At 32.3% G+C, this 124,326-nt stretch overlaps 6 protein-coding genes across 7 annotated transcripts; 4 read left to right on the top strand and 2 right to left on the bottom strand.

Annotated features, from left to right (window-relative positions):
* Positions 1 to 4,719: 4,719 nt before the first annotated feature.
* On the top strand, positions 4,720 to 19,127 carry LOC139514314 (uncharacterized). 2 transcript variants are annotated; one of them, XM_071303400.1, is made up of 13 exons: positions 4,720 to 4,799; positions 6,638 to 6,799; positions 7,374 to 7,502; positions 10,084 to 10,239; positions 11,655 to 11,783; positions 12,361 to 12,477; positions 13,016 to 13,144; positions 13,788 to 13,904; positions 14,713 to 14,841; positions 16,077 to 16,211; positions 16,683 to 16,811; positions 18,401 to 18,470; positions 19,076 to 19,127. In XM_071303400.1, exons 1-12 carry the CDS (start codon positions 4,754 to 4,756, stop codon positions 18,460 to 18,462), a joined length of 1,440 nt encoding a protein of 479 aa, XP_071159501.1. In that variant the 5' UTR covers positions 4,720 to 4,753; the 3' UTR covers positions 18,463 to 18,470; positions 19,076 to 19,127. The 2 variants fall into 2 exon arrangements, with proteins under 2 accessions (XP_071159501.1, XP_071159502.1); XM_071303401.1 differs by lacking the exons at positions 12,361 to 12,477; positions 13,016 to 13,144 and having other exon boundaries at positions 4,746 to 4,799.
* Positions 19,128 to 28,153: 9,026 nt separating this feature from the next.
* On the top strand, positions 28,154 to 32,365 carry LOC139515289 (uncharacterized). The gene is made up of 7 exons (XM_071304857.1): positions 28,154 to 28,166; positions 28,859 to 29,014; positions 29,599 to 29,727; positions 30,314 to 30,433; positions 30,942 to 31,070; positions 31,659 to 31,778; positions 32,253 to 32,365. The coding sequence occupies exons 1-7, from the start codon at positions 28,154 to 28,156 to the stop codon at positions 32,363 to 32,365; spliced, it is 780 nt and encodes a 259-aa protein (XP_071160958.1).
* A 210-nt stretch (positions 32,366 to 32,575) lies between these two features.
* Positions 32,576 to 37,695, top strand: LOC139515288 (uncharacterized). Its single transcript, XM_071304855.1, has 6 exons — positions 32,576 to 32,579; positions 32,963 to 33,082; positions 33,600 to 33,728; positions 34,274 to 34,393; positions 35,135 to 35,263; positions 37,676 to 37,695. The coding sequence occupies exons 1-6, from the start codon at positions 32,576 to 32,578 to the stop codon at positions 37,693 to 37,695; spliced, it is 522 nt and encodes a 173-aa protein (XP_071160956.1).
* A 9,435-nt stretch (positions 37,696 to 47,130) lies between these two features.
* Positions 47,131 to 97,591, bottom strand: LOC139514309 (uncharacterized). Its single transcript, XM_071303386.1, has 11 exons — positions 97,520 to 97,591; positions 96,919 to 97,050; positions 89,626 to 89,754; positions 53,133 to 53,267; positions 52,550 to 52,678; positions 51,961 to 52,074; positions 51,275 to 51,403; positions 49,479 to 49,568; positions 48,680 to 48,808; positions 48,260 to 48,306; positions 47,131 to 47,179 (listed from the first exon to the last, which is right to left on the bottom strand). The coding sequence occupies exons 1-10, from the start codon at positions 97,563 to 97,565 to the stop codon at positions 48,293 to 48,295; spliced, it is 1,047 nt and encodes a 348-aa protein (XP_071159487.1). The 5' UTR covers positions 97,566 to 97,591; the 3' UTR covers positions 47,131 to 47,179; positions 48,260 to 48,292.
* Positions 90,112 to 96,432, top strand: LOC139516694 (uncharacterized). Its single transcript, XM_071306948.1, has 2 exons — positions 90,112 to 91,211; positions 93,922 to 96,432. Exons 1-2 carry the CDS (start codon positions 90,369 to 90,371, stop codon positions 93,973 to 93,975), a joined length of 897 nt encoding a protein of 298 aa, XP_071163049.1. The 5' UTR covers positions 90,112 to 90,368; the 3' UTR covers positions 93,976 to 96,432.
* Positions 97,592 to 100,602: 3,011 nt separating the features above from the next.
* LOC139515287 (uncharacterized) lies at positions 100,603 to 120,055 on the bottom strand. Its single transcript, XM_071304854.1, has 14 exons — positions 120,001 to 120,055; positions 119,362 to 119,415; positions 118,963 to 119,088; positions 116,459 to 116,584; positions 115,724 to 115,786; positions 115,264 to 115,392; positions 111,313 to 111,429; positions 110,618 to 110,746; positions 104,664 to 104,780; positions 103,387 to 103,565; positions 102,803 to 102,980; positions 102,422 to 102,550; positions 101,375 to 101,536; positions 100,603 to 100,637 (listed from the first exon to the last, which is right to left on the bottom strand). Exons 1-14 carry the CDS (start codon positions 120,053 to 120,055, stop codon positions 100,603 to 100,605), a joined length of 1,599 nt encoding a protein of 532 aa, XP_071160955.1.
* Positions 120,056 to 124,326: the final 4,271 nt, after the last annotated feature.

Here is a 124,326-nt window from a genome sequence, read left to right as displayed (position 1 = left end):
ATGCTTTAGTGGATAACCGAACCATGAGTAATTTCATATCTTGTACGAAATCACTTGTTAGAAAAATACCTTGTTAGGAAAATGTTATACATATTAATCAATAAAAAGAACAACATGTTTCTTAAGTAAAAACCTATATGCAGCTGAAATAATGAGAGCATGTTTTAATTGATTTGCTTGATTGCATCTCCTTTTGGTATGCGAATAACCATAGCATATGACACCTCATGATGTTAAATAAAGTATGAACAATGAATTGTAATCCTGTATTTAGAACTATATACAATATTTTTATAGTTCAAGAAAGTTAAAGTTTAAAATAGGATAATGCACCAATCTTAATTTAAACAAAGATGAAAAAAGCATTAATATTGTGAAGACGTGAACACAAACAGCACTGTCAATCAGCAATTTATTCTTCAAAGTAGAAACATCAAAAATCATAAGTGGAAGAAAAACTATCACTACAATACCATGAAAGTAAAAATCAATAACGACAAAAAAAACGAACAACATATATAGAACATTTGAGACTAAGTACCACGAAATGTTTAGGATTGATATCTGGACTATATCTATGCTCATCTGTGATTCAGATATGACATAAAGTATAACCAAATCATTATGATGTACTTAACACTTTTGAAGGGACGACATCAATTTCGCTGACCGAGATATTACACAATGGTTAACCAAATCTTGATGATACACGTCGAAGGGACGAAATCAGTTTCGCTTATAGAAACATCAGTTTAAAAGAGTCAAAATGTTCCTGAAGGACGCCTCCGGGTGCAGGAGTTTTTCGCTACATTGAAGACCCATTGGTGGCCTTCGGCTGTTGTCTGCTCTATGGTCGGGTTGTTGTCGCTTTGACACATTCCCCATTTTCTTTCTCAATTTTACTTATTAGCGGCAACCCTTTATCACAAAAATCATTGCTAGTATACGCAATATCTGGTATATCGTTTTAACCTTTCAGATATATACTCTATAAACTGCTAGGATGGTTCTACATATTCTTTTGCATTGGCGTTAAGTTTTTTTTAACCGACCTTTTTGTAAGTATATAGATTTAAGCCAAAATAATCAGAAATTTTACCTATATCATATTTCTAGTTCAATGGGCTAAATGAGCGTTATATATAGTCACCAGACTATGCGCTTCAACAAGACAATAAGTTACAAAGAAGAGCTTTGAAAACCAACAATTTGGGAACAGATAGAAATGTGAAATGTTTTACACTTTTGCCCTCAAATAGAGACCAAGATAGCACTTACTCCAACTGAACATTGCATTTTCAGCATTCACATATGATTCATTAAACAAACAAAAAAAAATATTGTATTGCTTATTACAGCGCCCACAAGGAGCAAAATAATCAACACTTATTTCGTACTAATGATTACAAGTGATTCAATATGATTAAGACACAATGTTATAGATTGAAGCAAATTGAACGAACATATGTATTAAGACAAGAAGAATTAAACAACAAGTACAGTAGTTAGCTTTTGTTTTTAATATACAGAGGCGAAAATGGGTTCCAGGCCATTATTACAACTGTTTGTCATGTCAGGAAACTTTCTTATGAGGGCATAATTTTTCCAATAATTATTCGAGTTTCTGCAGTATGAAAATTTATTTCATTGCTTGCAAGGAATTACCGTGATTTTCCAGTAAAGTACAAACCGATAATTTTACACGTGAAATACACTCCGCTATTTCACTCCACTGATGTTATACAACAAAAGGCGTTGTGTGAATACGTCACAAAAGCAACTATAAATGTGTAGCAAAATATATAGTTCCTAACATTTTCTACTTTGATTCAACTAAAAATCCCATTGAGGCAATGTGATAAAAAGAATAACTAATTAAAGAATTAGAATATCGAAAAATATTCAACTCATGACTGAACAGCACTGATACTTAACTCATGCGATCCGCATTGTTATTCGAACAAAGACCAATATCTTTTGGGGTTTTCCTGAGGAAAGTTATTAAGTTGATCTATAATATCAGCACATGCTTAGATTTTCGCACTTTTCTGTAATGCTGTCAGTAAAGCAAGATCATATATAAGGATCTCGGTTATATTTTTTAAACAGCTTTTCTTTCTCACATAACTGATTTTTTTTATCAGACAAATGTAGTGTGTAGTGTCAGTGTTACTTTAATGCCCGGTTTTTATCGCTGAATGATATATGTATCAATTTTAAAATAGGTTCAATTGTAGCCCTGGTCTTGTATAATAAGCAATTGAATTCAATACTATATACATTAATTTTTTAATACAAGTTATGTTTATAATTATGGATTTAGGCACACGGTGTTTCGACCATTTTGTTTACCTGTTTTAAAGAGAGTTGATGTTGACAATGCTCAGGTTATCAATAAAAATTTAGCCGGACCAACAATATTTTATTATTTTACATATGGAGCAAGTTCTGCCTACTCTTCTGGAGCACCTGGGATCACCCTAGTGTTTGGTGGGGTTAGTGTTGCTTTTTTTTTCTTTTTTTTTTTCTTTTTTTTTTTTAAAGTTGTCTATGTTGTGTCATGCGTACTTTTGTTGTCTGTTTGCCCTTTTTTTTTTAGCCATGGCGTTGTCAGTTTATTTTCGATTTATGAGTTTGACTATCCCTCTGGTATCTTTCGTCCCTCTTTTATTTAGAAACGAACACATGATATGTAAACTTTAGACTTGAAGTTTTCAATTTCAGGATCATTTAACGCGTTTGTAGTTGCAATAGGTAGATATAAGAGATAATAGTTGTGTACAAAATTTTTTAATAAGACAGACATTACTAAGATGGTTGCGTCAAAATACTTTTGGCAAAGGTAAATTTTAGTTTAGATCGTTTTTCTGCATGATATTTCATTATGTTGATCGGTTTGTAAATTATAAGGGCTGGGAATGTGCATTTGTTTCAAGGGTTTTTAAACAACACTGGTACAGAGAATGACGATTCGAAAAGGGTTGTGAATAGGAGTGGTATACCTAAAGAAGATTGTGAAAACACATAACGGGTTTGAAATAAAATACAGAAGGCAAAAATACATTACGGCCTCGATAACAAATTCAGAAGGGGAAAAGGGACATCATAGATAGTATGAATATTGCATTTATATTCTTAACATAATATGGTTGTCTGAGCCTTGATCGCACAATTGTTTTTAGCATATTATTTGCTTCATCGACATGCACCAATCTGCTTACCAGACGCTTCCATCCGTAGACTTGATAGTTTGATCTGTGTTGGACATTTTTCTACTTAGTACATTTCCATGAACTTGTTGTTTATAATTTCTTGTACTTCATGTGACACTCAAAGTGCATACATACAAACAAGAAAGTTAAACAAAAACATTTTTAAGTACGTTTTTAATACATATAATATTTAAAAACTATGAAATAAAACTACGAGACCGATGCTTTATAAAACGATGAACGGTATGCTTGATTAAAATAAGGATTGCTTGTAATCTGTCCCTAAATGTACACAATTCTGTAACTCATGTCATAAATAATCTAACCGAATCCATCGTAGATATTAATCCACTCAAAAAAACTATGATTGTGAAAAAGTAAAATCACAAAAATACTAATATCCGCGAAAAATTCAGAACGGAAAGTCCCGAATCAAAAGACAAAATCGAAAGCTCAACCACATTAAACGAATAGATAACAATTTCTTATTACTATCTTGGTACAGGCATTTTCATATGTAGAACATGGTCGATTGAACCTAATTTAATAGCTAGCTTAACCTTTGACTTGTTTGACAGTCGCATCAAATTCCATTATATGGATAACGATGCAAGAACAGAACAAACAGACATAATAGATAAAAATGTCAAAAATAGGGGTACAGTAGTCAACAGTTTATTGTAATCTGAATCACTTACAAAAACCCAACAAAGAAGCATAAAATGGGAAAATAGACCGAGCATATGAAAAGCCACTATTTTCTACACATGGAAATATCTGTTTCAAGTCAATGCTATGACAGCTGTTTTCAATTCGTTTGATTTGTTTAAGATTTTGATTTTGCCATCAAGAGATTTTCTGTTTTGAATTTACCTTGGAGTTCGGTACATGTACTTGCTATTTTACTTATTTTAATTTTAATTGGTAACAAATAAGAGAAGAAAAAGGAGGCAAGATAATCTATACCTAAACGTTTACAATACATAGTTCAAGCCATCAATAGGTTTCCTAATAACATCGTCAATTCTTATCTACTAACAAAACTATCAGTTTTAATCAACCTTTCATTTTGTACATACATAAATGTCTGTAATATAACAGTTGTTTTACATTTGTTTGGTGAGTTTGAACAATTTTAAAAATTAGCAAAAAAAAGGGCGAAAAACGAATGCATATGACAGGACAAGTGGTGAAATCTTTGTTTGAATTATTTGAAGGAAAATGCTGAGTGCAAATTTTTAATTTGATATCATAGAAAATCCAATTGCGCAACGTCCTGAATGTGTGGTCTACCAAAAATTATTAACTGGTGTATATAGCTTTAGAAAGCATACAGTATTCAGCATTCTAATGAAGTGGGAAACAAATCATGTTTCTTTCCATAAAATCAAAGTATTAACTGCAGATTAAATACCCTAAATATGTAAGAAAAGGAAACAAAATTGTTTAACATTAATTTTACATGCAATATGGCGACATATGGTCGTTTTCATTTACTATATAAAGTACTAACATAGGGTTATAATCACTTATATTTCATCATGAGTCCATTGATATGTGTGCTTTTCCTAGTGGTTGCTGCAGCAGGTAATATATTTGATATATGCTGATTGTAATTTAAAATAAAATTTTAAAATGAATGTAAATTTTACCTTTATTGATACATAGTTTATCACATTTTTTTATTTATATCTATTTTTCAAATGCTAAACATGCTTAATATTATAATGATGTATAATATTATTATTTTAAATTGTTTCTCCTTAAAATATAGATTTTATTTCTCGTTAAAATTACAAGTAACTGAAATTTGAAAGCTCATGTCTCAATGTGAGTGATAAAATAGAGACATGATTTATTTTTTGTTTCCTCTATACCATCTATAATACTAAAATTACGAGGTCCAATTTGTTAGCCGTCATCACGTAAAAACGACGAATCACAGAATTCAACTTTATATATAACTAATATAGTACAAAGGTGTAGATTAAAAATTACACCACTCCAGGCCCTTTTGTTTTCCACGTAATTAATATTGCCAATAATTAAGAAGTTCCGGGTCGAATCCGCTACCGATACCAATTATAGTATATTCACCTGTTACCTATTACCTTATCTGTACGTTCCGCATCTGACAGGCGCACCACCAAAAAGAGTGGAAAACTGATTAGTTCCGTTAATGGGTTAAGTCCAAGAACTATAACTATGCACACAATCATCAGACTAGAACAAAATCCGAAACTGATTAATATGCTATATACACGGGTCATAACCACAGGGTTGACACTACTAAATTGTCAAATTGTTACCTATTGTAGTATTTTAATTAGTAAGACTTTCTAAGATAACAATACGAATACTAAAAATCTGGACTAAAAATAAGGCGTATAGGTACAGTTTTCAATTTGTTAGTGGGCATGACGTAAAACAGCGAAGCAAAGAATTCAACTGTATTTATAACTTATATAGGACAATGCTGTTGATTAAAAAATACTCCATTCCAGGACCTTTTGTTTTCCAAATAATTAATATTATTGTTTCAGTTCGACGGGTTCAAACAGAAAGACTTGAAAGCAGAGAAAAACTGTGTATCTTATAATCGGCATGACTTTATCAGATGACAATACTAATACTAAATAAGGCTTGCGCATAGTTATATACTTTAATTCAGTCACGTACCCGTGATATCACGGGTGTGTTCTAGTACTTCTAAAATATTAAATAATTCATAAATATTAAGGTACAATGTATCATTTAAAAATGGAATATGATTAAATCTGTTTTACGGCAGCGCTAATTCAGTTTTGTATTTCAGAGTCTACTGAAAATGTATTTCAGCGGAGGTTAGGCATGCCACAAAACCAGTATCAACCCACCATTTTTTCCTTTAAAAATGTCCTGTGCCAAGTCAGGAATATGGCCATTGTTATATTATAGTTCGTGTCTGTGTGTGTTACATTTTAACGTTGTGTTTCAGTTGAGTTGTTTGTTTTCTCTTATTTTTGAGTGTGAATTCACATTACTATAAGACGTGTCACGGTACTTATCTATCCCAAATTCATGTATTTGGCTTTAATGTTTATTTGTTATTCTCATAGGATTTTGTCTAATACTAAGTACGTTTCTGTGTGTGTTACATTTTAATGTTGTGTCGTTGTTCTCCTCCTATATTTAATGCGTTTCCCTCAGTTTTATTTTGTTACCCCGATTTTGTTTCTTGTCCATGGATTTATGAGTTTTGAACAGCAGTATACTACTGTTGCCTTTATTTATCAATCATCAATCAATATGTTATTTTTGTACGTATTTTGTGGCATGAATGTATTGATCTGCAAAAAGAGGATTTTACTAATATAATAATGATAATAGGATAGAAAATTTGTTTTTATAAAAAAAAATGTTAACTCTTTTTCTTGTATTTACAGCTTACGACTATGTCGGTAGTCCCAAGACAGTAGTTTTGAAGCATTCAGCCCTTGGTGACGTATATGGCATTGGGTCTCCGTCCGTTGTAAGTTACTTGGATTACAGCAACAAATTCCATGGATTTAAAATCAGTAACAGCAGATTTACATTTGGAGGTATAGGTGAGTAAGTTTTATATGATGATAATTATTGATTAGTTACTAGATATATACTTATGAGTAGAATTATATGTATTTATCAAGTAATATATTTCAGTATTTAAGTGGAAGAACATATTATGCATCATACGTTTATACATTTCTGATCTTTATATTTAATCATTTGAATCTTAATTCAATTTCCGCTCATAGTGTTCACCTAAAACACTAAACCATCATCAAAATTCAATCTAAAATTCAATAACTTTTATCATTTTAAGATACATTTTCTATAAACAAAAAGTTGTTAAACTGTCTTTCATCTTTGATTACCAACCTGTATCAAATATCTTTGAAGCTAACTGTCATCAGTCTTGTCTTCCAATAATGTTAAATTCAAACATAAGGAAATGAAATTTACCAATGCATCTTTATTTAATTTACTTGTCAACACAACTAACCCTATAAAAGAAGTTGAAATGGTTAATTCAATCTTGAATAAGCGTACCGGACATAAGAAACAAAGCAAGAGGCGTTTCCATATTATTAAATTCATATTGCTTATTGTAATAATCAATATTATCAAATATATTTGTAGGATACAAACTGAACTGTGACTCACAAAGATTTTACAATTTATGGGGTAATTGCTGGTCCATATATCATAGCAGAAGTGTCTGTTTTGATCGACTCAGAAAGCAACATCTTTTCAATGTTTTCCCCGGAGGTAATACACTATGTCCTTTGTTCTTCATTTGAACTCGCATTTTTTTGAACCGAACAAGAAAAAGCTCTCTGTTTTATTTTAATGGATGTTATATGACAATTGCTATAACAAAAAGTAGTTTAAGACTAGGAAATGAAGTCACCAAAGTCATTTTTTGCTATTTAAACAAAACAAAAACAAACATAAGAATAATTTGTATTTGATTGTCAAATGATCATGATAACATATATAAGAAGTGAATTTTAGCTCACCTGGCCCGAAGTGCCAAGTGAGCTTTTCTCATCACTTTGCGTCCGTCGTCCGTCGTCGTCGTCGTCGTGCGTCGTCTATTAACTTTTACAAAAATCTTCTCCTCTGAAACTACTGGGCCAAATTAAACCAAACTTGGCCATAATCATCATTGGGGTATGTAGTTTAAAAAATGTGTCCAGTGACCCGGCCAACCATCAAAGATGGCCGCCATGGATAAAAATAGAACATAGGCGTAAAATTCAGTTTTTGGCTTATAACTCAAGAACCAAAGCATTTAGAGAAAATCTGACATGGGGTGAAGTTGTTCTAACATTTAAGATCCGTTTGCCCTACAATATTAAAATGAATCGGTAAACCGGTTGTTGGGTTGCTGCCCCTGAATTGGTAATTTCAAGGAAATTTTACTGTTTTTGTATTATCTTGAATATTTTTATAGATAGAGATAAACTGTAAACAGCAATAATGTTCAGCAAAGAACGATCTACAAATAAGTCAATATATCAAAATGGTCAGTTGACCCCTTAAGGAGTTAATGCCCTTTATAGTCATTTTTTACCAATTTTTCGTAAATTTTGTAGTCTTTTACAAAAATCTTCTTCTCTGAAACTACAAGACCAAATAATACCAAACTTAGCCACAATCATCATTGAAGTATTTAGTTTAAATAATGTGTCCGGTGACCCGGCTAACCAATCAAAATGGCTGCCATGGGTAAAAATAGAACATAGGGGTAAAATGTAGATGTTTGCTTATAACTCTAAAACCAAAGCATTTAGAGCAAATCTGAATTGGATAAAATTGTTTATCAGGTCAAGATCTGTCTGCCCTGAAATTTTCAGATGAATCGACAACCCATTGTTGGGTTGCTGCCCATGAATTGGTAATTTTAAGGAAATTTTGCCGTTTTTGGTTATTATGTTGAATACTATTATAGATAGAGATACACTGTAAACAGCAATAATTTTGAGCAAAGTAAGATCTACAAATAAGTCAATAAGGATCAAAATGGTCAGTTGACCCCTTTAGGAGTTATTGCCCTTTATAGTCATTTTTCGTAAATTTTGTAGTCTATTACAAAAATCTTCTCCTCTGAAATTACTTGACCAAATTTTACCAAACTTAGCCATAATCATCATTGGAATATTTTGTTTAAAAAATGTGTCCGGTGACCCGGCCAACCAATCAAGATGACCGCCATGGCTAAAAATAGAACATAGGGGTAAAATGTAGATTTTTGCTTATAACTCTAAACCCAAAGCATTTAGAGCAAATCTAAAAAGGGGTTAAATTGTTTATCTGCTCTGAAAATTTTCAGAGGAATTGGACAATGGGTTGTAGGGTTGCTGCCCCACAATTGGTAATTTTTAAAGAAATTTTGCTGTTTTTGGTTATTATCTTGAATATTAATATAGATAAAGATAAACTGTCAAGAGCAATAATGTTCAGCAAAGTAAGATCTACACAAATAAGTTGACCCCCTCAAAGAGTTATTGCCCTTTATAGTCAATTTTTTAACAATTTTCATTAATTTTATAAATTTTTGTAAATTTTTACAAAATATATTCCTCTGTGTAACTAAAGGGCCAAGTTTATTATAGATAGAGACAATTGTAAGTAGCAAGAATGTTCAGTAAAGTAAGATCTACAAACACATCACCATCATCAAAACACAATTTTGTCATGAATCCATCTGTGTCCTTTGTTTAATACATGTATGCACATAGACCAATATGAGCGCCACAGGCTCTTAAGAGCCTCTAGTTGACTATGCCAACATCTCGAACTTTTGAAAACAACGACGTAAAACAGGTTTTGTCCGATACAAAATAGTTGTCTATTGACATATTAGTTTTATAATGAACTATGATTTATTAGAAGGACGTGAAATGTTCATGTGTGACTTTATGTTTTTTAAACATTTGTTTGTACAGGAATCATTAAGAAAAAAAATATTGTGTTGATCTGTTTCATAAAGAGAGGGAAAAGTTACCAAAGGAGTATTAAGACTCAGAAGTCGAAAGAAAAGGCGCAATGCCATGACACAGACAAAATTCGATCGCAAAGAATAAGGAAAAAGTATACAAGATGAAAAAAAAAATGAAGACTGAAAAACATGAATCCAATCAAAAAGATGAGGTCTAATAATTTTTTGAGAGAGAATCAAATACAGCTCCACGTGTTGCAATTGTGGTATGGGTAATGTAAATTTCGAAAATATCAATATTAATTAAAATCATTGTTTTTGAATCCCTGGATACTTGTTAGACTGACGAATAATGTATGATAGCAGACACAAACACTACTGTAAGCTTTTATTCTTATATAAAAGGTAACGACTTTAACGATGGGGCAGTGGTAGTGAAGAATGGAGTTTACGGTAACGATTACGATATCGGGGTAGGATCTGTAGTAAGTTATGGTGATTACTTCAACAAATATCATGGATTCAAAATCAGTGACAGCAGATTTTCATACGGAGGACACAGTGAGTAAATTTTAAAACTTAATGATTATTGACAAGTTATAAACTGTATATGTATAAATAAAATGAATATAGACTTATGTACTTATGATGAAAAACATATGATAACAAATTAGTATATGACGGTACAGAATTAACTGGATTGATAATTGCTTAATTATAAACGTCATGTACATTAAACTTGTTTACAATTATTCCAATGTAATGTACACTGGTTTCAAATTAAATGATTCACCATCTATACACCTTTTTTTGAATTACCAGTACATGAAATTTGTTCACATTAGTAAACGATATGTCATTTAAATGTAATAACACATAATCGAATTGGCAAACCTTTTTAGCAGTTATGACAGCCATTTTCACGATAAGCAATTCTTTGAATTATATATTTTTTTGAACCAAGAGCAATGCCCAAATACTATCATGTAAATACTTCTTAACAACTAGATACTAGCCAGGCAATACAATTTACAGCACACTCTTCATAGTAATGCATTCATGAATGTATTGAGTAGAGACCATTGGCAAATTTTTCATGCATATTTCAAACATTGTACTAGTGATATAAATAAGTGATATTATAAAGTTCTTATCCGAAGTTTGTTTCCTATGTCGAATAAGAAAGGATGAATTGTACTTGCTTTTGTCCTAAACACCTCATCAAGTTGCTCATTAAAGGGACAGTCGATTCGGGAAGACATTTTCAAATGAAATTTGTGTTGGGCAATGGTGGTGCTTTGAGTCCTGATAAAGGGTGTTAATAACGCTACCTTAAGTTTTTTTATAACAAAGCAATATTTCGAGTTTATTCAGTAAAGAACTTTATTAATTGTTGTTATAAATATCAATTGTATTCAAAACGTTTCTTCTTTAAATTTACATGGTAAAATTCATGTTCTAAATATCTTATTTTGTGTACACGTAACCAACACAAGGCCTGCATTAACCATCGACTGCATGTTGACAAAACATGATTTAATCTACATGTAAACAATGAATTTGATCATTGGGAACGTAATTGTGTTTAAGTAACATATGAATTACACTAACACAACACCGAGTATAGATCAAGGTAATCACGGCCTATGAGTATCATGTCTTACAAAACGTGACATTTCAAAGATACAAAAGGGATATTTAGATAAAATCATCATATACCAGGATTGACATTTTCTATTTGCACCAGACGCGCTTACATACTCATTACATATGTCCATCCCAAATATCCGTAAATTGTTTATTCCATCGCGTTTCGCATGTGAAACAACTCTGTGAGATTATATCTTGCAGATACTAATTGAAACACTGTCAATCATCTTGAATCACAGTACCTGACCTATATATCAGGTGTTATCGATATATTCTTAGTTCACACTGCTTATGGTTTTTAATAATTTCATTGTATACTTTTGTAGCATACGCACTGAAATGTGGACTTCAAAGATTTTACAACTTATGGGGTAATTGCTGGTCTAGTTATCATAGCAGAAGTGTGTGTTTTGGTAGACTCAGGAAGCAACATCTCTTTGATATTTACTCCGCAGGTAAATTTATTTGATATGTGTTTCATTTGAACTCATCTTGTTAAGAACCTGACGACAAATTACTTTAAAACATTGCGAAAAAATAGCTTCATTAATATGAAAAAAGCTTTACTCTGTGGGATGCAAGTATTGCTTAGAACCTTCGTAACCGGTGACAACGTTCATGTTGACGTATAACGTAAAAATTTAAAAATACGTCAAATTCTGATTCAAAAAATTACAAAAGCAAGTTATTGAAGACATAAGACTTTTAAACAATAAATTCTGTCTTATCTGATCATAAGGATGACAATAATAATCAAACGAAGAAACAAATCAACAACTTTAAATGAACGATGAAACAAATATTGACATTGAAGTCGAACTATGACAACAATCACATCGAAGCAAGGGGGTATATTTGTCTTTTGTGACAAGCAATGATTATTTGTTAACATCTCTATTCATTTAACAAATATGTATATCGATTTGATTTTGAATTACTTACGCTGGAGGAACTGAAACAAATATGTGTTTCTATACCAATTAAGAGAACATTATTTATTACACAATTTAAACTTGTATACTTTAATAACAGATTACGACGTTGACGATTATGATCTTGGTGTAGGTTCTGTTATAAGTTATGGGGATTACTTCAACAAATACCATGGATTCAAAATCAGGGATAGCAGATTTTCATATGGAGGGCATGGTGAGTAAATTTTGAAACTTCATGATTATTGACAAGTTATAAACTGTATCTTTATCAATAAAATGAAATTATCTATTGAGTAATAGATCTCAGTTTAAATGGCGAAAAACAAATTGATATATGATGCCTCTTGGGATTAAATAGATTGATAATTGATTAATTCAAATTTGTCCAAACATATTTCTTAAGGCTTGTGGCATGTCTTCCAAAAAAGAGAAGTAAAAGATGCCAACGGGATTTTAAAGAAGGGACAATAGATACCAGCATTGAAATTTTATAATTGACCCAGACATTCATTGCACAAAAAATAAACGTAGGAAATAAACGTACAATATTTATCTTATCGTGCTTAAGATGTGAAAAATTACAATTACCCTGTGAGACTACTAGTATATATTGCAGATAACAGTTCAATGTTATCCTTCATTTTGTATCACAGTACTGGACATAATAATACATATCAGGTGTTATCGATATATGATTACTCCACACTGGTTTTTTTTTTTTTTTTTAATAATTTCATTGTATATGTTTTTAGCATACACACTGAAATGTGGACTACAAAGATTTTACAACTTATGGGGTAATTGCTGGTCTAGTTATCATAGCAGAAGTGTCTGTTTTGGAAGACTCAGGAAGCTTCATCTCTTTGATGTCTACTCCGGAGGTAATACACTTTGCTATGTGCTGCATTAAAACTCGTCACGTTTAGGAACTTACGGGAAATGACTTATGAACATTACGAGAAATAACTACATTAATATAACTCAGTCGGTTTGCTGTAGATAAAAAGGAAGATGTGGTATGATTGCCAATGAAGCAACTCTTCACAAGAGACCACATGACACAAAAATTAACAACTGTGACATTGCTAAGAATTTTTTTAACCGGTGACAACTTAGTTGTTGCCGTATAACGTAAGAATTTAAAAATGCGTTAATTCTGATTCAACAAATTACAATTGCAAGTTTATAAGACAAAAGACTTAACAATACATTCTGTCTTATCTGATCATAAGTATGTCAATGATAAGCAAACGAAGAAACAAGACAACGTTTTAAATGAACGAGGAAACAAATATTGACATTAAAGTCGAACTATGATAACCATCACATCGAAGCAAGGGGGTATATTTGTCTTTTGTAACATGCAATGATTATTTGTTAACATCTCTATTCATTTAACAAATATGTATATCGATTTGATTTTGAATTGCGTACGCTGGAGGAACTTAAACAAATATGTGTTTCCATACCAATAAAGAGAACATTACTTATTACAAAATGTTAACTTGTATACTTTAATAACAGATTACGACGTTGACGATTATGATCTTGGTGTAGGTTCTGTTGTAAGTTATGGGGATTACTTCAACAAATACCACGGATTCAAAATTAGTGATAACAGGTTTTCATACGGAGGACACGGTGAGTAAATTTTAAACTTAATAACAAATTATAAACTGTACCTTTATCAATACAATGAAATTATCTATCATGAAAAAGATCTATGTACTAATGATGAAAACATATGACAAAACAATAATATATGAAGCCACATTTGATTAAGTGGATTGATAATTGTTGAATTTAAATTTGTCAAAATACATTGATGAATTCAATTGTCATTTCTTCTAAAACGTGAGAAAAAAAAATGCAAAAAAATATTAAAACTCATTACATATGTCCACCCCAAACAATAGGAAATAACCGTAAACTGTTTATTTCATCGTGCTGTGTCTATTAAAAATAACAATAACCCTGTGAGATTATATCTTGCAGATACTAGTTAAAATAGTATGTTTCATCTTGTATTAATGTACCGGACAAAACGTTTAACCCTCTGCATTTTGTTTGCACTAGTCCTAAGTCAGGAACCTGATGTTCAATAGTTGTCGTTTGTGGATGTGGTTCATAAGTGTTTCTCTTTTCTAGTTTCTCGTTTATTATAGAGATTAGACCATTGGTTTTCCCGTTTGGACGGTTTTACACTAGCCATTTCTTATACCCTTAATAGCTGATTGTTCGGCATGAGCCAGGGATCCCTTTTGAAGCCGTACTTTAAACAATAATAGTTTTTCAATTATTAAAATTTGTGACTTGGATGGAGAGTTGTCTTTTTGGCACTCATACCACATCTTCTTATATCTATATAACAATATATAATGTGGTATCGCTATATGCTTAGTTCACACTGCTAATTTGTTATAACAATTTCATGAAATATATTTTGTAGCATACACACTGAAATGTGGATTACAAAGGTTTTACAACTTATGGGGAAATTGCTGGTCTAGTTATCATAGCAGAAGTGTCTGTTTTGGACGACTCAGAACGCAACATCTCTTTGATGTTTACTCCGGAGGTAATACACTTTGATATGTGCTTCATTTAAACGCGTTTTGTTTAGAAACATACCAGAAATAGTTTATAAATCTTACGAGAATCTGTTTTTAAAGGCAAAAAAAAACAATTATTTGAATATAACTTTACTCAGTCGTTTTGCTAGCATTGTTTAGAACTTTCTTAACCGGATAAAATGTTTATGTTTATGTTTAAAGTAAGAATTCAAAAATGGGTTAAATTCTGAAACAAAAAAAATCAAAGGTAAGCTCTTGCAGACAAATACGGAAGCCGTAAGGGGACACACAAAACATTAGAAATTATTTTTTTTTAATTCGAGATCACGATAAAACATTACCGTTTTACCGAGATCTCGATAAAAAATATTTCGTTATCTCGATAAAACAAAATTGTTATATCGAGATCTCGGATTCTTAAATCGTTATCTCGGATTATTAAATCGTTATCTTTTATCGAGATTTCGATATATTAATCCGAGATTACGATTTAATAATCCGATATCTCGATATAACAGTTTAGATTTCTCGAGATAACGATATATCAAACCGAGATAACAATATAATAATCCGAGATCTCGATATAATAATCCGAGATCTCGATATAATAATCCGAGATCTCGAGATCTCGATATAATAGATCGAGATATTGGTATAATAAATCGAGATCTCGATATAATAAATCGAGATATCGATATAATAAATCAAGATAACGATTTAATAATCCGAGATAACGATTTAATTATCCGAGATCTCGATATAACAATTTCGTTTTATCGAGAAAACGATATATTTTTGATCGAGATCTCGGTAAAACGGTTATGTTTTATCGTGATCTCGAATTAAAAAAAAAATTTAATCTATGTGTGTCCCCTTACGGCTTCCGTATTACGACATGAGACGTAACAACGTGTTCTGTCTTATTTCAACATATATACGTCAGTATCAAGCAAATGAAGAATAGAAAAAACGTGCAAAATGAATGAGGTAACAAATATTGACATTGAAGTAGAACTCCGATAATTTTGACAGCAAATGAAAGATATGAAATTGTCATATACATGGGACATTTAATGGTTATTTGCGACAATAGATATTTTCAAAAGTATGTTTATCGACTGTATAGGTTATTGATTAAGCTGGACGTTTCAAACAAAACATGTGTCGGTAGAAATCCATGCATATACAGGAACCTTTTGGGTATCACAAAAAAATGTAAACTTTTATACTTTATTAACAGGTTACGATGTTGACGGTGGGGTCTATGGTGACGATTATGATCTCGGCGTAGGTTCTGTTGTAAGTTATGGGGATTATTTCAACAAATACCATGGATTTAAAATCAGTGATAGCAGATTTTCATACGGAGGACATGGTGAGTGAATGTATAACTTGGTGATCATCTATGTTAAGTAACATTATAATATGCATATAAAATTGGAAAACAATGTTATTGCATTTGTATTGAAAGATACGTTTAATTATGATTCATATAAGGTGATGTTTACTGGTGACTGCATTATAAAGTTAAACAAACATTTTAAGCTGAAGGTGAAATTCAAGAACCGCCTTTGCAGAAGTAGTGTTTACACTTCCAACTAAGACACAATACATATGTGTAACAAGAGGAATACAATATTTACGAGTTATTTTTTCCGAATTACAGAAGAAGAACCATTACTTATGTTTATCCTTATTTGAGGAGATTCAATCATGATATAATGGATAGGTTGTATTTCGCAGATTAAAAAATGTTATATTCACTTCGACTTTAAAGAATTGTTCTTAGCATAAACTTAATTTTACTGCTGATCGTAATAAAATATCATGTAAATTTTTTTTCAAGCTTACACATTAAAATGTGGACTACGACGATTTTACAATTTATGGGGTAACTGTTGGACTAGATATCATAGCAGAAAGGTCTGTTTTGGTAGACTCAGGAAGCAACATCTATTTGATATTTACTCAGGCGGTAAGTTTTTTTTTGTGTACATGATACCAGAAACTGCAATTTTTGTTATAAATAAAGTTATTGTTAATTTCTGTAAATAAACAGCAATTTATGTGAATGAGTCAGTTTTAGGTTAAGACTATGTATGATAAGAATAATTTGTTGTATGGTAAAACACGAAAATATGAAATCCAAATAGGCAATTCTTGTCAATAGATAGTACAATAGTAATATATCTTATATTTAGATACAGGAATCACGATAACGATGTTCAAAGATAAAGACAAATTTGAGATCATACGGTCACTTGCAATAATATTAAATTTTATCAACTTCCTAAACGTAAAAAAATAAAAAGAAAGAAATAAACTAATTCCCATTGATTTGATAAATAATTAAAGTCTCTTTCATCCTGCATTGGTATATTGTCTTCCCTGTTCATCGATATTCATCATTCAGAACTAAATGACGATTGATAGAATTTTGTATCATACCAAAAATTACCAAAATTGATAAAAATATCTTGTTTTTGGAAAGCATCAAACACAATTTGTAAAACAATCAGTCTCAATTAAAACAAAGATTATTGTGAAACTGCGGTCGCCTTGCCAACTATTATTTTATTTACATCAGGCAAATTTCAGTTGAAAGGTTCTTATTTGAAGATACTCTATCTTTTTTGGGAGGCCGAGGGGCGGGATCAAATAGATAACATATTTTGGCATAAAAAGGGGCCAACGATATCAGAAGGACAGTCAAATTCTAAGATCGCAAATATACTGACAACACCATGGCTAAAATATAAAAAGACAGACAAATAATAGTACACAAGACAAAACACAGAAAACTAAAGACTAAGCAACACAAACCCCACCAAAAAATGGGGGTGATCTCAGGTGCTCCAGAAGGATTGTATTTACGACTAAGGAACAAATCTGATTTCTTTTTGAAACGGTCTAAACCATGACGATCAACCAACTCGTGATGACATCCATAAAATTAACGAAGGGATGATTCTAACTTCACCATGGAACTGATGATTTAATAGCTTCCTATTGAGAAGTAACCCTCTATCAAGGAAATCATGATAGGAAATACAAGCACGGGAATATCGTATCAGTTGAGGGAGATATTTATACTTTGTATGCAGGCGCAGTTGGAATGTTGGTACATAGAAATGGAAAGTTCGCAATTGGGAATTAAAATCATCTCTTTTGTCGTAAATCTTTCTTTTTAAGCGACCCTCATTTTCAATTTCTAAGTGTAAGTCAAGATATAAGGCAGACTTAACTGTATCTCGTAAATCCTTTTATCTCTAGTTCGATTAGGGATAATTGCGTTCAACATAGTCACCAAATTGTGAATAATTTAGGGAGAAAACATCATCTATATATTATAAGGATGGCAATATCTGTGTTGCATCGAAAATCATCTAAAGTATCTTGTCTTTCTCATAAAGTTCAAATTATGAATTGGTGGAAAGATAAAGCACAATTTACTGTTTATTATTTAATCACACCAAATTTTTTGGACTGAACACATGTTAGAAGGAATTCGTAACTGAAAATGTTATACTAACTGAAAAAAATAACAATGTTTTCTCATTACAGATATTGACTACGATGGCGGTCATGCTGTTGTCAAAAGTGCAGTCTATAATGATCTCTACTAAAAACGAAGGTAATTTTATATTCATTATATATTTCTTTTGATTTTATTTGAAAAACTAGATTGACATAGTTAATGCACCAGTATACATTGAGATACATAACACTTTATGAGAATGAACAATTCTACTATAACTTATATTGTATGGGGGGGGGGGGGGGGAATTAAAACAGCTCTTTCTGAATTTCATGTATTCGATGGACTTTTCCAGTTGAACCTTTATTAGGAGCTGTCCAAGTCGAATATTTGAAAGCCATTCATGTTTAATAACCGAAACAGTTCAAGAGCTGTATGAATCGACAGCGTCGACAAGGAAAGCGTCATCCACTAAGCAATATATACCCGCCATTATCGTCACAATTGGTAATAATAAATAATCGGTTAAATTAAAGATCACACAACTTAAATAGTATCTCAAGACCTGAAACCGCGAAAATATGTCACTAGTGAGTTGAGACAACAACGCATCGTATGAGTCAACCGCTTCGTAAAGATGATCGTAAAAACTATTGCAGTGTCAATTTCATTCGATCTTTCTAATAATTTATTCGGGTAACTTTGTTGCACACGTCTTTAAATGCATTAACTTGTTCACTAATATATTTCATATTTTGTAGATTGTGGAGTAGCAGGTATATTTAAATGACAATAAAAATTTTGAAATATTTACCAGTTGTTAGTGATATCTAGACGTTCATATGTCGTGTTTATAGAACACACTGGGCATTTGTTGCTGGCAAAAAATTGTGTTACATTTTTTGGGGTTAAAAAAATAAGATAAGTGTAAAATGCACTCATTAAACGGTTCCTTACGTGGAGCATGTATATTTTATAGTTACTGTAAAGTGTAAGAGTTGGACATTTTTGATGCTGTATTCTCCCTATAAATTGTATATCATAAAATGATAGTATGGATCCAAAACTATGTACTGATATATTTTATGTGGGACTTGTCAGTAAACATAGACATGGAAAATTCTCGTGTGTTGTAAGTTTAGTTAGCATAACCTCATAATGTCAATATGTACGCCAGGCTATTAATTGAAATTTACAATACGACCGAGTTGAGTTAAAAAAGACAAACAAGCAATGTTTATTTAAATTTTTGGTTGAAATGTTTCACCCTACAAGGGGAGTGGGGGGTTCCAAATAAACCAAAGGCTACGAATGCCGGTAGAAAAATGGAGACATAAAGGTCACACCCAGCAGGCAAATTGCAGGTCTTGAAAAAAGTATTCAATATATCAGTTCATACAAACAGACATCCTGGTCAGACATGCAAACCCCAGCCCCCAAAAAATACGCAAGTTTTTATTCATCATGTTCATTTAATGCTACAAAAATAATTGGAAATTTTCGTTTTTAATGCAAAAAAGTGGACTAGACTATTGTTTTCAACCTAGATACGGCCAGATTCTTTGTTTAAGACAAAAATCAGAGTCAGATTTTGTTTTCTCAAATATCTCAGACTGCCTCCTCAAATCAAATGGTTCGTACCTTAGATATTTATTCTATCTAGAGATTATACTGACTGGGGATCATTGTTCAGCTATGTTATTTAAAAATAGACTGGGGTGTTTGGGGTTAAACATGTTTTCGTAGGTAAATAATATTGCCGTGGAATTTTTTTTCATGAGAGTGTTATAGAGTATAACTCTGTTTGTTGGAATTGTGAAATAGAAGTTAATACGTTCTTGCCCATTCCTGTGTCGCTTTGAAAGTGTCATGATTGTCATCCTAAGCCTAAACAAAAAAATTAATATTGAAAATAGAACAAGTGAAATCAGAACGCTTTAGAGTTTAAGTCATCAATATTGAGATCCTGCAGTACTTTTTTCATTCAAAATTCAAACAAGGTGTCGTACAGATATGAGAGATAATAATATTTGACAGACATTTTGATAAAATTAATGCTTTAAAACCTTTTTTGACGAAGAAAAAGTTTTGATGAGATCGTTTCTCTTTGTCATCTTTTCAAATTGCTGACAGTTTGTAAAATTTATGACGGGCAATATCCAAGATAATAACAGTAAAGTTTTGTATGGTTGAGAAGTAGAACATTAACATCGGTTTCAGCAAAAAATTAAGACGAAAGATTCAAAAGGGGAAGTAAATATAGCTTCGTGTGTATAAGACAGCACGAACAGGAATAGACAGCATGTGATTTATGATAACGAACGACCAATATGGCTGTGTCTACATCAAGTAGCAGAAGTAAAAATATCCATGGCATATAACGGGGTTGGATAGTGTCACTATATATACATGCAATTTAAAATACAATCAGTTGTGTGGCTCTCGACATTGGATTTCGCAGTTCCCATGTACTTTTGTCTAACACTTACTGTTAAACAATTACAGATTGTTTGTTCTGTGGTATTTTTTTTTCGATGATTCAAACTCGCATAAAACAGATTTGAGGATGAAACTGAGTAAAATGTTGCACAAAAAGTAAAATAACAATAATAAAAAACTCCAATAAAACTTCGTAACGAAAAAAAACCTTCCCAAATGTCTAAAACAAAAGGTCAAATACATCAAACAAATGGAAAAACAAATTTTTTTTCTAACTTAGTAAAATAATTTCCTTATATCAATAATGATAGAGCAAAAATGTTTTTATAGCTAGCATAACCTCTCACTTGTATTACTGAATGCCGATGCTTTTAAAAAATCTACCTACGATTCAACAAAAACGAAACTCCAGCATACTGATAATATACCGTATGGTATATGATTGAAGGCAACAGACGTATAAAGGTGTTCGAAAGACAAAAACTGATTGAGAAAAAACGAATCCCAGTTCCAAATTAAAACAGAGGGAAACACATCACCTTTCCAAAAGCAACAATTGCATTGCGAATTGTATCTTTTAGACAAAAACCATTTGACATGGATAATGGTTATATAAAGGGTTAAATAGATCAAAGGTTTTGATAGAATTGATTTCATCGATAGAAAGATCAAGATGATTTTAGACAGAAGTTTTAAAAACTTCTACAGATTTTTATAATTCATATATGGGTGTTTTTACTTGCGTATTGTTATTTAATGTGATTTGAAATTTCACGTGATCAACACATCAATCACGTACTTTGCATGAAAAAATATACATATTCTCCGTTCACCCCATTTATCTCCCGTATGGCAGTATGACTTAACGCCCCTCATTTCGTCCAGTTCGACACAATTTTATCTCAGTGGTAGTCTTGCAAAAAGACGTTATTGTTTACACAAGGGTACACCTTAATGTCCCCTCTGTTTTCTGGGGGGGAGGGGAGTCTGCAATATCGTGTCGCTAGTATTTTTTCTCTTGATTTACATTTACCAAAAAAAATATCGCTTCTTATTTTCGTTAATACCAAAGTATTGCAGGTAAACATATTTTTGTTTGATGTTTATCTGTAATATTTCCCCTCATTCAAGTTAACCCCTGAGATCTACACTAAATTGAAATGTTTGAAAGTGTTCAAATTAATATAACACAATTTCAACCTGTCTAAAACGTACTTAAACTCTATAGGTTTGTTATATATTGATTATAAAAAAGAAGATGTAGTACGATTGCCAATAAGACGACTCTCCACAAGAGACCAAAATGACACAGAAATTAACATCTATAGGTCACCGTACGGCCTTCAACAATGAGCAAGGCCCATACCGCATACTCAGCTATAAAAGTCCCCGAAATTACAATGTAAAACAATTCAAACGAGAAAACGAACGGCCTAATGTTTGTACAAAAAAATGAACAAAACAACAAATATGAAACACAAAAACAAACGATAACCACTGCATTACATTAACGCTATTTAAAGTATATAGTTTTATCAACCGGATTTATGTGACAAAAACATGTTCATTTGGGGATGTATGGCGGACGGTCGGGCGGGCGGCCGGGCAGTTCGTGCATTTACATCATGAACCGTTCAACCAAAGCTTTTAAAAATTTCATATGGTGTTACTGACAACAACATGGAGGTCAAGTTTAATAATGATTTTTTTTTACCTTTACCGTTCAGGAGTTATGGTTCTTGAAAGATGGAAAACTGGTGTTTCCAGTCGTGTCCGTGCATTTCATACTGTTCAACCAAAGCTTTTGAAATTTTAATATTTCTTACTGATGGCAAAATGGAGGTCAAATTTGATATTGACGATTTTTACTTTCACCGGTTAGGAGTTATGGTTCTTGTGATATTGAAAAATTCCAGGACACAAATAAATTTTAATAAATCCGGTTTGCTGACGCTCTTGCAGCTTCTTGTTATATATTAACATATGATTAAATCTGGCACCTACGTTTTTTAGTTTCAGCAGTTCAAGATATCACAACGAACAAAGTGCAACAAGACAATAACAATCAAAACCAAGGAGTAAACAAAGACTTACAAAACCAAAGGATATTTACATCAACAGTTATAAATAATAAATAGGAAACAACACAAACTTCACTAAAATTCGATTTTTGAGTGAAATCAGGTGATCCGGAAGGGTAAGCATTCCTTGCACCGTACATCAACGCCGACATCTTAAAATTATAGAAACCCTCGTTCATTGAGCAAGTTCACGATTTGCACTTTGTACGCAGGGTGAGATAAAGATTGATAATCAAATTCGTGGTTATTTATTTTATTTTGTTCAAGGAACAATGTGCCAGTTGCTTGCACATCAACCATTAAAAATATATTTACTTCAGATGAACAATTTTATCTTGATTATTATTAAACAATTATTTTACTTATATTTCGGCATGACCTATCAAACATCTGACAGAACCATTTTTTTTTTTTATTTTAGTTTAAATTTGTTACTGGAAATAATATTAGGAAGAATAAGTGCAAGACAAGAGGTTGCTTTTGATATCCAAAAAATATCGAGGTGAGAATACATCATTTGAAAAAAGAAATATCTGAAAGCAATAAAAAAAAGACTAACAACGAGCATTATCAACAAATTTATGCTAAAAGAGGGACGAAAGATACCAAAGGGACAGTCAAACTCATAAATCTAAAATAAAACTGACAACGCCATGGCTTAAAATGAAAAAGACAAACAGACAAACAGACAAACAATAGTACACATGACACAACATAGAAAACTAAAGAATAAACAAGACGAACCCCACCAAAAACTAGGGGTGATCTCAGGTGCTCCGGGGGGGGGGGGGGGTCAGTACATCCTGCTCCACATTTGGCACCCGTCGTGTTGCTTATGTGATTAGAAGGATTTTATCAATCTTCATGAAATATTTATAAAACTTCATATTTGAGTCAATTTCACTAAAATCTGTGAGATAAACCAAATTTGGTTCAATTATGTATGTTCTCTTATTTCACCAAATATAGGTTGCATTTCTGTAAACATTGACAATGCATTTTCCCATAGGAACTCCCCTTACGGCTAAAACTGTACCACTCTTACTATGAAGCTTTGAACAAAAATCATATCCTAGAATGAAAAGTTCATATGGACTACTATTTGTTTAAAAGCTAAAAATATAAGGCAGTGCGGCATATTTTTAACGTTTATATGCCCCGAACTCTTAAGAGTTTAAACGAACACTAAATTTCTTAACTACCGCTACCCCGACTGTAGGGTTATCACAAATTTCAATATAAATAACATTCACATGATTATTTACTGGTAAAATTCACAAGTTATGTCTCTATGAAATGCAACCTACAGATCGGAACTGGGAACCAGTATGTAAACAAAATTAATTATCTATGAATATTCTAAATCTTTCCAGAAGAAGCGTGGTTTGAGAAACAGCTTCATTTACAAAGTGCAACCTAAAGGAGATAACACAAAGATGAAAATTATGGAATTTATTGAAGGATTGGAAGTGTTTAATTCGAATGTGATTTTTTTTCAAGAAACCGTCTTCATTACTGACAAAATAAGTGTATTGGAATTAAGGTGCCTTAAATAGAATGTTGTTGTTTTTTGTGTACATGTCATTTGTTTTTTTGGTTGTATTAGTTTTATTCACATGAAGAAAAGCATGGTGGGGATTGATTTTTTGTCAGTTCTTGAACTATCATTTACTTGTACGAATCAGTTATTCTACATTCTGCTGTCCAATATTTTTTTTAAAGTTGAGGACTTTTCCTTAAAATATTAGACAGTTTAAGGTAACATAATGATTTCTTACAGGCAAATGATAGTACAATCACTGAAATAACGAACAGGTTAAACAATAGAATGACGTCTCAACAATGTTTAATTTACACAGACAAATAAAAGAATACTATAAAATATTTTTAAAATGATAAACTACGTCGGTACATAGAAGCTAAACTGCAAGACCATCATGTTTTATTTCTGAAGTTGATATGGTATTTATCGGTCATCCCACTGTTTATATCACTCTGTCCAGCTCTTCATAAAATTGCATATCGCGGCTTCGTATTATCAAATTACACGTTTTCCCGGCACTAATAACTCTGACCCGGACATATCAGCGACGTCATAATGTTAGAAATGACGATAATAAGTTTTGACCCGAACTTATCAAGTCATCTTCCGGTTCCTGATGAAACAAAGAGAACACTTTCAAAAGACGCAAAACAGGCCGATAAATTGAGTATCAGGTTATCCAAATGTTGACGTTGAAATCATTCCTTCGTAAATTTTACGAACGCAATCACGAGTTGGTTGACCGTTATGGAATAACCGTTTCACAAATTATATCAGATATGTTCCTTAAGTCGTAATTACAATCCCTTCCATTTCCTGAATATGACCAACCAAATGAGACTATTTACCGGATTTGTTATCACTGAAGCAACACGACAATGCCACATGTGGAGCAGGATCTGCTTACCCTTCCGGAGCACCTGAGATCACTCCTAGTTTTTTTGTTGGGTTCGTGTTGCTTATTCTTTAGTTTTCTATGTTGAGTCATGTGTACTATTGTTTCTCTGTTTGTCTTTTTCATGTTTAGCCATGGCGTTGTCAGTTCATTTCCGATTTAGGAGTTTGACTGTCCCTCTGGTATCTGTCGTCCCTCTTTTTTCTGCATATTTATATTATATTCATCGTCCGATTAGTATCGTCAGATGAACTTTTAGAGGAAAAAGATTGAGCATTCTTTGACATAAACCAGGTTGTTAAACTTTCTGGTCTGACAATTGTATAAAGAAAAAAATCGAGTCCAATGTCTTAAATGGATATGGTGGAAAATCCCAATGCGTGGCCTATAAAAAATTATCAAACTGGTGAAAACTGGTTGATATAGAGTTAGACAGCATAAAGTATCCAGCATTTTAATGAAGTGAGAAACAAATCATGTTTTTCCCATATTATCAAAGTATTAACTGTAGATTAGAGATCCTAAATATGTAAGAAAACAAAGCAAAACTGTACAACATTAATTTTACATGCAGCGTGGCAACATGTGGTAGTTTGCATTTACTATATAAAGTGCACAGATAGAGTAATAACCACTAATACTGCATCATGAGTCGAATGATATTTGTGCTTTTCTTAGTGGTTGCTGCGGCAGATTGTATATTTGATATATGATTGTTGTTTTAAAATTAGTGAAACTTTGACTGTGTTGTTAATCTCTAACGTCGACATCAAAGATTCGTATTTGGATTTATTTTTCAAATGTTTTGTTTTGAAAAATTCAAACAATATTTGGAAAAGAGTCATCTGGAAATGTCGATTTCATTTCTCGTATTAGTTTTCTATAAAGAATTAATCCTAAACTAATACGCTCATCCCTTATGTAGATGGTAATATAGAATTTTAGATACTTAATTTTGTTTGTGTATTTTAAGATATTCCACTTTACCATACTTTGAATTATTGACAGCATGATTTAAATTTAATAATGAATGTACATTGTGTTATTTAAAAATGAAATATAATAAAAACTTGATTTGGGAAAACCGTACTCTAGTACTTCTGTATCAGTGTCTTTCGTTAAATTGATTTTAGTTATCAAACAAAACATGTAGTTTTGTTATTTATTTTGTTTCATAAGTTTTTATTCAAGCCGATGATTTCACTAATATAAAAGGAAAGTTTTAACTATCTTTTTTTTTTCTTTAATAATAAAAGCATACGACTATACTGGTAATCCTAAGACAGTAGTTTTGAAGCATTCAGCCTTGGCTGACGTGTATGGTATTGAGTCCCCGTCTGTTGTAAGTTACTTGGATTACTGCAACAAATTCCATGGATTCAAAATCAGCAACAGTAGATTTACATTTGGAGGTATAGGTGAGTAAGTTTTAAATCTTGTTAAAAATGTTACTCTACTAACAATGTCCTTATGGATAGAATTAAACGTATTTATCAAGTAATTGATTTCAGTATTTTAAGAGAAAAAAAATATATTGCGTCTTTAGAATATGTTTATTACTGATTGTACCATTTGCATTTTTATAATTGATTCTTGGAAGTTTAATAGCATGTCTACTAAAAGTTTTTAATTTAAACACCAAAACGTCATTGCTATTCAACTTAGAAACTAATGAACTTTAGTTGTGAAGATACATATGTTATCCAGAAAGATTTGTCATACTGTCATCTAACCTTCGTTATCAAAAAGTATAATGAATAGTGGATCTAACTGTTACGTCTTCCAACAATGTTAACTTTAATCACAAGGGAATAAAAGTAAAACATTGCTTTGAAATTTGCTTTCGAAAACAAATAACCTTTAGAGTTTATAACTTGCAGATAAATATTTGAAATATTTGATTTATTCTTGAATCAGCGTGCCGGACATAAAAAAAACGTATTCTCCATATTTTATGTCTTCTCATTGCTGAATGTGTTAAACATTATTATGAAATATCTTTGTAGGATACAAACTGAGCTGTGACTCACAAAGATTTTACAATTTATGGAGTAATTGCTGGTCCATATATCATAGCAGAAGTGTCTGTTTTGATCGACTCAGAAAGCAAAGTTTCTTTGTAGTTTACCCCGGAGATAATAAATGTGTGATGTTTTTTTCATTGGAATTCGCCTTGAATTCAACATTATGAAAAGAGATTTTCTGGCTCTTTCCATTCTAGTCCAGTCAAACTAATTGCAACAGTAGATGTTTTAGTTCTAATCTATAGCATTATGCCCTTTATATACACAGAAAAAAGTCCCATAAAATCTAACTCGAGGAAAACTCAAAATCAGCATTTTTAATTTCCTATGGAAATTAATATTGGAAGGGGAGATTACTCTTTCAAAAATGAGTCTATTTTGGTCAGTTTTTGGTTGTTTTTCTTGAAATTTATGTAAAGTATGATACTTTGATGGGGTTATAAGTTTGTATTTGACTAAATTATATAATCTTCTGCTCATGAAATGTACAAAACCGAAGTGATATGGGTAGTTTTATTTTTGTCGTGCATTTTTCATTGAAGAAATTGCAAATTTGAAGCTTTGTAACCATTTTGGAAAAATAATATGAAAATGTTGTATTGTTTATATCTGTATATTATATTTTTTCAGCAATTTACTTATCTAAAGAAACTTTAAACCACAAAAAGAAGAATACATGCTTAATTATTTTTGCTAAATTTGAGATTCTTTTCCTTGACATGTTAAAAAATTCAGTATATGGTCAATTAATAGATTACGAAATCTAGATTATAGCTTGATAAAATATATGAAAACACGTTTAGAGTTGTTTGTTATACTCTAAAGACCGCTTAAAAATCAAGAATCAATACATTCTGATGAAAAGAAGCGGTAAAGTTATAATTTTGTATCAATTTTTATTAATAATATTTCTGTCTTTTTTTTCAAGAGTTACCTCCATTTTCTATGCAAATCTCCATAGGAATTTTAAATGGTGATTTTTTTTAGTCTTCCTCAAGAGAGATTTTATGGGACTTTTTTCTGTGTATATTTGGGGTATAATGCTTAAGATTAAAACTTTAAAATCTTCTGTTGCAATTACTTTCGGGTTAGGGTCAAGCAAGGAAGAGGTTTGATTGAAATAAGTTGCAAAAACACGAAATCCTTTTTAAATGAGATAACATCAGAAATGTTTTAACAAAAACACCGAAATTAAATAAAACTAACATGTCCAAACGCTTGACTATATCATTTTTTTTTTCTAAAAGAAAGGAAGAAAATATCAAAACAATATTCAACAGGATTAGTCGAAAAAATAAACGCAGAATGGCATGGCAAAATTTTAAAAAATGGTCAAAAAACAAACAACAATATGCAAAACTGAAAATAGAAAAATAAAAACTGGAGAGGCATACAGACACAGCTCCTCATAAAGCACTTGGTCAGGTGAGTTTCGAAAATATCAATATCAATAAAAAGCATTATTTTCGAATTGCTCCATGCCAGTAGACATTTGTATTTATGTAGAAAATACAAAAGGGTATTCACCAATAAAAACTTATACTTTTATATTTAATAAAAAGGTAACGACTTTGATGATGGGGCAGTGGTAGTGAAGAATGGAGTTTACGGTAGCGATTACGATATTGGGGTAGGGTCCGTAGTAAGTTATGGAGATTACTTCAACAAATACCATGGATTAAAAATCAGTGATAGCAGATTTTCATACGGAGGACATGGTGAGTTAAATTTAAAAACTTATTATCTTATCAATAAAATGAAAGAATCTATCAAGTAAAAGATTTCTGTACAAATGTTAAAAAAAATGGTTGATAATTGATTAACTTCAATTTGTCCAAACACATTTGTGAAGCTGAATGTCATGTTTTCTGAACAGCTAGAAGTAAAAGTTTCAAACGGGATATTTTAAAACAAATCATCATAGATACCTGGATTGAAAGTTTGTAATTGCGCCAGACACTAGTGACATACTCATTACACATATAATCGTGGAAAATAACCGTACAATATTCATTTCATCGTGCTTTGTTTGTAAAAAAAAGCATCATGCGCCAGACACTAGTGACATACTCATTACACATATAATCGTAGTAAATAACCGTACAATATTAATTCCATTGTGCTTTGTTTGTGAAAAAAGTACCATTACTCTGTGAGATTATATCTTGTAGATAATAGATTAAATGTTATCTGTCATCGTGTTTCGCTGTACTGGACATAACGATATATATAAGGTGATATCGATATATACTTAGTTCACACTGCTTTATGCTGATAATAATATCATGGTATATATTTGTAGCATACACACTGAAATGTGGACTACAAAGATTTTACAACTTATGGGGTAATTGCTGGTCTAGTTATCATAGCAGAAGTGTCTGTTTTGGTAGACTCAGGAAGCAACATCTATTTGATGTTTACTCCGGAGGTAATACACTTTGATATGTGCTTCATTTGAACTCATCGTGTTTAGAAACTTACGAAAGCTACGAATGGACCTTACTTGAAACAGTTTTAAAACATTTCGGAAAAAAATGTAAATATAACTTTACTCAGTCGGTTTGCTAACATTTTAAGAACTTTCCGACCTGTGACAACGTTCATGTTTAGGAAGAATTTAAGAATGGGTGTAATTCTGAAACAACGAATGACAGAGCAAAATTATTGAGAACATGAGACTTCACAACATATTCTGTCTTAATGTAACATATACACGACAATAATAAGCAAACGAAGAGATAAGACAACGTTTAAAATGAACGAGATCACAAATATTGTGATAAAGTAGATCTATGATAAATAAGACATCGAGCCAATGATTTTAAATTGTCCTATGTCACATTAAATGGTTGTTTGTGACCATCAGTATTTTCAAAAAAATGTATATCGGTTTATTTTTAATTGCTGATGAGGGACGAATTACAGCAAATTAAGTAACAGTATAAATCCATGCCTTTAAAGAGAACCTAGTTTGTAGTCCTCAAAAAATCTAATCTTTCATATTTTAATTACAGATGTATTCTATGGTGACGATTACGATGTGGGTGTAGGTTCCGTAATAAGTTATGGGGATTACTTCAACAAATACCATGGATTCAAAATCAGTGATAGCAGATTTTCATACGGAGGACATGGTAAGTATATTTTAAAATTTTGTGATTATCGACAAGTTATACACTGTATCTTTATCAATAAAATGAAAGAATCTATCAAGTAATAGATCTCTGTACAAATGTTAAAATAAAAGGTTGATAATTGATTAACTTAAATTTGTCCAAAAACATTTGTGAAGCTGAATGTCATGTTTTCTAAACAGCTAGAAGTAAAAGTTTCAAACAGGATATTTGAATAAAATCATCATAGATACCAGGATTGAAAGTTTGTAATTACGTCAGACACGAGTGACATACTCATTACACATATAATCGTAGTAATTAACCGTACAATATTCATTTCATCGTGCTTTGTTTGTAAAAAAACTATCATTAATCTGTGAGATTATAACTTGCAGATAATAGTTAAAATGTTATCTGTCATCGTGTTTCGCTGTACTGGACATAACGATATATATAAAGTGATATCGATATATACTTAGTTCATACTGCTTTTTGCTGATAATAATATCATGGTATATATTTGTAGCATACACACTGAAATGTGGACTACAAAGATTTTACAACTTATGGGGTAATTGCTGGTCTAGTTATCATAGCAGAAGTGTCTGTTTTGGTAGACTCAGGAAGCAACATCTATTTGATGTTTACTCCGGAGGTAATTCACTTTGTTATGTGCTTCATTTGAACTCATCGTGTTTAAAAACTTACGAAAGTGACTAATGGACCTTACGTGAAACAGTTTTAAAACATTCCGAAACAAAGTGTAAATATAACTTTACTGAGTCGGTTTGCTAACATTACTAAGAACTTTCTCAACCTGTAAGAACGTTTATGTTTAGGAAGAATTTAAGAATTTGTTGAATTCTAAAACAACAAATGACAAAGCAAAATTATTGTGGACATGACATTCGACAACATATTCTGTCTTATTGTAACATATATACGCCAATAATAAGCAAACGAAGAGACAGGACAACGTTTAAAATGAAGGAGATCACAAATATTCTGATTAAGTAGAACTATGATAAATATGACATCGAGCCAATGATTTTAAATTGTCCTATGTCTCATTGAATGGTTGTTTGTGACCATCTGTATTTTCAAAAATATGTAAATCGATTTTACTTTTTATTGCTGATGATGGACAAATTACAACAAAATAAGTAGCAGTATAAACCAATGCCTAAAATGAGAACCTAGTTTGTAGTCCTAAAAAATCTAAACTTTCATATTTTAATTACAGATGTAGTCTATGGTGACGATTACGATCTTGGTGTAGGTTCCGTAGTAAGTTATGGGGATTACTTCAACAAATACCATGGATTCAAAATCAGTGATAGCAGATTTTCATACGGAGGACATGGTGAGTTAATTTTAAAAACTTATTATCTTATCAATAAAATGAAAGAATCTATCAAGTAATATATCTCTGTACAAATGTTAAAAAAATGGTTGATAATTGATTAACTTAAATTTGTCCAAACACATTTGTGAAGCTGAATGTCATGTGTTCTAAACAGCTAGAAGTAAAAGTTTCAAACAGGATATTTGAATAAAATCATCATAGATACCAGGATTGAAAGTTTGTAATTGCGCCAGACACGCGTGACATACTCATTACACATATAATCGTAGTAAATAACCGTACAGTATTGTGCTTTGTTTGTGAAAAAAGTACCATTTCTCTGTGAGATTATATCTTGTAGATAATAGATTAAATGTTCTCTGTCATCGTGTTTCGCTGTACTGGACATAACGATATATATATAGTGATATCGATATATACTTAGTTCATACTGCTTTTTGCTGATAATAATATCATGGTATATATTTGTAGCATATACACTGAAATGTGGACTACAAAGATTTTACAACTTATGGGGTAATTGCTGGTCTAGTTATCATAGCAGAAGTGTCTGTTTTGGACGACTCAGGAAGCAACATCTTTGATGTTTACTCCGGAGGTAATTCACTTTGTTATGTGCTTCGTTTGAACTCATCGTGTTTAAAAACTTGCGAAAATGACGAATGGACCTTACGTGAAACAGTTTTAAAAAATTTCGGAAAAAGATGTAAATATAACTTTACTCAGTCGGTTTGCTAACATTTTTAGAACTTTCTCGACCTGTGACAACGTTCATGTTTAGGAAGAATTTAAGAATGGGTGTAATTCTGAAACAACAAATGACAGAGCAAAAATATTGAGGACATGAGACTAGACAACATATTCTGTCTTAATGTAACACGACAATAATAAGCAAACGAAGAGACAAGAAAACGTTTAAAATGAATGAGATCACAAATATTGTGATTAAGTTGATCTATGATAAATATGACATCGAACCAATGATTTTAAATTGTCCAATGTCACATTAAATGGTTGTTTGTGACCATCTGTATTTTGAAAAAAATGTATATCGACTTTACTTTTTAATTGTTGATGATGGACGAATTACAACAAATTGAGTAACAGCATAAATCCATGCCTATAAAGAGAACCTAGTTTGTAGTCTTCAAAAAATCTAATCTTTCATATTTTAATTACAGATGTAGTCTATGGTGACGATTATAATGAGGGTGTAGGTTCCGTAGTAAGTTATGGGGATTACTTCAACAATTACCATGGATTCAAAATCAGTGATAGCAGATTTTCATACGGAGGACATGGTAAGTTCATTTTAAAACTTTGTGGTTATTGGGAAGTTATACACTTTATCTTTATCAATAAAATGAAAGAATCTATGAAGTAATATATCTCTGTACAAATATTAAAAACCAAATGGATAAATAATTGATCAATTTAAATTGTGTCCAAGCACGATTGTGAAGCTAAATGTCATGTTTTCAAAAAAGTAAGAAGTAAAAGATTTAAACGGGATATTTTAATAAAATCATCATAGATACCCGGATTGAAAGTTTGTAATTGCGCCAGACACGCGTGACATACTCATTACACATATAATCGTAGTAAATAACCTTACAATATTCATTTCATCGTGATTTGACTCTAAAAAAGAACTATTACCCTGTATGATTATACCTTGCAGAGTATAGTTACAAAGTTATTCGTCGTCGGGTTTCGCTGTACTGGACATATCGATATATATATATAAGGTGATATCGATATATGCTTAGTTTACACTGGTGTTTGTTTATAATAATATCATGGTATATATATTTGAAGCTTACACTCTGAAATGTGGACTACAAAGATTTTACAATTTATGGGGTAATTGCTGGTCTAGTTATCATAGCAGAAGTGTCTGTTTTGGACGACTCAGGAAGCAACATCTATTTGATATTTACTCCGGAGGTAATACACTTTGCTATGTGCTTCATTTGCATTCATCGTGTTTAGAAACTTACGAAAGTGACTAATGAATCTTACGTGAAACAGTTTTAAAACATTCCGAAAAAACTTTACTAAGTCGTTTGCTTACATTGCTTAGAACTTTCTCGACCTGTGACAACGTTCATGTTTAGGAAGAATTTAAGAATTTAAATTATTGAGGACATGAGACTAGACAACATATTATGTCTTATTGTAACACATATACGACAACAATAAGCAAACGAAGAAACAAGAAAACGTTTAAAATGAATGCGATCACAAATATTGTGATTAAGTAGACCTATGTTAAATATAACATCGAGCCAATGGTTTTAAATTGTGCTATGTCACATTAAATGGTTGTTTGTGACCATCTGTATTTTCAAAAATATGTATATCGAATTTATTTTTTAATTGCTGATGATGGACGAATTACAACAAATTGAGTAACAGTATAAATCTATGCCTATAAAGAGAACCTAGTTTGTAGTCCTCAAAAAATCTAATCTTTCATATTTGAATTACAGATGTAATCTATGGTGACGATTACGATGTTGGCGTAGGTTCCGTAGTAAGCAATGGGGATTACTTCAACAAATACCATGGATTCAAAATCAGTGATAGCAGATTTTCATACGGAGGTTCAGGTGAGCAAATGTACAACTTATTGGTCATCATTGTTTAGGATCAGTAAAATATGCATTTGAAATTAAATGTATTTATCCATGTTATTGCATCTATATTCAAACGTTAGTTTGATTATGAATCGTTAAAGGGCAAAGTTACCTGGTAACTGTATTATACTGAGAAAAAAACATTTTGAGCTGACAGTCATGTTCAATTATCGCATTTGAAGAAGTTGTGTAAAATGTGTATAAACTAATATAATTTTCTTAAATGCAAGAAAATAACTTATTTTTTATCGTAACTTGAGAATCGTAAAACATAATATAATTGATAAATTGTATCTTGCAGATTAATAAGTATCATATTAACTTCGACTTTAAAGAAAAGTTCTTAAAAGAGTGACGAAAGATACCAGAGGGACAGTCAAACTAATAAATCGAAAATAAACTGACAACGCCATGGCTAAAAATGAAAAGGACAAACAGACAAACAATAGTACACATGACACATCATAGAAAACTAAATAATAAACAACACTAACCCCAAAAAAAAACTCGGGGTGATCTCAGGTGCTCCGGAAGGGTAAGCAGATCTTGCACCACGTCTGGCACCCGTCGTGTTGCTTATGAGATATCAAATCCGGTAAATAGTCTAATCCGGTAGGTCACATTTATGAAAGGGAAGGGGATTGTATTTACGACGTAAGCAACATATGCTTAATTTTACTGCCGATTATAATAAAATTATCATGTTTTTTCAAGCTTACACATTAACATGTGGACTACAACGATTTTACAACTTATGGGGTAATTGCTGGTCTACTTATCATAGCAGGAAGGTCTGTTTTGGACGACTCAGGAAACAACATCTCTTTGACATCTACTCCGGAGGTGAGTAATCTTTTTTATCATATACTTGGCATTGATATGATAGCTTTTGCATATGTGTAATGAGCGGGAGTACACAAGCCATAATTTCCCACCGGGTCTGATAACCCATATCAGCCCGGGCTGATAACCCATATCAGGGGCGTCTCGTGCAAAAACCCATAACAGTGATTTTCGTGTAAGTTACTTCCGGTGTTTCTGGTATCGATTGTTTACTGTTCCATTGTGACGTCAGATATTTTTTATGAAGACGTCAAAATTTACGGGAACTTTTGTCCCCAGTTTAGTACTTGCTAACAAATGCCCTTGACAATTAAGAATCATTTTATAGTACAACAAACAATGAGTAATAATGATCATAAAACTCAAATTTTCAATCTTTCAAAATGCCTCTATGGGAAATGTTACCATACATATATATGGATGTAGTGATGCTGTTGTTGGACAATTATAGTATATTTGATTCATAATTTAACTTCTTTATAAAGTTTTTGACTGTTTTGGTTATTGCATTTGTTTATTTGCCTTATTTAGTCCTGGTATCTACGATCAGTTTATTTACATAAAACTATTGTCGGAAGTATATGATAAAGCGATTAATACATGGCCTTTTCCATATCAGCCTGGGTATCATCCCTCAACCCATATCAGCACCTCGACTCCGTCTCGGGCTGATATTGGGGTCTCGGGATGATACCCAGGCTGATATGGAAAAGGCCATGTATTAATCTCTATGTTATCTTAAAATAGTAATTGGTAATTTCACCCAATCAACAGCAATGGAGTCAAATTGATGATTCATTTTGACATGCGAATGGCAAAACTTGTAGTTTCATCGAAATGTGAAACAATTTGTCATTTGTAATAAATCAAATTGATTGTTAACACCATCTGAAAACAAACAGATATAACAAAGAATATAACAAAAAAAACGAAGTCTGGGTGAAAATTCTGCATGAAAGTTTTATTAGCAAATGGCAAAGTCAAAAGCTCAAATATATCAAACGAATAGATAACGACTATCATATTCCTGATTGGGTACAGTCATTTTTTTAAGTAAAGTTTAATGGATAAAATTGCTTGTAAAGCTAGCTTAACCTATCACTTGTATGACAGTTCCATAAATCATATGAATCATCTTGACTATCTTTCACAAAACTCAAATTGTTATGAATTAAAGTGTTGATTATTAAATTGTAATATTTAGGACTGAAATCATTTACGTACGAAGAAATCCATAGCTGAAATATTACCAAATGTTTTATTACAAAAAATTCAGACAATGCTCTCTCTTAAAAACAGATAACGACTACGATGGCAGTGCTGTGAAAACTGTTTTGAAAAATGGTCTCTACTAAAACGAAGGTAATTTTATATATTCATTCTGAAAGCCTTTGTGTTATTTTAAAAACTATAAGACATTATACAGTGAAACACCAAACACTTAAGGAGAATGAACAATTTACTTCCACTTTTGTTCATTCATGTTGAAAAAAAGGGAAACAGCACCTTATAAATGTCATATGTTCGAAACGCTTTTCACGATTTAAATACACCATAGAAATTACGTAAAAACCTTCGTCAAACAATGAAGGCAAATTAGGGAAATCGCATGAATTAAAAATTAACGACACTGGTACGTCGATAGAAAAAGCGTCATATGCTTTGTATTAATAACCCGCCACGATAGTCACAATCGGTAATAGCACATAATCGGTTAAATCAAAAATCATACTACGACTTAACTGGTACCTCATATTAGAAAACATGTTACTTGTGGCTGAGACACCGACACATCGTATGAGTCAACTACTGCGTCATTGTCTACGTTTCACCTATGTTATGTTAATTTCAGTCGTTCATCTCCATACACCGTTCTGATTTGTTTGTGTTTAAGGTGCGCACATGTTTTAAATTATGCATTTATACTTAATATTGTGAGCGTACGTGATAATTAAGGGCAACGGTTGTATACCCGTGTTCAAAGGTCCTAAATTGATTGAGAGAAAACAAATCAGGGTTAGAAACTTTAACACATCAATTATAGGGGAAAACAAAGGAAGAACATGACTACTTAAGTGCAACAAAAACAAACGACAAAATACATAGAAAAAACAAACGACAACATACATCGAAACTAACTATTTGGTACATCTGCTATATTCATGAATTGGTACAGGACATTTTTTAAGAACAAATGGTGCATTGATCCTTTTTAGATGGTTAGTAAAAGTTTCAACTTTAAATGAAAACGTTAAAAAATATCGCAAAATTATGACAGTTATTTATAATAAACTTCCACAAGTATTTTCAAGTACAAAAATTAAGAATGTACACAATGCAAGCAAGACAAACATGTTTTATATATATTATTATAAAACACAAGTTGACTAATACTTTTAATATGTTTTGTAGGGTGCAGATTATCAAGATAATTTCAATGACAATAAAATTATTTAAATATTGAAGAGATTTTTCTTTAAATTTAGACTGTCAAAAGTTATATAAGTTAAATATATTTGCTGGGTGCAAGACTAGAGAATATTTTAAGAACAAAACGTTACTAGAAATTGGTCGATTTAAGCTTCCAAATTGTGAACTTTCTATTTCTAAATATCAACATGACATCAACGGCTACGTATTATCATGTCAGACTTAGATCGAAGTCCTGTCCATGAAAGAGTGCCTAAAGATATAAGAAGAACATCCAAACTCTTAGATCGAAAATAAACTGACAACAACATGGTTAAAAAATATAAAGACAAACAGACATTTATATAATTAATATTACACAAGACACAACATAGAACACTATAGACTAGGCAACATGAATTCCACCAGGTGGGTGATCTTATGGGCTACAGAAGGTTAAGTAGATCCTGCTCCACGGTGTGGTACCAATCGTGTTGCGCATGTTATTACAAACCCAGTAAATAGTCAAATTTGGTAGGTCGCAATCGTGATAGGGCACCGGATCGTATCATCTGTGACACGGTAGTTCAATAACGGTCAACCTACTCGTTATGGCGTCCGTCAAATTTACGTAGTGATGGTTTCAACTTTCTTGTGAGCAGCAACCCTCAATCAAGGACAAGATGATAAAAAATACAAGGCTGGGAATATCGTATCAATTGGGATATATATTCTCCGTATGCAGGCGCTGCTGAAATGTTGCTACATAGAAATTCAACTGTTTACAATTTTGAAGCTGAAATCATTTCTTGTAGACAGCCTGTGGAAAAACACGCCCTCCAAACGCAACAAATATGTTGTTATTCAAGAAATCAAGCATCTTCATGATGTCTTTTTCAGAGGGTTTTTATTTTAATTAGAGAGATTCGATCTTTACAAAGTAGGATTTATTCTCCCTTTGACAAGATACTTGTATCTACGTTGGCCATTCTTTGAACAAGCAAAACATATCTTTCAATTTGTCTTTTAGTTTGGAATTGGAAATAATTGTGTAAAGTGTAGAAAAGTCAAGTGTTTGAATGAGGAATGTCAACATAACTGAAATGTAATACTCGGATACTTGGTCATGATACTGGAGTACTCGGATAAATCTACAAGGTCAATTGAAAAGTTTAGATTTTAGGTGGAATTCAGTGTTTTTTGTTATTTACCTTTCAAAAACATATAAATGAATGACAAACTTACTACAAACATAGCTTGATCCTCTGTTTTTGTGTTAATTAAACAATGAATTACCGACCGCAGTTTCTACAAAGTTTCTATCATACTAGCAATTATTGTGTGTGTACGTGTTCATTAACCACCTTCCAATAAAATATTTTTTTTAATATTTGCATATAAAGTACACAATATATGTATCATCTGTTCCTGTATGAGGAGTTGTTATTTTTTATAATACGACTTGTCTATTGTTTTGTTAACAACAATAACGTGTTGCTTAGTATAACTTATTTTGTATTGGTTTTTTTTTTTTGCACTATTGTTTGTCTGATTTTCTTTTTTTTTAGCCATGACGTTGTCAGTTTATTTTCGACTTTTGGGCTCGAGTGTCACTGTCGTACTTTCGCCTATCTCTAATATAAGGTTAGAGTTTGAAAAAAATTAATTCAGAGCTATTTGGTGTCCCCAGTGCCAAACATTTAGAAGTAACAGTGAAAACTGACCAACTTGCAGAAGGCCAAAAAGTATTATTCACCTTTTTGACGTTCCTCATTAAGCTAGATCCAGAAAAAGCGCGTCTGTTGCATGCAACTTTAAACGTTTTGTTTTATTTTTTATCAATTGCATTGCCTTTTATGATTGAATTGAGTTCCAAACAATGATACGGAAGGAATACTAAATTTATAGTGTCGCAATGAACTATGATTAGTTTATGTAGATACCTTATAACAGTATCCTGACTGCAAGCTACCAAAATTTGATCTTACTCTTAATTTCAGTGTAAAAAAGATATTAAATCCTCCCAAATTCAAGACTAGCACAACGTTCATTGCGACACCATGAATTCAATGTTCCTACCGTACCAATACGTATAACTGAAATCATTGATACAAGGCACTTTATATGATTGTCATGCAATCTATAAAAAATGAAAACAACACGTTAAAAGTTACGACCGTAGTGCTGTTCTGGGTCTACCTTCTTCAGGAACGTTTAAAGCTGAATATTTAGGGCCAACAATTTATAAAGAGCAGAAATAGTTGATTAAAAACGTTAAAGATGAAATCGTTCAAAATGTACATGGAAGGATATATTCATCTGCCGACATGATTGTAGAAAGTAAGAAGTCGTAGAGCAAAACAGAAAAAAAATGATATCAAATAATATAATATAAAAGTGTATTGAGCCATTTTATTGCATAAAGTTCATATATAAGAAAATAGAAACTCGTTCATTTTTCACCAAAGGTCGTCGTTCATAGCTTTTTCTAAACTTTGAAGCATGTCAAATGTACGGCCATTACTCGTAAAACTTTCATGACACTCTGTGAGGCCTGCAAAAATGCTTTCAGGGATTTTTAATTATATTTATTGTCTGATCCAAACAAAGAACGAACAGACCCAAAGTGTGTTCAATGTCTCATAAAGGAGTGTGAGTCCTCTAACTGCACGGTTGAACTGTTTTCCTGAAACCATTTGGTCTACAGTCGCAGCTGCGTACACACCGGAATCAACTGGCAGGTCGCGGAGACCACCATCTTCCAATGGCTTACCTATTGATGAAATAAAAAACGATAGGGTATGAAAGCCACCAACTGTTTCTGCATTGATGTCGACTAAGACTGTGTTGTTATATTGGCGAATTCCACTGGGAATGTATGTAATGTTTTGAACTTGAGATAGTTCAGAGCACACAAGTATGGAACGCCATAACTGCCTTATGTTAAAAACTTTCATTGTATGATGGTACTTTGACATTATACGATGGTACTTTGACATTATATGATGGTACATTGACATTATACGATGGTACTTTGACATTATATGATGGTACTTTGACATTATACGATGGTACTTTGACATTATACGATGGTTCTTTGACATTATACGATGGTACTTTGACATTATATGATGGTACTTTGACATTATATGATGGTACTTTGACATTATATGATGGTACATTGACATTATACGATGGTGCTTTGACATTATATGATGGTACTTTGACATTATACGATGGTTCTTTGATATTATACGATGGTACTTTGACATTATATGATGGTACTTTGCCATTATACGATGGTACTTTGACATTATACGATGGTACTTTAACATTATACTCTGCATCGGGTCTTTTATAGCTGACTATGCGGTATGGGCTGTGCTCATTGTTGAAGGCCATACGGTGACCTATACACAAGACTTGTTTGGTATCGCCGTACCTCATGATATGATGCACAAAATCCGTGCGAATCCAATGTCTCGATCAAAGCTTTCGAACCATGCATATGATGTAACTGTAATGCAAGGCCAATTTAAAGGGGTGATGAAACTTTTTTGTGCAATGAAACTATGCATTCAGATAAAACTAAGCTTTTCCTTATACTTTTAATTGGAATGTCAGATTAATGGTTTTTAATATCTACTTGGCTGTGAGAACCATCGATAAGCCAATTCATAAAGCCAGTCAAAACAGAAGGCAGGTCTCTAGAGATTTCGATAACGACATGTCCGTTTGGTCGTTTTTTGAAGTGCACGCAGACATCTGCAGTTAAGTAAACTTTGTTTCGGCCTTGAAACGAATAGCAGTTCTAACTGCCTCGGGCAATGTGAGAGAACTACTATATACGAAGTTAGACTCCCCTTGACCGTGGTTAACATCAACCACAATATGTTTTCGAAAGAGATTTTTTAATCTGAGTTCAAATCTATAAGAAGTGTATTTAGATAAAACGTCTTCTGGCAGAAATAATTTATGTTTAGAAAGGAGATAAGACAAGGAGAACACCATTTTGTGAACAAACAATTCTTCGCTTATAGACTACACAAATGAGATGAATGATTTATCGTACATGGTACCAGTATTATTTTCATTGGTTTCTGTTTTAATTTCTTTTTTTTGCAAAAGGTATTTTGTTATGCAACCAGAGTGATATAAAGCATTTGATGTGAAATCTTTATCTGCAAATTGAAAGAGCATTTCATTGTTAGCATGTTTAGTTGCTGTTTCAAAAAGGCTTTGAACCCTCATAGACGAGGAAACACCATTCAGTTTCGACACTCATCCATGATGAGTAATTATGATAATATTTAAGAATATACTATTCTATAAAATGCAGTCTGCTGCTTACATATCACATGCCAATATCGTTAGTAATGCTTAAAATGGTCTTTCGTTAACACAAATACGAATATTTATTCAGTAATATGTTAATACACGACTTGTGTTGTGGCAACCCAAATGTTACCTGTGCATACTAGATACTCGATTTATATAAATTTTGAACGTCTGGCCTCACGGTCATAAAACGTTAGAGCATGATTTTTGTACTCAGACTCGAAAATCAACCAATCAAATTGCTGGATTTCATGTTTCGAGCACAATTTTTGTGCTCAAAGCACTGAGCAAAGTTTTATGCCTTCAAGGCCTGGAATAAAAAAGATACATATGCGGAATACCGTTCAATAATGCTGATTTTATAGAAGTCGTTTAACAATTATTAGGCATCATTGCGCTTCGATGTGTGTCGCAATCTTTTCAAGGTATATGGAATTTATAAACATAAAACATATGAGAGTTGTAATAAGTCATTGACACTGACAATCTTTAAAAAAATATGGTATTTTTTTTACATTTTAGGGTTGGTCTGACAGATGCCTCTGAATTAACTAATTTATCATAAAATCTTCTTTTTTTTGGATTCGATGTCTTTTTAGAATGTAGTCCAAGCTATCTTAGATACAAATGAATAATATATTTACAACAAAGCGGATATATTCAATGTTGAATGTCACCGTATAATCCAAAGTATTTCGACATTTCTGTGTTCTCGTGAGATTTGCAAGAAACGTGACCATCGGCGCTCGTCTATATGTTTATAGGCATTGTGGATTATTTCTTTCAGGCGATTTTACAATTGTACATGGGGAATGGTGGTATACAGCGTTGAAAAATCAAAACTTTTGTTGAAATGCGCATCTGGTGCAAGAAAATTGGTACCGTTAATTTTATTACTACCACTGGGTCGATGCCTCTGCTGGTGGACTATTAGTCCCCGAGGGTATCACCACCCCAGTAGCCAGTACTTCGGTACTGGCATGAAAATACGGAATTTTTGTGTTATTAAAATTGACTGTTACAAAATGATAGAAATTATTTTAAATTAAGGAATGTATCTCCCTCATGCAAAGCTCTGATTCCTTTCACGGATTTGGCTATACTTTTTGAACCTTATGGATTATAGCTCTTCATCTTTTATATAAGCTTTGGATTTCAAATATTTTGGCCACGAGCATCACTGAAGAGACATGTATTGTTGAAATGCGCATCTGGTGCAAGAAAATTGGTACCGTTAATTTTATTGATAGAACTCATTTCAGAATAAGACCGAGATTTGAAATTATCTAGAAGTTCTTAAGAATTTTTATGAATTCACATATATTTAATAGGGAAGTTCATGGAAGAGCCTACACAAACGCTATACAGTTATACACATCGGACATAGAATTTACCTTAATTATCCTAATCGGAATCGAAATGATTGATGCAAGCTATACTTTATTGTTGTTTTAACATTGGTAGGCATTATATTCGTGTTATTTTAGCCCTCACTATCCCTCGGGCAAATAACATCACGAATATAACGCCTACCCATGTTAAAACTACAATAAAGTATAGCTAGCATCAATTATTTCTTTAATATAAAGATGTGTCAATCAAATTTCTGGAGAAATAATATATGAAATTATGTAAAATATTTGTTTCAGTTCCGAAGTAATAGTTTTTAAACTGATAATAATAAAAAAATAACAGTTCACCAAAATTGGTATTGACTAGTGCTAGTCATTGAAAATAAACACTTATCAATTGTTTCGATATAAGATGAAATGGAAATATTTTCTAGGGAACATGCATTTATAGATTGCATATTTTGGCGTTAATATTGATTCACTTATGGGGTCTTTGCATCGGAACTAAACACATTTATTTAAAAACCAGTTGTTGGCATGACACGGGTCATGTTTTTCTCATATATGTTATGATGGTATGATACTAAACCCCTAACGGGAAGGATTGTGCCTGATATTCATATGATCTTTCAATCAGTTTAATAGAAGTCTGGAGCTGGCATGTCAGTTAACTGCTAGTAGTGTGTTGTTATTTATGTATTATTGTCATTTTGTTTATTTTCTTTGGTTACATCGTCTGACATCAGATTCGGACTTCTCTTGAACTGAATTGTAATGTGCTTATTGTTATGCGTTTACTTTTCTACATTGGCTAGAGGTATAGGGGGAGGGTAGAGATATCATAAACATGTTTAACCCCCGCGCATTTTTGTATTTTTAATATTAGTTTGTGTGTACAATTTGGACTTTAGTATGGCTTTCATTATCACTGAACTAGTATATATATTTGTTTAGGGGCCAGCTGAAGGACGCCTCCGGGTGCGGGAGTTTCTCGCTGCATTGAAGACCTGTTGGTGACCTTCTGTTGTCTTCTGTTCCATGCATGGTCGGGTTGTTTTCTCTTTGACACATTCCACATTTCCATCCTCAATTTTATGTTATACTTCAGCTTTTTTAGTTTTTTAATGGTTTTTTGTAACTGTTGTTCGTTTCTTTGACATTTTTAATTGAATTAGGGTTTTTTTTCAATTGTCTATACCAGATTTTCGTCCTCTATTCTTAAAATGAGACAAACAGTATTGAACTGTTTATCGGGTTTTCCCGTTGTGCCGCTGAATCTAAATCCTGTTGTAATTTGGATGCATCATCTTTGTTTTTTGATTTTTCAATAGATGATGCCGTCATCGGCAAATAACCTTCGTGCTATGTTGTAAGTATTCTGGGAAATCATTTATGTAAATGAGGAGTACGATTGGACCAAGGACGGTGCCTTGTACCAATCCAGATGTTACTCCAATTTTTTTTTCTGATTATTCTCCATTTAACTTGACTGTCTGAGTACGTTGGTGTAAAATTCACCAATCCATTTCAAGGTATTATTGACAATGCCGTAGTATTTTATCTTATATATTAAACTTTTGTGAGGGAATTTGTCAAAAGCTTGTATGTTATCATTGTTGTATTTTGCTAGGTCATGTATGAAAGATAGTAATTGTGTCTTGCATGTTTGATCGAAAAACATGTTGTAAATCATATCAAATATTTTTATTTTAAGATGTTCCTTTGTTTGACTAGCTATGATATGCTCCATTATTTTGGAAAGTATACATGCAAGTGAAATTGGCCTGTAATATATGGCATTGTTGTTGTGTCCTTTTTTAATGCAGGAAAGACATTTGGATGTTTCCAGTCCGTATTTTATGAGTGTTAATTGACTTTTGAAAGATGAGTGTGATGAAAGGATTAAGATGATTTTTCATTTCCTTTAATACCTTTCCAAGTCGTTCATTAAGGCCTGTGGCTTTATTTCGATTGATTTTATATAGTATTTTGTTGACGCACTTTTGTGATGTTTTAATGTCATTCATTTATGCATGTGATGCAGGTTTTTTTTACTGATATTGGGTTTGCAGATGAGTCAGTAGTGACTGCCTTTTGAAATTGCTCGTTGAGGATGTTTGCATTATCTTCTGTGTTTTTTATGAGCAATCCATCCTTTTTTAGTGCAGCTTCACCTGAATTATCATTTCTCGTGCTCTTGATATATGAAAACAGGTTTTTTGGTGTGTTGATGCTTCAATGTTCTACAATTGGAAGGTCTAGCATCATGTTTTGAATATAATGCCGCGCGCATGTCTGCCTGCAATGATTTTTTTGCAAATGTGTGTATTTAATTTGCAGTTGATTTTTCTAAGATATTTTATGCAGACGTTTAGTTTTGTTATTTTAATTTTTTCTTAGTTGGTTTGTGATTCAAGGTAATTTCATTTTGTTTGTAATTTGTTTCTGTGGTGTGTTTGCACTGATGGTTTTCATATGATCTTCTTTGAATGTCAACCATAATTCATTGGTGTTACTTTTATCCTATATAGATTTTATCCTTTCTTCTAGTACTTGTATGTCTGATTTAATTTTTTCGACGTTTTCTTTTTTTAATTGACAATTTTTTCTTGTTGGTTTTTTGTACCTTTTCAGTGAAATTTTACATTCAGTGAATACGACATCGTGATCTGCATTCCCAAATGATATATAGATATAATAAGATGTGGGATGAGTGCCTATGAGACAACCCTCTATCCGAGTCTTAATGGAAAAAAGTTGTTGAGAGGTAAAATAAAATCAGAAAGACAACTTTGACCTTGGATTTATGCCGTTTCATAAAATAATGTACACAGGTAAATAAAAATAATTTTGTTGTAAGCAGTACATGGAGTACGGAAATATTTATTACAAAATAAATAAATTTGTTGTTCACAGTTCTTAAACAGAAGTGAACATGTATCCGACATACTAAATACTGGGTCGTATCTATTAAAATAAAAGTGATGTATGTATTACTAAAAGCCATGCGATTCAATACTCAGAAAAGTGTGTTACATATTTGTTTTTCGTTCATTTTTTTACATAAATAAGGCCGTTAGTTTTCTCGTTGAATTGTTTTACATTGTCTTATCGGGGCCTATTATAGCTGACTATGCGGTATGGGCTTTGCTCATTGTTGAAGGCCGTACGGTGACCTATAGTTGTTAATGTATGTGTCATTTTGGTTTTTGTGGATAGTTGTCTCATTGGCAATCATACCACATCTTCTTTATAATGTCTCAAACAGGATTAATTAGTAAATTCACATAACAAGATATTTTTCGATATGTTTCAATATGTATTCAAATTTGAAATAGTAAAACATTATTTTAATGAGACTTCTACGGGTAAAGAGAAAGAAAGATACTATGGGAACATTAAACAATCATATTTCGGGTCAAAACAGAGAAAGCTATATAGCAAAACCCGAAAGACGATGAAAAGACAACCATGTCTACAAAACACTACGCAAAAAAGTAATACTGTGCAACCAGAATTAAAACTTAAACCGTGTGTGATCTCAGGTGCCTCCAAAATTGTAAGGGAGCTACCATTTGATTTTAGGGGGGGGGGGGGGGGGGGGGGCTAGGATGAAAATTTTTGTCCAGCTTTTTTTTAATTGTAATCTCTGTCCTGCCTTTTCATTTTTTACTGTATACGGTCCTGCCTTTTTTTACCAGTTTATCATGACTTTTTTTACACAAATTGTCACTCGGCTGACAGTTTTGATAATACAAGATATACATCAATATTTCAATAAGTTTATTGTTATTCAAAGGTTCTGCTACATTAGACCCTACAAAAAATTATAAACAGTATTAGTTAACTAGTTTTTTTGCTTGAACTATGTATGCTTGCATACTTAATACTTGTACTGGAGTAAGATGATTATAAAAACTGATATCCATTACCATGTTACCAGCTTAAATATTTATTGAAGCTGATATTGCACTCTTTTAAAATTCTCATGAAAGAAATTGGATTACTAACTGAGGTCGCCAGACTCACTTTTGGTCTATTGAAGACTCATCGGTGGCGCTCGAATCATAACAGCTGGAAAACCAAATTAATGAAGTACCTTTAAATATGTGAAAAGCTAGTTACATTAACCGTAATTTTACTATATATATGTATATTCAGTTAATATGTCTGGCTCGTTAATTTGCATACAATGCGGACTTAATAAAAGATGTGTGATCCTAACACAGAAAATTAAATAAATTAGTTTTCAGAGTCAACATCACGAATTGGTTGACTGATTCGATGTGTCGGTAATTAAACTATCTAGCGACATGTAATCGTGGACTTGTATCTCTAGATATCAGTTTTATCTTCTGATCTGACATTTTGACTGACGGCCAGGTGATACATGTATAGCAGGAGATTCTTGTTCTGTTGACACAGCCGTTTTTTTTTTCATTTGAGTTCATGCGATTCTTCCAGTTTTACCTTGATTTTTCTTTTAATCGATAAGTTGATGTTTAAGATTTAAATTCACACATAACATACACCCACTAAATCCACGAACATGTGTATGCAAAGGAAAAAAAATCCACAGTATGTAATTTTAATTTTTCAAATATAAAAAGCAATCAAATGTTGGAATGAATCTCTTCTTTAATAACAATTCAATTTTGATGAAGTTAACTCCGCCTTAAATAAAATCCAGAATAGTTTTGCATGTTGTAATTTGTAAACCGTTTGTCTTGTTTCTTCTTATTCTCGATATGTGGCCAGTTTATTTTCAACTTATGGTTTATAAAGTTCTAAAGACTACTCCCTAAGTCCATAAAACAAAATGAGAAAAGATATTGAGTAAAATTATTATTCAAATTTAAGGCTGGTAGTAAAAATATAAAGTGCCTTGATTACCTACCTTATTAGTAATCTTTATAGACATTTTCACTGCTCAGTATCCGTATTCTGTTTTAAAGTGAAATCAAATGATTTATGAGCAAGTATCTTACATTTGTCTGTTACATATTTTTTCTAACGTTAGTATTTTTGGACCTAACATTTTGAAGGATTTATAATAATTGCTAGAAAAGGCTTAAGTTTCAAATAATGTCATGATTTTTAGACTTTTAAGAATGACGATCAAGATATTTAATTATAATTAAGTTATTTATCTACAGATATTGTTGAAAAATCGTTTGATGCACTACAAATGACCATTTGTTAAAACATACAACAATTTTTGTGATGTGTGAGACATTCATATTAATATTTATACCAAATGTATAATCAATAATATGTCTAACAAAGGCGATTTCAATTGAATCAAAGCAAAAATTACCTCCAGGATACACTACAAAGTAGTTCCTCTTCCTGAGTCGACTAAAACAGACACTTCTGCTTTTATAACTATTCCAGCAGTTACCCCATAAGTTATAAAATCTCTGGAGTCCACATGTCACTGTGTATACTACAAATATAGATCCAGATGAAGGTAAATAACACGAATCAGAAGTTTTATAAATGCAAACATCGAAAACATCTTCATTTACGTTATAATGTAATGTACGCAGATCGAAGATAAACAATTTTAACAATTTGTCTGTATATATATTTTCTCGAACTTTTTTGTTTATTTTCCACAAGCTTTTTACAATGGGATATGTTTTTAAGTTACCATTATTAGAAAACATGATACTTAGATTCAGAAATATATTTAAACAATTTGTGTCAACTCATTCCAATGTTGCTCAAATGTTATTCTACTAGTATTCTTTTTCAAACTAAATACGAATGCGCAGAACAATATTACTTGAAGGATTATTCAATTTTATTATCAATATATTGTTTGTAAGGGACGACATCAAAAGATCAATGTAAGATAAAAAAAAAAACTTAATTCAAATAGTTTGGGGTCGGTGGGGGGGGGGGGGGGGGGGGGGGGGTGAACTGCTGCAAGATTTGGTTATCCGACATTGATTTTTACATATATCCATATGGGTCAATCAATTTTTCCCAAACTAAGTTAAAAGGGGGTAGGGTGTCAGTGAAAAAACTATTTGAATTAAGTTTGTTATCCTTCATTGAACTTTTGATGTCGTCCCTAACTTGACAATTTCTCTTTTTTTTAATTTACTCACCTTTTCCTCCGTAAGAAAATCTACTATTTCTAATTCTGAATCCACGGTATTTGCCACAGTAATCCAAATAGCTTATTACGGACACAGATCCTACAGTATATTCATCAGAGTCGTAATTTAAGAAATAATTCATGGAAGCCATAGATTGTTGGAAATTTACACAACGCTCAGGATAAAATTCGAATATCACGGCCCAGGCCATGTGTAAATTTCCAACAATCTATGGCTTCAATGAATTATTTCGATTCTAATAGGACAAATACGGTCTTTAAAAAAACTGAAGCGATGGTAGGTATGCTGTGTGTGTGGCTGTTCTTTTTTTACTCCCGGTTCGATAATTTATAAAAGCTCAAATATTCATAAAATCTGTAGCTTGCATGAATTGTTTAGTGAATAACGACTAGAAAAAAAATCTGTTTAATTCTTTAAATTCACAAATCCAACATATGCCATTTTTAATTTACATGTTTTTCTCGTAAGCTACCGTCAAATCCAAAGTTGACATTTTGTAACTAAGGAGCCGCCATGTTGACTTGCTGAAATCAGTAAATATGCGAAAAATGTAATAGAATAGAAAATAAAACAAAACCTACCTTACAAATCAATTTTAATACAATATTATACGAATTTCGATGGTTCACTTTTCAGAAAACGTTCAACTGTAGCGTTTTCATTTGTATGACGTCATGTTTTGAAATGACTTAAATGCGTCAAAAACATTAAAAGACTTTCGCGGAATTTTATTTTATTTTTATTTTGTTGATTTCTCCGAGCTCTTGTGCATTACTTCTTTTTATTATGCATCCGAATTAGAATAAGTTATTTTGTCTTTTTTAACTGCAATTTAAAAAAAAAAAAATCGGCATATGGTTTACAAATAGGTTCCAATACATGTGGATTTCCGTGGGAAGTATATTGTAACAGCCACTATTATGTATATCTCTGAGTCTGCGCTAAGTATAGATATACGGAGAATTTTATCACGGTGTTGTTTACAAAGCGAAAGAAGCACGTCATATTAGAATTATTATCAAATTATTATAATATATGTTTACATTCATTGTTAATAAAACATTTCAATTCTATTGATGAAGTTGTACAAACTTCTGTTAATGTAAGTTTTGATAGTTGTACATGGGCGAGCGTCTGAAGTATAATGCTTTGCATTGATATAACTCAGTTTTGTCTAGTTAATATGACATCTCTTAATTTGAAAACGATTTAACATGGCTGTATTTTGTTTTTGTTGTCTTTTCAAATCGCAAATATTTAGTCTGATCAAATATTGCTTTTGCCTCTAAATGCTTATCATTACAGTAAACGTCAAATTGTGTCTGATAAAATAAGAACTAACACGTGGTTCCGTTTCACGTCTTTCGTAAATTGCCTTTATAATTTTCAGTTGAAGAATTTCACACAATGTTGATTTTTTGGCAATTTCATTTTTGAACGTTGTGGCCTATTGAGGATATTTCATACAACTTAAAATTAATACAATTAATTAAAGATTATTTAAATATGTATAGCTATTTCTATAAAGGGTCAATATTTATCAAAGGTACTAGGCTTATAACTTGATACACCAGACGCAAGTTTCATCTACATACGACTCATCAGTGACATGCAGATCAGCATAGTTAGACAGCTAAACAAATATAAAGTTGAAACAACTTTTGGATAAAAAATTCCAAACAATTGTGCCAAATACGGCTTAGGAAATCTATGCCTGGGATAAGAAAATCCTTAGTATTTCAATAACTATGAATTAAAATAAAACAGATAAAAAACTTGATTACCTCCGGAGTAAACTGCAAATAGATTTATTTTCCTAAGTCGCCCAAAACAAATACGTTGGCTATGATATCTATTCCAGCAATTACTCCATAAATTGTAAAATCTTTGAGCTTTACATTTCAGTCTGTATGCTACAAATGATTTAATGACTTTGTTAATAGCAATCAACAGTGTGAAAAATGCATATATTGAGAACATGTAGGTTTACGTGTGTAATAATAAGATGAAAGAACACATAAGAACTATTGTAATGGATGATATCTACTAAAATGGTATTGATTTCCTAGTTGAAACAGGTTGTACATTATGCACTACGGTTATTTCCTTTTTTTTTTTTTAGGTGAACGCTATTGTTGGAAATTACATTTAACTAAAATATACACATAAAAATATGTATATTGCCCAATATTTCGATCACTTTACCATGTTTACAAAAAGAAACTTTTTAGCTTCAAAAACCATTAAAACAATAGTAACAAAGGGTGAATTCATTAATCCACGTATTCCATTAACAATGATTAATGTGGCATCAATTGTTATTCTATTTTTTGGAGAGTTTTTTTAAACTACATACGAATGAGGGAACAATGTTTCTTGTAGTCCCCTCCCTTTTGAACGATAATTCTATGTTAATCATAACGATATTATTGGATAATTGTCAATCATTGTCTATTTTCAATTTACTTACATTTCCCTGCGTATGAGAATCTACTATTTCTGATTTTGAATCCATGGAATTTGTTGCAATAATCCAAATAGCTAATAACGGATGATCCTGTACTATAAAAGTCAGCGTCCCAACCTGTTATCAAATTATAAAATAACATTGAGAATGGAAATGGTAAATGTGTCAAAGAGACGACAACCCGACCATAGAGCAGACAACAACCGAAGGCTAACAATGGGTCTTAAAAGCAGCGATGAACTTGTTGATAAATAATCGTTCTCTGTATAGATTCTCACTAACTAATGTAAGCTTTTTCAGCCGTACATGTGCGAACGTATGAAATATAATGCTTTGTATTTATATCACTTATTTAAAAACTGATACACACGATATTTCTATTTGTTATGTGTGATATACATACTAATATAATTTTACGCTTTTTTATATCATCTCATTTATTTGACAATAATAAAAACAAAAAAGGATTTTAAAACGATTTGAACCTTTCTGTTTATTTTCTAGTCAACGAACTAAATATATTCAAAATTTGTAAAGCTCTTTCTTGAAAGGATTAATAATTGTAAATTGAAATGAGGGAAAAAATGATTACCTCTGGTGTAAAGTACAAATAGATTCCTCTTCCTGAATCGACTAAAACAGACACTTCTGCTTTTATAACTACTCCAGCAGTTACTCCATAAATTGTAAAATCTTTGAGCCTCACATTTCAGTCTGTATACTACAAATGTTTTATGACTTTGTTAATAACTTTCAACAATGTGAATAATGCAGATATCGAAAACATTTATTTCTATGTTTTTATTTCTGGTATAGTTATTCAAGATAAAAGGACACATAACAACTATTTCGATGCATGATATCTACAAAAATTGTTTTAATTTCCAAGTTGAGTTAGGTTGTACGTAATGCATTACGGGTATTTCCTAGTTTTTTTGGGGGTGAACGCTATTGGTGGACCTTTTACATGTTTATTAAGCTACAATATATATAAAAAATATTTAAATTGTGCAAAAGCTAGATCACTTAATTCTCTTACCTATCAAATTTTAATCTGTTTTTGATGCAAACTGGATACGAATGAATGAACAATATTTTTTGAACGACAGTTCTATTTGAATTATAACGATATCCTCTAGTAATTTGTCGATATTTTGCTTTTCTAATTTTCTCACCTTTTCCTCCGTATGAGAATCTACTATTTTTAATTTTGAATCCATGGTATCTGTTACAGTAATCCAAATAACTAATTACGGAACCAGATCCTACAGTATAATCGTCAGAGTCGTCAGAGTCGTCAGAGTCGTAACCTATTATCAAATCAAAAACAATCTATACAAGTATTGTATGTAAAAAAATGTCTTCTTATTTTCTACTTGTGTATGTTTTTGCAAGTCTTACATGTGAAAGCGTAAGGCATAAGTGCTTTTCGTATTAGTAAAACAGACCAACGCGACATATCTTTCTTAAGGGATCATAGGTATAAATTTCTTGAAATGGATTTTTTTTATACTTTGCCAAATTGAAGATTATACTATGCTTTTTTTTCAAAAAAGTAATAAAACGAATGGCTCACCGTGCTATTTTCCAAGCTTTGAGTCGTTGAAAATTGTCTAAATTCGGTTAGATTGTTCATGCAAAAACACATTTTATTTTTAAAAAAATCTATGAGATAAAATTTTGAAATAAATTGTGGGAAGATAGGTTTCATAATATGTTTTTAGAAAATAAAATTTTAAAAATGGTTTCACCGAATTTGTTTTCTTGCTACAAGTAAAAATTGTCTATATCAGTCCAGTATATATTTTTTACTAAGAGAATTATCTCCCCTAAAATGGGATGTCAGGTAAATTTCCAAAAATTGGATGGTAATCAAGATAAGGTTTGTAATTATGTTATTTGATAAAGATTTGAGATGTTGTTTAGTTTCTCGTCTATCATAACTTATTTTTTTAAATTTCCCGTTCCGTATTTAAAGCAACATGGATTGTTCGGCAATTAAAATTTTGAACCTTGTGTTCGACTAAAGATGTTTATACAACTAAAGTCAACTGATTGAAGATATTGTAAATTTATATAGCTATGTCTTTAAAGTTTCAATAATGAAACATTGAATAAATTAATTACCTCCGGAGTAAACTGCAAATAGATTTATCTTCCTGAGTCGCCCAAAACAAACACTTTTGCTATGGTATCTATTCCAGCAATTACTCCATAAATTGTAAAATCTTTGAGCTCCACATTTTAGAAGGTATGCTACAAATTATTTGATGACTTTGTTACTAACTATCAGCAGTGTGAATCATGCATATATAGACAACATGTAGGCTTATGTATGTATGTGTGCTATGAAAATCCAAGATGAAAAGACACATAGCAACTATTCTAATACATGATATATACTATAAGTATATTGATTTCACAGTTGAATTAAGATGTACGTTATGCATTACGGGTTTGTATAGGTGAACAATCTTGGTGGACATTACATTAAGGTTAAAGTATATATATATAATATTAAAAACATGAAGAGCTTTATAAAGGAAAAAAAGAATAACTAAAATCCCGTCAAGGAATCTAAACTTCGCATGAGGGAGATATATACCCTTTTTAAAAAATTTGCTCACCTTGACCGGCATACGAAAATCTGTTGTTGCTGATTTTAAATCCGTGAAATTTGTTGCAGTAATCTACGTAACTGACTACATAATTGTCACCATACAGTCTTACTGTCCTAGAACCACCTTTATACCTGTGAGCTGTTAATAAAGGTAAGTTGAATTTATCAAGAACAAACAATTTATCTCCTACACTTCAATATTTTGTAGTATGTTAGAGAAAACAAATTTAATGTTAGCAATCCAAATAGAAGGTATTTGACGTTTCAGCTTGACGTTAGAGGTGAAATTTTTAGTTAATGCTCAATTTTTCACTTTTTGAATTCATACTGTTAACGAGATATATATATAAAAATATTCATTTGAAACATAATAGATGTAAGAAGAAGTGGTATGAATGCCAATTAGACAACTCTCCATCCAAGTCACAATTTGTTAAAATAAATCTTTATAAATTTGTTTTTTTTTTTTCATTTTGTTAATAAAGTACATTTGAATAACATACATCTGTAGAAAAGAAGATATAATTTCAACGTTTAAGTAACAACTATCTTTTTATCAGTTTATACTTATTTTGAAAGTATTATCATAAGAAGAAATAGGCAGAAAATATTTAAAATACTACCTGTCACAGCAACCACAAGGAGAAGTAAGCATATCAGGCGGCTCATGTTGAAGGATGATAAGTGATGTTGACTCTAAGTTGGCACTTTATATAGTAATTGCAAACACAATATGTTACCATGTTGCATGTCAAATTACGGTTAAACAGTTTGTTGTCTGTTTTTACATAATTTTTATATGTAATCTATTGTTAATACTTTAATGTAATGAAAAGAAACATGATTTGTTTCCCACTTCATTATAATGCTTGACATGATATATTTTCTTAGTCTGTATACACCCATTTGGATAATTTGTTTGAGATAAGTTGTGTCATGATACCTTGTGGCATGTCCATTGGAAATATTGCATTCCACATTTTCCTTTAAAAAATTAGGGAAAACAGATTCTACCACTCTATCCCGTTGAATATATGAATATTTTAAAACAGTTTAGCCATGTTGTTGTGAGTTTGGTTTTGAAATATGAGATGCACGTCCCTCTGGTATCTTTCGCCCCTCGTTAATCGACAGTGATAATTTAAGATATTCCAATTTAAAATAACAGCGATCTTTTAGGGAATATAGTATATTGTATTGTATAATATTTAGCATTATAACTGCAGAATTGAACTCTTTCAAGAAAGCAAATACAGGACCACAACTTAAATCCAGTATTCTTTTCAACATTGCGTTAGTCTCGTAGCTTTCCGGCATAAAATTTCTTTTCCGCCGTCGTCGTATACAAAAGAATGTTTTACTTGCTAGTATCGTGTTCTATAAGCAATGTTAATATGTCGTTGTTCCAGCAGATAAAGCCTCCAATAATATTGTCTTCATATGTAAAAAACATTATTTGCAATGTCTCACTACAGAGCTTGGAATTGATAAAACTACTGGTAATCCTACATATTCTTTAACATCATTTACCAAGGACGAAATTTTACAAAATCATAAATCTGTCCTTCTTTCTTTTGGTATCAACATCAAAGAAAACGAAGAAAACTTGCCTTCATTATACTGGATACCCAAATTACACAAAACTCCATATAAAGAACGATACATAGCTGGGTCTTCAAAATGTTCAACCAAACATCTTTCTAAAGTACTGACTACTATTCTTTCGACAGTTAAAGATGGGCTTCAAAAATATTGTGAGGAGATATATTCTACCAGTGGTGTTAACCAGATGTGGATTCTCAAAAATTCGAAAGATCTACTGCTTAACCTTCAATCACAATCTTTGCAATTTTGCAGCAACATAAAAACTTTTGATTTTTCTACGCTATATACTACTATTCCCCATGCTCAGTTGAAAGATCGACTACACCATCTCATAAAACAGAGCTTTTTCTATAAAAATGGAAATCGTAGATACAAATTTCTTGTTTTGGGTTACAATAATTCATATTTTGTGAAAAATCACACTGAATCTCCCAGAAAATATACAGAAGATGATATTATCAAAATGCTGGACTTTTTGATCGACAATATATTTGTTGAGTTTGGAGGATTTATATTTCAACAGACAGTCGGTATTCCAATGGGTACTAATTGTGCACCCCTGCTGGCTGATTTGTTTTTGTACTCGTATGAAGCAGAATTCATTCAGAACCTTCTAAAAGACAAAAAGAAAAAGCACCTTGCGAAATTCTTTAATTTTACTTTCCGATATATTGATGATGTTCTATCATTGAATAACCCATATTTCAGCCAATACTTACATCTCATATATCCAAGTGAACTTGAAATTAAGGATACCACTGATACTAGAAGGACTGCTTCATACCTTGATCTTTTCCTCAATATTGACGTAGATGGACGACTTCACACGAAAATCTATGATAAACGGGACGATTTCAACTTCCCAATTATCAATTTCCCATTTCTCAGCAGTAACATACCCTCTGCCCCTTCGTATGGTGTTTACATATCACAATTGATACGTTATTCACGTGCTTGTTCACACTATACGGACTTCATATACAGGAGTGTGCTCCTTACGCAGAAACTGCTCCAACAAAGTTATGAGGAGGACAGATTAAAATTGACACTCCGTAAATTTTATGGACACCATCACGATTTGGTGGATCCATACGATGTTTCGTTGACCAAACTAGCTAAGGACATTTTTACCACATGGTAGATTGTGTTTTGTCATAATGTCGTCTAATCTTTTAATTACCAAACGTGACTTATTCCCGATTGTGACTGTTTTGCCGAGTGTGAACTCGCATTACTATAAGACGTGGTACGGTACTTATACATCCCATATTCATGTATTTAGTTTAAATGTTTAATGTTATATTTGTAATTCTCATCGGATTTTGTCAAATGTGTTGATGTCTTTTCTATTATATTTCTGTGTTATGGTAAAGAAAATTAATCACCGCCTTCATTTATCAGATTTGATTTCGTTCAAAGTAATCAGTACGATATTTTACGTTTGAAGTTAGATTCATAACAAACCTGACATAGTTTTATAATATAGTTAATTGCTACCTCAGTTTTATATTAATAAGAATTAAAATGTGCTTTGTTATTAAATGCAATATCAGTATTTAGTTCAAATATATAATCTTAAATTAATCCTAATTCTAATGACGTCATTTTTTCGTCATTTTTCATTTTTTGATGCTCTGTTTTACTAATTCTAATGACGTCATTTTTTCGTCATTTTTCAGTTTCAAATAGGACGTCACTTGGCGTAGAGGTTTATACGTATTCGGATGTGTCTACTTTTGTGTTTCAAATGTCTGGTTATGTAAATGTATTTCAGTTGTTTCCTGTAATTAGTTAATACTTCAGCTTTATCATGTACATCTTTTGAATATTCATTTTATTAAATTTACTGTTTGCAAAAGTATAAATTACTCTAAATTATAGGGATTTTCTGGTAACTTAACGGAAAACCCTTGCCGTTTTTGGCACAACCTTTTTGATCTTTTGGTCCTCGATGCTGTTCAACTTTGTACTCGTTTCGGCTTTCAAACTTTTGTATCTGTGCGTCACACATAGGTCTTGTGTGGACAAAATACACTTCTGGCGTATTAAAATTTTGAACTTGTTGCCTTTTGTTGGCTGTTGTTCGTGTGATTCTTTGTCTATTGTGTTCTCCAATTTATTTATATTGTAGTCCTGTGTTGTCATTTTGATGTTATATTTCACATGGCCATAAAAGTGCGAGGTTTGGCATGCCACAAAACCAGGTTCAACCCACCATTTTTTCCTTTAAAAATGCCCTGTACCAAGTCAGGAATATGGTCATTGTTATATTATAGTTCGTTTCTGTGTGTATTACATTATAACGTTGTGTCGTTTGTTTTCTCTTATTTTTGAGTGTAAATTCACATTGCGATAAGACGTGTCACGGTACTTGTCTATCCCAAATTCATGTATTTGGTTTTGATGTTATATATATATGTTATATTTGTTTTTCTCGTGGGATTTTGTCTATATATGTTACATTTTAGTGTTATGTCGTTGTTCTCCTCTTATATTTAATGCGTTTCCCTCGGTTTTAGTTTGTTATCCCGATTTGGTTTTTTGTCCATGGATTTATGAGTTTTGAACAGCGGTATACTACTGTTGCCTTTATTTAATAGTTAATAGCATGGCACTTTTTTGGATTCGTTAAAAAAAAATTACTGTAATTGTTTAACACATCTTCGGTGTGATGCCTTTAGTTATGATTTTATGAAGTTCCTGATTTTTTTTGTATGTTTGCATTACGGGTGCAATAAACGACCATATATGTAGAAGTCATTAAAAAATCGGTCTTTTCTGGCTCTTATTTTTTTTTTAGATTAAACCCCACGTAGTGTTAATCCTTAATGACCGTTAAAATTAAGACCCAATCCTAAATGCCCGTTTTGATAATAGACCCTACCTTAAGTATTTATTGTTAAAATGATGTTCAAATAATGTATAAAATATTTGGCACTGGACGTTATGTCTCTTGATCGTGTGTCTAAAGTGATGATGAAAACCTAAAAATTATTAAAAAAAACGGATACTTAATTTATGATTTGAACAGCTTTAAAAATATCAAAACTGTTAACAAAATTGAAAACAATGCTTCTGAAAGCCCGTCGTTCTATATTCGAGTTAGTATAAAAATCATCATCATTGTTTATAAGTACAGAATAATTTACATAGTTAACGATTAATTCAACTCAGAATTATTTGTATGATCGCTTTAAATGAGTATGAAATACTTGCAACTGGACAATAAGCAATTTCAGTCAAAAGTTCATTTATAAATTATTACAGATTAAATTTGCAGTTATGATCATCATTAACAACTGGCATTGAATTAACTAATGCTTATAAATGACAACTTCATCACCTTTGTTCCCCATAATAGAATTGCCGTAAATGGTATCGATTTCATTGATGAGATACACGTATTAGCGCTAAAAGACGTGAGACTTTCTTGCTTTAATAAGGGACACGTTTTAGCGAATAACAAATATCGGACACGTTTTGGGGTTTTGAAATCGGACACGTTGGTGCAATATTAAATATTACGGACACGTTTGGGTAAAATAGACACGTTTGGGGGAATGGGCTACGTTTAGGAGTGTTACATATATATTCTGAAAAAGAATATTAAAATAAGTAGATGTAGCCTGATTGTAATTGAGACAACTCTACACAGGAGTATGTTCTTTTTTAGCAGACCAACCTACTTTAATATGATACTTTCAGATCGTCAACTTAGTAATATCCGCACAATTATTTCAATTTTAAAATATTATGGATTGGAGTATAACTTGAGTGGAAACAAAATTAATGGTTTCAGTTGCAGATTATTCAAGTTTAGAGCTAGACGTAACAAGTAAAGGCATAGCCAGTATTTCTGGGCTGGCTGAAGCTGTGAGGTCGTTTAGAGAAATCAAAATTTATCAATTTATCTTTCTTTCTTTTGATGACAGAAAACAAAATAATATCGTTTGTTTGAGTTTTAAATTACATCATATATATTGGTGCTCTAAGAACAGGGCATTATATATATGCTCCTTGTTCACTGGACAAATATATAGGAAATACTGAAAGATCATTATCTGTTTGTCAATTTCTAGATTTAAGCCAAGATATAAAGCAGACTTAACTGTATAAAATTGAGAATGGAAATGGGGAATGTGTCAAAGAGACAATAACCAGACCATAGAAAAGACAACAGCAGAAGATCACCAACAGGTCTTCAATGCAGCGAGAAATTCCCGCACCCGGAGGCGTCCTTCAACTGGCTCCTAAAGAAGATAAACAAAATAACAATAAAACATAAATACCAACAGACTGCTAGCAGTTAACTGACATGCCAGTTCCAGACTTCATGATATGAACATCAGGCACAATCCTTCCCGTTAGGGGTTTGGTATCATACTATCATAACATATATGAGAAAAACATAACCCGTGTCATGCCAACAACTGGCTTTTAAATAAATGTGTTTAGTTCCGATGCTTATACCCTATAGGTGAATCAATATTAACGCCAAAATATGCAATCTTTAATGACCTGACAACAGTATCGTAAATATATCCCTTCTTAATAAGTCTATTTAAAGGTTTTGTTAGATTCTGAGGTGAATACTGACATTTAAGCGCTTTATAAAGAATATTTCCATAAAAAAAATGGTTGTGAAATATCTGAACGTATAAGAAGACTGCATGTTGAGCTATATTTACGAATGATGTCCTTATACCGATGATAAAATTCAGAAAATGTTTTGACTAGTTTGTGATATTGAAAACCCTGGTGTAATAATTTTTCAGTAATACACAAATTTCTCTCGTTAAAATCTAAAACATTGTTACATACATGAGCGAATCGTACAAGTTGAGAAATATTAACACCATTAGATGGTGACAAGGGAACGTCACCATCTAAAAATGGATAATTAACGATAGAAAATGAAAAATCATCTCTTTATCATAAGTTTTAGTATTAAGTTTTCCGTTAATGATATAGATATCAAGATCGAAGAAAGGGCAGTGGTCGTTGTTAGTATTAGCTTTATTTAAATTAAGTTCAACAAGATAAATTTCTTTAGTATACATACTGAAGTAGTCATTCTTGAGATCCAAAATATCATCCAAATATCTAAGTATTATTAAACTTGTGTAACATATGTTGTTTCGATGGGTCTTTCCTGATTTTTGTCATAAAAGATAACTCTTATAGCAACACACAAACTGGTTCGCAATAACTGGTGCACAGTTAGTCCCCATTGGAATTCCGATAACCTAACGGTATACGAAATGTCCAAAGCGATGAATGTTATCTGGTAAAAATTCAAGGGAAGATATAGTATCAAAGTATGTCCAATTGACATAGTTTTTTTTTTTTTTTTATTGCTACAAAAATGACCTAAAAGAGTTTTTTGTTGGGTTTGTGTTGCTTATTCTTTAGTTTTCTATGTTGTGTCATGTTTTTTATAGACTTTTTAGAACTCTTAAAATTGATTTTTAATTGACAAAGCTGTTTTTTACCCCCATATTACTAGTTTTTCTTCATTGTTTCAATAATTTAGATTGATTCAAAGTTCTATTTCATTATATAACATTCTTGAACTTTATGTTGTTTATACCTGTTCTAATCACAGGATTAGAATTCCAAATACATGCATGGGGGATATCATTAGGTGTCATATGTTGGTTTTTTATATACAGACAAAATACCGGTGCAATCCAGCACTTCGTATTAACCAAAATAAGCACCTTATGTTTCTTCTTCGAGGTTTATACTGTAGACGCAACTTCCTTATATTGATTAATAAGTACTGCATTTTATAATCTAACAAGAAATATCTAGTGATGTTCATACAAGATATGGCAATAATCATGGTTCAGTTGTCAATAAACGTTATGAACGTTAACAGAGGATGATATAATATATCACTGATTTTCTGCTAGACCAGCACCATACGTACAACAATTTGACTAGTGACCAAACAACAAAATAAATCCTAATGTATTATGAGTAAATTTAATTTTAATGACGAGAAACTAATTTGAGTCTTAAAGGAACTGTTTGACGTTGTTTTTCATCTTAAAGGGATAATTCGCGATTTTTCACTTTTCATCTTATTATGTTCATAATACCATAAAAAACATATTCACCAAGTTTTATTTTGATATGAAATCTAATAAAGAAGAAAATTGGGAATTATTAATTTTATTTCTTGAAGCTTCCTGACTTATGTGACGTAGTTTAAGTCTTTGATGCATGCCGGGAGTGAAAATATCTCATTTAAGTCTTGTTCGTTAACAATCTAATTACGCGATTTAAAGCGCATCGACGACTTTTGGTGTAGCTATTAACCAACGAAAAATAAGTGATAGCCATGCAACTTTTAAAATTAGATCGTGTGGATATTTTAAAACGAATTTTAATAATAAAATTAATTCATACATACATAGAACATTTTTATGATTTGTTTTGTACAAATACTTTAAACAAACATATGAAATTGACATGATCAATAGTGTATTAAAAATACATGTTTGTATTCTGACGTTTTTGCTTCATTACAGCAAACATTTTCACTTGCTTGTACGGTGGAAATAAAATGTGTATTGATTTGTGACACCTAAAGAATGTTGAATGCGTAGGTTAACTCAAGGTAATTAAAAGATTAGCATTATGTAATTCTAATCCTTTGATCCTCATTCAGTGAAATCTAGGCGTCACGGTTCACTGGCATTCAGATGTGAACAACATAATTGTAAACAGGACTCCGACAAAATTTCAGACACATGAATGTAAAAAAAAATTAAAATTAATTAACGGGAATAATAAGATCGCACAATAACTGGATAGCTGTTGTATATTTTTATATTTTGCATAAGATCACTTTTTAATGAATTATGACTTTTGATTACTTTAGTAACGATAAAACACTGAATTATTTTAATTGAAGAATTTATAAATAAAAATAGCCTTCTAAACACGAGTTTATGAACTAAAAATTGTACTATTTCAAATAAGGATCGGCAGCCTTAAATATTTCAAACAGATCATTAACAATTGCAATTATATATTTTAGTCCATCCAAAGTGATCTTTAATTACCTATTTAGAAATTAATGTGCTCATCAAAATATTTTAAATCTGACAACACATGAAGACTTCAGATATTTAAAAAGAAAAATGTTTAAAAAAATTGACAGGAAATTAAAGGATCTAATTGGAATGGAATCGACAAATTACGAACAGATATGCTTTTCAAGTGTGAAAAACATCAACAAAATTTATACATAATCGGGAATATGTCCTTCTTAAAATACTCTTCGTCTCACACCGTAACTATATATAATACTTTAGCTATTTGACCAACGATGTATAAAAAAAGACAACGAATTTAATGTCATCCTTCCCTATTTTTTAATGTAATTATAAGTCTGTTTCAACTGGCAAGAATACCACTAAAGCGGACAAGCAGTTTCTTTAAATTGCTGTCATTGAATATCTAGAGAGAAAATAAATCCCGAAATTGATTTGAAACTTTGATACTCTATAGTTTTCCCGGAAAATATTCACATCCCTCGGTATAAGTGTACTTCCAGTGGCGTATATATTACATGCATTTTGGAACAATTGTGACGAAGACGAATTTCGTTCTTTTTTCGAGAACAATCTAATTGAATTATAAATGTCCATAACTTCGATGAGCCAAATAAAGTTATATATCGACCTGTGTTTAAATCTCTTCTTCTTCTCCTTCTTCGTTTGGTATACAATAATCTATCGACATTTGATGATTACTTACTGTTGGCATACGTGGACTTTTCATTTTACAAAACGTTTACCCCAATTTACGCAAAATATATTATTATGTTCTTATGTTCTATGTATAAATGTATATATTTTAATTTGCGCTATAGTTCCGTAACTTATAATCCAGGCGTATATACGAATGGTCGACAAGTGCGTACCTTTTTTTAAATCAATATATTTCTGGTATGTTCCAATCTCTCCTTCACCATTGACAACGAGTATATATTACATTTGACCAAATTTACTCTTGGATTTTTTTTTTTTATTTCATCAGATCTGTTGTTTTTTTGGTATTATTTGTATTTTTATAAATAATTTTCTTTTAACCAGAAATGTTATTCATAAACAAGCGTATATGTTTAGTAATGACTATATATTATATCACTTTCGGACACGCAAGATAGAGATGAATATTATACACCTAATAGTTCAAAATGGAAAGTTATAAGTTATCGGCCGTGTACACTTATCAATACACTAAGAAGTGAAACGATGCATGAATTTGCAAACTCGACAGGAAATCGCTTGAATACCTGGACGTGTCACCTCACACCCCCTACAATACCTTTGGGAGTAATACATTTAGCCATGCGGGTGATCAGTGGAGCGAAGATCCTAATTTATTTGAATAAAGTTTATTACATAAAAGAATTATGAACTAATTAGATTGCCGAAAACAATTCAAGTTTCACGGAAGACTTATTTATGATTTGAAATTTTGACTTTTTCACTAATTCCTATATTATCAGTCTTAAATAACAGATCATGGTTATTAAAAAAAAGAAGAAAATTTTCCGTTTCAAGTTAACTAGTCGGATAAAACAACCGTACGATTGACGAGATATCGACACGCAATTACGACTACATCGGGTTACTGTAGTTCTGGTCCTTAGACATATCGCGACTGCAAATCGGACAAGGTGACAAAATGGCCGACCGGAAAGAATTGATACTCTAAATTTAAAATCGATGGTGATCTCTTATCTAGCAGAATAAAACTCTAATACCTATGAATTTGAGCATTTTTATACAGAATAAACATAATATCAATTTTTGATTTTTTTGCGAAGTTTCCCTTTAACTACGTGTTATATTGTTCTTTTATTTGTCTTTGTTCAATTAGTAATATTCCTTTTACTGGTTGGTCTGTTTCATGTAATATCCATTTGACGTGGCTCGGTACTTATACATCCCGTCTATGTGTTTGTAAAATCTTACATTTTTGTTGATGGGTTTTGTATATGCGACTTTTTGTGGTATTAACCATATATGGATTCTTTAAAATTCTAAGGACATTCAGGATAATTGTAAATCTCGGTCTTTTTTCTGAAATTAATTCTAATATAACTTTTAATTTTTTGACCTTGCACACCACCATTCCCCATGTGAAATGATAATTGTGTTGAATATACATTAAACAACAAAATATCTTCCTTTGTGACGTTAAAATTTTCTGACGCCAAACACGCGAAACTTGAATGTTTATTTTTTTTAATTTGATAGATAGCGATTATGACTGTTTTGTTCACGCATCGTTGTACAAATAACGGAATTTGATGCGTCTGTAGTACAAGTGGGATGTTTAGCGCTATAAAACCAGGTTCAATCCACCATGTTTTACATTTGAAAACGCCTGTACCAAGTCAGAAATGTTACAATTCTTTTCCATTCGTTTGATGTGTTTTATCATTTTATTTTGCCATTTGATTAGGAACTTTCCGAATTTTCCTCGGAGTTCAGTATTTTTGTGATTTTACACTTTTTGATATTAGGAATAATAAGAATGACACAAGTATTCACCAAAATTTTAATTAGGTGAATGTTAATCAATTTAAATCAATTGGCAGATAGAAATTTCTTACTATGCACTTCAACCCCCCTAAATTGTATCAAATAAGAATACTGTGGCACTCGTGTTATATTCCTTTATTAGTATGTACAACATTTGATGTAAACACAATGGTTTTGAAAAAGGTATTGTGGATCACTTGGCAGACCCAGCATATTTAACACTGTTTTATGGATACGCTTGTTTGTTACATATGTAGATTCATGTTTGGCTTTTCGGATTGATTTGGTGTCGAAGTTATTACTCCATTTATTTCACTTGACTGGGCGGCGTTTACCTTCTACAAATAGGAGTTTTAGGATAAACTGAATAAATGAAGTGTCCAGTAATGGTCATTGATCCAGTTAAAATATACAAACACATAGTATATGTTTATTATCCAAAAAAAACAATGAGAAAAACAGCCATTGATTTCCTTGTTAAGCAAAGTTAAAAAAAACATGTAAAATTTGGGAATTTGTTAAATTGAAAGTAAAACCATGACATCAGTTTATAAATATGGATATGCCGTTATTTGATAACGTTTCGAAATATTTTTCCTCTCCATTAGAACGTTAAAAATAAATCTGATAACCAAAAAAATGTTTTAAACAGAATAAAACAATAGCCGATACTTAAAAATAAACTCTGCTTAAGCACATGTAAAGGCTATAAATTTTTAAACTACATGTATTTCAATAGTATACCGCTGTTCGAAAACTCATAAATCCATGGGGAAAGAAAAATCGGGGTAACAAACTCAAACTGAGGGAAACGCATTAAATATAAGAGGAGAACAACGACACAATAAGATGCAAACTTCAAATACAACATTTGTATTAAGTAAATACAAAAAAAAAAATTAAAGAACACAGAAGTTTGAAAAGAGATAATGTTTTTTTTATTATTTTTCCAGTAAAAATGGCTGTCATTCAATAAAAATATATTGCAGTGTTTTTGTAAGTGTGTTGAGTTTTGCAGAAACTAAAACTGTATATCTCTACGGTTGATAAAATATGTGTTTTATTGTCCTATAAAGTCATTTCATTTGGCTGAAATGTTTTCTTACGTAACTGCGTATGTCACCTATCCGACCATAAGTTTATTAATCTAAAGCAAAACGGTTGATATTATATACCTAACTTTGTTACATTATCCAAAAAATATCAAGGTAAATCAAATAATTGTTAAGAAAACAAAATGTCAAAGTGGCTCAGCACTTAAATGGCTTCATTATGCCAAGAAATCTTTCTTTTGCATGATTAAAATTAAATAAATCTTCATTTTTCAAGTCTAATGACACATTTCCTAAACTTTAATGTGTATAAATGTATTAAAAAGTAAATATTTCAAGATATTTATCTTATATATTCAAACAATTGTCAACATATTATTTGTGACGTTTTGTCCTGTGACTTTTTGCCCTACCAAATTTGTGACTTTATGTCCTGTGACTTTTTGTCCTGTGACTTTCTGTCCGTTTACCTTATATACGTTGTGTAAAATTTAAAGAAACTTTTTTCGTTAGATTTGAAAAGAAAATTATCGGTACTTTATTTGTTTCAATAGATGGGAATGGAATGTGTTTTGATCATGATGGACGCATCTAGTTTTTAACTACTACATTTATGATGATGTAATTTACATAATATACTGTGACTTTTTCTTTTATTGTTCTTTGTTTTGTTCTTTTATAAATGTTACTTTTACTGTTTGGTCTGTTTTTTGTTGTATTCAGTTGACGTGGCTCGGTATTTATACATCCCGTCAATGTGTTTTTTGTATTTATTATTCATTTTTGCTGGTATATTTAGTACCTGTGAGTGTTTGTGTTTCTTTGGTACATATGAAGTGGCTCTGTTCTTTTAAAGATCCTACCATTATGTTAAGTGTTCTATATAATTTTGAAAATACTTTCAACGACAAAATTATTTTACCTGCGTAGTGGTATTAACCATGTGTTGATTCTAAAAAATCTAAAGAACTTCTGAATAATTTCAAATCTCGGTCTTTTTCTGAAATTAGTTCTAACAAAACTTTTTTATTTCTAAAACACTATATACCAACATAATCCCATGTGATATTATAATTTTGAAAATACTTTGAACGACAAAATTATTTTATATTGAAATTTAAATTCTGACGCCAAACACGCGACTCTAAGCAATGAAAGTGGTTGTTAAATTGAATAGATGCTCTCTGTGCTTCTTTGTTAAATAATTGTTTTTGTTCTAATTGAGATTTTGACAAAGTGAGGACTGCTGTATCCCAATTTTACATACCTGCCAACTGTCATTATTTGCGGTATATAACCAGGTTCAATCCACCATATCCTACGTTTGAAAATGCCTGTACTAAGTTAGGAATATGACAGTTGTTGTCCATTCGTTTGATGTTTTTTATCATTTGATTTTGCCATTTGGTTAGAGGCGTTTTGAATATTCCTCGGAGTTCAGTATTTTTGTGATTTTACTTTTATTACAATGTTTATACATTTGAGTGAAAATTAAAACAAATATGATGACAATAGGAGACTAAATTCGAATTAACCTTGTAAAAAATAAAATCACAAAAATACTGAACTCCCGAGGAAAACTCACCTCTTGTGTATGTTTCTGTTGACCTGTATATCGATTGGGTACAACAATTTCAGGATATGAATATGCCTGCAACTTCGATAGTGTAATAAGTGCAGTAGATTTTTATTCTAGAGCAGAACTAATGTATCGAAGACGCACTTATATATGAAGTATGTGTGAATATGGTAAAATGAGTAGTATATGTATTCGTTATGTACACGATTTTTCATTCCATTGTCCTGCACAAGTGAAGTTATGTAAAATTAAGTGTAGTAAATGTTATAAAGTAGTATTTCGTTTAATCCTTTTCACGATTAAAGCGAAGTTTGAAAAAAATAATAAATGCACCGTTTGAACTCTTATCAAATGAATGATCAAAATCAGATTTCAACTACATTAGTTAGTTTGCAGTTTATATATTATCTATGCTGTAAACGAACTCTGCCAATTTCGTAGCAAAGGTAGATAAGAGGCCAGCAGAGAACAACTACTAGGTGCGGGATTTTCTCGCTGCGTTGAAAACCTTATTGGTCGCTTGCGGCTGTTGTTTGCTCTTTGGTTGGGTTGTTGTCTCTTTGACATATTTCCCATTTCCATTCTCAATTTTAGTAATTGAAAAAAACAAGTTGACCGTTTGCGGAAACTGGTCAAATGTTCTATTCCGAATTCGACAACATAATTTAAATTTGTATAGAGATTATCTTGTTCAAAATTATTCCATCAATATCTCAGAGAATGATACTGCTATGGACAAATGCATGGATGTTGTGGTAAGACTTATTATCTACGATTTCACAACAGAGACCTTATCAATAACTTCATTATGAATAGACGAAATCCTCTGGTAAAAAAATCATAGTTGGTACGAAAATGTAAAAACATAATTAAATACCATATGTTGTACATCCCACATTAAGTTAAATATAATATTGCCACGACTTTTTTGACGTTTTGTTCAATATCCGAAACTATTGTACCTACATGTAGAGGTATGTTAATTCAACCTGAACAGTTTGAAAGGGAGTGAAATATCTTAATACATTTTAAAACAAAGACAAATCACCATGAAATCTATAAAAGCATGGACAACTGAACAAAAGACTGGTGTGTGAGCTGCTGAGAACACTTCAATTTTTTATTTTTGAATTCATGTTGCTCCTTTAGTTTTCTGTGTTGTGTTATGTGAACTGTTGTTTTTCATTTGGTTGGTTTTTCGTATCCAAGGCATAGATTACCTTAGCCGTATTTGGCACAAGAATTTTGGGAACTCGATGCTCTTCAACTTTATATTTTTTTTATCTTTCTAACTATTTTGATCTGAGCGTCACTGATGAGTCTTATTAAAATAAATGGCGCGTCTGGTGTATTAAATTATAACCATGGTACTATTTACACCACTAGATCGATGCCACTGCTGGTGGAAGTTTCATCCCCAAGGGTATCACAAACCCAGTAGTCAGCACTTCGGTGTTAAAATGAATATATATGATATGGTCCTGTTATAAATTTCATGTTTGCAAAAGTACGAATTATTCGAAATACTAATGATTTATATCACAGGCATAGATTACATTAGTCGTATTTGACACATTTGTTTTGGAATTTAGGGTCCTCAATGCTCTTCAACTTTGTACTTTTTTGTCTTTCGAACTATTTTGATCTGAGCGTCACTGATGAGTCTTATGTAGACGAAACGCGCGTCTGGCGTACAAAATTATAATCCTGGTACCTTTGATAACTATGAAATTATACGCCTTTGATAACTATTGTCATTGCATTGTCTGTTTGTTTCGACTAATATTTTAATTTTCTAGCAGTGGGTCGATGCGACTGCATGTTGAGTGTTAGTCCTCGGGATATCACCAACTATGTAATCATTGATAGGAACTGACACAGTTTTTTTTTTATATATTTCATGAATTATCCGTTAAAAGTTTATAAATATATAAACAAACTTATGTTTTAACTCAATCGGTTTACATAAAATGCTATTTAAAACAATCCATGCTAAACTGTTTGGCTGACCATTGTTATTCTGGCCAAGTGTAACTGATAATGTCTCATTGTGTGTCAATATAGGAAAAAAGAGAAGAAAAAAAACTTATCTTCGGTATCCTTTACCTTTCAGGGTTAATCCATCTTTTTTTACACAAGAAATTCCTGTACCAAGTAAAGACTATGACATTTGTTTTCCTTTTGTTTGTTGTATTCGAGTATTTGTTTTTGATATTCGATAAGGGAATCTCCGTTTCGAACTTTACTTCAATTTCAGTATTTTTTGATTTTTTGTTTTTTAACTTTTTATTTTAATTTGAAAAATTTCCTGAACATGATTATCTTATCTTATCTTATCTTCAATAAATGCAGATACCACTGCCTCTAAAAAAAACTTTCAACATCAAAACCATACTTTGAGAAGGAAAAAGACAGACAAAACAAAACATAGAACTTTAAGACTGAGCAACGCGATCCTCCCAAAACCTGGGGATGATCTCATATGCTCCGGAAGGGTAAGTATACACAATAACAAAACTTGTTTTGTATGTCGGTCTAAATATTATATATATCACAAAAACGTATTCATGAATTATATTCTTTTATTGTTCACTATATATACAGGATACTGCTTTTCCTACAAAAAAAGATAAGAAAAGAATTAGTTCACTGACATGTTACTACTGTGATTTGTAGCATAGTTTTTGTATATCGGTTGCAATGTTAATGTTTGATTTGAACAATTAAATTTGAACGTTCTTGAATATTTTTATTTACCTGCAAGTGTTACAACCACCATATGTTGCAATTACATATATTGGAGTTGAGATTACACTATATATACACACAAAAATTGCTTATGTTAATGATTATTTGAAACCATGAGCCCTTTGTTTTTCGATTGTCAAACCCACAGTAGGTAATAACACTTAATAATATCCTGAATCAAGCAATTTCACATACACGTTGTTGATTCTAATAACTGTGAATTATTTTTAATATCTCTTGAAAGTTTTAAAGAAACAAAAAGAACACAAAAGCTTTATTCTCCAATATAAGTGATAATTTTGGTTTTCTTTGAATTCTTATTATTCTTTCATATTTTGTCGATTCCGTAGCAAACTACTCTAATGTCCTAATGAAGTATACTTGTTACTTGGTAACTACATAACCTTACAATTTAAACGTAAAAAACGGCTCCGGTTTCAAACTAAAGTGCTATAGAAGTGAACTTGTTTTCAAAGTGTATAAACAAAGAGGAAAGAGTAAGAAAAGAAGACCAATACGGTGCAAATATTAAAAGGAGAGTTAAAGTATGTCTCCTATAATTACCTTAGTAATCAGTATAGGGAATCATCACCATATGAAGCCGTCTTCACAACCACTGTTTTAGGAGAGTACCCAGCGTCGTAATCTGTTTTAAATAAAAGATACATTTTTTGCATTACCTTTCTAATGTATATTTTTGCAACATATTGATCACCAAAATTTTCAAATGATTTAAAATTACGCGTAAATAGTGTATAAAAAAACAAATGATATTTATTTGTATTTTTCCATTGATGAAATTTAGTCATGCTGATTATTTTGTTATGCCTAAACCACCTACTTCTGATTTTATTAACAACGAAATACACAATAGAGTTTACACAAATTCAAATAAATTTCCAATAGATTTGACACAAAAACAAAAATTCATGATGTAAAATATGAAAAACATTAGTAGTCGACCAAAACAGGCACTTCTGCTATGATAACTGGACCAGCAATCACTCCATACGTTATAAAATCGTTGTAATCCACATTTCAGTGTGTATGCTGTAAATATATTTTAATGATTGTTATGAGCGAGAGAAAATAATAACACCAAGTCATGCATATGACAGTTGTTCTCAGAAATAGGTTACCTTAACTGGATTTTGCAAAACTTTTAGGAATTTTGGTCCTCAATGCTCTTCATCTTCGTTCTTTATTTGGCCTTTTTATCTTTTTTGGATTCGAGCGTCACTGTTGAGTCTTTTGTACACGAAACGCCCGTCTGGCGTATGTATAAAATTTAGTAATGGTATCTATGATGAGTTTATTTCAATTCTTTTGATGTGTTTTATCATTTGATTTTATCATTTGAAAAAGGACTGTCCATTTTGAATTGTTCTCGACGTTCAGCATGATTCATGAGCAACTAAGAGTTTAAGTTTGATATCCGGGTTCGCTGATTCAAGATAGATGTAAAGATATTTCCCATTTTTTCACTATCCCAGAGAAGGAGAGAGTTGGGCGTCACTAAAATATTTAGCCTGCCACTTTCTGTATGTTCGTGTCCTAAGTCATGTGCCTGTTACTCATTGGCTGTCCGTTTTTATATATCATCTTTGTTTTTGTTGTTTGTTTTTTATTTATCTTTTTATGTTTTCATCTGAATAAGTTTTTATTTTGTGATGTCGGGGTCATTTGATACTTGCTTTGTATGCGGTAAGATATACGTTCATTGTCGGCAACCATACAACGACCTATAGTTGATAACCTCTAAGATATTCGGTCTTTGATGGATAATCATATTATTGGCTATCATACCATGTTTTAGAATCCTCATTTATTTGCAAGTACTTCGTTTTACACTGATCAAATAAAATCGATACAAATAATTATTATTTCTGGTAATTAACATCATATTGATTTGTACTTTAACGCTTTAATTTGGTATGTACATGATATTGATGTGTATACACTATTCATAAAACTGACTCACCTTTGCCTCCGTATGTGAATCTACTGTGACTGATTTTGAATCCATGGTATTTCTTGTAGTAGTCCATGTAAGTTACTACATGGATGTCACCCAGATGATACACGCCACCATAGACTGTGTTCTTCACAACTACTGCACCAGGAGCGTAGTCATTGTCGTAATCTGTTATTAAAGAATGTTGTAGTTGAAAAATAATTGCTAATGATGAAGTAGTGGATGCCTTTTAAAATTGCTCGTTGAGGATGCTTGCATTATCTTTGGTGTTTTTATGAGCAATCTTTCCTTTTTTAGTGCAGCTGCACCTGAATTATCATTTCTCGTGCTCTTGATAAATGTTTTTTTTGTGTGTTGATGGTTCAATGTTCTTCCATTGGCAGGTCTAGGATCATGTTTTAAATATAATGCCAATATGCTGCTCGATTGTCTGCCTGCAATGATTTTTTTCAAATGTTTTTATTTAATTTGCAGTTGATTTTTCTAAGATATTTTTTGCAGACGTTTAGTTTTGTTAATTTTTTTTTCTTAGTTGGTCTGTGAGTCAAGGTAATAAAGTGTTATTTGGCCTGTCTCGCTGAGCTTTATGGTTACCCGAGGGGTTGATACAAGCCATACTAAGTGTTAGAGTGCCCTTCCTTCCTACAAGGTGTCAGTCCCAGCTAACCTCGTCTAGTCCCAGATATCAGGCGCATTGCTTTGCTCGTTCCGTGGTGTGAGAGAGATGTACTCGAAGAAGAGGCTGGAAGTACCCGACTGTAACGTCATGTCATGTGTCCCTTCGGATCCCTCGGTGATGTACCAGTACCTTTGTGGCAGGTTGGGGAAACCCCATAGACTACGGGACAATTACACTACACCCCCCTCCATCTTAATAAGGAGGAACTACAGTTCCGACAAAAACGACTGTATAATCTTACTTAAACTCTCCATGGGAAGACTGGCAGCATCTTAATTAACTATACCATGACACAGGGTATCTAAAATATCCACCCCCTGAATCCTGGATAAGGGGAAAATTGACACCCAAGGAAAAAATTACCCATGTTAACATAAACATCTGAAAATCCAGCTCTGAACAGCTATCTTATCTATAGAGTACCAAACTCCCAACAATTTACACACCAGAGTTGCCACAGGGTGCAAACCTCAACAGGTTCGTCAGGACAAATAACAGCCGAACTCCACGTCGACCATAGCCATATGCTATTCCAACTTATGAAGTCCTGGACACGGGTCTCGCTACAAGACGATAAACTGCGTGCTCAACACGTCTAAAATCTCTGACTCTGTGTAATGTTCACATGCATGTACATGTATCAACTGTTCAGACCTGAACTGACGAAAATCATGATACTTCAAAATATAAAACTATCTCAATGTCCAAATGACAAGTTCATTAATACCGCTCTGAATTTCCAAATGAAACTACTAACATGTATATCTTTATACATAATTTACAACTGACTAAATACTATAGGGTTTTGATCCCATAACTGGGAAGGATGTACATGACCATAAATAATTTGACTCTTGTCAAAAATCCCATCTATATATAGTGCCTCTATATAAGGATGCATTTAACAATTTTACTACAGTAACTGTAATAGTTAGTTCAACTAGAATTTACATAATATCAGGGTCATGACACCACTCTAATATCTGTAGGCGGTAACTCCCAAACTGGGAAAACTGTTCTGTTATGAACATTTTACTACTGAAGGCGCCTCACCTCAATGTGAGGATGGTGACCTAACAGGTCAAAGCATACACTGTCATCTAAGACTGATCCTTCATAGATCAGCGACACATTCCCACTTTTAGGGAAACGTTCTTTTACTACCTTGTACAGTTCCGTCTTAGAACTTACTCTTGCCATACACTGCAAACCTCCATACTGTATAACCATAATTGTTTGAACTTGAGGGCTCTGTCTCGACTTGCGCTGCGAAGAAGTAGGCTTTACCTGCGATTCAGTTAGTTGTGAAACTTGGCGTCCCAGGATAATTGCGGTTTCATTCTCCAGAGTACGGTGTGTATCTGTGTCATTGTCCTCTATACTGGACTGCAATTTTCTCTTTTTGCTCTTAATTCTACAAGACTATCGCTAGTAGAGCTCACGTTCAAATTTTCACTCTCATAGTAAATTTCTTCTTTTTTGTCCATTACTATGGTACGTTCTTCCTGTTCAGACACAAAATTGTCCTCCTCCCCTTCTTTTTGAAGGATTGCTGACTCAACATGAGTTATATTTACAAACACTGGCCAGAAACTGGCATTCATCTGAGCAAGTTCCTCAGTTTCTGGAGAATATCTAGAATTGTAGTTAAATCCTTCTGCTACCATATCTTTTTGTTCAGGCGTTAAAAAGTGAAGAACAGTTAGGACTATCCAGTTGAGTAAACAAGCAGGACTGTTTACTGGTCTCAGACTATATATAAAAAAGTATGTCCACCCCATCTCTTTACACACTGTACGAAGGATTTGCATGACAAGTATAAAACCCAAGGGTTTCTCTTGTTTCTTCCTTGTTAATACATCACTTATCCCTATTGTCTCTACATTGATCAGGCTCTTCCTGTGTTCCTCTTTCCTCTGATTCATGGGTAGACGTCGAGGCCATCATGCCTAGGTTAGACTCTACTTGAGGAATGACTGTATCAAATCTTTGTGTTGACCCTTCTGTATTGGGTTTCTCATCAGATGATGAACATGAAGTGTTAGGTCCATGAACAATGTTGACATTTGGTATATGAGATGTATTTTCACCTCCTAGTATTAGTGGCATGTCCCTATTCTGTACAGGTATAGTTAATTCTCTAATATTCATGACAACTTTATTATACATGATAACGTCACATCCCAGTATCATATCACATGAAACTGGAGCTACATACAGTTGTTGATTAAACTGCATATGTCCAATTTTAAACTTGATAGGACTAGTAAGCCTGCATAGCATTGTCATGTTGGTACCAGCACCATACATGGTGGTCTCCCTGATAACATAGGGATTATGCTCCAAAGTGTCAAAAATGTTGTCTTTTATAATAGTTACTTCTGAACCAGAGTCAACTAGAGCAAGTACTTTCTTTCCTACAATATCTACTTCAACTCTAAAGAGTTTGGCTGCTCCTAGTGATCTCACTGTACTTATTCCTGATGCTACTCCTTCAGATTCATGAAAATCATCTTTATTATTTTCATTAAAAGATACTTGTTGAGATATTGGCTCTTTCTGTATTGACTGCTTTCCTGTATCTTGTACTTATAGGTCTGGACAGTCTTTAATATAATGACCTTGCTTGTGACAATTAAAACATTCATTATTATAATAACCACATCTGGTATATTTCCTGTCACCTGAATTATTCCCTCGCCCACGACTTCTACCATTATTACGTCTAGGCGAATAATCAGAATACCTGTTGTCTTGGTTAGGTGACCTAGAACTTGGACTGGTTCCCTGTTTGGCTGATTGTTCCTGAACCAAACTAGTTACTGTTGACATCATTTTCACTTTATACTCTTCTATGCGAGAGAGACGATTATCCATACTGCACTTGGTGCTACCTACACCAAGAACTACTGTTGAGTTAACCGACTTCTCTGAAAGAGATTCCTTTGACTTTTTTTCCATTTTTCTGAATGGCACTGACTGCCTTTCTAGTGTGTTGACACCATCTTATTATATCTAAGGCTGCATCCAATGATCCTGGTTTAGAGATACAGGCTTCTGTTCCAGCAACTATTGCAACCCTGGCAAAATCTCATGATTGCCTGTTCAGTCATCAGTTGTTCACTATACCTGCTATAGGCTCTAGTGGCTAGAGTCAACACTCTTTCCGACCACTCCTCCAAGGTCTCCTTTTCACCTTGGGCACATGTCTGAAACTGAATTTGTGAGGTTTCTGGTGTTCTTGATGACCGAATCATCTCTTGTTCATGTTGAATATGATATCAGAAAAACTTGTTGTTTTGTTATTTTCTAGGAGTAGGGTGTAGTACTCACTGGCTGCATCATCTAAACACCAGCAGAGCTGTTCACTCTTTTGTTCATCTGTCCACTCTGCAATTTTAGCATAACCAGAAAACTTGGTATAAAAGGCTTTCCAGTTGCCCTTCCTACTAAAGCGAAATGTTCTGGGGATCGAGGACAGAAATTGTCTTTTTTCTATTTTCTCCTTTTCTCTATACTTGCCTGACTGCTTTCAGAACTTCGCCCATCTGTGTCAGATTCTGATTGGGAGTCACTAGAGTTTCTGGAACTTCTAGAACTAAAATGACTACGGTGTGACGGAGAACTCCTTACACTTCATTTGGGTGAGAAATCTCGCTGTTGATCCTCACGAGGTCTATTATACTCAGGTTCTGACCTTCGCTTATTTCTGGTTTGGCGGTATGCCGAAACATCCGATCTGTCAGAATCACCTGAATATTTATGTCCAGGATAACTTTTACCTTGTATTCCATAGTAATCACTATTATATTCATTCGGTCTAGCACAGGCAGTGCATAGTAAATGACCCCTTGTTGAAGCTGGTCTAGCTGTTGTTGTAGGCATTGTACTTTCTGTTGCATTTGCACTCTTTGTTGAACCTTGTTAACGTCTGGATGTTGGTTGGTTGGACAACTATGTATATCAATCTAACTTTGTACGGTCGGTTATTGACTCTGGTTGATTTCCAGTCGGTGAAGACTGTTGAAGCCATGTTGATATTGGTTGACATAGTGGTGCTCATGTTGTACACTTGATGAAAAGTGAACATGGTCAGGTGTAGGTGCATGTAAGAACCTTGGTTGTTGGTCATAATCAGGGCTATTATATCTTGGCGGAGTCTGTTGCACCTCTTGTTGATGGTTGCTATCTTCCTGTTGATCGACTACAGGGTTTTGAATATACCAGTTATGGCTAAGTGGTGTGAACATTCTGTCATTTTGGACATCACCGTGCTGTTGATTGTCTGGTGTGCAACCATGTTGATCCTTGGTGGTGGAGTACGATACTCATTGCTACAAACACTCAGGTTTGAGTTCAAACTCTCTGAAGAAAGGCTTTCCTGTGGTTGTTCACAATGTAACTGCTCTAACATAGTTAAATGTTCAGAACGCCTTTGTATTTGTTCCAGGCGACGTTTGTCCCATTCAAGACTGGAGCAGGCTCCTTCCTCCGAGCAAGATGATGCTACCTCATCTTGGGTATCGCATTCTTCTAACCATTGTCACGTCTTATGTTAGAGTTGAAATCTTGCAGATGCGCAATCTGTTTCTGATCTTGTGTCTGTCTATCTCTTGGGACAGGATAATAAGGCGGTGACTCATATTCTGGTATGCATGAAATACGTGTATCCTTCAAACTTGAACGAGGACACTCCTCCGGTATCATATCAATAATCACATGATCAGGCTTTTGAATCGACATACAAACAGAACATGCTCTGTCACGGACGGCTTCCCTGAGCTCAGCTCGTGGTCTCCGTGAAAAATCAATTATGCCAAGAATACTTTCTGTCACTCTCAAAAAAGAGGGACGAAAGATACCAAAGGGACAGTCAAACTCATAAATCTAAAACAAACTGACAACGCCATGGCTAAAAATGAAAAAGACATACAGAAAAACAATAGTACACATGACACAACATAGAAAACTAAAGAATAAACAACACGAACCCCACCAAAAACTAGGGGTGATCTCAGGTGCTCCGGAAGGGTAAGCAGATCCTGCTCCACATGCGGCACCCGTCGTGTTGCTTATGTGATAACAAATCCGGTAAATAGTCTAATTCGGTAGGTCACATTCAGGAAAGGGAAGGGGATTGTAGTTACGACGTAAGGAACATATCCGATATCATTTGTGATACGGTTATTCCATAACGGTCAACCAACTCGTGATGGCGTCCGTAAAATTTACGAAGGGATGATTTCAACTTCACCATTTGGAACTCTTGGTTTAATAGCTTCCTTGTGAGCAGCAACCCTCTATCAAAAATATCATGACAGGAAATGCAAGCACGGGAATATCGTATCAATCAAGTGTGGAATCTGGAATAAAACATCTCCATCAATGTGGATACCTTTTCCCCTCATATCCATGATACTTGCTGCTATGGCCTCCCCTATGCCAGGTATGCAGGTAAGTATAACCCTAGGACAGGTGTTAATATTGATCATATACCCCTGCATAATGACTTCCTACTATTACAAAGTTATGAAAATTTATTTGACTTTATTTCAATATAATTCACAAAAAAATATATATACACTACTTAACAATAATTCGTTATTCAATAAAAACTCAAGTCAATAATAACATATATAACAGAACACTATAAAGGCCACTGCTCTTGTGTTTGTTTACATCTGTAAACAGAATCCAAGATGTCGCCCAAATCCCGCAGTTCACGTGACCTCGCTATCACTAAAGCAAACTTTTCAAAAAAAAAATTCTCAGCCCAAAAAACTATACAAAACAATGTATTTCTACTCACTTTCACCTAGAAAGTAAACCACCGGACCTCGTTTGTCCCCTTAGACAAAATACTAATATTAAAGTTTGACTGTAGGCACTCAAAGTTTTGGAGTGATGCCACAAATGGCGTCCAAACCCCATGCAGACCCCTGCAGGACCAAAATTTAAACCACCCGCAACTACCAGTGAAGTGTTATTTGGCCTGTCTCGCTGAGCTCTATGGTTATGGGGTTGATACAAGCTATGCTTAGTGTTAGAGTGCCCTTACCTTCCTACAGTGTCAGTCCCAGCTAACCTCGTCTAGTTCCAGATATCAGGCACATTGCCTTGCTCGTTCCGTGGTGAGAGAGAGATGTACTCGAAGAAAAGGCTGGAAGTACTCGACTGTTACGTCATGTCATGTGTCTCTTCGGATCCTTCGGCGATGTACCAGTACCCATAGACTACGGGACAATTACACTACTGTGGTGTGTTTGGACTGATGTTTTTATCTTTGAATGTCAACCATAATTCATTGGTGTTACTTTTATACTATATAGATTTTATCCTTTCTTCTAGTACTTGTATGTCTGATTTAATTTTTTCGATGTTTTCTTTTTTGAATTGACAATTTTTTCTTGTTGTTTTTTGTACCTTTTCAGTGAAATTGTACATTCAGTGAATACGACATCGTGATCTGCATTCCCAAATGATACAAGCTATGCTTATTGTTAGAGTGCCCTTACCTTCCTGCAGTGTCAGTCCAAGCTAACCTCGTCTAGTTCCAGATATCAGGCGCATTGCCTTGCTCGTTCCGTGGTGAGAGAGAGATGTACTCGAAGAAAAGGCTGGAAGTACTCGACTGTTACGTCATGTCATGTGTCTCTTCGGATCCTTCGGCGATGTACCAGTACCCATAGACTACGGGACAATTACACTACTGTGGTGTGTTTGGACTGATGTTTTTATCTTTGAATGTCAACCATAATTCATTGGTGTTACTTTTATACTATATAGATTTTATCCTTTCTTCTAGTACTTGTATGTCTGATTTAATTTTTTCGATGTTTTCTTTTTTGAATTGACAATTTTTTCTTGTTGTTTTTTGTACCTTTTCAGTGAAATTGTACATTCAGTGAATACGACATCGTGATCTGCATTCCCAAATGATATATAGATATAATAAGATGTGGGATGAGTGCCTATGAGACAACTCTCTGTCCGAATCTTAATGGAAAAAAGTGGTTGAGAGGTAAAACAAAATCAGAAAGACAACTTTGACCTTGGATATATGCCGTTACATAAAATAATGTATACAGGTAAATCAAAATAATTTTGTTGTAAGCAGTACATTGAGTACGGAAATATTTATTACAAAATAAATGAATTTGTTGTTCACAGTTCTTAAACAGAAGTGAACATGTATCGACATACTCAATACAGGGTGGTATCTATTAAAATAAAAGTGATGTATAAATAAGGCCGTTAGTTTTCTCGTTTGAAATGTTTTACATATTCTTATCGGGACCTATTATAGCTGACTGCGGTATGGGCTTTGCTCATTGTTGAAGGCCGTACGGTGACCTATAGTTGTTAATGTTTGTGTCATTTCGGTCTTTTGTGGATAGTTTTCTAATGGCAATCATACCAAATCTTCTTTTTTATATTACTAACAGCCATGTGATTCAATACTCAGAAAAGTGTCTCAAACAGGAATAATTAGTAAATTCACATAACAAGAAATTTTTCGATATGTCTCAATATGTATTCAAATTTGAAATAGTAAAACATGATTTTAGTGAGACTTCTAAGGGTAAAGAGAAAGGAAGACACTATGGGAACATTAAACACTCATATTTCGGGAAAAAACAGAGAAAGCTATATAGCAAAACCCGAAAGACGATGAAAAGACAGCCATGTCTACAAAACACTACGCAAAAAAGTAATACTGAGCAAGCAGAATGAAAACTTAAACCGTGTGTGATCTCAGGTGCTCCAAAATTGTAAGCAGATCCTACTTCAATCATGACATACTTCAAGTTCTTATATGGACATATTGGCACTCATACCACATCTTCTTATTTCTAGTTGAAATTTGGTGATGGTTATTATTTATTGATGTAATAATTTCAAAAGAGAGGACGCTATTATGGCGACAACCATCGAAACATATCCGTGGTAATCTGTAAAACAGGCATTGAAGGCATAAAACTTTGCTCAGTGCTCGGAGCACTAAAATCATGCTCGAAACATGAAATCCAGCAATTTAATTGGTGATTTTCGAGTCTGAGTACAAAAATCATGCTCGAAAGTTTTATGACCGTGAGGCCAGGTCTTACATACCATGTAAACTAACTTATGATTACGTCCGTTCAACTTTAAAAGGAATGCCATCGAACTTTAATACTTGGAACTTTAGATTTAATAGCTTCATTTTCGGCAAGAACATTCTATCAGAGCAAACTGCGGTATGGGCTTTGCTCATTGTTGACGGCCGTACGGTGACCTTTAGTTGTTAATGTCTGTGTCATTTTGGTCTTTTGTGGATAGTTGTCTCATTGGCAATCATACCACATTTTCTTTTTTATATTGATAGGAAACAAAAACTCTAATAAAAGTTTCAACGTGCTTAATATACTCGATTAATAGGCGGTGCTGTCATATTACCCAATAGAACTTGAAATATTTTTAGCCTTAATTGCATCCAATCAAATAACCCGGCTGAGATAACAAAATATGTTTTTGACAGCTTTGTTAATACAAGATATACATCAATATTTCAATAAGTTTTTTTTATTTAAGGTTCTGCTACATTGGACCCTACAAAAAATTATAAACAGTATTAGTTAACTAGTTTTTTTGCTTGAACTATGTATGCTTACATACTTAATATTTGTACTGGAGTGAGATGAATAGGAAAACTGATATCGATTACAATGTTACCAGCTTAAATATTTATTGAAGCTGATATTGCATTCTATTAAAATTCTTATGAAAGTTATTGGATTACTAATTGAGGTCGCCAGACTCACTTTTGGTCTATTGAAGACTCATCGGTGGCGCTCGAATCATAACAGCTGGAAAACCAAATTAATGAAGTACCTTTAAATATGTGAAAAGCTAGTTACATTAACCGTAATTTTACTATATATATTCAGTTCATATGTCTGGCTCGTTAATTTGCATACTATGCGCACTTCATAAAAGATGTGTGATCCCAACACAGAAAATTAAATAAATTAGTTTTCAGAGTCACCATCATAAATTGGATGACTGATTCAATGTATCGGTAATTAAACTATCTAGCGACATGTAATCGTGGACTTATATCTCTAGATATCAGTTTTATCTTCTGATCTGACTTTTCGACTGACGGCAAGGTGATACATGTATAGCAGGAGATTCTTGTTCTGTTGACACAGTCGGTTTTTTTCATTTGAGTTCATGCAATTCTTCCAGTTTTACGTTGATTTTTCTTTTAATCGATAGTTGATGTTTAAGATTAAAATTCACACCTAACATACACCCACTAAATCCACGAACATTTGTATGCAATGAAAAAAAATCCACAGTATGTAATTTTAATTTTTCAAATATAAAAAGCAATCGAAATGTTGGAATGAATCTCTTCTTTAGTAACAATTCAATTTTGATTAATGTAAACTCCGCCTTAAATATAAATCCGGAATAGTTTTCCATGTTGTGCCTTGTAAACCGTTTGTCTTGTTTCTTTTTATTCTCGATATGTGGCCAGTTTATTTTCAACTTATGGTTTATAAAGTTCTAAAGACTACTCCATAAGTCCATAAAACAAAATGGAAAAGATATTGAGTAAAATTATTATTCAAATTTAAGGCTGGTAGTAAAAATATAAAGTGCCTTGATTACCTACCTTATTAGTTATTTTTATAGACATTTTCACTGCTCAGTATCCGTATTCTGTTTTAAAGTGAAATCAAATGATTTATGAGCAAGTATCTTATATTTGTCTGTTACTTATTTTTTCTAACGTTAGTATTTTTGGACCTAACATTTTGAAGGATTTATAATAAGTGCAAGAAAAGGCTAAAGTTTCAAACAATGTCATGATTATTAGACTTTTAAGAATGACGATCAAGATATTTAATTATAATTAAGTTATTTATCTACAGATATTGTTGAAAAGTCGTTTGATGCACTACAAATGACCATTTGTTAAAACATACAACAATTTTTGTGATGTGTGAGACATTCATATTAATATTTATACCAAATGTATGATCTGTATGAAAACAAAATATATTAGAAATGAGAAGCTCCGGGATAAAACCTGCCGCATGTGAATAAAACATATTATTGAGGCCAGAAAAGCTTGGAGCACAGTTGGTTCCAAGGCATATGCTGAATGTTTGTTGTAAAACGTTACTGATATGTTGTCAATAAAAACAAATCAAGCATTACTTTGTCAGTTTCAGATAATTTGTGTGATTTAAACTGGTTTGTACACATTGTAATTTAGTTTCTTGTTAAAGAACACACTTGTTTGTACGTCTCGATTCTTCTTTTATTAAACAAAGTTCTTATCAAAGTCGTAATTTGTTTCGTAAATATAAAAGTTGACATTTTGGTTAATAATATACGATTACTGTCTTTTGGTGAGGTAAATATGTTGTTTTATTGATTTTAGATAAATTGATATTCACTAAGGCCAACGGCCGAAGTGAATATCAGTTTTTCAAAAGTCAATTTAACCAAATATTTACCGAAACAAAAGAAAGTAATTGTTTTATACCATAATAAATAAATTTGGGTTTTTTACTGTCTTCTGGTTGGTTAAAATTATTAGTTTTATTTTCAATGTTGTCAATTTTGATGGCGACACGCCCACTCTGACGTTGTGTATTCATACGCCAACATATGTGTACGTTGTTATTGTTAATATAAATACATGTAATATAAAAAGTTCTTTAAGCCTTATTTTTGATAAAAAATTATTTATAATGAATGGCAATAATTTATTTTGACTTTATTGAACCATAAAACTAATTTTTGACTCTTCACATTTTACTCAATGTGAAACGTCAAAAATTAGTTTTATGGTTCAATAAATTCAAAAACGATAATAGCCATTCATTAATTCAAGAGAGAAATGTATGTAATAGAAATTATTTACCAAAACATATTGTAAATCAAACGCTTTTTACCAAAATTGTACACGTAAAAACGAGCGACTTTTTGGGTGATGAATATACTTTTCCGCAAGTGAATATGCTTATTTTTTCAAAATCCCATTCATATAGAAACACCTACTACAGTTTTATCAATATGGAATAACAAAATATATTCGATAGTGTTGAATTCTACTGACATAAGTATTTTCAATCCCACAAGCTGAAGCGATTAAATGATAAGTGCTTTCATTGATATTAAGATGTTTAAGCATACGAATTGTCTCAAATAATCATTTGATGTCAGATATAAAACTTTCACATTATTGCTGCGAAATCAATATTCATTATAGCAATTATTCTTTACTTTTCTTTGCATCTAACTGCTTAATATTGTTGTATTTGCCACATTATATTAAATAAAAATAGAAAACATATGTAATCTGCTCTTTATTCGGGTTGTTGTCTCTTTAACATATTTCCCATATCCATTCTCATTTTTCTTAAGTCTTTCCTCATCCATAACACACCTCTGTTCTTTGTCGTTTCCTTATTCAAAACATTGTTTTTGTTGTTATGCGTAACTTTGGATGGTGTGAGTGGTCAAGAACGTGTAAAGCAAAGTTATTAAAATGACTGCGAAAAGATATATTTATGTTTATGTAGCTATAGTTGTAAAGATCTAAAGACATTTCTCGTTTGGTTCTAAAGATATTTCTTGTAATGTTTTTATAAATTTCTCGGCAGGTTCTAACAACGCCGATTTCAATAGTATCAAAGCAAAAATTACCTCCAGGATACACTACAAAGTAGTTCCTCTGCCTGAGTCGTCTAAAACAGACACTTCTGCTTTTATAACTATTCCAGCAGTTACCCCATAAGTTATAAAATCTCTGGAGTCCACATGTCACTGTGTATACTACAAATATAGATCCAGATGAAGGTAAATAACACGAATCAGAAGTTTTATAAATGCAAACATCGAAAACATCTTCATTTACGCTATAATGTAATATACGCAGATCGGAGATAAACAATTTTAACAATTTGTCTGTATATATATTATAACTTTTTTGTTTATTTTCCACAAGCTTTTTACAATGGGATATGTTTTTAAGTTACCATTATTAGAAAACATGATACTTAGATTCAGAAATATATTTAAACAATTGTAAAGAGTACATTTTTTTTGGTCAACTCATTCCAATGTTGCTCAAATGTTATTCTACTAGTATTCTTTTTCAAACTAAATACGAATGCGCAGAATAATATTACTTGAAGGATTATTCAATTTTATTATCAATATATTGTTTGTAAGGGACGACATCAAAAGATCAATGTAAGATAAAAAACTTAATTCAAATAGTTTGGGGGTGGGGGGGGGGGGGGGTTGAACTGCTGCAAGATTTGGTTATCCGACATTGATTTTTACATATATCCATATTGGTCAATCAATTTTTCCCAAACTAAGTTAATAGGGGGTAGGGTGTCAGTGAAAAAACTATTTGAATTAAGTTTGTTATCCTTTTGATGTCGTCCCTAACTTGACAATTTCTCTTTTTTTTAATTTACTTACCTTTTCCTCCGTAAGAAAATCTACTATTTCTGATTCTGAATCCACGGTATTTGCCACAGTAATCCAAATAGCTTATTACGGACACAGATCCTACAGTATATTCATCAGAGTCGTAATTTATTATCAAATTATTATAATATATGTTTACATTCATTGTTAATAAAACATTTCAATTCTATTGATGAAGTTGTACAAAATTCTGTTAATGTAATTTGATAGTTGTACATGGGCGAGCGTCTGAAGTATAATGCTTTGCATTGATATAACTCAGTTTTGTCTAGTTAATATGACATCTCTTAATTTTAAAACGATTTAACATGGCTGTATTTTGTTTTTGTTGTCTTTTCAAATCGCAAATATTTAGTCTGATCAAATATTGCTTTTGCCTCTAAATGCTTATCATTACAGTAAACGTCAAATTGTGTCTGATAAAATAAGAACTAACACGTGGTTCCGTTTCACGTCTTTCGTAAATTGCCTTTATAATTTTCAGTTGAAGAATTTCACACAATGTTGATTTTTTGGCAATTTCATTTTTGAACGTTGTGGCCGATTGAGGATGTTTCATACAACTTAAAATTAATACAACCAATTAAAGATTATTTAAATATGTATAGCTATTTCTATAAAGGGTCAATATTTATCAAAGGTACTAGGCTTATAACTTAATACACCAGACGCAAGTTTCATCTACATACGACTCATCAGTGACATGCAGATCAGCATAGTTAGACAGCTAAACAAATATAAAGTTGAAACAACTTTTGGATAAAAAATTCCAAACAATTGTGCCAAATACGGCTTAGGAAATCTATGCCTGGGATAAAAAAAATCCTTAGTATTTCAATAACTATGAATTAAAATAAAATAGATAAAAAACTTGATTACCTCCGGAGTAAACTGCAAATAGATTTATTTTCCTAAGTCGCCCAAAACAAATACGTTGGCTATGATATCTATTCCAGCAATTACTCCATAAATTGTAAAATCTTTGAGCTTTACATTTCAGTCTGTATGCTACAAATGATTTAATGACTTTGTTAATAGCTATCAACAGTGTGAAAAACGCATATATTGAGAACATGTAGGTTTACGTGTGTGTGTCTGGTATAATAATAAGATGAAAGAACACATAAGAACTATTGTAATGGATGATATCTACTAAAATGGTATTGATTTCCTAGTTGAAACCGGTTGTACATTATGCATTACGGTTATTGCCTATTTTTTTTAGGTGAACGCTATTGGTTGAAATTACATTTAACTAAAATATACACATAAAAATATGTATATTGCCCAATATTTCGATCACTTTACCATGTTTACAAAAAGATACTTTCATATTTAGCTTCAAAAACCATTAAAACAATATTAACAAAGGGTGCATTCATTAATCCACGTATTCCATTAACAATGATTAATGTGGCATCAATTGTTATTCTATTTTTTGGAGTGTTTTTTCAAGCTACATAGGAATGAGGGAACAATGTTACTTGTAGCCCCCTCCCTTTTGAACGATAATTCTATTTTAATCATAACGATATTATTGGATACTTGTCAATAATTGTCTATTTTCAATTTACTTACATTTCCCTGCGTATGAGAATCTACTATTTCTGATTTTGAATCCATGGAATTTGTTGCAGTAATCTAAATAACTAATCACGGAACCAGATCCTACAGTATAATCATCAGAGTCGTCAGAGTCGTAACCTATTATCAAATCAAAAACAATGTATACAAGTATTGTTAATAAAAAAAAAATGTCTTCTTATTTTCTACTTGTGTTTGTTTTTGCAAGTCTTACATGTGAAAGCGTAAGGCATAAGTGTTTTTAGTATTAGTAAAACAGATCAACGCAACATGTCTTTCTTAAGGGATCATAAGTATAAATTTCTTGAAATGGAATTTTTCATACTTCGCCAAAATGAAGATTATACTATGCTTTTTTTCAAAAAAGTAATAAAACGTATGGCTCACCGTGCTATTTTCCAAGCTATGAGTCGTTGAAAATTGTCTAAATTAAGTTAGATTGTTCATGCAAAAACACATTTTATTTTTAAAAAAATCTATGAGATAAAATATTGAAATAAATTGTGGGAAGATAGGTTTCATATTATGTTTTTAGAAAATAAAACTTAAAAAATGGTGTCACCGAACTTGTTTTTTTGCTACAAGTAAAGATATAAAATGTCTACATCAGTCCAGTATATATTTTTTACTAAAATGGCTTATTTGAACAAATTTATTTTAAAAAGACAAAATTTGATATTAGTTTAAATATTTTGATAATACAATAAATCGCCCAGTTTTCTTTATATAAATAAAGAGTTTAACTAATAAATTTAAATGTGTCTCCAAATTTGCAGACTTGGGCAAATAACAAGACCGATTTTTGTACTGGGATTTACAATACAGGATGGTGATATATCATGAATCTATCTTAAATGCGTGATATACATACAAAAAAATAAGTAAAATAAATCTGAAGTCCGAATCAAATAGCAAAAAGCTCATACACATCAAACGAATTGATAACAGCTGTCATATTCCTGATATGTACAGTCATTTTCATTTGTACAAAATGACGGATTAAACCTGTTTTTTTTTAGCTGGCTAAACCTATAACTAAATTTTCACAAATAACCTTTTGATGTCAGGTATTAAAATTGATTCTAAAAACACAAAATTTGATATAAGTTTAAATATTTTGATTATAGCATAAATCGCCAAGTTTTCTTCATACAAATAAACAGTTTAAGCAATAAATTGTTATGTGTCTCAAAATTTGCAGACTTGGGCAAATAACTAGACCGATTTTGTACTGGGATTTTCAATCCAGGATGGCGGTATATCATGAATCTACCTTAAATGCGTGATATACATACAAATTTTTTTTTAAATTAATCTGCGGTCCAAATCAAATAGCAAAATTAAAAGCTCATACACATCAAACGAATTGATAACAGCTGTCATATTCCTGATTGGTACTGTCATTTTCATTTGTAAAAAATTACTGATTAAGCCTGGGTTTTTTTAGCTGGCTAAACCTCTTACTAAAATTTCACAAATAACCTTTTGATGTCAGGTAAATTTCCAAAAAAATTCGATGGAAATCAAGATAAGGTTTGTAATTATGTTATTTGATAAAGATTTGAGATGTTGTTTAGTTTCTCGTCTATCATAACTTAATTTTTAAAATTTCCCGTTCCGTATTTAAAGAAACATGGATTGTTCGGCAATTAAAATTTTGAACCTTGTGTTCGATTAAAGATGATCTATACAACTAAAGTCAACTGATTGAAGATATTGTAAATTTATATAGCTATGTCTTGAATGAATTAATTACCTCCGGAGTAAACTGCAAAAAGATTTATCTTCCTGAGTCGCCCAAAACAAACACTTTTGCTATGGTATCTATTCCAGCAATTACTCCATAAATTGTAAAATCTTTGAGCTCCACATTTTAGAAGGTATGCTACAAATTATTTGATGACTTTGTTACTAACTATCAGCAGTGTGAATCATGCATATATAGACAACATGTAGGCTTATGTATGTATGTGTGCTATGAAAATCCAAGATGAAAAGACACATAGCAACTATTCTAATACATGATATATACTATAAGTATATTGATTTCACAGTTGAATTAAGATGTACGTTATGCATTATGGGTTTGTATAGGTGAACAATCTTGGTGGACATTACATTAAGGTTAAAGTATATATATATTTATGTATAAAATTTCAATTGTGCAATAAGTAGATCACTTGATCCAATGACCTATAATATGATTTCAACATAAATCGAGAAAAAATACTTAATAAATTGAGATTATAAAAATTTTATATTTTCAATAATCTGGTTTAATTCAATCAAATATTCGTGTGGGTGCGTGGGCGTTGCAGCCTGTAGCTCAATGCCATATTCGGCATGGCCATAGCGTCGATCGCAGCATGAATCAGAATTTTGGAATTCCCGTATCAGCTAGAATAGAATTTTGGAATTCCCGTATCGGGCACTTGTTAATTTGCTGTCGACAAGAAAGCAAGTGTTACGCAAATAAGTTAAAATATCCAGAAAAAGAAGATGCCTAACAAGAGAAATGCCGTTGGATCGCCATCAAGGGCCATGGGGAAGAAAAGAAGAACGACTAGCAGGACAGGAGGAAAGAAAGTGCAGCCCGAGGAAATTGCCCAAAAGAAAGACGGAGCTGAACGGAGAAGATCTGCCAAGAAAACAAAAGAGGTCGGACATGTGGTGGCAGAAGTACCTGAGGAAAATACTGATATCTCATCAGGTAATGAGTCGGAGGAAGATGCACGGGCATTCCCCTCTTTAAGACACGAAATTGCAAATAATTCCATTGATTTTACTCCGTCACAAGAATCTAGCGTTCATGACACAGTGGGGGAACACGTGTCTTTTAAAATTAAAGAAAAAATTTGGGAGGGAAAATTTATAGAGCTTCATTCTCTTTTGAGAACGCAAAAAGAAATGGAAGAGGTTGACGAGGGCGATTTGAAATTAAAAAGGGGGAAAATTTGCATTGAAAAAAGATCGTCGGGGGTTTATTTGTCAATAAATGAATGGACTTCAGCATTCATGATTTTTATGAGTGTCTACATTGAGAAATACAACACACGGGCACAGGAATTGTTAAAATATATGCGCGATATAAGATTAGCGGCAACTAGGTCAGAAAACTGGGCTACCTATGACGAGCAATTTAGGCTAAAAATAGAAAAGAATCCTAATTTATCTTGGGGAAATATACACGGTGAATATTGGCTATTACACATCACATCTCCCACAGTACACAACAGTGTGTCAGTGCAATCACAGGGTTATAGAACAGATACACAAAATCGTGGTAATTATAACTCAAATGCAGCTACACTTCCAAACAATAGAACACATCAAAAATCACAGGTAACTAGTGGAAGTGTAAATATGTCATGTAAATACTATAATAATGGTACTGACTGTCCCTACTTCCCTCGTTGTAGGTTTAAACACATATGCCAAATATGCAGTGGCAAACACAGAAAAGCCCAATGTAATAACCGGGCGCAAGGAAGAAATAACAAAAAGTATTAATTTTTATTCATTGGGAAATACTCCTATAAAAGTATCAGTCTTGGAAAATTATTTAGAATTCTACCCACTTAACAATGTAGCACATGAAATTATATCTGGTTTCAAATACGGTTTTTCTTTAAAATATTTTGGCTCTAGGGAACCAAGGGAGAGTTCCAATTTAAAAAGTGCATTACAGCTACCCAAAATTTTTAAAGAAAAATTAATGAAGGAAGTTAAACTTGGTCGCATAGCTGGTCCTTTCAGATACCCACCTTTTCCCACACTTCAGGTATCACCAATGGGGCTAGTGCCAAAAAAGGATGGGGATTTCAGACTTATTCAACATTTATCCTATCCTGAGAATAATTCAATAAATGATTTTATTGATAAAGATCATTGTTCAGTGCAGTACAGTTCAGTGGATGAAGCAGCATGTTTGATTAATAGACACAAAACATTTGCCCGATTAAGTCAGTGTGACGTAAAAGCGGCTTTTCGTTTGTTGCCAATTGCCCCGCACGATTTTGACTTGTTGGGGATAAAATTTCAGGGTGAATATTATCTTAATAAAATGCTCCCTATGGGGGCCTCAATAAGTTGTGCCCTGTGGGAGAAATTTGCAAAAGCTTTGCATTGGATAATACAGCTAAAAAGCGGAAATGATGATATCCTCCATTATTTAGATGATTTTCTTTTTGTCGAGTCGAGCCAAACATCAAAAGTTGGCAATACTTTGAAGTTATTCCAAGAGGTATGCAACAAAATAGGTATTCCTCTTGCTAGTGACAAGACTACTTTGCCGACTACATTACTTATGTTTTTGGGTATAGAATTTGATACACAGAATTTAATCATGCGACTTCCAAATGAAAAACTTGTCAAACTCTCACAAAAAATCAGAGATACCTTGGACAGTTCTAAAATAACTCTTAAAGATATGCAATCCCTTCTTGGGCTCCTGAATTTTGCTTGTAAGGTAGTTGCTCCAGGCCGCACCTTCTGTCGCAGACTCATAAATTCAACAATTGGGGTAAGAAAATCGTATTTCAAAATCCGAGTAAACAAGCAGATGAAAGCAGATTTAGAAGTTTGGTTAGACTTTTTAAAACAATACAATGGTGTAACTGTAATAACAGACAATGTATGGGTTTCAAATGAAAAATTAGAGTTGTTCACTGATAGTGCAGGGGGGTCCAAAGGCGGGTATGGGATCTATTTTGCAGGTCAGTGGGCCCAAGGCACATGGCCAAAACATTGGGTTGAGACTGGAATCACCAGAGATATGACATTGTTAGAGTTGTTTCCAGTTGTAGCTGCTCTTATGTCCTGGGAATCCTATTTTGTTAACAAAAAAGTTATTTTTCATGTTGATAATCAGGCGGTTGTTCAAATCATTAATATGAAAACTAGCAAGTCAAGTAGAGTTATGACTTTAGTAAGACAGATGGTTTTAATGAACTTAAAAAATAATACATTAGTTAAGGCAATTTATATCCCTTCAAAACAAAACCAAATTGCTGATTGTCTTTCTCGTTCTCAGTGGGGGAAGTTCAGAAGCCTAGCTCCAGAAGCAGACCAGTGGCCAACCAAAATTCCAACACAGATCTGGAACATTTAAGTCAGGTGGCTGATTATATTGTCAATCAAGGTGTGTCCAAAAATACACAAAAATCATACAATTTGGCTCTGTCAAAACTTTGTACTTTTAGATCATCTTATAAATTGAAACAGGATTGGCCGGTGCCAGTCAATGATTTGTTAAATTTTATAGCTTTTTTGTCAGTACAGGGTCTTTCGGGGGGAACCATATCATCTTATATATCAGGAGTTTCATACCACCATAAAATTCAAGGGATACAGGATACTACAAAATTCTTTATAATTGGAAAGGCATTAGAAGGAATAAAAAGAATTCAAGGGGGAAAACGTAATGACATTAGAGCACCAATTACAGTGCAATTGTTATCAGATATGATTAGTTGTTTAGTTAAAGTATGTAAGAATAAATATGAAGCTGCTTTATTTTCAGCAGTTTTTTCTGTTGCCTTCTTTGGTTTGCTAAGAGTAGGGGAAATCACTACTTCAAAATCCAAGTCTGTTATAAATGGCTCCAACTTAACAATTTCTGATATTTTAGTAAGGAGAAAAGTCCTGGAGCTAAGAGTAAGGTGGTCAAAAACTGACCAAAAGGGAAAGTCTGTTACTTTGTTGATAGCTGAGAACGGAAAAAACTACTGTCCGGTACGACTCATTAACGAATATTTAAAGGTACGACCTACCTGTAACAATACAGATTTGTTTATCCATTATACTGGTATGCCTTTAACTAGATACCAATTCAGTAGTATACTGGAAAAAGCTTTACAATTTCTTCGTATTAGTAAAGGCCATTTTAGGTCACATAGTTTTAGAATTGGGGGAGCCACGGAACTAGCCAGGCAGGGGGTCTCAGAGGAGGTAATTATGAGATTAGGCAGATGGAAATCGCATGCTTATTCTCGCTATATTAGGTTACAATTTTTCTAGTTTCAAAAAGCTAACAAGCTAAAGGTTTTCACAGGTCCCAAGATTTTATGGATTGTTGGAAGTTCCCTTGTTCATTGGGCCAACGTAGAGGCGAAGAAATATGGTAGGAACAACCTGGGACTGGGGTCAAAAGGTGTAACAACATACTGGATTGGGCAACCTGGTTTACAGATTAAAGATTTGGACTCCCTACTGGACGCAAAAAGAAAAATTTTACCTTCTCCTCATTTTATAATAATTCACTGTGGAGCTAATGATTTGACAGATTTAGAATTGACAGGGACGGGTTTAATGGAAAATGTAAAATGTTCTATCCTACGTTACAAGGCTTTATTTAAAAATGTTATTATAATATGGTCTTCAATGCTACAGCGCAGATACTGGCATTTTGCCCCCTTGAATGCGGGTGCAATAATCGAACAGAAGAGAAAAAGAGTGAATTCAGTGGTCAAAAACTTTGTAATAGAAAACGGGGGGAAAGCTATATTACATGAGAACATTAGGGCAAGTGAAGTGTCTTTATACAGAACAGATGGAACTCATTTGTCACAAACTGGAAATCAGGTTTTCTTAAATAATATACAAGGGGGGGTTGAGTCTTTCCTACGCACAACAAAATCAACTTTTCCAATGATTCAATAATGAAAATTTTGTGGAGGTGAGAACCCCAGTCAGATTTGGTAGCTGACTGGGGCTCTCATGTGGCGGTCCAGGGAGACTGGTAGTGATTGGGGGATTATTTCACTCGGCCCTTGCTCTGGGCCTGACAAGTTCTACAATTTGCAGGTTTGGAAAATGTGGTTAGTGGTAACGGTGGGGTCTACAGATGGGTAACTCTGGGACCTCCTCCACCTCATATTATAGAGGGGAGGCCTACACCTGCCAACAGGTGGGGCACTAATAACTGGAGCATTGGTAATACGAGTGTTTTCCCCGGTCACTCCCCATGGTAGGTGGTGGTGTAACCGTGTTTAACTACCAGGGGTTTTATGACACTATGTCAACATAGGTCAGCTGATAGCCATTGTGTATAGGTAATCGGTAGTCACCCTGGCGCCTCAACAAAATATTATAAAATACTCTGTAGCCAAAGTAATGCCACAAAGTAAAAATGTATATTCTAGTCATGAAAATGTAAATACAAGTTGGTGTAATAAAATGTATGTTTAATTCAAAGGATTGTTTTTGTATTAGTTGTAAAAGTTATAAATGAAAAACAGAGGATGGAACCTCTACACAAATGAGTATAATATACAGAAAGTCTGTATAATGTTAATTTTGGTATTTGTGAATTACGGTAAAACAACAGATAAAGAGAGACAACTCTAGATGAATTTTTAATCACTGTGGTGATAAAAGGTAGAACTTCAACATAGTTTAGAAATACGTCAACAACTCTTGATCGTTGTTCTTCATCTCATTGTTATTCGTTCAGTATTGATATAGGGTCTTCTTCTATGAGTATTGCAATTAATTGAGATTATAAAAATTTTATATTTTCAATAATCTGGTTTAATTCAATCAAATATTCGTGTGGGTGCGTGGGCGTTGCAGCCTGTAGCTCAATGCCATATTCGGCATGGCCATAGCGTCGATCGCAGCATGAATCAGAATTTTGGAATTCCCGTATCAGCTAGAATAGAATTTTGGAATTCCCGTATCGGGCACTTGTTAATTTGCTGTCGACAAGAAAGCAAGTGTTACGCAAATAAGTTAAAATATCCAAACCCGCCCGCCCTCCCTATGAGAATAGTTGCTGCTGTTTTTGTTTTATATTTTCAGGCACTGGTTTGCTGTATTTGATTACAATATTATGGTTACCAGTATACAAGCCGGACCTTCATAGTATTGGACCTATACAGGACTATTTGGAATAAACTTGCGTTTCTATGATTTGGACATTTCCGTCATTAAGCACGTTATTAACATATGGACTATTGTGATTTAAGCATCCAGAATTAATTCTAGTTTTAAGTAATTAACAATTTAAACAATTTGAAAGAAAACAAGACATTTTAAAGAAATTAATTATCTTCTACTATCCTTAGGCGCAGAGTCAAATTTGAATGGGGGGAGGTCCAGGGAGACTGGTAGTGATTGGGGGATTATTTCACTCGGCCCTTGCTCTGGGCCTGACAAGTTCTACAATTTGCAGGTTTGGAAAATGTGGTTAGTGGTAACGGTGGGGTCTACAGATGGGTAACTCTGGGACCTCCTCCACCTCATATTATAGAGGGGAGGCCTACACCTGCCAACAGGTGGGGCACTAATAACTGGAGCATTGGTAATACGAGTGTTTTCCCCGGTCACTCCCCATGGTAGGTGGTGGTGTAACCGTGTTTAACTACCAGGGGTTTTATGACACTATGTCAACATAGGTCAGCTGATAGCCATTGTGTATAGGTAATCGGTAGTCACCCTGGCGCCTCAACAAAATATTATAAAATACTCTGTAGCCAAAGTAATGCCACAAAGTAAAAATGTATATTCTAGTCATGAAAATGTAAATACAAGTTGGTGTAATAAAATGTATGTTTAATTCAAAGGATTGTTTTTGTATTAGTTGTAAAAGTTATAAATGAAAAACAGAGGATGGAACCTCTACACAAATGAGTATAATATACAGAAAGTCTGTATAATGTTAATTTTGGTATTTGTGAATTACGGTAAAACAACAGATAAAGAGAGACAACTCTAGATGAATTTTTAATCACTGTGTGATAAAAGGTAGAACTTCAACATAGTTTAGAAATACGTCAACAACTCTTGATCGTTGTTCTTCATCTCATTGTTATTCGTTCAGTATTGATATAGGGTCTTCTTCTATGAGTATTGCAATTAATACATGATTTTATTTTTAAAATGATCTGCACCAGGTTAACATTTTTGATCCTTGAGGCCAACATATGTGATACTAATATTAAAAACATGAAGAGCTTTATAAAGGAAAAAAAATAATAACTAAAATCCCGTCAAGTAATCTAAACTTTGCATGAGGGAGATATATACCCTTTTTAAAAAATTTGCTCACCTTGACCGGCATAAGAAAATCTGTTGTTGCTGATTTTAAATCCATGAAATTTGTTGCAGTAATCTACGTAACTGACTACATAATCGTCACCATAAAGTCTTACTATCTTAGAACCACCTTTATACCTGTGAGCTGTTAATAAAGGTAAGTTGAATTTATCAAGAACAAACAATTCAATATTTTGTAGTATGTTCCAGAAATAAAATTTACCGTTAGCAATCCAAATAGAAGGTATTTGACGTTTCAGCTTGCCGTTAGAGGTGAGATTTTTAGTTAATGCTCAATTCTTCACTTTTTGAATTTATACTATTAACGAGATATATATAAAAAATATTCATTTGAAACATAATAGATGTAAGAAGAAGTGGTATGAATGCAAATTAGACAACTCTCCATCCAAGTCACAATTTGTTAAATTAAATCTTTATAAATTTGGTTTTTTTTTCTCATTTTTTTAATAAAGTACATTTGAATAACATACATCTGTAGAAAAGAAGATATAATTTCAACGTTTAAGTAACAACTATCTTTTTATCAGTTTATACCTATTTTGAAAGTATTATCATAAGAAGAAATAGGCAGAAAATATTTCAAATACTACCTGTCACAGCAACCACAAGGAGAAGTAAGCATATCAGGCGGTTCATGTTGAAGGATGATAAGTGATGTTGACTCTAAGTTGGCACTTTATATAGTAATTGCAAACACAATATGTTACCATGTTGCATGTCAAATTACGGTTAAACAGTGTTGTTGTCTGTTCTTACATAATTTTTATATGTAATATATTGTTAATACTTTAATGTAATGAAAAGAAACATGATTTGTTTCCCACTTCATTATAATGCTTGACATGATACATTTTTTTATTCTGTGTACACCAATTTAGATAATTTGTTTGAGATAAGTTGTGTCTTGAGACCTTGTGGCATGTCCATTGGAAATATTGCATTCCACATTTTCCTTTAAAAAATTAGGGAAAACAGATTCTACCACTCTATCATTCCATTGTCCTGCAGAAGTGAAGTTATGTAAATTTAAGTGTAGTAACTGTTATAAAGTAGTATTTCGTTTAATCTTTTTCACGATGAAAGCGAAGTTTGAAAAAAAATACTAAATCCACCGTTTGAACTCTTATCAAATGAATTATCAAAATCAGATTTCAACTACATTAGTTAGTTTGCAGTTTATATATTATCTAGGTTGTAAACGAACTCTGCCAATTATCCTAAAAGCTTAAGTGTTTTAGTTGTCCCCTATTAGGTCCTATGTATAAAATTTCGTGGAAAAGGTAGATAAGAGGTCAGTAGAGAACAACTACTAGGTGCGGGATTTTCTCGCTGCGTTGAAAACCTTATTGGTCGCTTGCGGCTGTTGTTTGCTCTTTGGTTGGGTTGTTGTCTCTTTGACATTTTTCCCATTTCTATTCTCAATTTAAGTAATTGAGAAAACAAGTTGACCGTTTGCGGAAACTTGTCAGATGTTCTATTCCTAGTTCGACAACATAATTTAAATCTGTATAGAGATTATCTTGTTCAAAATTATTCCATTAATATCTCAGCGAATGATACTGCTATGAACAAATGCAGGGCGGTTGTGGTAAGACTTATTATCTACGATTTCACGACAGAGACCTTATTAATAACTTCATCATGAATAGACAAAATATTCTGGTAAAAAAAATCAAAGTTGATACGAAAATGTAAAAACAAAATTAGTTACCATATGTTGTACATCCCACATAAAGTTAAATGTAATATTTCCACGACTTATTTGACGTTTTGTTCCATATTCGAAACTAGTGTACCTACATATAGAGGGATGATAATTCAACATGAACAGTTTGAAAGGGAGCGAAATATCTTAATAAATTTTAAAACAAGGACAACTCACTATGAAATCTATAAAAGCATGGACAACTGAACAAAAGACTGGTGTGTGAGCTGAGATCACTTCAAATTTTTTATTTTTGAATTCATGTTGCTCCTTTAGTTGGTACGAAAATGTAAAAACAAAATTAAATACCATATGTTGTACATCCCACATAAAGTTAAATGTAATATTGCCACGACTTATTTGACGTTTTGTTCAATATTCGAAACTAGTGTACCTACGTGTAATGGGATGATAATTCAACATGAACAGTTTGAAAGGGAGTGAAATATCTTAATAAATTTTATAACAAGGACAACTCACTATGAAATCTATAAAAGCATGGGCAACTGAACAAAAGACTGGTGTGTGAGCTGAGATCACTCCAATTTTTTATTTTTGAATTCATGTTGCTCCTTTAGTTTTCTGTGTTGTGTTATGTGAACTGTTGATTTTCATTTGGTTGGTTTTTCGTGAGTATCCAAGGCATAGATTACCTTAGCCGTGTTTGGCACAACTTTTTCGAATTTTGGGTACTCGATGCTCTTCAATTTTATAATTTTTGATCTTTCTTACTTTTTTGATCTGAGCGTTTATTAAAATAAATGGCGCGTCTGGCGTATTAAATTATAATCATGGTACTATTTACACCACTAGGTCGATGCCACTACTGGTGGAAGTTTCATCCCCAAGGGTACCACAAGCCCAGTAGTCAGCACTTCGGTGTTAAAATGAATATATATGATATGGTTCTTTTATAAATTTCATGTTTGCAAAAGTACGAATTATTCGAAATACTAAGGATTTATATCACAGGCATAGATTACAATGTATTTTGATCTGAGCGTCACTTATAAGTCTTATTTAGACGAAAAGCGCGTCTGGCGTAATAAATGATAATCCTGGTACCTTTGATAACTATGAAATTATACGCCTTTGATAACTATTGTCATTGCATTGTCTGTTTGTTTCGACCGATATTTTAATTTTCTAGCTGTGGGTCGATTCGACTGCATGTTGAGTGTTAGTCCTCGGGGATATCACCAGCTATGTAATCATTGATAGGAACTAACACAGTTTGTTTTATATGTTTCATGAATTATCCGTTAAAAGTTTATAAATATATAAACAAACTTATGTTTTAACTCAATCGGTTCACATAAAATGCTATTTAAAAACAATCCATGCTAAACTGTTTTGCTGACCATTGTTATTCTGGCAAAGTGTAACTGATAATGTCTTATTGTGTGTCAATATAGGAAAAAGAGAAAAAAAAACTGTATCTTCGGTATCCTTTACTTTCCAGGGTTAATCCATCTTTTTTTACACAAGAAATTCCTATACCAAGTAAAGACTATGACATTTGTTAACTTTTGTTTGTTGTGTTTGAGTATTTGTTTTTGATATTCGATAAGGGAATATCCGTTTCGAACTTTCTTTCAATTTCAGTATTTTTTGATTTTTTTTTTAACGTTTTATTTTAATTTGAAAATTTTGCTGAACATGATTATCTTATCTTATCCTATCTTCAATAAATGCAGCTTTGTATACACAATATAAAAATATGATAACAGGTTGACAGATACCACTGCCTCTAAAAAAAAACTTTCAACATCAAAACCATACTTTGAGAAGGAAAAAGACAGACAAACAAAACATAGAACTTTAAGACTGAGCAACGCGATCCTCCCAAAACCTGGGGTTGATCTCATATGCTCCGGAAGGGTAAGTATACACAATAACAAAACTTCTTTTGTATGTCGGTCTAAATATTATATATATCACAAAAACGTATTCATGATTTATATTCTTTTATTGTTCACTATATATACAGGATACTGCTTTTCCTACAAAAAAGATAAGAAAAGAATTAGTTCACTAACATGTTACTACTGTGATTTGTAGCATAGTTTTTGTATATCGGTTGCAATGTTAATGTTTGATTTTGAAAAAGGACTGTCCATTTTGAATTGCTGCTCTCGGCGTTCAGCATGTTTCATGAACAACTAAGAGTTTTAAGTTTGATGTCCGGGTTCGCTGACTCAAGATAGATGTAAAGATAGTCAGATATTTCCCATTTTTCACTGTCCCAGAGAAGGAGAAAGTTGGGCATCACTAAAATGTTAAGCCTGCCACTGTCTGTATGTTCGTGTCCTAAGTCATGTGCCTGTTACTCATTGTCTTTCCTTTTTTTATATATCATATTTGTTTTTTCGTTGTTTGTTTTTTATTTATCTTTTTATGTTTTCATCTGAATAAGTTTTTATTTTGTGATGTCAAGGTTATGTGATGCTTACTTTGCATGCGGTAAGAGATACGTTCATTGTCGGCAACCATACAACGGCCTATAGTTGATAACCTCTAAGATATTCGGTCTCTGATGGATAATCATATTATTGGCTATCATACCATGTTTTAGAATACTCATTTATTTGCAAATACTTCGTTTTACACTGATCAAATAAAATCAATACAAAGAATTATTATTTCTGGTCATTTACATCATATTGATTTGTACTTTAACGCTTTAATTTGGTATGTACATGATATTGATGTGTATACACTATTCATAAAACTGACTCACCTTTGCCTCCGTATGTGAATCTACTGTGACTGATTTTGAATCCATGGTATTTCTTGTAGTAGTCCATGTAAGTTACTACATGGCTGTCACCCAGATGATACCCGCCACCATAGACTGTGTTCTTCACAACTACTGCCCCAGGAGCGTAGTCATTGTCGTAATCTGTTATTAAAGAATGTTGTAGTTGAATGTTTTTCCGATCGGCTAGTTTAGCCTTTTTTAAAGAAACGGATTTTTTGTATCAGTTTATAATTCTTCAAATTTGTTGCGAATATGTTATTGAAATCAATTTGCATAGTAATTATTTCATTAACATTTGCATTTCGCCAAGAGGTTGACTAGACATGATTTTTATATCACTATCTATGTGTTTGTGTGCATTTGTCGTATATATTTATACAATTTTATCACAACTGGTTTTAACTTCAATACATACAAAATATTAATACCGGTATGTGAAATAATAATAAAATGGAACATTATGATATGATAATTTTGTGCTTTCTTTTAACGAGTAATCTCCTTTTATGTCCCTGTTTTGTCTTGAAATGTATAAGTTGTCGTTTTTCTTGTACTTTGTTACATAAAATGCGACGAAATATTTTGATCCGTCTTTCCTCTTTCCTCCTTCGTAATTAATGTTTGCAATTCGACGATATGGAATAAAACACTAGATATTTCTTTTTTTTATAAACACTACATCTTATGATTGTTGAACACTGCCGATAACAAGGAAAATGTAACCAATGTCATATTTTATTTTAAATGTATGATACATGTGGAGCAGGATCTGCCTACCCTTCCGGAGCACCTGAGATCACCCCTAGTTTTTGGTGGGGTTCGTGTTATTTATTCTTCAGTTTTCTATGTTGTGTCTTGTGTACTTTTGTTTGTCTGTTTGTCTTTTTCATTTTGAGCCATGGCGTTGTCAGTTTGTTTTCGATTTATGAGTTTGACTGTCCTTTTGGTATCTTTCGTCCGTCTTTTGTAGAAACATTTTAATAATAGGCGAGTATAATACAAAAAAAAACATAGCAAGTTTATTACCTCCGGAATATAATTCAAAGAGATGGCTCTTCCTGAGTCGTCCAAAACATAAACTCCTTCTGTGATAACTAGACCAGCAGTTACTCCATAAATTATAAAATCGTTGTAGTCCACATTTCAGTGTGTATGCTATGAAAATATATCATGATACTTTTAACATATAAGGCTTGGAAATTTAGAAAATTTCCTATCGGCACGTTTTATTAATAAGCACACAAAATTATGTTTACCCAGGCTAGGGATTTCACCGTAATTATATTGAAGGTTAAAAATACTTGGCATTTGAACAATTGCCAGACGTCTATTTTTAATACATTGGTTTCCGTTTTCTAAACAAGGTGAACAATGTTCAGAAAACTATAAACTTCAAAACTTTCTTACCTTTTCCTCCGTATGAAAATCTGTTGTGACTGATTTTAAATCCATGGTATTTCTTGTAGTAATCCAAGTAACTCACTAAGTGTCCGACACCATATATGCCATGGTAGTCATGTAGTTTATTGATGGTATGTTCGTGTTTTCCGTGCAAGTAGTCGACGTTCAATTCATGCTTTTTGTTCTGATACAAAGAGTTGTATGGTGGACATATTCAACACATATTTCCCAGGAATACAGTAAATACTATAACAGTGCCTGTGAAATTGGTCGTTCTACGCATCACACAAATTAATTCAATTTTTTTACAAATAGTATCAAAAACTCTGAATTTTTGGGAAACAGCAAACTAACAACACCAAAACATACATATATAATAGAACAACAAAGTATATGAGGAATATATAATTGCAACAAAGTTAAAACATAAACTTTACTCATTTTCCTTTCCGCGGCATTTGTGTCCGCCCTCATTTTATTTTTGTGACCATATTACTCTCAAATTCTGTATGCTCTGTGTGCTTTTAGTTTAGATATCTTGTCTAACGTATGCGGTTCGTCAATAGACTATACATTTACCCCCTTCCTACATATTTAACAAAAATATTAGAAACAGTTTTTATTTGCTTCAAAAATATACCTGCAACGTATTTGTAGAACAGATGTTGTCTTCTAAGTAATTCAAAACAGTCACCTATACTATGATACTCATCATAGCACTCGCTCCATAACCTGTAGAACTGGCTGCTACTACATTTCAGTTGGTATGCTGTAATTAAATATTATCTTTTTTTATGTGTTACTTTGTTTAATGCATAAAAATCCAATATGAAAATATATAAAAACTACATCTTTTTAATTTTTTAAATATTTTTATTGCTTCTGGTGGTTTTTTTAGCTTTTGATATGCCATTTGGTTATGCACTTTCTATTTTAGAATTTTCCTTGGAGTTCGGAACATTGTTATTTTACTTTTTTTACTTTATAGAAATACAAAAACTGATACTTTATTTGGCCTTTTTAACTTCTTTGGATTCGAGCGTCACTGACAAGTCTTTTGTAGACGAAACGCGCGTCTGACGTATATACAAAATTTAGTCCTGGTATCTATGATGAGTTTATTTACAACCACTGGGTCGATACCACTGCTGGTGGAGATTTATTTCCCCGAGGGTATCACCAGCCCAGTAGTCAGCACTTTTTGTGCTGACATGAATTATCATTGATATGGTTATATTTATAAATTAACTGTTTACAAAATTTTTGAAGTACTAAGGCTTTTCTACCTCAGGTATAAATTACCTTAGCTGGATTTGGCAAAACTTTTAGGAATTTTGGTCCTCGATGCTCTTCAACTTCGTACTTTATTTGGCCTTTTTAACTTTTTTGGATTCGAGCGTCACTGATGAGTCTTTTGTAGACGAAACGCGCGTCTGGCGTATATACAAAATTTAGTCCTGGTATCTATGATGAGTTGAATTATACACAAAAACACAAGACTAATTGTTATAATGTTGTTCACATTTTTTTAATAAAACAACTCCAAATTATTTTTTTGTTTATATGATGGATAATTGATATGGTTGTAATAATAAATTCACTGTTTTAAAAAAAATAATTCGAAATACTACAGATTTTCTAATCTTAGTTGTATTTCGCAAAACATTTCAGAATTGTGGGTCCTTCGATGCTATTCCACTTTGTACTTTAATTTGCCATTCTGTTTCTTATTTTACTGATGAGTCTTTTGAAGATTAGATATACGTCTGGCGTTCACAATTGTAATTCTTATATATATGATGAGTTTCTTTATATTTTTTGATGTTATACATCTATTAGAGAATTGGTATTATTATAAACAACTTACAAATTCCGTGATACAAAAATCTGTTATGTCTTATTTGGAATCCATGATGACTTCTGTAATAGCTATAGCTATATTTCCCGTGACCGTATCCACCAACAATACCACCATATGAGCTACCTGTAAATATTGATCAACATAAATCAATTTGTCACATAAAATAAAAATGATAAACAGTTATAATAGTATTTGAAAATGCCACCATATGAATTACCTGTCAATATTTGTAGATGGATTTCAATTTGTCTCGTAAAATGTATAACAAAACAGTTGAAAATATATGTATACATGTATTAACAGACATTTATTACAGAGAACATAACACTTTATAATATCGTGACGTCTGTGATTGGGTTTCCTGAATGAATCTTTTTCAGGGACGCTAAAAGTTAAAAAACAAAAAAAACAAAAAAAAAACCAATACTTTTTGACAAATGATGAAATTACGTTTTGTGCTTTTACAGTAATTTCGAACTGTATTTCTAGTTCTATGATCTATACGGATGTTTGTGATTTTATTGCTAGTTTTCAATATTGTACTTTTCAATATTTAATTTATAATGCCTTTATTTCTAACGGTAATAGTTTTGTTTACTATCAGAACGTTTTTTAAGTCGGAAATTTTCACAAAAAAGTTTATATTAGTCATATAATTGGCATGCATCTGGAATTTATTTCGAGTTAAAAAATTTAAACAATTTTCTAATGTATGTATTAGAAAAGCTGAGTATTTATTCATAAAAAAAAACATGGAGAACTTTAAAAAAATGTGTTAACATTTCGTTAAGAGAAAACCGTTCAACGTTTGTTTTAAAAATATTGCATTTTACCACTTCGGGCTTTTAATTTTCAATTGAGTTGATTTTCATTTTTACTACCAAGATTCTATGAAATTGTTTGAAACATAGATTGGTATATATGTATTGTCTTTATATATTGTTTTTAATTTTCCTTGGAGTTGAGTCTTTTTGCGATTTAACTTTTTTATTAACGAACATACCTGCAACGTATTTATAGAACAGATGTTGTCTTCTAAGTCGTTCAAAACATGTTCCTACACTATGATAATGATCATAGCAATTACTCCAAAGTCTGTAGAACCGAGTGCTGCTACACTTCAGTCTGTATGCTGTAATTGAACATTATCTTTTCTGATGTGGTACTCTGTTAAATGCTTTAAAAAGTCTTAATAATGTAAACATTACTTCTTTTGAAACTAGAATATCTTCTTTCTTTAGCTTAATACATTCAACAAATGCATTATAAAATACAACAAAAATTGTTTAATGTAGCCCTACAAAAAAATGAATTCAATTTTCACTTCGTGGAAATGTCTTGACCGAAATTATAACCAGTAATGAGGCCCATTATAGTTTGCTGTTCGGTGTGGTCTATGCTCCGTATTTAAAACCATACTTTGTCTATAATGGTGTTTTTACAAATTGTTACTTGGTTTGAGAGTCATCTCATTGGCACTCAAACCACACGTTTATATATCTTTTTAATAAAACAACTAAAAAATATTTCTTTTGAAATGATTTCTCATTGATATTCTATAATTTCAATTAATCTTTTTTTTTTAACTTAGATATTTTTCGAAATACTTCGAACTCTCTATCACATTAATCGATTATATTATCATTTCGGAATTTATTTGAAGCCCTCAATGATCTTCAATACCGTTCTGTAATTTGCCATTTTCATTTTTACTTTTCAAGAGATATTGATGAGTCTTTTGTAGACGGAACACGTGTCTGGCGAACGAAGTTTTAATCCTGGTATCTTTGATGACTGTTTAATACAGTTCACAATATTCTGATGACTTCATACAAATAAAGCGATTATACTTATTCCGTTTATACTTTAGATGTTTCAATTATATATTCTGCAAAAGAATTATTATTTTAGTATCAACTTACAAATTCCATGATACAAAAATCTGTTATGTCTTATTTGGAATCCAAAATGGCGTTTGAAATAACCATAGCTGTATATCCTGCGACCATGTACTCCAAATACGCCACCATATAAGCTACCTGTTAAATTGATGAACATAAATCAGTCTGTCAAGTAAAACTTAACAAAAAATACAAAAGAAGTTAAAATAGGTTTTTAACTATAAATATACATTTTTTAAAGTGAACATAAATTTTTTTAATTGATTCCATCCGAGGCGAATCCATGCACTAACATTTATCGTAGATATATAGAAACGAAGATGTATCTTAACCTTATGACTCTTTATTTGGAATTTGACTTATTTTTGATTTATATCACAAGTATATATAAAACTTTTTGGAAGCATAGAGATAAATAATTTCACTTATACTTTAACGAATATACCTGCACCGTATCTATAGAACAGATATTGTCTTCTAAGTCGTCCAAAACAGGTTCCAACACTATGATAATGATCATAGCATTTACTCCAAAGTCTGTAGAACCGGGTGCTGCTACACTTCAGGCTGTATGCTGAAAGTCAAATATATGTTTTGCTAAGGTGCAACATTGATACATGCTTGACCATAAATTCCTTATTTTTTTAACACAAAACACAGGACAATGATAGGTTGTATTCCTCAAATAATTGAAATCGATGAAACTTTTCAATATTTATTTGTTGGCATGATTTTTCCTTGATATGGTAAATGTTTACAAAACAAAACAAAAAAAGTATGTTTTTGAAATACTATAGATATTCTATCCCATGTATGGATTACCAAAGCAGTATTTGGAAAACGTGTCAGACGTTTGTGTTCTCAATGCTCTTTAATTTCGTAATTTAATTCATCATTGTGACTTTTTTTATTCAACTGTGACTGTAAAGTCGTTTTGTAGAAGAAACTGGCATATGATGTACAACATTTAAATCCAGGAATCTACAGAGGGTTTATTCATATAATGCAGTGATATTCTTATAACTTTGAACAAACAAATGCGACAACTAATGTGATTCATATGTCGATGGGTTTTTTCTTCATGTCCTACTATTTTAATTACAACTTATAAACTCCATGGTAAGAAAATCTGTTATGTCTAATGCTAAAACCATGATGACTTCTGTAAAAGCTATAGCTGTATTTGGTGACACTGTGTCCACCAAAAATGCTACCATATGAGCTACCTGTGAATGTAGCATAGATCCTTTTAAACAAAATGAAAATAGTAATAAGTAATTAAAAACTAATATTCATTTATTACAGTGAGCAAAAGACTTTGAAATGTGTTGCGCTGATGCGATTCCCTGAATTAACCTTGGAATTTAGTTTCTTGTACTTTCAATCCCAAGTATATATAAAAGCCAATTTGAAAACCCAGAGATTTATAATTTATATTTATATCGCCAACGAATATACCTCCTACGTATCTATAGAACAGATGTTGTCTTCTAAGTCGTCCAAAACAGGTTCCTACACTATGATAATGATCATAGCAATTTCTCCAAAGTCTGTATAATCGGAAGCTGCTACACTTCAGTCGGTATGCTATAAATAAATATGCGTTACTCTGTTAGATGCTTTAGCAAGTGTATATAACATAAAAAGTACTTATTTTTTAAACTTTGAAACATTTTTCTTTAACTAAGTACAATTACTGAAAATCAAGACACTAGACAATATGTGGTTGTGCCCTTAAACAATTGAAAGTAATGAAACATTTTAAAATGACTTTTTGTTAGCATGACTAGTCCTTGATAAAGTACAATCTGTGCAAAACATACAATGTTTTCGAAATACTACAGATGTTTTATCCATTGAAGAAATTATCTAAGCAGAAATTGTCAAAACGTTTCAGAATTTCAATTGCTCAATGCTGTTTTACTTGATTTGTCATTTTGACTTTTTTTGTACAGGCGTGACTATAAAGTCTTTTTACGAAGAAACTGGCGTCTTGCGTACATACTATTAAGCATGGTATCAACGATGGGTTTATCTATATAGTGCAGTAATATTCTTATAACTTGAAACAAACAAAATATCTACTAATTTGATGCATATTTCTATGCTCTTTTATCTTCTACTAAATGATGAATATCTTAAGCAACAACTTACCAATTCCATGATACAAAAATCTGTTATGTCTAATGCTGAATCCATGATGACTTCTGTAATAGTTATAACTATATCTCCCGTGACCGTATCCACCATAAACGCCACCATATGAGCTACCTGTAAATATTTGTTAATATAAACCAATTTGTCAGGTAAAATTTAAAACCAAAACAGTAATGATTGTATTTAAACTATCAGTTATTTATTACATTGAACAGACGACTTTGACATTTATATGTGTCAAAGGAGATTTCTCAATTAATCTTTAAATTTATCAACCAGGGATATTAGATTCTTTTACTTTCCATCCCAAGAATACATTAAAAAAAAATTAAAACGCAGAGATTTGTATTTTGTCTTCATATATTGTTAACGAATGTACCTCCGACGTATCTATAGAACAGATGTTGTCTTCTAAGTCGTCAAAAACAGGTTCCTACACTATGATAATGATCATAGCAATTACTCCAAAGTCTGTAGAATTTGGGTGCTGCTACACTTCAGTCGGTATGCTATAAATAAATATGCGTTACTCTGTTAGATGCTTTAGCAAGTCTATATAACATAAAAAGTACTTATTTTTTAAACTTTGAAACATTTTTCTTTAACTAAGTACAATTACTGAAAATCAAAACACAAGACAATATGTTGTTGTGCCCTTAAACAATTGAAATAAATGAAACATTTAAAAAAGACTTTTTGTTAGCATGATTAGTCCTTGATATAGTACCATCTGTGCAAAACATACAATGTTTTCGAAATACTACAGATATTTTATCCATTGAAGAAATTATCGAAGCAGAAATTGTCAAAACGTTTCAGAATGTCAATTGTTTAATGCTCTTTAACTTGATTTGTCATTTTGACTTTTTTTGTACAGGCGTGACTATAAAGTCTTTTTACGAAGATTGATTGATTGATTGTTGGTTGCTTAACGTCCAGTGGCAAATATTTCATGCATATTCAGGACGAGAACAAGTTCACAATAAATACAATAGGTAGGTTGTTGTAATAGAGGCCATCTAGGATGATGGTCGGGGAAATTTGGACTGCCACTAGAAAATGAGGGTATATTGGAGAGGGACAGATATTTTGCCTTGCAACAGGCTACCTACGGACTCCTCAAAAAGTTGTTGCAAGGGTTCTTAACTTGCAAAGAGCGTGGCACTCTCTTCACACGAGGCATCGGATTTTACGTCCCCCTTCTGACCGGACGTGACTGCGAACTTGAGACATCCCGCACAGCCAAACGGACGCCCCACTTCAGCAAGCGTTTTACTGCCGGTCGGGAGAAGACCAAGTGACCATATTTCTTTACCCCAGTCACCCTTGGGGGTGTTTTACGAAGAAACTGGCGTTTTGCGTACGTACTATTAATCATGGTAACAACGATGGGTTTATCTATATAGTGCAGTGATTTTCTTATAACTTGAAACAAACAACATATCTACTAATTTGATGCGTATTTTGATGCTCTTTTATTTTCTACTAAATGATGAATATCTTAAGTAACAACTTACCAATTCCATGATACAAAAATCTGTTATGTCTAATGCTGAATCCATAATGACTTCTGTAATAGCTATAACTATATCTCCCGTGACCGTATCCACCATAAACGCCACCATATGAGCTACCTGTTAACATTTGTAAATATAAACCAAATTTGTCAGGTAAAATTTAAAACCAAAACAGTAATGATTGTATTTAAACTATCAGTTATTTATTACATTGAACAGACGACTTTGAAATTAATTTGCGTCAAAGGCGATTTCTCAATAAACCTTCAAATTTATAAAGTAAGATAATTTAGATTATCTTACTTTCCATCCCAAGAATACATAAAAAAAAAATTGAAAACGCAGAGATTTGTATTTTGTCTTCATATATTGTTAACGAATGTACCTCCGACGTATCTATAGAACAGATGTTGTCTTCTAAGTCGTCCAAAACAGGTTCCTACACTATGATAATGATCATAGCAATTACTCCAAAGTCTGTAGAATCGGTTGCTGCTACATTTCAGTCGGTATGCTATAAATAAATATGCGTTACACTGTTAGATACTTTAGCAAGTGTATATAACATAAAAAGTACTTATTTTTTAAACTTTGAAACATTTTTCTTTAACTAAGTACAATTACTGAAAATCAAAACACAAGGTAATATGTGGTTGTGCCCTTAAATAATTGAAATTAATGAAACATTTTAAAATGACTTTTTGTTAGCATGATTAGTCCTTGATATAGTACCACCTGTGCAAAACATACAATGTTTTGAAATACTACAGATATTCTATCCATTGAAGAAATAATCGAAGCAGAAATTGTCAAAATGTTTCAGAATTTCAATTTCTCAATGCTCTTTAACTTGATTTGTCATTTTGACTTTTTTTGTACAGGCGTGACTATAAAGTCTTTTTACAAAGAAACTGGCGTCTTGCGTACGTACTATTAATCATGGTATCAACGATTGGTTTATCTATATAGTGCAGTGATATTCTTATAACTTGCAAAAAAGAACATATCTACTAATTTGATGCATATTTCGATGCTCTTTTTTTTTCTACTAAATGATGAATATGTGAAGTAACAACTTACAAATTCCATGATACAAAAATCTGTTATGTCTAATGCTGAATCCATGATGACTTATGTAATAGCTATAACTATTTCTCCCGTGACCGTATCCACCATAAACGCCACCATATGAGCTACCTGTAAATATTTGTTAATATAAACCAATTTGTCAGGTAAGATTTAAAACCAAAACAGTAATGATTGTATTTAAACTATCAGATATTTATTGCATTGAACAGACGACTTTGAAATTAATATGCGTCAAAGGCAATTTCTCAATTAACCTTTAAATTTATCAACCAGGGAATTTAGATTCTTTTACTTTCCATCCCAAGAATACATTAAAAAAAATTGAAAACGCAGAGATTTGTATTTTGTCATTATATATTGTTAACGAATGTACCTCCAACGTATCTATAGAACAGATGTTGTCTTCTAAGTCGTCCAAAACAGGTTCCTACACTATGATAATGATCATAGCAATTACTCCAAAGTCTGTAGAATCGTGTGCTGCTACATTTCAGTCGGTATGCTATAAATAAATATTGTCTTTTTCTTATGTATAACAAAGGTAAATGCTTAAACATATCTTTATAATTTTTAAAAAAAATTGTTTTAAATACCTGTTAACAAGACTTAATATGTTTTCGAAATAATAAGGATTTTCCTTGCCGATTATATTTGATCTCAGATGTATTTGGCAACACTTTTCGAAATATGGGGGTCCTAAGAGCTCTTCAATTTCGGACTTTATTTTGTAATTTGACCTTTTCATAAGTCTTGCGTACATCATTTTCATTCTGGTATCTATTATGAGTTTATTTATATAGTTCATCGACATTCTTATGACTTTATACAAATAAAGCGTTTACTAGTTTGGTTTATATTTCAGATGTTCCATTTTCATTTTCTACTTAAGAATGGTTTTAGTAACTACTTACCAACTCCATGATAAGAAAATCTACTGTGTCTGATGCTAAAACCATGATGACTTCTATAATAGCTATAGCTATATTTCGTGTGACTTCTGTATCCGCTATATACATGACCAGAGTAACCTGCTGTGTATTAAAAACATAAAAATCAACGACCAAATGGATATCAATCTCTAAAAATAAGACGACTTATACAATATTAACATACCACTGCTGTTTATACGTGTTAGAGCATTCTGTAACATGACGTTATATAATATTTTAAACTATACTCTCATGATAGCGTCATCTAATACACTTTAGTCTATTTTTTTTCAATATACAGATTTGGGTAAATAGAACTTCAAATCCATTTATTTCTAACTTTTGAGCATGATTACCAATGCGAGAAAACATTAAAATAACATTTAGTTTCAGTTTCAAACAATAAATTAAAAATTAGTTCAACTAGTCAATTAAATTATTCTATATGTTATTAAACAAGACTTTATGAGCCGTGTTTCTATTGATAAAGATTTGAACGAGCGATGAACTTTCTCCAGCTGTTTAAGATTTAAATGTGTGTAACGGTACAGATTAGATCTGTCATAGATACAGATTACAACGACTGATGAAGTATAGCAAATTGCTACCTAAGTTAAAGTAATCAAATCAATTAAGAATTACTAATATTTATTATATATAATTATACAGACTTGTATTCAAGTTATAATATATACAAAAGAAATAAAAAAACATAATATAATATTAAAAACCAATTGTTCAGAGAACAATTGAAGGTCTTTCCACCAGTAAATATCTATTTTGATATTAAAATATTAAAAATCAGTCTAAAATGTCAATTCCTATGGCTTTATGATGTATAGATATGAATTTTAAGCAAAGGTCATAATCTAGAACGTCAAATTTACCTATGACCTTGACCTCAATTTCAAGGTCACAAACTGAGGATCTCAAATCAAAAGACCCTAGGTCTCTAATATGTATGGTAAATAAGTTATATGACTTTACGCATAATTTTAGATATGATAGGGGCTAAAACTCACGTTTATTGACTACGCACCCTTTCAACCAAAATTATTAAGTTACGACATGTTGCAACTAACAATTTAGTAAAAATAATTTGTCGATATCTTATAAGGTTAATGAAAATGAGTGAAAATAAGCCAAAATCAAAAATTTAGAATATGACCTTGACCTTTGACCTTGACCTCAATTTCAAGGTCACAAACTGAGGATCTCAAATCAAAAGACCCTAGGTCTCTAATATGTATGGTAAATAAGTTATATCACTTAACGCATAATTTTAGATATGATAGGTCTAAAACTCCCATTTATTGTCTACGCACCCTTTCAACCAAAATTATTATGTTACGACATGTCGCAACTAACAATTTAGTAAAAATAATTTGTCGATATCTTATAAGGTTAATGAAAATGAGTGAAAATAAGACAAATTCAAAAATTAGAATATGACCTTGACCTTTGACCTTGACCTAATTTTCATTTTTTTGGACCAAGGACCTCAAATCAAAAGATCCTAGGTCTCTATCACTTATGGTGTTCCAGTTTAAAATACATTTCAAAATTTCAAATACAAAAAGGGAAATAACTCTCATATGGAGCGTTCATATTGCTTCGGTCGAAATTGGACAAATCATGCGAAGGATATAACGAGCAATTTTATAAAATAAATTTGTCGTAATCTTTTACGGTTGCGAAGGAGATGCGATAACAAGGAAAACAGTGTTTGGGGAGATAACTCCTACAAAGAAAAGTATACGGTTACGCAGGGTAAATTTCAAAAGGGCATAAACTGTTCGATATCATATACCAAATATCTAAGCGACATATTGCGAAACAAATGTTTATCGCAAGAACAAAATTTGGCGGAAGAAAAAAAAATAATCAGAAGAAAAACAATAGGTCTTTCCACAGAAAAGTGGAAAGACCTAATAATACAAAATATAAAATTGGCGTTACGGGCAACATGCTAGCAATTGATATGTATTTAAAAAATAAAAATAATACATATCTCAATTAAATTCACATTATTCGAGCATCTATCGCGGCACTTGCACTTGACGACAGAGTGTAGATGTGGTACCGTGACTTCAAATAACTTTGACCATATGCTTTAAGGATAAAGTCACGAGCCACTTTAGTATACATCAAACAGAAACATAACTCGTAGAGTATTGAATGAAACCTCAAACAATGTGAACCTAATAGCAAAGCGAGCCTTTTAAAAGAGAGTATTTACAAGAGCTCGAAGCATAATTCAAAGAACAATATGTTACTTCAAAATACCTCTCTACGAGTGACATGTTGAGCGCTGGCCCATCCCATGTCAAACATAGGTAACTCAAGTATACCCACTCTTTTAGTTTATTTTAATTAATTTTAATACCTGCATGTTGAGCGCTGGCCCAGCCCATGCTTAGAGGGAATTGGCTCACTTTGCAACCTTAGACGGATAACCTCGAGTGAAAAAAAACATTTGCACACTAAAACATGTATCCAAAAGAACTGTCAAATGGACAAACAAATGATTTGTTCACCCGACGAGAGGGCTGCCTAGTTATCCATTTTATTCAGGGCTGCCTGAGAACTCAGGTAATAATTTTGTGACAAGTAAAGAATGGATGAAATTCATTATTACATTGCCCGAACGAATTGCTACACATGTTGCACAAAGCACAAACCACAATCTCGGAGGTGTAAGGGGCGGATGGAGGGTCAATAATTACAAATAAAAATATTACATAAAATAAACATGTGTATCTAATCCATATAAACATTACAACTGCAACTTAACTAAATTTCTAATGTACCCTAGACAAGTAAGGGAGGAGTTACTCAAGATTGACATGCCTTATATCAAACAAGATAGACTATTAACATTGCGGTCAGACAATTCCCAGACTTCCATAAATAAGTCAAGATTAAGAGATAAAGTAAACAAATGGCATCTGCAAGGAAATAAACACTTACATAAACTTTAATTAATGAACATTAATACACAAAAAGGGAATACCTCTATGATAAATTCCAAACAAATGTCTTTTCCTTAGATATCCAAAACAAGCACTTCTACTGTGATATCTTCTGTAACAGCTCCTCCAACTTCTGTAGAATACTCTCCTTGCACATCTTAATTTATATCCTAAAGTAAAAACACTTTATTAACTTTTGTTTCAGGAAATTTGTTTGATCTTTTAATGAAAGCAAAATAGTCATAAAAAAAGATTAAGAAAAGAAAGTGTGTATATTCCTTATAACAATTTGGACCATTTAATAGTTTGGTATATTATTGAAAATTAAGGATGCCGTGTGATGTATTGTTACCCATGATACAGCTATTCACCATAAACACTTACTATTCTCATATACTAGAATACAAGTTTCAGTCTATTTCTATGATATAGATCTATTCAAAACGATTCGCCATCAAAAAAAATAAAGGCAACAGTAGAAACAGTTATGTAAATACTTACCATGACCGCCATAGAAAAATCTGTTGTGTCGGAGTTTGAATCCATGGTATTTTTTACCATGGCCTTTGTTTCAATGAAAATAAGTCATCGGTTAAGTCATGAAAAAGATAATAAGGATTTGAAATATAAAAAAATCAAAATGCGTCATGGAAATTAAATATATTGAAATGATGTTACTTGTTGTCTCCTCTCTTGACTATTACCTGTATGAATAACGAAATTCAGTTGTTTCTAAAATAATTTTCAGTTGCAGTGATAACTACAGTATTTTATAACTAAGTAAAAAAAAATATTTAAGTTAGAATTTTATAATTTAATCGGCAAAAACAGATTATAAATGCTTAACTGTAATCAGTAATTGGAAAATGGTTAATGAAATCTTGTTTTATAGCTAGATAAACCTCTCACTTATATGGCATTCGCATCAATTACATTATATTGACAATGATGTGACAACAAAACAAAGATTAAGAATAGGTAAAAGTGTTCCCATAAATTGGGGTACAGCAATCAACACTGTGAAATTGTCTCAATAACGCATAAATTCATATAAATATGTAACAAAAAAGCACAAAAGTAAATATAGGCTTTAAAAGAAAAAGAGTATATTGATGAATTATCTGTCAATACCCTTTATTACTTTTCGTATCGTGATTAAAACAAAATTAGTTCATTTCAAAGTTCGATAACTATTTTTATGATTAAATGCAGTCAATAGTTTAATTGTTAAGTTACCTTTATAGAGACTAAAGAGATGTCGTGTTCTAAATACTCCAAAACAACGACTTCTGCTATGATATTTACCATAACAACGTCTCCACAGTCGGTAAAATCGGCTCTTTCCACATCTCAGTTTGTACCCTGATGTAAAACAAATATTTCTTGGTTCACATTGGGCTAGGTTTTGGAATTCACAGATTTTACATCTTTATAAAAAAAAATGTCAATGAGGAATGTGATAAAGAGACAACAAACCGACCAAAGAGCAGATATCAATAATGTTTAGCATCGATTTATTCTATGGAAAGCCACAGTGAACCCCCCGATTATTATTTTTTTTTCTTTTTAAAAATACATAGATACAAATAAATCTTCGGCTTTGACAATCCCGCCGATTAATATAAATTCTACAATCTTCGGCTTTTAAAAATCTAAGGCTTTTTCAAAATCTTCGGCTTTTCAATATCTACCGTTTTCTCAAAATCTTCGGCTTTTCAAAATCTACGGCTTTTCAAAATCTTCGACTTTTCAAAATCTTCGGCTTTGCAAAATCTTCGGCTTTTAAAATCTTCGACTTTTCAAAATCTACGGCTTTTCAAAATCTTCGGCTTTTCAAAATCATCGGTTTTTTAAAATCGTCGGCTTTTCAAAATCGTCGGCTTTTCAAAATCGTCGGCTTTTTAAAATCAACGGCTTTTCAAAATATTCGGCTTTTAAAAATTCACCGCCGATTATTATATTATAAAATCTTCGGCTTTGAATCACATGGCCGCCGATTATTTTCAATTAAAAAATCTTCGGCTTTTGAAAGTCTATATCCATAAAAGTCAGACCCCTCGCCGATTATTATCAATTGTAAAATCTTAAACACGCAGGCACATGCAGGCTATATAGTATGTATGTATATATATATATGAGTGTGTGTGTAAGCACCTGTAACATTTTTAAGCCACCCTTACTAGGGGGTGGCATATTAATTTACTCCTGTCCGTCCGGCTGTTCGTCAGTAAGATGCATTGTTTGTCCGGCTATCTCCTACAGTTTTAAATGTACAACTTTAATATTTTGTAGGATGTTCATACACATAAGAAGATGTGGTATGAGTGCCAATGAGACAACTCTACATTAAAGTCACAATTTATAGAAATAGACCATTATAGGTCCATGTACGGTCTTCGACACGGAGCCTTGGCTCACACCAAACAGCAAGCTATACCCCCCCCCCCCCCCCAAAAAAAAGAAGGGAAAAACCATTTAAACGAGAAAACAAACGGTCTAATCTATAAATAAAAAAAGTGAAACAAGAAAAAAAATATATAGCTGTTACACTAGTGTTCCGATAAGGGAGAAGGTTTGGTACCATTAAAACGTTTAATCCCACTGATTTTTTTTGCACCTGTCCTATATAGCTAAGTCAGGAATCTGATGTTCAGTAGTTGTCATCTGTTGATGTGGTTTATAAATTTTTTTCTTGTTTCACTTTTCTTTTTTTTTCATAGATTAGACCGTTTGTTTTCTCGTTTAAATGGTTTTTCCCTCTTTTTTTTTGGGGGGGGGGGTATAGCTTGCTGTTTGGTGTGAGCCAAGGCTCCGTGTCGAAGACCGTACATTGACCTATAATGGTCTATTTTTATTAATTGTGATTTTAATGTAGAGTTGTCTCATTGGCACTCATACCACATCTTCTTATGTGTATGAACATCATACAAAATATTAAAGCTGTATATTTAAAACTGTAGGAGATAGCCGGATAAACAATGCATCTTACTGACGAACAGCCGAACAGACATGAGTAAATTAATATGCCACCCCCTATTTTGTAAGGTGGCTTAAAAATGTTACAGGCGCTTACACACACACTCATATATATACATACATACAAAATATATAGCCTGCATGTGCCTGCGTGTTTAAGATTTTATAATTGATAATAATCGGCGAGGGGTCTGACTTTTATGGATATAGACTTTCAAAAGCCGAAGATTTTTTAATTGAAAATAATCGGCGGCCATGTGATTCAAAGCCGAAGATTTTATATTATAATAATCGGCGGTGAATTTTTAAAAGCCGTTGATTTTAAAAAGCCGACGATTTCGAAAAGCCGAAGAATTTAAAAAGCCGATGATTTTGAAAAGCCGATGATTTTGAAAAGCCGAAGATTTTGAAAAGCCGTAGATTTTGAAAAGCCGAAGATTTTAAAAAGCCGAAGATTTTGAAAAGCCGAAGATTTTGAAAAGCCGTAGATTTTGAAAAGCCGAAGATTTTGAAAAAGCCGTAGATTTTGAAAAGCCGAAGATTTTGAAAAAGCCGTAGATTTTGAAAAAGCCGTAGATTTTGAAAAGCCGAAGATTTTGTAAAAGCCGTAGATTTTGAAAAGCCGAAGATTTTTTTTTTTCAGATATTTTTATTTATCTTTTACTCTTTTCAGACAATATGAGTTTCTATAGAAAAAGACAACAACTGACATTGCGGAGAGAATGTGCATTGGCTTGTTGTGTTGTAGATCTACATTAAATTACCGAGTCCATGGTAAAAAAATCTACGATGGCTTATCTTGAATCCATGGTATCTTTTGTAGTATGACACTCCATGATAACTGTGATGACTCGAATGTCGGGTTACGACGCTAGTGTGAATAGGATATCCTAAAAAAAAAAATTTTAAGTCATTTTTTTTTTTACATTTTTTTTAAATGAAAAAGTCTTTCCTGAATTCTGAAATGCATTTCCTTCGTTAGCTTAATAATTTGCATTTGTCTGATATATTTATTTACTATAACATATCAAGAAAATATTCAATAACATAAGGAATTATAAACAAATAACAAATTGAATTAATAAAGCGGAAATAACTTTTCCCCTTACTTAAAATCTAAAATCTCCATTGTTATACATGACATATGCAATTATCATATTTACCGCTATATTCTGTAGTACCATAACTTCCATAACTGCCGTACCCAGATGTGGACACTGATGTAAAATATAAAAGACTGATTTACTGTATTTGGACAATATTAGTTACACAGTGTGTAATTGTCCTAATACGAGAATTTATCGGGTCAATAAAATTCATATCGGGTGAGGCGAAGCCAAATCCGATATGAATTTTATTGACCCGATAAATTCCGTATTAGGACAATTGAACACTGTGTAACGAATTTATCCTGATTTTGTTATATTACATATTATTATATTTAAATTCAATGTAAGGACAATATCAACCAATTATATTTTAGATATTTAATCTAAAACTGTGAAAAAATAACATATTAGGACTATGAAGCAACTCATTTTTTTATTAGGTCAATGGTATAAGGGAGATAATTCCAATTGACGTAATAAATAAGGGAGATAATTCCTATTGACGTAATAAAAAATTGTACTGAAATTTATTAGGACAATATCAGCCAATCAAATTGCGAGAAGTTACTCTAAATCAGGATAATAGGCTATACACAGTTGGGAGTTTTAACTGTATTGAAATATAGAAAACTAACAAAAAGGGTTACATATAGTGTCAACATTCGTAATAAAAAGAAAATTTGTGTATGTTACCACTCTGAGCATGCATTTCACTCATGGCACGTGATTTCACTTGTTTAGCTTTCATAGACGTTCGAATTTCTTGGTCAATTGGTGTTTTAATTTAGAATCAAGTTATTGTTACACACATACAATGGTTAATTGTAATTGTGTGCTAAATAATATTTCCTGAAGGTTGAAAGTGTGAGAAGGGATGGTTTAAATAAAAATTTCACGAAATTAAGACTTTCTTAGTTTTCCTTTCCATTTTACTTCCACCAGTGTTTTGTTGCTTGCTTGGAATTTTCTTATCACCTACATATTAATTCTATATTTACTGTAAAAATGTACCACCGTCAATTTGGATTGATCCTTGCAGACAATGCATATTGACTTGATGGTTACGTTTTCGTTCCGAAAATGCATAATATAACTGTTAACAGTTCCATTAAAAGACTTTAAAAATAATGAATATTCACAATAAAAAGTAAAATGCGTGTGTTAATTTTATTCGTTAGTTTAGTTTCTCTGAACAATAAATATGTTAATAGTAATGAAACGTTTTCTCATCTTTAAGAATATCTTTTTAAAAGATGGGCTTGGCTTTTTAAATTCTTCGAGAAAATAGTTGACTAATATACTGGAGATGCAGTATCAATGTTAATCAGAAATTTTGAAAATAAAGTTTTCGGACATTTTGAAATTATCAAATTCAGTGCCAAACAATAGTGAAATGCGGAATGCATTAACTGCCGCTACTACTACTAAGAGGAGTATGCATATCCCTCCAGCCATATTGGAGGATATAATGTCTGGACTATAGAGCTCGGTTTATATAGTAAATGGAAGGAACCATATGTTACAATTAAGTATTTATTGTTACTGTAATACAGTTTTGTTGTCCTTTCTTACACAACAATAGTATGTAATCTATAGTAAATACTTTGATGCAAAGGAATTAAACATTCTTTTTTCTCACTACATTAGTATGTTTGATACTTCCTGTAAAAATTACAGAAAATGATATCCTTGCAAAAAAACAGTTTGCAATCAAGCAAGGACTTCATTTAGTGTTTCATTCATAATTCTATAATAGATAATAATGTGTTCGTAATTTGAAATATGCTATATGATTTTAACTTTTGAGTGTACAATATCAAAATTTAACTTGATTTATTTGTTTTATTGTTTTGAATATTCTTAAAAAGCGAGACCTCTTTAGAGTCGGATTTAGTTACTTTTTACGGCTTATTTGAGTTGTTTTTGATATTATACTTTTGTTTTCCTATGATATATGGCTATCTTTGCTAGATACAATATGCATGAAATTTTAGTTTTAAAGTAGAAATGTTCCCTACACAGAAGTTAAAATAGTGATCATTTATTAATTGAATATGCTAAACTGTTCATAATATTCATTCTTAATTGTGCATTTTTGTTGATTCGCATGTTTGAAGAAAAAATTGTATTTCTGATCAACTTCATTATTTAGTCTATAATAAAAATATCTTTATAGCGGCCGGCATGATTTAATTTGTGTATTTAAGGGACTTTTATCTTATTTTAAAAAGTGGTATGTAGATGTCCGTGCTATCAAACGCTTTACAAAAATATTTCAGCCTTAAAAATAAATGTTTTTGATCATTTACTGATGACTCATATTAAACTTGACATGCATATTGACATCTAACGTTGACATCTAATGTTGATAAGTCAGGAGATACCAGAAGGAATTGGAGGAAATAGACAGGTATATAATCAAAATCAAAATAACCCAAAACATCCACAAAACGTTACAAAAATACATTAAAAAGACTTTTTAAATAATAAACAACGCAGTTCTTTTTTAATAATAAGTGGACTGTTTATCTTTTATTTAAGAATACATTATTAATTCATTTTTGTTAGTATTGTTGCTCTTTTTGATGCAATAAGATTTTATTTTCAGATGTGGTAATAATGCGTTCTCAACTAAAATTTCAAATTCTCATGTACAGTTTTTTTCATACATTCCGTGAAATAACTAGGAAATAGCATATGTCAATGAAAAGATGCTAATTTTGAATAATTTGTCAAAGTATTTCTCAATTTTTTAATTGCTTTGATATTCTGTATAAGGTAGCATCTTTTTATAGTACATATGCTGTCTGTTTGATTTTATATGCTTCCAGCATTAAAATTTGATAGAGATGCTGTTGTTAAAATAATAATGTACTGGAGCATCTTACTTTCACTAGGATGCTAGTTTTGCATATATTTTTTTAAAATATTTTTTTATTTTTTGGGGATGCTTGATTTCCAATATATTGGAATGCTGGCATCCCGTTTTACTGAGATGCTGGCATCCCGTTTTATTGGAATGCTGGCATCCCGTTTTACTGAGATGCTGGCATCCCGTTTTATTGGAATGCTGGCATCCAGTCATATTGGGATGCTGGCATCCCGTTATTTTGGGATGCTGGCATCCAGTCATATTGGGATGCTGGCATCCCGTTTTATTGAGATGCTGGCATCCCGTTTTATTTGGATGCTGGCATCCTGTTATATTGAGATGCTGGCATCCCGTTATATTGGGATGCTGGCATCCCGTTTTATTGGGATGCTGGCATCCCGAAAAAGCTGGATGCTGGCATCCAAAACTGTAGGATTGCAGACATCGCAAAATATCCGAATGCAGTAATCCTACAAGTTCTGTTTGATATACTGTTGTCCGAATTTCTATAGATGTTCTCCAATGCATAATATTGTGTAATGCAAAAAATAAAACAACAGCAAAAATCCGTTTGTTGTTTTCCTTCGAACACTTTATCTAATGACGTCAGGGATATTATGACGTAAGAGGTGTTTTACCATCATGCGTAGAGATTCATGCAGAGACAGTAAACATGATAAGAAATCAAATCGCAAGAATCACTTATACCGATATAAATATTTTTTGAAAAGTAATTAAAACTAATAACCCTTTTAATATTCTCTTATTTATTAGTTTTTCTTATGTTTAATACTGAAAGCGCTTGCACTATTTTTCTACGCTAATTGCGGCAAATCCCACCCGCATGACGTCATGTAAAAAGAATGTTTAAAATCGGCGAAGTGGACATGGTTGCAAGGGGAAGGACGAAAAACACTTCTTTGGCCAGTATGCCCCAATTTATTATCATTTTCATATAACAGAAACATATACGCAATAGAACGCTACTCATACAGGTAAGACAAAGTAGATTTGCTTATTATTTACATGCACTTCATATCCGAGATTTCTCAGATTTAGCCATTCCTAAGGAATATTCTGCTCAACTCGACAACTGTATGTCTGTAATGGTTTCATTTATATATTATCAGATGTCGAATTTTTCTATAGGAGACGATTTGACTTGTGCCCGTCCGAGATTACTCTAACATCCTACGCTCATGGGCCTAGCTTGTCTTGCAAAACAGCTGTTTGAAGTCCGAGCAATCTCGCCAGTCGGACGCATTTCAGTGACTTGATACGCCAGCCGGATAATATAATTCTGATTACTTCCAGAGGGAAAATTACAGGCTAAAATGGTTAGGCAACAATGATTAATGTCAGTCGCCAGATTCTCCCATGTCGTCGGGGAGGGTAGTCCAAATAATTATGACATCTTGAAAGGCTATTATAATTTTTTTTCTTTGACGCCTTACTTCGTCGAAGTAAGGCGTCAAAGAAAAAAATTATAATAGCCTTTCAAGATGTCATAATGATTTGGACTACAATGAGGAATGCACTTCGATCCGTTTGTGGTAGCCAATGGTGATTCCAGAACTTTCTATAAACTTTTATATTTGGGGGGGGGGGGGCACTGACTGCCATAACATAGGGAACCGCTAAAGTCATCTTTTAGTGTTTACCTGTATTATTAACCAATTTTTTTCACACGAAAAAGGAGGGGGGCGCTGGATCAGCCTATGGTAGCGAGGAGCCTCCAAGACAGACATACTTTAATATGACTATGAGAGTTACAAAACAAGATAACTATATTCAGGTGCACATTTTGTGCCTTATAGGGGGGGCCTTATATGAAATTATGACTGTAACAGTGCTTAGTGCAAAATTACCAAAAAACTTGAAGGAAGACTATTTCTATATTAGGGTAGGTATGGAAATAGGAAATACACATATATATTATTTTTTTTTTGCCTTATAGAAATATGTACTTTTTCATGAAATTATGAATAGTTTTGACATAAATATGATCGACATAAACCCCACCGAGACGATTAACCACCATCAATATGGCCATGGCCAGTAAAAATATTGAGTCCGCAAAATTAATTTGTTTACCCCTAGACAACCTATAAGAAAACCATTAAAATGCATCACTGGTAAGAGTCCTT

The sequence above is a fragment of the Mytilus edulis genome, chromosome 3 (genome assembly GCF_963676685.1).
Source record: "Mytilus edulis chromosome 3, xbMytEdul2.2, whole genome shotgun sequence".
NCBI lineage: Eukaryota > Metazoa > Mollusca > Bivalvia > Mytilida > Mytilidae > Mytilus > Mytilus edulis.
The sequence above is the reverse complement of the archived record's forward strand: the minus strand, read 5'-3'. Positions and strand labels throughout refer to the sequence as shown.

Bases quoted from the DNA above. Each gene is read 5' to 3' on its own strand.
- LOC139516694 (XM_071306948.1), top strand. From the start codon at position 90,369: ATGCCTAACAAGAGAAATGCCGTTGGATCGCCATCAAGGGCCATGGGG. The intron at 91,212-93,921 runs GTAACTAGTGGA...AGGTTTTCACAG, and splicing joins GAACACATCAAAAATCACAG to GTCCCAAGATTTTATGGATT.
- LOC139514309 (XM_071303386.1), bottom strand. From the start codon at position 97,565: ATGAACCGCCTGATATGCTTACTTCTCCTTGTGGTTGCTGTGACAG. The intron at 53,268-89,625 runs GTAATTAATTCA...ATTTGATAATAG, and splicing joins TTTTGCAGTTTACTCCGGAG to GTTACGACTCTGACGACTCT. The intron at 52,679-53,132 runs GTGAGAAAATTA...AAACATTTGTAG, and splicing joins ATTCTCATACGGAGGAAAAG to TATACAGACTGAAATGTGAG.
- LOC139514314 (XM_071303400.1), top strand. From the start codon at position 4,754: ATGAGTCCATTGATATGTGTGCTTTTCCTAGTGGTTGCTGCAGCAG. The intron at 11,784-12,360 runs GTAAATTTATTT...CTTTAATAACAG, and splicing joins CTTTGATATTTACTCCGCAG to ATTACGACGTTGACGATTAT. The intron at 16,812-18,400 runs GTAAGTTTTTTT...TTCTCATTACAG, and splicing joins ATTTGATATTTACTCAGGCG to ATATTGACTACGATGGCGGT.
- LOC139515289 (XM_071304857.1), top strand. The intron at 29,015-29,598 runs GTGAGTTAAATT...ATATATTTGTAG, and splicing joins ATTTTCATACGGAGGACATG to CATACACACTGAAATGTGGA. The intron at 31,071-31,658 runs GTAATTCACTTT...TTTTAATTACAG, and splicing joins ATTTGATGTTTACTCCGGAG to ATGTAGTCTATGGTGACGAT.
- LOC139515288 (XM_071304855.1), top strand. The intron at 33,083-33,599 runs GTAAGTTCATTT...ATATATTTGAAG, and splicing joins ATTTTCATACGGAGGACATG to CTTACACTCTGAAATGTGGA. The intron at 35,264-37,675 runs GTGAGTAATCTT...TATGTTTTGTAG, and splicing joins CTTTGACATCTACTCCGGAG to GGTGCAGATTATCAAGATAA.
- LOC139515287 (XM_071304854.1), bottom strand. From the start codon at position 120,055: ATGAAAGCTAAACAAGTGAAATCACGTGCCATGAGTGAAATGCATGCT. The intron at 110,747-111,312 runs GTAAGTTGTTAC...ATTTATTTATAG, and splicing joins ATTTTTGTATCATGGAATTT to CATACCGACTGAAATGTAGC. The intron at 101,537-102,421 runs GTAATAAACTTG...CTTTAATAACAG, and splicing joins CTTTGAATTATATTCCGGAG to ATTACGACAATGACTACGCT.